The 136,851-nt window shown below is 36.9% G+C and overlaps 12 protein-coding genes and 1 long non-coding RNA gene across 22 annotated transcripts; 5 read left to right on the top strand and 8 right to left on the bottom strand.

Moving 5' to 3' along the window:
* Positions 1-425: 425 nt before the first annotated feature.
* Positions 426-10,199, top strand: LOC308704327 (sterile alpha motif domain-containing protein 3-like). The gene is made up of 10 exons (XM_081388535.1): positions 426-516; positions 1,707-1,916; positions 5,741-5,807; positions 5,997-6,155; positions 6,334-6,421; positions 7,038-7,202; positions 8,396-8,602; positions 8,823-8,985; positions 9,143-9,222; positions 9,378-10,199. Exons 1-10 carry the CDS (start codon positions 486-488, stop codon positions 9,672-9,674), a joined length of 1,467 nt encoding a protein of 488 aa, XP_081244661.1. The 5' UTR covers positions 426-485; the 3' UTR covers positions 9,675-10,199.
* A 5,742-nt stretch (positions 10,200-15,941) lies between these two features.
* trim108 (tripartite motif containing 108) lies at positions 15,942-20,432 on the top strand (the record flags this gene model as incomplete). The annotated part of the gene is made up of 6 exons (XM_081388188.1): positions 15,942-16,388; positions 16,626-16,721; positions 17,428-17,661; positions 17,813-17,883; positions 17,972-18,087; positions 19,399-20,432. 6 exons carry the CDS (start codon positions 15,942-15,944, stop codon positions 19,929-19,931), a joined length of 1,497 nt encoding a protein of 498 aa, XP_081244314.1. The 3' UTR covers positions 19,932-20,432.
* A 771-nt stretch (positions 20,433-21,203) lies between these two features.
* Positions 21,204-25,383, bottom strand: dicp3.3 (diverse immunoglobulin domain-containing protein 3.3). Its single transcript, XM_081388187.1, has 7 exons — positions 25,318-25,383; positions 24,750-25,064; positions 24,349-24,651; positions 22,340-22,432; positions 22,059-22,097; positions 21,771-21,851; positions 21,204-21,665 (listed from the first exon to the last, which is right to left on the bottom strand). The coding sequence occupies exons 1-7, from the start codon at positions 25,376-25,378 to the stop codon at positions 21,610-21,612; spliced, it is 948 nt and encodes a 315-aa protein (XP_081244313.1). The 5' UTR covers positions 25,379-25,383; the 3' UTR covers positions 21,204-21,609.
* A 2,123-nt stretch (positions 25,384-27,506) lies between these two features.
* LOC308704245 (uncharacterized protein) lies at positions 27,507-34,815 on the bottom strand. Its single transcript, XM_081388398.1, has 7 exons — positions 34,230-34,815; positions 33,826-34,131; positions 32,886-32,978; positions 29,662-29,766; positions 29,268-29,299; positions 28,953-29,021; positions 27,507-28,763 (listed from the first exon to the last, which is right to left on the bottom strand). Exons 2-7 carry the CDS (start codon positions 33,983-33,985, stop codon positions 28,713-28,715), a joined length of 510 nt encoding a protein of 169 aa, XP_081244524.1. The 5' UTR covers positions 33,986-34,131; positions 34,230-34,815; the 3' UTR covers positions 27,507-28,712.
* Positions 34,816-37,415: 2,600 nt separating this feature from the next.
* LOC308704358 (uncharacterized protein) lies at positions 37,416-42,189 on the bottom strand. 4 transcript variants are annotated; one of them, XM_081388581.1, is made up of 8 exons: positions 42,115-42,189; positions 41,582-41,784; positions 41,177-41,482; positions 40,982-41,023; positions 40,698-40,778; positions 39,728-39,756; positions 37,853-37,911; positions 37,416-37,718 (listed from the first exon to the last, which is right to left on the bottom strand). In XM_081388581.1, exons 3-8 carry the CDS (start codon positions 41,334-41,336, stop codon positions 37,706-37,708), a joined length of 384 nt encoding a protein of 127 aa, XP_081244707.1. In that variant the 5' UTR covers positions 41,337-41,482; positions 41,582-41,784; positions 42,115-42,189; the 3' UTR covers positions 37,416-37,705. The 4 variants fall into 4 exon arrangements, with proteins under 4 accessions (XP_081244707.1, XP_081244708.1, XP_081244709.1 ...); XM_081388582.1 differs by having other exon boundaries at positions 37,429-37,718; positions 41,582-41,862; XM_081388583.1 differs by lacking the exon at positions 40,698-40,778 and having other exon boundaries at positions 37,429-37,718.
* A 5,433-nt stretch (positions 42,190-47,622) lies between these two features.
* On the top strand, positions 47,623-53,853 carry LOC308704753 (uncharacterized protein). 3 transcript variants are annotated; one of them, XR_014031830.1, is made up of 10 exons: positions 47,684-47,836; positions 48,516-48,830; positions 48,930-49,232; positions 49,325-49,408; positions 49,888-49,965; positions 50,529-50,557; positions 50,714-50,788; positions 52,697-52,762; positions 52,833-53,003; positions 53,067-53,503. XR_014031830.1 is itself a non-coding variant. In XM_081389294.1 (9 exons), the coding sequence occupies exons 1-9, from the start codon at positions 47,785-47,787 to the stop codon at positions 52,932-52,934; spliced, it is 1,104 nt and encodes a 367-aa protein (XP_081245420.1). In that variant the 5' UTR covers positions 47,623-47,784; the 3' UTR covers positions 52,935-53,853. The 3 variants fall into 3 exon arrangements, 2 of the variants coding, with proteins under 2 accessions (XP_081245420.1, XP_081245421.1); XM_081389294.1 differs by having other exon boundaries at positions 47,623-47,836; positions 52,833-53,853; XM_081389295.1 differs by lacking the exon at positions 52,833-53,003 and having other exon boundaries at positions 47,738-47,836; positions 52,697-52,766; positions 53,067-53,597.
* A 778-nt stretch (positions 53,854-54,631) lies between these two features.
* Positions 54,632-57,795, bottom strand: LOC308704756 (uncharacterized protein). 2 transcript variants are annotated; one of them, XM_081389298.1, is made up of 8 exons: positions 57,533-57,791; positions 57,157-57,423; positions 56,737-57,039; positions 56,096-56,179; positions 55,643-55,732; positions 55,207-55,235; positions 54,978-55,033; positions 54,632-54,779 (listed from the first exon to the last, which is right to left on the bottom strand). In XM_081389298.1, exons 1-8 carry the CDS (start codon positions 57,627-57,629, stop codon positions 54,776-54,778), a joined length of 930 nt encoding a protein of 309 aa, XP_081245424.1. In that variant the 5' UTR covers positions 57,630-57,791; the 3' UTR covers positions 54,632-54,775. The 2 variants fall into 2 exon arrangements, with proteins under 2 accessions (XP_081245424.1, XP_081245425.1); XM_081389299.1 differs by lacking the exon at positions 55,643-55,732 and having other exon boundaries at positions 57,533-57,795.
* Positions 57,796-57,926: 131 nt separating this feature from the next.
* LOC308704754 (uncharacterized protein) lies at positions 57,927-63,020 on the bottom strand. The gene is made up of 9 exons (XM_081389296.1): positions 62,905-63,020; positions 62,237-62,551; positions 61,850-62,149; positions 61,588-61,629; positions 61,321-61,398; positions 60,056-60,084; positions 59,880-59,954; positions 59,671-59,739; positions 57,927-59,479 (listed from the first exon to the last, which is right to left on the bottom strand). Exons 1-9 carry the CDS (start codon positions 62,960-62,962, stop codon positions 59,390-59,392), a joined length of 1,056 nt encoding a protein of 351 aa, XP_081245422.1. The 5' UTR covers positions 62,963-63,020; the 3' UTR covers positions 57,927-59,389.
* Positions 63,021-63,907: 887 nt separating this feature from the next.
* Positions 63,908-92,637, bottom strand: setdb1b (SET domain bifurcated histone lysine methyltransferase 1b). Of its 2 annotated transcripts, XM_081389292.1 has the most exons (23): positions 92,473-92,637; positions 90,949-91,039; positions 79,366-79,592; positions 77,002-77,165; positions 76,878-76,921; positions 76,224-76,518; positions 75,895-76,096; positions 75,735-75,808; positions 75,357-75,547; positions 75,087-75,216; positions 72,714-72,849; positions 72,502-72,633; positions 71,970-72,258; positions 71,306-71,658; positions 69,823-69,939; positions 69,541-69,710; positions 69,186-69,428; positions 68,363-68,524; positions 66,626-66,798; positions 66,177-66,264; positions 65,666-65,922; positions 65,425-65,513; positions 63,908-64,751 (listed from the first exon to the last, which is right to left on the bottom strand). In XM_081389292.1, exons 2-23 carry the CDS (start codon positions 91,036-91,038, stop codon positions 64,634-64,636), a joined length of 3,744 nt encoding a protein of 1,247 aa, XP_081245418.1. In that variant the 5' UTR covers position 91,039; positions 92,473-92,637; the 3' UTR covers positions 63,908-64,633. The 2 variants fall into 2 exon arrangements, with proteins under 2 accessions (XP_081245418.1, XP_081245419.1); XM_081389293.1 differs by lacking the exons at positions 90,949-91,039; positions 92,473-92,637 and adding an exon at positions 80,997-81,195.
* A 1,054-nt stretch (positions 92,638-93,691) lies between these two features.
* Positions 93,692-97,557, top strand: LOC308704495. Its single transcript, XR_014031813.1, has 3 exons — positions 93,692-93,759; positions 96,028-96,289; positions 96,829-97,557. It is a non-coding gene; the product is annotated as an uncharacterized lncRNA (long non-coding RNA).
* Positions 97,558-100,159: 2,602 nt separating this feature from the next.
* Positions 100,160-111,918, top strand: znf687a (zinc finger protein 687a). 3 transcript variants are annotated; one of them, XM_081389015.1, is made up of 12 exons: positions 100,282-100,380; positions 100,525-100,601; positions 101,437-103,504; positions 105,757-105,826; positions 105,976-106,060; positions 106,176-106,360; positions 106,447-106,638; positions 107,211-107,373; positions 107,456-107,680; positions 108,384-108,496; positions 108,786-108,888; positions 109,837-110,562. In XM_081389015.1, exons 3-12 carry the CDS (start codon positions 101,452-101,454, stop codon positions 110,413-110,415), a joined length of 3,768 nt encoding a protein of 1,255 aa, XP_081245141.1. In that variant the 5' UTR covers positions 100,282-100,380; positions 100,525-100,601; positions 101,437-101,451; the 3' UTR covers positions 110,416-110,562. The 3 variants fall into 3 exon arrangements, with proteins under 3 accessions (XP_081245140.1, XP_081245141.1, XP_081245142.1); XM_081389016.1 differs by adding an exon at positions 111,551-111,918 and having other exon boundaries at positions 100,286-100,601; positions 109,837-110,296; XM_081389014.1 differs by having other exon boundaries at positions 100,160-100,601.
* An 889-nt stretch (positions 111,919-112,807) lies between these two features.
* otoa (otoancorin) lies at positions 112,808-126,729 on the bottom strand. Its single transcript, XM_081387930.1, has 29 exons — positions 126,548-126,729; positions 126,315-126,409; positions 125,537-125,558; positions 125,060-125,096; positions 124,810-124,951; positions 124,425-124,493; positions 123,992-124,182; positions 123,696-123,859; positions 123,458-123,538; positions 122,926-123,038; positions 122,611-122,753; positions 121,444-121,552; positions 121,127-121,351; positions 120,876-121,037; positions 119,621-119,761; positions 119,482-119,537; positions 119,074-119,194; positions 118,877-118,995; positions 118,582-118,717; positions 117,721-117,914; positions 117,346-117,436; positions 116,917-117,082; positions 116,594-116,796; positions 116,257-116,409; positions 115,535-115,677; positions 115,265-115,401; positions 115,078-115,175; positions 113,987-114,194; positions 112,808-113,335 (listed from the first exon to the last, which is right to left on the bottom strand). The coding sequence occupies exons 1-29, from the start codon at positions 126,600-126,602 to the stop codon at positions 113,256-113,258; spliced, it is 3,654 nt and encodes a 1,217-aa protein (XP_081244056.1). The 5' UTR covers positions 126,603-126,729; the 3' UTR covers positions 112,808-113,255.
* A 2,146-nt stretch (positions 126,730-128,875) lies between these two features.
* On the bottom strand, positions 128,876-132,903 carry riiad1 (regulatory subunit of type II PKA R-subunit domain containing 1). Its single transcript, XM_081387987.1, has 4 exons — positions 129,924-132,903; positions 129,639-129,715; positions 129,425-129,471; positions 128,876-129,065 (listed from the first exon to the last, which is right to left on the bottom strand). The coding sequence occupies exons 1-4, from the start codon at positions 130,074-130,076 to the stop codon at positions 129,001-129,003; spliced, it is 342 nt and encodes a 113-aa protein (XP_081244113.1). The 5' UTR covers positions 130,077-132,903; the 3' UTR covers positions 128,876-129,000.
* Positions 132,904-136,851: the final 3,948 nt, after the last annotated feature.

The following is a 136,851-nucleotide window of genomic DNA, read 5'->3' as shown; positions in this document are numbered from 1 at the left end:
AAGCCTTTTATTGACGAGACCGGTCTGCGAGACCTCCAGCTCACAGCGGGGTCTCTGAGCAGGACTGGCCGAGCGACGAGCTAGCGGCTGGGGCAGGCGCCTGCTGGCTGTCACCTCACATTGAGCTTCTCAACTCCGAAAACTTTTAAGCAAATTGTCAATTTGGCATCAATTTTCACAAGACTGCCTATATTCGAAATCTAAACAGTTCTTTTCTCGCCTAAAACGTTCTCATAAGTGAATTTAGTGATGAATAAGATGGCGAAAATTGTTAAAATTGTCCTGTTGTTGGTCTGTCTAATATTATGACTGGCTGTTTTTTTCGCGCCGTTATTCGCGTTCTACGTCAGCGGTCACTTGACGCCTCTTTCTTTCACTCACTGTCAGTCGCTGGAGCCTGCTGGACCCTTTGCAGCTCAACAATGGCCCTGCCAACTTTATCATCAGATGAGCTGATCCAAACTTTAAAAGAAGATGGTTTAACTATGACAGAGATTGAAGTGCAGAAATTCAGAGGTGAGTACTGTCGTTAGCTAACGTAAAGTTACATTTAAGTGACACTTGCTGATTAAAGTTGGCTGCACGTTAGCTAAGTTACAGTTAGATCGAACTAACATTTATATCGGGACTTATTTGTAAGTTTCCACTAACGTTCGTTAGCTAGTTGTAAAGATTGTAAAGAAAAAAGCATAATATTAGCTGACCTAGCTAACGTTTGCCAGCTTAGAGTTGGCTCGTTAGCTCGAGTTCCTCATACAGAAAAGTTGAGTTAAAGTTAAGTTGATGTCCAAATAGTGCTGCAGCTATGTAGATAATCAATTGTGTAGGTGTTTAGTGTACGGGTATTGTATATTTATATGTTGAAGATGTTGGATGATGTTCGATTCCATTTGTGCACGTGGAACTCAGTTTAACGTTAGAAGATGGCGGCTATGTTGTGCACGTTAGAATAGACTAGTTGCATGTGGCCGCCATTTTGGACATCGGATCAGCGAGTGTGCGGTTAGACACTTCCAGTTTCGCGTTACGCCCGGTGCAGGTAGCCGGATAAAGCCGAAATGTATCTTTTATAGTTGTTTATAGAATCAATTATCACTTAAAATACTTCTAAGATCCATATTACTATCACACGAGCGAGTGGCAATTAAATGCACCGGCGTAATGCGACACACTCGCTGATCCGAAATCCAAAATGGCGGCCACGCGCAACTAGCCTATTCCCGGGTCTTCTCTATAGCAGTGTTTCTTAAACGTTTTTCAACATTGTAACTTACCCCCTTTGAATTGCTTTTTTAAGCCAAGTATCCCCTAACCAGTGCAAAACATTTTTGGTAGGACTTTTTTTAAAGAGGAAGAATACAAACAGCCTTTTTAAACAAAAACAAAAAAAAACATTTAAATGTTTTTTTTTTTTCAAATGTAGAATCCATCACTTAATTCATTCATTAATATAGTATAATTATTGTAGGAATTATGCATGATGTATTTTTAAATCAGTATTTTTGCAAAAAAATTCACGTACTCCAAAGTATCCCTAGGGGTACACTACCAATATTTGAGAAACACTGCTCTACGGAACAAATGAAATCTGTGGGAATTTCTGAAATGTGGACAACCAGTTACTGTGTATATACCCATAATGCATGAGTAATGATCAAATTCCAATGTGCTATTTATTAATAGAAAATTTACTTTTTACTTAATAGAAAATGAAGTGGATGGAGAGACGGTACACCTGGGCTTAACTGACTCAATGCTGGACCATCTATTTAAAGGCTCGTTCAAAAAGCAGGCCAAGTTCCTTCAAATAGTACGAAAGATGCAAGAGCCTGGACACAGAGAGGCCTGTCCCACTCAAAGGAACACACAACCCAACATGGGTAGAGACTGTCCCGTAACGGCTACTCACAGCACAGGTAGCCCCCCCCCCACCCCACCCCACCCCACCCCACAGCACTTCAATGTTATTAATGGAGAGTAGGGCTGGGCGATAAAACGATAGCGATAATTATCGTGATATAATTTTTCTCGATAAAACGATATCAAGAGGTCGATAAATGTTCGATAACGTTTTTGCGTTCCAAAAGCGTAACGAAACTCATTTGAACCGCGCGCCACACGGACCATTTATCCGCTCGGCTCAATGTCCAAACGGCAGCGTGAGCTCAGTAGAGCCGATGCGTTTACTCTGATCGGTCTCGGTCACGAAATCCAGTGAAAAGGAACACAATGTAAAGGCAGATGAAACAGCGCTGACAAACAGGAGAAACACTGCGCAACGATAGTCATTTTCCGTCTACAAATTCCCATCATTTACCATGGATTTACTGTAACATTAGCCTAGTAATATTAACTGCACCATGAAAAGTGGGATATACATATTGAATTGTATTATATTATTAATGTAGACAATGTATTAAAGGACTAATGGAATATAATTACAGTATTTAATGTATAAAGCTATTTAATGTATATAAGTATATAAGCTAATGTATTTACTGGCTACTGTTTTTCATACAAATACCATAGAAACAGACCTGCCAACCTGTACGCATTTTGCGTAGCGGATACGCATTTTGACATCAAAGTACGCTGGTACGATTTGTTAGTCTAAACTACGCAAAAACCTGGTGACGCCTCTGCACGCGCAGTCCTCAAATCAAGCAACAGCAAAAGAAGAAGAGTTCGACCAATCATAGCGCTGGATTCATTCCCCAAATAGCAAGCGGGGATGATTGACAGATGCGTAAGGCCTATCATTAAAAAGAGACTGAAAATCGACACCAATAAAGAATCCCGCTCGATCCGCCTTCTTCTACTCCCGCGGCCCGCAGTCTGACTGATTTCATAAGCGAGGACAGTAACGTTACAGTAGTCACTGTACATCTGACTCCTGAAGGTAAACGGGCTGGGCTGGGCTCGATATGGAAAGTTGAAATATTGTACTGAGTTAACCTAATCCTATGGATTCGATGATCACACGGATCGCATGGATTATCTTACTAATACTCCGTTCTTCATGGTCACTCAGAAAAAGAGGAAGACATCATTCAGCCACGCAAATAATAAAATGCTCAAGAAATACTGAACAATAAATCTTAATAAACTTGAAATCGCTATGGCTTCGTGATTATGAAAGTGATGTGATCATTTGTGGATTACGGATAAGCGCGAGTCTGGAGAAACAGGCGTTTATTAATTAATTCTCAGTGCTAAGAAACGTAGCCTTCATGTGTTACGTTATTGTGTTAATAATAACTAAAGTACCTAATTATGTTACATATTTATTTTGTATGAAAACTAGCGTGTTAGTTATGGATTAAAAAGTACCGTTGTATCAGTGCTGCGCGAGCTCTCTCACAAACACGGACGCGCGCACAGAGAGAAGATAATTGTAAAATTAAATTTGACGGGCTAAGTTTAAATTTTGTTCTTGCTTGTTTTTTGTTTTTTTCTGTGAAAATGCCAGAAAGCATTTTGTATTATCCATCCTTGTTTTTAAAATTCGTTAAATGACGAACGTTTTAACAGCCCTTATACACGGGTTTCTTGTATACAAACTATACCGGATGCGCGCGCATCCAGGAGGCAGAAAACCGCTATCTGTTATGCCGAGTTCTGTAAAAGAACATTGTAATTAACGTAGATTTCGCATTGTTTGTAATTTCTTGTTGACTCAATAATAAACTGCAATTTCAGAGTTGGATCTGTTTGTTTGTGTCTCATATTTAAAACGTCCAACTGTTTACGAATCAAAATCCGGACATAATGTGATGCATGTATGAATTATTATGTTAGACTAAGTTAGTAATGTAATAGCCAATGTTAGCAGTGCAGCATCTCTAGACCCCGAATTTGCTTTTATATAAGTGAACTTTGTTTACGTTACTTTACGACCTGCAACATTTCATGACACATATAACGTTACTTTACTGTAAATCAAAGATTTGACGATGGATTATGTGAGAAGCCATTAGTACCTCCGACCGTGGCGATTATAATCTATATATAAATATTAAAAAACTTAATCTCAGCAATGGTGAGATCTTACCGGATCCCTGCGCAATACATGACGATCTTTGGATTGTGGATGACAAGAGGTGGCCAGCAATTGTATGGCCTGATATATATAATTATCTTATTCAGACACCAAGTGTGTATACAAGAGAAATGATTAGAGCGTACAAATCCCTTGATGCATACAACTATATACGTGCTATGTGGTCATGTGCAGCTCGTCAAATTATGAATAGAAAGAATATAACATACAACTTCCTCCTTCTGTCCCACTCTTCCATTCGCCTAGATTTGGAATTACTTACAACACGTATAATTTAAATGAGCAGATAAAACACAACAGATAGGCCTGCATGTAAATAAATTACGCAACAACTCCTTGGCATTTTGACTTAGCGACAACAAAACCACTTTGCTACTAGCTTAAACCCTTTACTCCGGTACGAAGACCGCGGGTCTTTTGCCTCTTGGTTGCGTGCGCAAGCAGTGATGACGTCGCCGAGAAACCCATGTGTCGGATTTAAGTATTCAAGTATCTAACTTACCGGTATACTTGATATTCTTTTTAGAATAAGTGATTCGTTATGCTATTATTGGACTCCTGTCTATTTATTGTCAACTGTTTCCTATAATGTTTTGGCTAACATTTATTCAGCTAATGCGTGTCCTGTTTAAAATGCGCAATGTTCAAATGCAAAGACCACGTCACAAATAGAAGCCCTTTTCCCTGTGTTATTTAGTATCATATTTGGATATTGGAATAATAAATTAAGTAGCCTATCTTTTTTTTTTTTACAGTTTTATAGTGGTTTCTTAATTTTAGACTAGTTGACCAGCACACATTTTATGCAATGCAATATAATGCATGTGTGTCGTCGTCGCCGTCGTCGTCCACACCCCCACCCCCCCCCCCCCCCACCCCGTCGGTACGCAAAAAATAATTTCAAGGTTGGCAGGTATGTAGAAACCATAATGTTACATTTTGCCATGATAGTGAGGTGCTACAGGCTATGCCTGGTTTCATCTGTGGTAGTCATGATCTAAATGCGTGATACTGGATGACCAATGGTTAAGTTAAATAAAACTCAGAATCAGAAAAGTCAGTATTACATAAAAAAAAAAAATGATATGTTCTGACAATAGAGTAGTTTAAAACCACAATTAACGCTCTGGTTTCTACAACTGTCACTTAGGAGCAAAAATCTGCCTTAAACTTGAAAGAAATAAAGATTTGACTTTTATCGTGATAATTATCGATATCGACTGATTTTTTATTTTTTTTGGCCATATATCGCCCAGCCCTAATGGAAAGGTGATTTATGAAGTAGTGTTGTCACAATACCAAAATTGTGACTTCGATATGATACCAGACTAAATACCTCAATATCGATACCATGGGGAAAAAAACTAAATCAGTAGTAGTAGTAATTGAAAAATATGACAGAACTTACAATTCATTGTTTTTTAAATTCATTTGAAAAAATTCTTCTTTTTGACCATTCCTTCCCCTTAAAATAAAATAATAATAATTGCATGCCATTGACATTATCAATCATGTTAACATTTGCTAACCTTTAACAATTCTGGTTAGGATGACCAAAATCTAATTTCATGAAACGAGTTATTTAATATTTTTTAAATGTAATTTTATAATTACAATATAGATATTTAATTTAATTGTATCTCTGCTATATGAAGGCAATATAATTATTTATTCTTACAGAGGACATGGACACAGAGGAGATCCACACTATTACATTTCAAGTGCTAGATGTTGATGCTGCTACGAGGTAAGTGTTGAGTTTCATTCAACTGCAACACCAACTCTCTTTTATTAAGCTCTTATACTTACCTGTTTTAAAGAAATCGAAACAAATCATTGTACTTTAAAGTGGCCGTGAGGGCCTCTCGGCTACCGTAGTACTTACTATAACGAACTAACAGACGTAAATTGTCTTTATTTTTTCTTGTAAAACTAGTTCTCAGTCCTTTGGGAGACTGCCTGATGTTTATGTCCTCCCATCATTCCCTAAAGAGCTTCAAGCAAAGCTGGATGCCAAAGAGGAGGTCCAGAGAGTTCCACAATACAGGCACAAAATAATACGAGTATTGCATGAGACTGTTGCCATGTATACTATGTAAGTACTACTGGCTGTATTCTTTGTCCCGTGTGTGTGTTGTGTGTCTTGTTTTTTGTCTCTTGCTGCTCATTCTGTCTTTTGTTGGCACTGTTTCTGCTGGACTTGTCCATTCACCAATCCAATCCAGATGCTATATCTATCACTAATCATTTACTTTTACTGGTTTCTGTTCTAGGTATCCCACTCACACAGAGTATGTCAAGGTAGCCCAGGCATTAATCCGGAAATACCCATTCCTGAAGGATGTTACGGGAAATGGCTATGTAAGTAGCTTTGCTTAATGTACTCCATGATAAATATTAAACCATGTGAATGAACTCTGAAAGTCATTGTTGTCTAGCTAGCTTTGTTGTAGTCCTATCCTTCATCCTAATATGTGTGTATTAAGTCTCTGGAGTGACAATGGAAGCGTCCATATGCCAATCGACCGTTTCCCCGTTTATAGGAGCAATGTGACCACTCACCTGCAGCAGGTCTCTGAATAAAAGCACAAATGTTTACCTCAAAGCTTCCTCCAGACCTCCACCAATGAGGTGGGATAATTAATTAGTTAATATCCAGTCAGTTGTACAATTGATTAATCAGGTATGTCCTGGTCACTTATTCCAATAGTATAGGACAGGAAATGGTAGATGCAGTTTTACTTTCAGGAAGTAGTGGAGCTGGTGAATATAGCCTATAGGCTACTGTATATGGACACACATTTGAGCCTTGATTCCGCGACCTGCTGCAGGTGAGTGGTCATATTGCACATATAAACTGTGAAACGGTCTTTTGGCGTATGGACGCTTCCATTGTAACTCCATGGGACTAGCTTTGTTCATCCAAAGTGAGAGGTTTTGTTGAGTAATTTGGATTTATTTTTGTTGTTGAAATAAGCATACCTGGCACATGTCGCTGAAACGCAAATTCAAGACCGAACGTGCTCCACTTGTCCAAAATGATGAAGTGAAACTGATCAAAGAGAAGTTTGCCCATGGAACGAAGTCCAAGCTACCTGATGCTGAGAGTGCAAACACCTCTCTGAGAACCAAGCCACGATCAGTGAGTTGGATTTAAATAATTTTTGTTGTTTGATTGTCAAACAAGGGAGGGAAAGGGGGTGGGGAGTTGATTAGTCACATGTGCACAAGCCGTGGTAAGGGTCGAACTGTAAGGTCGTATCCTTACCTAATTTCTTGTCTCAGCTAGGGCTGTCGTGGTGAAGGAATTTCCCTTGCGGTAATTTTGAGTGGCTCAATAGCGCGATGTGCCATTTATTTATTTATTTATTTATTTATTTATTTATTTATTTGATTTATTTATATTTATTTGTTGCTATATAAATAAGTGTTATGATGTGGTCAGCATGCACAAAAACTAGTACATTTTCAGTAATGTAACCGAAACTAAACAGTGTCTATCTGCGCATTGAAAGGCTGTCACTCAGCACGCAGTTACAGTGGGAACAGCCTGTCTTTGATTCATATAACCGTTCGTTCAACGAACACGTTCAAAAACGCTGATTCATTTAAAGATAGTGATGAAACAAGGTGTTACTTTATTTTTAACTTTGAGCTCCACTTTTCAAGGCTCAGCTTACCGCGTCGCATGGGTAACGCTGAAGCTGATGCGATTTAATGTGTGGCTTTCTGATTTTTGTTTCCTGCGGCTTCCTCACGCTGTGGAATGCTGACCAGCGCTGTCACTGATGCCAGGGACATATTCAACATATTTCGCTTTCCTTGGACACAGCAACCTTTTCACAAATCTATATGACTTTACCTCATAGACAGACGCAGGTAATCGCACGCAATCCGTCGATCATTCGTCGGTCTATTTAGGCTTAAGTGCAAATTCACAAAGCCTCTGTACAAATCACCATGATAAAAAAAGTCTCGTTATCATTATTAACTTATTTAACATTCAATATATGTGAGCGAAGTTCAAAACAAGAAGGGTATTATTGCCTTATGAAAAAAGAAAATGCGAATATTGCGGTGTGCTGCGATTACTTGCATTCCTCTGCGGTTGGCTTGTCAGTAGCGCGGTACTGCAATATTGCGGTTATCGCAACAGCCCTAGTCTCAGCTAAACATACCCCCCCCTGCCTGTCTCTTTCTTTCACTCACCTCTCCTCCTCTCTTTTTTCCCCCTCTCTTAGAATACAGAAGTCAGATCTCTCAGTCTCTGTCCCACACTCCCCTGGCCTGATCCTTTTTTTAATTTTTCTGTTCTGTTACTATTTTGGTCAATAGGAACTTGATGTTCTTGGGGAAGATGCATCTTCAATCGCTGGTCATGTTAAGATTCTGCAAACACAATACAGCAAGGCGCAGCCAGACACTGTGATTGTACGCGACCTAATGCAGAGAACTTTAGCATGGAGGCAAAAGGAGATTGCAGAAGGAATGAGTGTTGAGGACACTGTGAAGAAATATCCCTTCTTAAAGACACCCTCAGGAGTAAGTGTTAAAAGTTAGATGTACCCTAGAACAACAAGACCTTTATAAAAACATTTAAATAAGTCTTGACTTTGTAAACATGGTTTGTTTAAACAGAGCTAGTATAGTCTAGAATTATACTCCACTTCGCATTCTCTTAACCCCCCCATAGCATGTTAAAATACTCTGTAATCCCCTTTCCCTCATGGTCAGGTGCTTACTTGTCTTTGTCTTTCTGCAGCTGTTGGAGGAGGTGGGTCGTATCCACTCCACAGCGAGCATTAGCTTCACTGATGGCTTTAACCAGATTGTTCCCAAAGTACTTGCCCTGGCTCAAGGAAAATCTCCACTAGTCAAACAGTACTTGGAGGCCAGAGAAGAAGCGCTTACCGAGGATCTACCAGGTACTTACAAAACGCTTATTATGAGTGTACTCACACAAATCAGTAGACAAAGTGCATTTTGAGATGATAATCAGATTTTGTGTTTGTATAAGCTACTGGATGCCTAAAATTTCCTTCAGGATGAATAAAGTATCGATTTTTCATGATTCTCTTCTAGGAATGGACTTCAGAGCGGCACTAATCCTCCTGCCAATCATTTTTAAAGAGAGTGTGGATCATCACATTATGATGGGAGAGGTATGGATCTCTAGCACTCTAGTGTTTTGTATTTTTTTTCTTTTTTGGGGGGGGGGGGGGAGGAATGATAGGATAGGATCGGATCGGATCGACTATCTCTTTTTCTTTTACCAAACATGTGTTTGCATCCCTGTCTACTTTGCTGTATTCTTCAGGGTGAACACAACACACCATACCCAATTGTCCAGGTGACCCAAGAAGACTGGAAGTCCACATTTGAGGGACGAAGCTCCTGTTCCCTGAAGGTAGACAGGGTCGAGGTGTGTGAAGGCATGAAGGTAGAGGAAGCCATGATCTCCTCGTTTTATTCATATTTTGTTTTCAATCTTGAATACCAACCCAAAAACAAGAACACTCTGACATTTCTCCAGCGATGTATTGCGAAAATTAATGTGAAGGGAGACCGGCCTCTGCCGACGACTGTAACCAGAGTTATAAACCACCTCTTCTAAATGCCTCGTTTACACCCACGTTTACACCAGTGCCCTAAGTGCCAAAGAAAAACTTTCACTCTTATGAAGTTGGTCCAACATGTGGGACTAACTCATGCCCATGAGGCAGGCTTCTCGATCACATGTGGACTCAATGACTGCCAATCCACTTTTTCTAGTTACCCATCTTTCAGATGTCATGTTTATAGAAAACATAGAGCTTGTATTTTACCTGCTAGTGAGGAGCCTGCTAGTGAAAACCCTGCTTCTGAAGATGAACATGAGCATGTTATGTGTGATGATGCAGATGTCCAAACCCCCCCTTGTATGGACACACTTTTATATAACTTTAAAAATAATCTTTGTAGCTTCATCCTAAAATGCAGGGAAAAAAACAATTTACCAGAATCAGTTCAGCAGGAAATTCTTAGTGATGTAAACTTTTTATTTTGTTTTTTTAAGGAGAATTACGATGAATTTGTATCTTATCATCTTAAAGAAAATGGTTTTGATGTCAAAGGATGTCCTGAACTTCAGCAGGTTTTACAGTCCAATGATTTTTTTGAGGAAGCATCAAAAGAGTTCTCTTCTCAGTTCAAATTGAAAGAATACTGTAAGTCAATGTTAGACTTGACTGAACCAGTTCAATACACTTTAAGAGGGTCTACAGGACATAAAATAGGTAGCTTCTCCTATGTTCCCATTTCTGATGTTTTAAAAAAATATTGTTCTCATGAGGATGTATGGGATGACATAGTGTCTGTAAATATTGAAGATGAACAGGTCTTAACTGACTTTAGTGATGGATTGTACTATAAAGAGCATCCTTTCTTTAGAGAATATCCAAATGCATTACGACTGCATTTTTATGAGGATGAATTTGAGGTAGTAAATCCTTTGGGATCAAAGAAAACAAAACACAAACTGTGCGCCTTCTACTACACTGTAGGTAATGTACATGGAAGGTACAGGTCTCAAGTGAAGCATATTCATTTAGCATTACTGGTGCGCTATTCCTATTTAAAGGAGTGTGGCTTAGAAGTTATCCTAAAGCCACTGCTAGATGATCTTAAAGTGCTCTCAACAGATGGGTTCACCCTCACTGTTGGTGGGGTTGAGCAGAATGTCCATGCAGCCCTAGCTACCATTTCAGGTGATAACCTTTCAGCTCACATGATTGGAGGATACAGTATGTCATTTAACTCAGGAAGAGTTTGTAGACATTGTATGGGAACATATACAGATATAAAAGAGAAATTTCAGGAAGATAGTTATGTTTTAAGAACATCTGACGTTCACCGGTATCACCTGGAATGTATCCAGCAAAATCCTGACAGTAGAGTAACATATGGGGTACAGTGTAGTTGTCCGTTTAATGTGCTTCCTTATTTTGATGTTACGAAGTCCTTACCTCCAGACATAATGCATGACATGTTAGAGGGTGTCATACCTTTAGTTTTGAAACTTGTCCTGTGCCAAGCTCATAAAGAGAAACATATTAGCATACAAGAGGTGAACGAAGAGCTGCAGAGAATGACAATAGGTCAAAATGATAGAGCAAATAAGCCAGTACAGTTGTCTGAAAGATTACTACAAAAAGGAGGCATTGTGGGCTCGGCATCTCAGAAATGGTGCCTTTTTAGACTTATTCCTTTTTTGATCGCACATCGTATACCTCCTGAGTGTCAATATTGGCGTGTGTACCTGTTGTGCCGAGAAATTGTAGATATTGTTCTAGCTCCAACGGTGAGAAGAGAGAACCTTCCTCTTTTAGATGTACTTGTGCAAGAATTTTTGACAGAGTTGAAAGCTGTATTTGGAAATGTTATTACACCGAAGTGCCATTATTTAATTCATTATTCTAGATTAATTTCAATGTTTGGGCCTCTTCGTTCTCTCTGGTGCATGAGGTTTGAAGGCAAACACCAATATTTTAAGAATATTGCAAGTAATTGTCGTAATTTCATTAATATAGCTTCCACTCTGAGCAACCGCCACCAGTTAAAACAATGCTGGGAGTTTTCTTCAAATAATTTCTTAGATGATTTTGAGAAGGTACCAAGAAGCAGTACTAGCACTCCATTTTGTTCTTTACCACTTACTCTCCAGTGTGCTCTAGAGCAATATTTTACTGATGTTTCTTTTAGTGAAGATAAAGTTATTCAACGTGTTTCAGAAGTAACCGTTAACAATGTCAAGTATGCCACACAAGATGTTTTTGTTTTGGATGTGTTGCATGGTGAGAGAATTCCTCTTTTTTTCCAAATGAAATACATTTTTAATGTGGACACTACATGGGTTTTTTGTGGAAAACTGATATATCCAAAGTATTTTAGCCAGCACTTTTATGCTTATTCAGTCAAATTTGACCTGGAATGGACTGTGATACAGCCTGGGGCAGAGCTAGATTTTAATGCCCTTGATATATATACAGTTGATGGTGATATCTTTGTGGCAATGAAATACTGTGTGTAAGAATTATTGTACAAATATTTTAGCACTTTCATGAATTGACTAATCTTTTGATGTTGTCTTTCTCTTTAAAGGATTAGTTCACCCCAAAATGAAAATTTCCTAATACACTGCTCAAAAAATATAGGGAACACTTAAACACAATGTAACTCCAAGTCAATCACACTTCTGTGGAATCAAACTGTCCATTTAGGATGCAACACTGATTGACAATCAATTTCACATGCTGTTGGGCAAATGGAATAGACAACAGGTGGAAATTATAGGCAATTAGCAAGACACCCCCAATAAAGGAGTGGTTCTGCAGGTGGTGACCACAGACCACTTCTCAGCTCCTGTGCTTCCTGGCTGATGTTTTGGTCACTCTTGAATGCTGGCGGTGCTTTCACTCTAGTGGTAGCATGAGACGGAGTCTACAACCCACACAAGTGGCTCAGGTAGTGCAGCTCATCCACGACGGCACATCAATGCAAGCTGTGGCAAGAAGGTTTGCTGTGTCTGTCAGCGTAGTGTCCAGAGCATGGAGGCGCTACCAGGAGACAGGCCAGGACATCAGGAGACGTGGAGGAGGCCGTAGGAGGGCAACAACCCAGCAGCAGTACACGCTACCTCCGCCTTTGTGCAAGGAGGAGCACTGCCAGAGCCCTGCCAAATGACCTCCAGCAGGCCACATGTGCATGTGTCTGCTCAAACAGTCAGAAACCGACTCCATGAGGGTGGTACGAGGGCCCGACGTCCACATGTGGGGGTTGTGCTTACAGCCCAGCACCGCGCAGGACGTTTGGCATTTGCCAGAGAACACCCAAGATTGGCAAATTCGTCACTGGCGCCCTGTGCTCTTCACAGATGAAAGCAGGTGCTTTCACAGTGCTTTTCACAATTCGCCACTGGCGCCCTGTGCTCTTCACAGATGTTGCAGGCAGCAGAACGTTCTCCACGGCGTCTCCAGACTCTGTCACGTCGGTCACATATGCGCCCTGTGATCTTCACAGATGAAGAAGGTTCACACTGAGCATGTGAAAGAGTCTGGAGACGCCGTGGAGAACGTTCTGCTGCCTGCAACATCTGTGAAGAGCACAGGTGCTTTCACAGTGCTTTTCACAATGCTTTTCACAATTCGCCACTGGCGCCCTGTGCTCTTCACAGATGTTGCAGGCAGCAGAACGTTCTCCACGGCGTCTCCAGACTCTTTCACATGCTCAGTGTGAACCTTCATCTGTGAAGATCACAGGGCGCATATGTGACCGACGTGACAGAGTCTGGAGACGCCGTGAAGAACGTTCTGCTGCCTGCAACATCTGTGAAGAGCACAGGGCGCCAGTGGCGAATTGTGAAAAGCACTGTGAAAGCACCTGTGCTCTTCACAGATGTTGCAGGCAGCAGAACGTTCTCCACGGCGTTTCCAGACTGTCACATGTGCTCAGTGTGAACCTGCTTTCATCTGTGAAGAGCACAGGGCGCCAGTGACGAATTTGCCAATCTTGGGTGTTCTCTGGCAAATGCCAAACGTCCTGCGCGGTGCTGGGCTGTAAGCACAACCCCCACATGTGGACGTCGGGCCCTCGTACCACCCTCATGGAGTCGGTTTCTATCTGTTTGAGCAGACACATGCACATGTGGCCTGCTGGAGGTCATTTGGCAGGGCTCTGGCAGTGCTCCTCCTTGCACAAAGGCGGAGGTAGCGTGTACTGCTGCTGGGTTGTTGCCCTCCTACGGCCTCCTCCACGTCTCCTGATGTCCTGGCCTGTCTCCTGGTAGCGCCTCCATGCTCTGGACACTACGCTGACAGACACAGCAAACCTTCTTGCCACAGCTTGCATTGATGTGCCGTCGTGGATGAGCTGCACTACCTGAGCCACTCGCGTGGGTTGTAGACTCCGTCTCATGCTACCACTAGAGTGAAAGCACCGCCAGCATTCAAGAGTGACCAAAACATCAGCCAGGAAGCACAGGAGCTGAGAAGTGGTCTGTGGTCACCACCTGCAGAACCACTCCTTTATTGGGGGTGTCTTGCTAATTGCCTATAATTTCCACCTGTTGTCTATTCCATTTGCCCAACAGCATGTGAAATTGATTGTTAATCAGTGTTGCATCCTAAATGGACAGTTTGATTCCACAGAAGTGTGATTGACTTGGAGTTACATTTTGTTTAAGTGTTCCCTATATTTTTTGAGCAGTGTAATTTACTCACCCCAATTCCATCCAAGATATCCATGTCTTTCTTTCCTCAGTGGGAGAGAAATTTTGTTTTTTGAGGAAAACATTTCTGGATTTTTTTTCTACCAATTGACTTCATTGGTTACCATCGTTTTTAAGTCCAAATCAATGCAGTTTCAAGAGTCTTTGAAGTGTTTAAACGGGCTGTACGAGATCACAGCTGGATATCTTGGATGGCATTGGGGTGAGAAAATTATTAGGAAATTTTCATTTTGGGGAGAAATAATCCGTTAAGCATACAATGAACACTCACAGTAGCTCATAGTAGTTTAAAGCGTTATGTTATGTTATGTTATGTTATGTTATGTTATGTTATGTTATGTTCTTGCACTGCAGTAAGTAATGCGTTCATAAAGTGATTCTGCAGTAATTAATGCATTCATAAAGTGATTCTCTAAAGTTGCTTAAGTGAAAAACTTTGTTTATTAAAGTTTATTGCAAACGAAGATTGTGGTGTGCGGTCGTTATTCTCTTTCCAGTATTTTAATTTTTACAGTTTAACTTCTTTTAAATCATTGATTGTGGGAAAACAAAACATTGCTTTCTTTTGCTCTCATTCTTTTCTATTAATCAAGGACATTTTTGCCACTTTATAGGTACAATGGCATCGTCGCTGGGGTGGTACCCCTTACGAGAACAAATTGGTACCATCTAATTGGGTACCTTTTTGTACCAGTGGATTAAGGTACAAATGTATTGCTAAGGTACCAAATTGTCTCTCAAAAGGTACAGTATAAAAGGGTACAACTCTGTACCTATGGTAAGGGTACCATTGCTGTACCTCGGGGGTACCACCTCAGCGACGAGCCATTTGTACCCTAGAAGGTACATATTTGTACCTAAAAGGCACAAACTGTAGGGGTACTTCTTTGTACCCATTAATATGGTACAAGTTTGTTCCCCTTGGTGGTACTGCCCCAGCGACGAGCATTTGTACCTTTTTTTTGTCTTTTCTGTACCTTTATTTCTGAGAGTGCACTGACTTCCATATGGGAAAAGAAAATATTGTATAAGTCAGTGGGGTCCATCAACTGTTTGGTTACCAATATTCTTCAAAATATCTTATTTTGTGTTCAGCAGAAGAAAGAAATTCAGGTTTGAAACAACAAGGGTGAGTAAATTATGACAGAATTTTCAGTTTTGGGTAAACTATCCCTATCGTTTATCTCTAAATTGGGTTATTTTTGTGGGGTGCACCAATTTTAAACCATTTGTTCAGCTGTTATGTAAATATTACATGGAAAAAGTTGACAGAATTAACAATGGGCATGTCAACACAAGCTTAATACAAGCATTGGCCTACGTACAAGCAAAAGTTTTTGTGCAAATACAATACAATCTGAGTCTCCAATCTCCATATAGAAATAGGTATAAGGTCTGGCATTCCAGTTTGACTACTTTTAATATTATATAACCTGTGGGAGGAACAATAGTTACGCAAGCCAAATTTAAATGTATATGTGAAACCAAAAGTGTTCACTTGTCTTGATAGAACAAGCACATCTAACAAAATAACATCATCATCTTTGGAAGAAAGAATAAGTTTATTCAACCAAAACAGGACTTATTGCTTAGCAAGATTTTGAAAAGGAAGCTAAAATGCATTCTCCTTTGTCTTTGCAGATCAAGTGCTCCGTGTGTTTGAGTGATTTTACGGATCCGGTGACTCTCTCTTGTGAGCACTCGTTTTGTCGGGAATGCATCACGGGCCACATGCAGGCCAGCCTGGGACCAAGCGCTTGCCCAGAATGCCAAAGGCCTTACAACGCAGAAGACCTGAAATCCAGCCGTTTACTGAGGAACATGACCTCGACAGTGAGAGAGCACCTTGCCGATCAGAAATCGGACAGATCCACATTTAAAGAAGGAGCACAATCCTTAAAATCTCCAGAAATGGAAAGGATGCTGATGTGTTCTGAACACGATGAGAAGCTTAAACTATTCTGTGAGACTGATCAGAAGCTGGTGTGTGTCATCTGCAGGGATGGAGACAAACATAAAGGCCACGTCTTTAAACCTGTGAAAGAAGCTGCGCAGATCAACAAGGTAAATCTCGGTCATTTACATAAGAGCCACATCTGACTTCCTGATAAAAGCACTGCAGAATAAAAACGACTTTCTTGCTTTCAAGTGTCTTTCAAACTATGCTATTTGTGTAATGTTATTCCTGGCATAATTAGGTTTCTAAAATTGAACCCCAGGCTTTAATTAAAGATATCAAGAGAGCCTTCTCTGCTTTCTCTCAGTGCGTTTTAAATCGTGTCTGACGTGTCTTTTCTGTAGGGGGAGCTGAAGACTGCTTTGGGTTTTCTTGCCAAAGAAAATGGACTTTTGGATTACATGATACAACAACAGACAACCGAGATCACCAAAACAGAGGTATCAAAGCATATAAACAAAGAGGAAATAAAAAATAATAAATGTTTTATCTGCACAGGTACCAGAGGCTCCACATCTCATGCCTGTAGCCTACTCATGTTTTTGGCCTATCTATCAATTTATTCAGAAATACATTAAAAAACAGTTCATACACACTTGTAACATACATACATACATACATACATACATGACATACATACTTGAATATGCCTATTTATTACATAATATGTGAATTAAAACTTGAATTATTAACCGAGAATTATTAACCGAGATAGTTTTTGGGAGTGACATTCTTGAGGGGGAAAAAAACTATATAATATAATATAATATAATATAATATAATATAATATAATATAATATAATATAATATAATATAATATAATATTTTACAAGAATTTTATTTTCATTATAATATCAGGACAGTTATATCAGCCTCAAATATTTTACTTTGTCATCCTCTCAAGAATGTCACTCCCAAAAACTATCTCGGTTAATAATTCATGACATTTGTAAAAAAAAAACGAATAATGATAGCCATCCTCATTGTTACATACCGAATTAACCAAGTACATTAGGTTACACAAATATAAATGTTAAACATTTAGATCAGATAGAAATAGCTCCCGAAGGAAAGAATGGATACACAAAAATTCACTAACTTACAAATATTGTCTCTTTTTCTCTCTCTCTCTTTTTCTCTATTTAGGATAAATCCAAAACCTTATCAGTCCAGATCTCTGCTCAGTTTGAAGAAATGCACCAGTTCTTACGACAAAAAGAGGACGAGGTGAAGAAACAGTTGGAGGATGAGGAAAATAAGGCTATAAAAGTCATGCAGAGGAATCAGTCTCTGATAAACAAAAGATTTATGGAGAACAAAGAAAAGGAGATTATTCTGCAGTCAGCATTGGAGATTGATCAATCCGATCACTTTCTACAGGTTACAACACATTAGATTATACATATTTCTATTTTTACAGGGTAAAGTTGTTTATAAAAGCACATATGATAATCTTTTAGGACTAGTTTTCAATTAGGTTTTAGCATAAATAAAGCACAGAAGTACTTTTTGAGTCTGCTTTTTTCTACAGTGGTGGAATGAAAAAGGATTTCCAATGACAAAGAACATGAAGCAGAAGGCCGCTGGGACGCCAACAAATAAGTAAATAACATGCAATGCTGTCATTTAGACCTAAATCACACTTTTTCTTTAGAATGAAGTTTCTGATGCTGAATTGACTTTGTTTCAGGTATATGTCCAGGGTGAAAGATCTTACAGTTCTTCCTGATTCTCTCTTTCTTGGCCCCCATGAAACTCACCTGCAGTTCTTTGTGTGGAAGGAGATGCTGCAGTCCATCAAAGCAGGTGAAGAACGACAAACATGCATGTTGAAAGTTCAGCTAAAAGTGAAACTTGATTTGCATTCCTTGAAAGAAATGCCAAATATATGTATAGTGACATGATGCTTTTTGGCCAGATCTATTAAATTATTCAAAAATACACTACCGTTCAAAAGTTTGGGGTCAGTAAGAATTTTAGTTTTATTTTTGGGGGAAATAAATAAAATAAATCCTTACTTTTATTCATCAAGGATGAGTTAAACTGATCAAAAGTTACAGTAAAGACATTTCTAATGTTAGAAAATATTCTATTTTAAATAAATGCCGTTCTTTATCAAATACAGTCTTGGTGAGCTGAAGATACTTTTAAAAACATTAAAAAAATCTTACTGACCCCAAACTTTTGAACGGTAGTGTATATGTTACCGGTAAAGTGTGTAATCCGGCATTCTATAAAATTCCTTGGTAATGTATAGAATTAGGTAATGTATTTTTGCCAAAAACCATCAGGCATTCTATACATTGCCTAGGCATTCAATACTGGGATTTCACACTTTGCCGGTAACATATATAATAATAATAATAATAATAAAGAAATATCTAGTGTAATGTAATGTTAGATTGAGTAACCCTAAGAAAACTTCCTCAGAAATCATAATGTAAACAATTCAAAGAATTCATTCATCAAAAAAAAAATGTCAACATTTTTTTGAAACTTTTACAATTTAATTATTAAGCAATGTTTTCTAACATGGGTTCAGCATGCAATGAAACTGTTTCAGTATGTTTAGTGGTTACACTTTTAGGAAATATAATATAATATAAAGATTACATTTCTTACAAATTGGCACAGGTTTTAAGATTCTATTTTTAAAACATTTTTTTCTTGGACATCCTTGTTTGTAATAGAGACATTTGCAGTGTAAAGGCAGCTACAGATGATTAAATAGATAGAAGAAAGAAAAGACCAATCAAAATTTACCATAAAAAATACATGTGACCAATCAGAACTCAGTAAGCATAATATACAAATAGTTGCATATTTATAATAAAGCATTTTATTAATGTAAATCAACAGGACATTTTCAAACTTCAAACTTAATTTTCTTAAAAGCATAAACAAAAGCACAGTTGAAAAGTTGAAATACAAAAACAAAATTTGAATGAAGGAATCTGTACATTTAATGGTTTGGGGAATTAATTGCAAAAGTTTCATTTGTACTTTTAGGTTTAGAAGGAAACATAACCAGAACGTTCAATGCAAGATCTGCAATAACGTCTCATTCAACAACTGATTCATGATTTAATAATGTTTCTGTCTGTGTCTGTGCTGTAGTTCCTGAGAGTTTAACCCTGAAAAACCCTGGAGAGTCGTACTTAAAAGTGTCTCCAGGGGGCGCCAGAATCCGACAAGCTGACAGAATGTCTGGTCTGTATAAAGACTTCAACCCAGGTACAGTTTCAGTGGAAAACTTCCAAACTGGCCAGCACTACTGGGAAGTAGAGGTCGATAAAAAACCAGACTGGACTGTGGGAATTAAGATGGGTGCAGAAAAACCGACAGCAAAGTCAGGCGAGAGTGAGATCCTGCTCCACCTTAAACACAATAAAGGATACGTTCTGTCCTGCGATGGAAAGGACACTCCATTAAGTACTCGAGACAAACCACAGAAAATAGGGTTGTATCTAGACTGTGAGAGAAAGCAGGTGTCCTTCTATAACGCTGACAACATGTCTCGGTTGATCCAGATAAACTACAGCTCAAAACAGCCTTGCTGTCTCAGTCTGGTGCCAGGACTTTATCTGGATGGACTGAATAGTGACCCTCTCACTGTCTGCTCATATGAGTTTAACTCTGGCAGACAGTAACATGCAGTCACTATCTGAAAATTCTTCTAGATATTGTTAAACAGCTTTGATATCAGACCGACTGATATCAGGGTCATCAAAGATGAGATTGAAATAAAAATGTTTTCTGCAAAATGAAACATCATGATGGCATGAACTAAAATTTAAATGTAGTTTCTTGAAGTTTGTGCGATTCACTCACTGCATTAATGACAGCATGGACAGGAGAGAAATATTCATTACCGGTAATTCTTCAAATTAATTTAATCATTGCATGAAGTTTCAACTGAATAATTATGAGAAGTGGGCAATTAACACTTATGTTCCTTTTCCTTTTATGAGTTGTTTTCTGTTTTTTATTATATTTGTCCATATCCTTAAAGGGTTAGTTCACCCAAAAATTAAAATTCTGTCAGTAATTACTCACCCTTATGTTGTTCCAACCGCGTAAGACCTTCGTTCATCTTCGGAACACAAATTAAGATATTTTTGATGAAATCTGAGCCATGTTTCACTCCTCCATATGTGTACTCCTCCTTCTATGTGACCGAAACTTGCTGGCCCAGAAAAGTTATTAAAGAGATCGTTAATATAGTCCAAGTGACTCCAGTGGCTCAATCTTAAGTATATCAAGCGACGAGAATACTTTCTGTGCGCAAAAACAAATAAAAATAACGACTTTATTCCACTTTTCATTTCCTTCTCTCTGGGCCTCTAGTTGGTTCGCGTAGTCTTTTTGCGCACAATGCGTAGCGCGTCTGTGTTACACGTCACCACGTAGGCTCACTATTGGCCGACGCCGGTCATGTGTGTGTTGCGTGATGACGTGCAACACAGACGCGCAGCGCAAAAACACTACGAGGCCCAGAGAGAAGGAAATGAAAAGTGGAATAAAGTCGTTATTTTTGTTTGTTTTTGCGCACAAAAAGTATTCTCGTCGCATGATAAACTTAATGTAGTGCCACTGTAGTTACTTGGACTATTTTAACGATGTTTTAATAACTATTCTGGGCCGGTGAGTTTCGGTCACACTGGAAGCCTATGGAGGAGTCAAAATTCTGTCTGATTTCATCAAAAATATCTTAATTTGTGTTCCGAAGATGAACGAAAGACTTACATGGTTGGAACAACATGAGGGTGAGTAATTACTGACAGAATTTTCATTTTTGGGTGAACTAACCCTTTAATTTTCTCTAATGCCTTAAATACCTCCCACTGCTTTTATATTTGAGTTAAATAAACTCAAATAATTTTTCAGCACATATTTGAGGACCAAAAAAGACGTTGCATAATGTGGGTGGGGAAGATAATCATTCATATATTTTCATATTTAGGGTTAGGAGGAAACATACAGATTTGATTTTGCCTTGAAATGATCAGTGAACAAATAATAATAATAAAAAAAACATTAACAAATCTGTACATATGTCATGATAATTAACAAACTCATATATCATCATTTAAAATTGACTTTTGAAACATTTAAAAAGCCCTCTGTAAAAAGTTTAAAGATTAGAGGAAATAAAGTTAAAAGTTGAAATCACCATGTATTTATATTATGATTTCTGTGTGTGGAAAGAACCATTCATGTTTATTAAGGTAACTTATTTTGTTTACATCATTTTTATATGGAGCACTGGAAAATGATAATATTCACAAACATGAAGCTAAATCTTGCCTGTTATTTGTATCGTGCGTTTTATTCTAATACTGTCGGCATCTCTATTTCCTCTAGCCGGTGTGAGTCCTTCCTCCCTACAAAATAATTAAATACAATTTACAAACCGTACGTTTTTACCATGATCACAGATTGTTACAGATCAGTGTGAATCATCAGATTCTGTGTCTTTTAAAACTCACCAGCTCTTCTTGCACAGATGATCTGAAGAAGAATCACAGTCGGAGCAGTGAACACTGCAATCTTAATGATATTTACAATCTCTACAGAGAAGATGTGGAGTCACGGACAGAAGATAGAACGAATAGAGAAAAAGAAGAGAATGAATATGTGAAACTGTAAATGATATCGTAGATGAAATCAAGGATATAAAACAATGAACAATTATTTACAACCCATTTACAAATTCACTGACATTTTAATGGTGTAGAGTTATCAGTGTGAAAAAAACGTGCAAAGACTTTTCATACCTCTGAATATTGATCCAGCAGCCATACAGCCATACAGATCTGTGGATCATGTCTGTTAGTTCACTTCAAACATAATGTAGATGTAGAATATCTATGTATTGAAAGGATCTAAAATGTAAAACGTTTTATGTATGAAGACATTTCAGATGTACAAATACAAATCCTTAGAAGTTTTGGATAATGAAATTATGGAAGTAATAATTTCATTGTGGTCGGATCAATTGTGACAAAAAGTGCAAAGCTCTGAAGTGAGAGACTGATGATGTGTGTCAGTCCTGTACCTTGTTGTGTTGAATCTGCTGCTGTAGTTGTGCTTGATTTCTTCTCAGAGTTTGAGCTGCTGACTGGAGTCAGTGTTGTTGAATCGACTGGAGCTGCAGAAGATGAATGTTCAGATGCAGGACATCAACATCATATTTTCATACTTGATCATTGCATCACATCATGACATACATTTGTGATCCATCATCACTGTTTACAGTGGCAGTTGTTGGGAAGAGAGGTGTGTGTAACATTAAGGGCCCTAATATCATACACCCCACGCCAGGCTTTTAATTTTTACAAACAGGCAAGTGTGTTTTGCTAGTTTCAGCCTGAAGCAGTTATCATTTTCGCGTCCTGCGCCACATAGTTTAAATATCAGATTGCGATAATTTGTGTTCATTTGTGCTGGTCTGAAAACGAGGTGTGTTCAGGCGCATTGATGGAGTGTTGCTGTTTTGAGACAACTACAATAGACTGCGCCATTGATCAACTGAAACCTGGTCTAAAGTCAGTGTTTTTTTTTTGTTATTTAATGAAGTCTTTAATGTTTTGATTTCTTTGTTATTTAAAGAGCGTGTTAGTAATGTGCACTTATAGGGGGGTCCACGACGCGCGTATCACTTTTTATCAATTTAACACTTCATTGCTGAATAAAAGTATTGATTTATTTCAAAAAAAGAAAGAAAAAAAATTACTGATCCCAAATTACTGACCAGTAGTGCATATTGTCGTTACAAAAGTTTCTATTTTTAAAACATTTGCTTCTTTTTTTAATTTTATTTTTTTATTCAAAGTATCCTAAAAAAGTATCACAGGTTATGAAAAAATATTAAGCAGCAGAACTGTTATATAAAAAGTGATAGTAAAGAAGATTTATATTATTAGAATCTTTTTTTTTTTTTTTTTTATAAATGCAGTTCTTTTTAACCTTTTATTAATCAAATATATTAGGCAGCAGAACTGTTTCCAACATTCATAATAAATCAGAATATTAGAATGATTTCTAAAGGATCATGTGACACTAAAGACTGGAGTAATGATGCTGAAAATTCAGCTTTGCATCACAGGAATAAATTATTTTTTAAAGTATATTCAAATAGAAAACTATTATTTTAAGTTGTAATAATATTTCACAATATTACTGTTTTTTTCTGTATTTTTGATCAAATAAACGCAGCCTTGATAAGCATTAGAGACTTCTTTCAAAAATATATTAAAAAAACGTAATGTTTCCAAACTTTTGACCTGTACTGTATATAGGCTATATATATATATGACTTTCTTCTAGAGCTGCTGTACAGCCAAAACAGCCAAAAAATCTTTGTTGGATTAATTTCCGTTACCACAGTAAAGCTGCTTTGAAACTATTTGTATTGTAAAAAGCTCTATGTAAATAAAGGTGACTTGAGTTGAAATGATCATAGGACTCCTAGCTTATCCCTGACTGATGGAATTGGTGGTGTTACAACTCTCCCCATGTTACAACCATATACGTCTCCCCTAAACACCTTGCTGTGTAGGAATTACAGGTGGAGCTGAAGTCGTCTCAGAGTTTGGGATAATAATGATCCGCTTATCTGTATAAGGTAGAGGACCATATTGTAGAAAAAGAAATAGAAAAACAAAACAAACAAAAACAACAACATAAACATTAATCTTAAACATATAGGGCCCTATTTGTTTTCATTGCCTTACTTAAACAACTCTGTTTAGCAAAAACTCACTTGTATCCTCAGATAGTCTTCTGTTAAAATATATGGTTGAACCCTCCCCGACCCCCTTTGGTTCCTGTATGGGACCTTTCTAAGGTCCTGGAGGTCATGAAAGGTAACCCCTTCGAACCACTACAGTCTGTGGATCTGCGGTATCTCTCGCTTAAAACCGTTTAAATACATGAAGCAGTTTATGTCTCATTTATATGAGAGAGAAACACACTAAACTAGAGCCCATAAACCATCGTTTTGACCTGAATGAATGACAAATGTCATCATGTCTCTGAATAATTGAGTCTTCTGGAACTGAATACCTGAATACTTGACAGTATATGTGGCTGAGGCCTTCAGTTGATTTCTCTGAGTAAGCTGACATCTCCACTCTCTGTTGTGATCTTCATTCAGGAGTGTTGTAGTCAGAGTAATGTTACAGTGTGTTGAGGAGAATAATATCTTATATCTGGAGTCTGTCATCACACTAACACCAGTCTGATTCACCCAGATCAGCTGAAGTCCCTCAGAACGGACCAAAGTATCACAAGAGACTCCAGAATACAACCGACAGGAGAGAGTCACAGAGCCTGATCTGATCTCAGTCTGTGAGGATGATGAAGAGACTGAAACAGAAAATAAGACAGAAATCACACTACAGACGTCACTCTTTTCATTACATGTGAGTTTTAAAGTATTATTAATAAATTTCAGAAACACTGACCATGAAGAACATGCAGATAAACAGGTGCATCAGTTCCTTGTTGTTCTCCATTCACAAATTGTCGGCAGGTGTAAAGCCCATAATCTTCTTTCGTGACTTTCTTGATGTTCAGAGAGCAGTCAGACCCCAGACTCAGTCTCTCACGTCTCTCTATGTCATTCTTCTTTTCCCCTCCAGCAATCAGTTCAACTGTCTCTGAAAGTCTGGTATAGGTCCATGTAGTTGATGTGCAGTCAGAAAGAGCATTATTACAGGGCAGACGGACATTTTCACCAGAACTGCTGAACACACGAGTTACTTCTGCTTCACTGGAACCTACATATTAATATAAAACAGTAAAATAATAGTGTTAATTATTTAAACTTTAATGACAGGAAATATTTTCTTAATTATTAAAAAGAAAAGTAATAACCTATATATCAAATTTTCAGCAAGATAAAACCATACGCTCAATCTAACTCTTTGCCAGTCTCTATACCAAAGTAATTCAATTATTTTAGAACAGATGGTTGTTCACTTTATACAGATTTTGCATAATGTCTTATAGACCATATAAAGATTTCTTTACCTGTCAGAAGTGGACAGAGAATGATCAGTCGCAGCAGACACATGTGACACCGATCAGACATTTTCTGTTTCTGTCAGTCTTTCTTTTCATCATATAGTTCCAGTTCTTCCTTTAATCATCATCAGCCCCTCCTGTGGTTGTGAACTTCCTCTGATCGACTGACTGTTCAGTGCTGACACTTTATACACTTTATACAGCTGCATTTCACTGACACTATACTGATGCACGACATACAAAATATAAATATGCTCTTGTGGAATCTCTATTATGTTAAACGTGCTATTGATGTCTAAGAGTCCATAATGGTGACATTAGACATCAAGTTTTAATTATAAACGAACACGGGAATGTTTGTTTGCAACTATCGCAGTCAAGACTTTATGATTGTGACGATGTCATAAGTTACCCCTGATGCGGTGTATGCCCTGATTGTTTGGTTAATATTTTTTGCATAAATGTTTGTTTCTCAGTGTTTGGTTAAATATGAGTTTGGTAACTTTTTCTAGTCTAAGGTGCACATTAGACTGATGACAAAAGACACCAAGACTTTTATTTCTTTATTTTCTTTATTTAGATTTAGTATCCCTCCTGGGTTCATGTCTGCAGCATGGTTCTGGGGGTGGGGGTTTAAGAGGAAGTGCGGCCTTCCTGTTCCTCATTTTATGCCATCCCAAGGAATTCTGGGTAGTGTAGGCATAGTCCATTTCCCAGTGTGAGCAGGGGGTTATTGCTTCATTGTTTTATTGTTTAATTTGATTGTACGTAGAAATGTATTGTTTATTATTTGTATTACTTCCCTTGTAAAACTAATGTTTAATGTATTTTGAATATTATTTTCATTAAAGTTTATTTATGTATAATGCATGTTATTATTTAAATTCCCTATTATTAAGTTGAACCTTTCAGTATAAAATCATTTACTTTGTCTGTTCAGTCAGTGCTGGTGAGAGACCTCTGTGAGGAGGGTCATCTTTAGTGTCTTTGTTTATGTTTTTTTTTTTTTTTTTTTTTTTTCTGAAGTCAGTAAAAATTTGAATTGACAGCAAGCAGTGTCTCCTGCCTTTGCTCTGGTCATGTCCCCACAATGATACTCAACCATATCACAAATAATCAAATTTTAATCTAAAATATTAAAATCAAGATTTCTTAAGATTATTTATTATAATATTATAATTTAATAGGCTAATACATAATAATAATAAAAATAACACAAATATTTCTGTCTTCCTCCTCAATAACTGTTGGTTTAAGAACATACAGCTGAAATCACAAATCTAATTGTGATTAATTTATATCAATACTCTGTTCACTTCTGTTCTTTCAAAGTTTGAAAACATGCAGTCATAATCAAGAAGAAATTCTGGAAAGTCTATATCAGGGAGCCGTTTAATATTGTACTGAACGGAGAGCCTTCGAGTCATAAATGTTGAGAACTGTCAAACGTAAAATATTTACTTATTGACAGAATCCAAAATGTACAAAATTTATATATGAAATCTTTTTAGGTGTACAAATGTTTATGAATCCTCTGAGGTTCATATATAATTGAATTAATAAGCTGATTTTATTTGATCTGTTTTTATACTGGAACTGAATGATTAATGGTTCTCAGACATGCATTTTTCCATTGATTCGGATAGATCACTGTGCTAAAATACTCTGGCTGTATCCAGAATCATCCCCACTCTCATTCCCGTAGCCTATACATTAGTCCACTAGCCCACTTGAAGGAGTGAATAAAAACGAGTTTGAACACTGAGTTGGTGGAAGGGCTGCTGTTTTTGCATAGTTTGAGCTTGGTGTTTAATAATAATTTGATATTTAGATACCGGTAATTGGCAAACTCCATTTGGAATTAAATTATTTATTTAAAAATCTGTCATGAAAACCGTGACCCTCACAGTGCAGAGCTGTTGATTGAACATCGGTTGTAGACTCATTATTGCAGTGCATTATGGGATTGAATGAGTGCACTTGATAATGTCAACTATAGGGTTTCAGACACTATGGTCATCCACTCAAATAGTGCACTATATAAAAATATAGATAACTTCAGATGCAGTCTCTATCTCTGACAGAGTTCCCTGATATTCAGCAGCACCACCACAACATCGCTAATGAGACCACAGCACGAAACACAGGACCTGATGGCTCTTTTTAATCAATCAAACCATATACAGTAGTGTAATCTGATTCAACAAATGACTCTAAGGAGTAGTTTTATTTGGTCAAACACATACAGCTTAATAATTAAGTGTGAGACATACATAAATGTGTTTGTATTTATGTTGCATATTAAAAGACTGTGAAATTCATTTAAAACCTTTTGCAACAACTATTAAGAGAAATGTGTTAATCATTAAAATGATCTCTACATTTGGAACATATTTTTTTCATTAAAAGAACTTCATTCAATCATTAATGGAACCATTAAAGAACCAGAATCATTCAATGATATACTCATTATCTTATCTATTTCCTAGAAACTGACTGTGGTCTCTCAGTTCCGTTAAATAAAGCATTTCTGAGCATCTCTGCATCAGACACAAAAGCCTCAAGCACAGAAATAGTTTATAAGATGATGCAATGTACCCTGCAAACAGTAACGATGCAACATCAATGACATCTACAATGAAAAACCAATGTCAATTCTGAGCTGACAGGCACATTCTGCACAGCAACAAAAAGATTTTCAGAAACTCACATAATCCACTGCATCTGTATCCTAAAGGTATAAACCCATACAAAAAGAGGTTCTCCTCAGAAAAACTGCACAAGGAAAAACTTGTAATGACGAAAAATACTGTATTATACATTATACATACATTAAATACATTTGACATAGGCTACTTAATACATTTATTATTGACAAACACAATCTAGTATTACAAGCATTACTGAAAGCAGTTGTTCAATCGGTTCAAACACCAAATTTTCATTCCTGTCATATTGTGATTAAAGTTTACATTGCCTGTTTTCATAATCACTGCAAACTGACAGTTATTAGCCTGCATTAATCAGTTAACAAAAATGATGATTAAATGAGAATGATCTAAGAATGAAACTGTCCTTCATTTTCTGAACTTTGTATAAGCATAGACATCAATATATCTTCCTAAATGAATAATAAAGCAATAACATTAACTGAACAGCTACTATAAAACAAACATCCCAAACTAACCAAAATACTACAAATAAATCTGATCACCACTGGGGTTTGTTTGTTAACATGTGAAAGACAGTAATTATAATGGCACTGAATGAAACCACAAGGAGCCAATTATTCCTATATTCATCATAATTCACGGTCTGTGTATAATTAATGAGTGTTTTACTCATTTGTGACGGTTCTTGGAATAAAGTTGACTGCTGTTATCCTGAGGTCCAGCTGTTGGTCAGCTTCCTCTGATGGAAGCATAATTCACTTTATCATCATCATCATGAACCTGAATGAACATCACAGATATTGTCAAACAAGTTTCAAGTTTCAACCCACACATATTACAGCCTCTTGTTAGATTTTTACTCAAGAGAGTTAGAAGAACTGCATTTAAGAGTGAAACTGATTTAGGTATAGCATATAAACTATCAGTTTGAGAGATGGATGGACATTGATGTAGGAAGTGTTTATTCACCTTGTTCTCTTTGGCTTGCTTTTTACAGTACGTGGCAACCTCAGTATAAGTCACATCATCTTTCTGCTCCTAAACAATGAAAATATGTAGAACCAAGTTATGAAATACAAATGCATCATTGTTTCAAATATATTTATTCTTATTGGTAACATTTACTAAAGAAACGGTACAAATACTGTTTACTAACTTGACATTTAGCTGAAGATCTAACGTGACTAAAAACACATTCAGGGATCATTTACCCTGGACCAGTGATTATGGACACAATAATAGCTTATGGATCAACCTCTGGGTTTTTGGCATTACAATACTTACCACAGAGTCCTCATCAGTCCCTCTTTTGTTTTCTGAAAAATAATGGTGCCCCATTTAATAGGAATACTTATGATAAAGACAGAAAAACAAATCACAGTAATCCAGTAATGTCTGTAATGCATGTTAAAAGTGACTAGAAGAATTCAAAACTTTATTATGTCTTGTTACTTTATTGATTCCTCTTCACTTATTACAGGAATTATGTTCAAATTACATAATTTGCTAATCAGCAAAATCTGACAAAACCATAGTTAAAACAAACACGTCAACATCTTTACCATCATATTTTTTCCAAATGAACTTTCCATGACAAAACCATAGTGTGCTTTTCTGTAAAGTCAGATTTCTTGGATTCTTTGTCTGTTGTAACGAAATATGAGAAACTAAATCTCACCAGCTTTTGTATTTTTTTTCCGAATCAGCCAAAACATAACAGCAAGGAGAACAGCCAATGCAGCAACAACACCAACACCAACAACCGCTAATGGCAAGGAAGTCGCTGAATGAGGGACAATATAGAGGGACACATTCAGATCCAGATGAAGACAACAGCAGAATATCTAATCTACATTACTATCATTTTTAACAAAGATATAAAAACAACAACAACTACTGACAGCAATATAAAATTATTAATTTTTTATATCATAATTACCTTGATACTGATATTATCTTGAAAATTAATATTTGTAGATGACGAGTTTACAAAAAGCTTTTCTGGTTACAGTTTATTCCGATAGTCCACTTTAGACATTCTAATAACTTTAACTTTGCAACTACATTCCAACTAACTCTCTAGTATTAATAGGAAAAAGGAATATGATAAATGTTCTACTGTAACTGCATGGCACTGTGAAATGAATAAGACATACATAGGGTACTGGGTATGTAATGTGGTTGTAACACTTTTGGTTCAGTTTAACTCACAAAGTTTTTGAGCTAGAGTGCTCAAACATTTATTCAAAGTACCCACATTTGTCTACTACAAAAGGCACTAATTTAAACCTCTGTAAGATTATTACAGCCCTTATGATGTCAAATAAATGGTCGTAAATTGTAACCAAAAAAAAGCAAAACAGAGGCTACATTATGCAGTATGCTTAAAAAATAGGTTTATTGAAACAATCCAAAAGAATAATCTAAAACAACGCATCTCTCTTTCTGTGACTGACCAGAACTCAAATCCACTAACTGTTTGACTCAGGAGTGTGTGTGCGTTTGCAAATTAAGTGTTTATGATTAGTTATAATTATTAAATGCTTGACTCCAGTGTACCTGTGTAAAGAACATGTAACAAAAAACGCTATCAATATGTGTGTGAGTTTGTGTGTGAATATTCACACACTCAATCATAGTCACAATGGTGACAAATTAGCATTGTTAACCCTGGAGTGCAGGTTTGGTGGGCCCAGAAACTGCAAAGAGCACTTTACAACTTTGCAAAAGGTTTAGTACTAAACAAAATATTTTGGCCAAAAATATTTACATTCTTACTATTAAATATATTTTTTTCTTCATAAAATCAGCATGTGCCTATTTCCAGCTTTGACAACCAATTATTTGGGATCTGGGAAGAAGTGGGTAAACACTGAAATTTATTTGTGATTTTCCACTTATTGGGGATACTTATTATTCTTAATATTTTTGATCTGCCTGCTTTGACAACATTGTATGAGAACTGAACTGAGCTGGACGATGACATCACTGATTTCTCCAGATAAATAATGATTTTTACAACAGAAATGAATAAATGCTGAATTGGTAACACTTTAGAATAATGGTTCGTCATTAATAAGTAACTATGCAGGAAGTAATGCAGGACTAATGAGTAGTACTACATTATCACTTCAGCTATTAACTAATATTAACTAATCAGTAAGTAATATCAAATTTAGAACTATAGTTCCTTATTAGGTAATCAATAATTACTTAAAGAGATTGGCATCATTAAGAACTAATAGGTAATTATGACAAATTATTAAAATAATTAATTACTAATCACAACATTAACGTGTCTGAGACGTTAGCAGTTCTCTCAACGTGGTCTTAAAATGCATCACTAAATATTCAAGTGTTACCTAGTCACTATGTAGGAACTACTAGTGATCTGGACCATTATTTTAAAATTAAAAACATCTTTTTCTCTTTAAAATAAGGGTCCAGATCAATAGTAGTCCTTGAAGAGTGGCTAGGTACTTGAGTAATTAGTGATGCATTTTAGGACTATATTCAGAGTAAAAAATGATGACAGATTACCTCTCAGAATCACGATAATGTTCTTTATAATTTGTCAGTTAATAGTTATTAATGAGGCTAATCTCATTGAGTAATTATTGATAATAAGAACTATCTCCTAAATTTGATATTACTTACTGATTAGTTAAGCTTGTTTCTAGTTAATAGTAGTAGTTGAAGTGTTAATGTAGGACTACTCATTATTCCTGCATTACTGCATAGTCCTTATTAGTGACGGACAAAAAGTGTTACTGCTGAATTTACTTAAACTGGACAATGACTTTCTTCTAGAGCTGCTGGACAGCCAAAACAATCTTTGTTGGATTAATTTCCCATTACCACAGTAAAGCTGCTTTGAAACAATTTGTATTGTAAAAAGCTCTATGTAAATAAAGGTGACTTGAGTTGAAACGATCATAGGACTCCTAGCTTATCCCTGACTGATGGAATTGGTGGCGTTACAACTCTCCCCATGTTACAACCATATCCGTCTCCCCTAAACACCTTGCTGTGTAGGAAAAAAGCTGAAGTCGTCTCAGAGTTTGGGATAATGATCCGTTTATTTGTATAAGGTGGAGGACCATATTGTAGAAAAAGAAATAGAAAAACAAGCAAACAAAAACAACAACATAAACATTAATCTTAAACATATAGGGCCCTATTTGATTTCATTGCCTTACTTTCTTCAACAACTCTGTTTAGCAAAAACTCCCTTGTATCCTCAAAATAGTCTTCTGTTAAAATATATGAGCGATTTCTACAGCTATTCTGTAGAAATAGATCATGCTTTAAAGGAATAGCTCACTTAAAAATGAAAATACTGCATGTCTTCATTTACTCACCCTCAAGTTGTTCTAAACCTGTATGGGTTTCTTTCTTCTGCTGAACTCAAAAGAAGATATTTTAAAGAATGTCGGTAACTAAACAGTTGATGGAGGTCAATGATGTCAATCTACTGTCTGGTTACTGACATTCTTCAAATTTCTTCTCTTGTTTTCAGCAGAAGAAAGAAATTCATACAGATTTAAAACAACTTGAGGGTGAGTAAATGAAGACATGCAGAATTTTCATTTTTAAGTGAGCTATTCCTTTAACATCACAAATTGGTCATCATTATATCTATGCATTGCATCATGCCCTGTATGTTACAATTGTTCTGTTTAATGGTGATGATTAATGATTATTTTGAGAGTTAGCTTTATACAGACAACAGACTATACCAGAAATTATTATGGTCATGACTCATGATCCAAAAGGACCTGGACTCCATCACTGACGAAGCTGATTAAAGAGTTAGTTTGCAGATAATGTGTGTGATGATAAAAAAAGAAGGCAGTGCAAAGCCCTGTAGTGAGAGACTGATGATGTGTGTCAGTCCTGTACCTTGTTGTGTTGAATCTGCTGCTGTAGTTGTGCTTGATTTCTTCTCAGAGTTTGAGCTGCTGACTGGAGTCAGTGTTGTTGAATCGACTGGAGCTGCAGAAGATGAATGTTCAGATGCAGGACATCAACATCATATTTGAGCCCGATCTCACGGGAAAACGGACAAATTCTACGAGGTGGCTTATTCGTACGAATTCATACGACCTGACTCGTACGAATTAGTAAGTTTTTTGCAAAATCGTACATATTTTACGAATTGGCCAATTCGTATGAATTCATACGAATGACCTACCCCTGACCCCGCCCCTAAACCTACCCATCACGTGGGTTTAGACAAATCGTACAAATTCGTACGAGTGAGGTCGTACGAATTAGTACGAATTAGCCAACTTTTTATCATTCGTACGAATTCGTACGAATTGGTCGTGAGATAGCGTTGCATATTTTCATACTTGATCATTACATCACACGACAAGCAGTTTGTTAATCATCAGTATTTACAGTGCAGTTGTTGTCACATGCCTGTCCTGTCTTGTCATGCACATGGGTGTTTTATTGTTTTGAGCCATGTGCTCATGTCTGCCGTTTAGCCCCTCCCATCCTGTTATCCAGTTATTGGTTAATTTGCTCTACCTGTTGTGTTCGTTACCCTCCTTTGTTTGTTCCCCTATTTAGTCTCCTTGTGTCTGTAGTCCTGTGCTGTTACGTTGTCTAAGTTTTGTGTTTGTTTCCTAGTGTTGTTCCAGTTTAAGATTTGTTTAAGTATTTTCCCCCCTCGTGGGTATTTTTGTTATTCTTTGTATTGTGTTATTTTATTAAAGGTCACCTTTTGTTTTTGCTGCATTTGAGTCCTCTGTTTTGTTTTTGACCCGGTCGTGACAGTTGTTGAGAAGAGAGGTGATTCAAGAAAATTGATTCAAGAAATGTTTTTTCTTCTTACCTGAATACTTGACAGTATATGTGGCTGAGGCCTTCAGTTGATTTCTCTGAGTAACCTGACATCTCAACTCTTTGTTGTGATCTTTATTCAGGAGTGTTGTAGTCAGAGTAATGTTACAGTGTGTTGAGGAGAATAATATCTTATATCTGGAGTCTGTCATCACACTAACACCAGTCTGATTCACCCAGATCAGCTGAAGTCCCTCAGAACGGACCAAAGTATCACAAGTGACTTTATATGAATACAACCGACAGGAGAGAGTCACAGAGCCTGATCTGATCTCAGTCTGTGAGGATGATGAAGAGACTGAAACAGAAAATAAGACAGAAATCACACTACAGACGTCACTCTTTTCATTACATGTGAGTTTTAAAGTATTATTAATAAATTACAGAAACACTGACCATGAAGAACATGCAGATAAACAGGTGCATCGGGTCCTTGTTGTTCTCCATTCACATCTTGTCGGCAAGTGTAAAGCCCATAATCTTCTTGTGTGACTTTCTTGATGTTCAGAGAGCAGTCAGACCCCAGACTCAGTCTCTCACGTCTCTCTATGTCATTCTTCTTTTCCCCTCCAGTAATCAGTTCAACTGTCTCTGAAAGTCTGGTATAGGTCCATGTAGTTGATGTGCAGTCAGAAAGAGCATTATTACAGGGCAGACGGACATTTTCATCAGAACTGCTGAACACATGAGTCTCAGTCACTTCACTGGTACCTACATATTAATATAAAACAGTAAAATAATAGTGTCAAATTATTTAAATTTTAATGACATGCAGCAAATATTTTCTTAATTATTAAAAACTAAAGTGATAACTTACACATACTGACACAAAATTTTCAGCACGATAAAACCATATTGATCTAACTCTTTGCCAGTCTCTATACCATAGACCATATACAGATTTCTTTACCTGTCAGAAGTGGACAGAGAATGATCAGTCGCAGCAGACACATGTGACACCGATCAGACATTTTCTGTTTCTGTCAGTCTTTCTTTTCATCATATAGTTCCAGTTCTTCCTTTAATCATCATCATCAGCCCCTCCTGTGGTTGTGAACTTCCTCTGATCAACTGACTGTTTAGTGCTGACACTTTATACACTTTATACAGCTGCATTTCACTGACACTATACTGATGCAAGATAAAAAAGCGTCTATAAATATCTATTGTTTAAAGCAGTTTGGTTTGTTCTTAGTGAGGGGCCACTGAAACTCAAGACTGCAATCTTTAAAGGTTCACTGAAATAAATAGATACAGCAACTGAGAAAAATAAAGAATTCGGAAAAATGTAACATATAAAGGTCCTTTATTAGTTGTGTTTCTACATTAGTTGTGTTTTTACATTAGTTATGTTATTGAAAGTTATTATTATTTTATGATATCACCATAATTGCTTTTACTAGATAGTATCTATCTATCTATACTAAACTAAAAGCTTCAAACTTCAAGCTTTTAAAACTACTTAAAACTTTCTGGCTAGGCAATTTCAAGCCAATATAAAGTTTTGTCTACAAACTGTTTTATCTAGTTGTGTATTGAAGAAGTTGTCCTCATTTATTGTTCTTTTTTTCTCAGTCCTAAATGGTTGTCTTTTTACTCTTTAAATTATGGTGTGCTAGTTGTAGTATTTTCAGAGGCGTGAGCACAATGTTGAGGTTTGGAAACATTAGCACAGAATGTGAGAACTCAGTTAGTTTGACCACACTGTTTCATCATGCAGTGTGTGGGTTATGATTATCCATCATCTCTGATCCCACTTCAGACTGAAGGCTGTAAACTCTCACACATTCTGACAGCAGTTCCTCTTCTTTCTTTAAGTGGGCCACTCCATGGCTTTAAACTCTGTATCTTTTCAGTTTGTGATAGCATTCTTTCAACATGTTTATTAAACAGAAGTTAAACACAATTTTAATTTATTAACTAAACAATTTGTAAATACTCCAATTAACTTGGATCCATTCTGTTCCACAGCAGGTGATTATTATAGTATCAATGTCAGATTTATCTACACAAGCATCATGTTAAAATAAGCTTCTAAGTGGATGCTGCTTAGACTTTATAGTGAAGAGGTCAGAAAAATAAGTAGCATCCAAAATCAAAAGTGTTTCCCTTGGGTGATGGAGCTAAACATCCTGGTTCAGAGTCAACTGTAACTCTAACTTTTTGGATGATCAGAAGAGTGTATGTATGATGATAGGAGAGAATATCAGAGATATATTGAGGAGCCATGTAGGCCCTTGTAAACAAACAAAAATTTTGAACTGGATATGATATTGGACTTGTTGGGGCGAACAGTTTTAATTTCTAGATCTGGTCACAACACTTGGATATTGCTGCCCTATTGTTAGTTTGAATGCTTCCATTGCTCTCCTCATTTGTAAGTCGCTTTGGATAAAGGCGTCTGCTAAATAATTAAATGTAAAATGTAATGTAAAGTGCAAGTTTTTAAAAACGGTACCATTATCGCCTGTGTAAACAACAAAAACATGAATTTTTGAAAACGGTGACATCATGCGCATGTGTATTACCTGTTCAGTTGTTTCAGAGGTGTTTCTTTACAAAGTGACATCGCCAACTACTGGCCTGGCAGCAGAATACAGCATTTTCAGTCGTTTTCACGGATCCTTGTGAACCAGGATCATTTTGCTGTCAATGCTGTCATTTGTGCAGAGGAGAAACTTTTCCGTTTTTAATACATCGTTGTCGTGTAAACGTAACCCTAGAACACCAAAAAAGCCAATACTTATAGATCAGTTGATGTCATTTCATCAGGTTCTGATTAACAGTACAGAGCATCTGAAAATGGTGTTTGGTTCTTTACACAAGTGTGGTTATTTAAAGTATTTTTCAAGTATTCAAAATAAAAAGGAATACACTCTAGAACTGATTAATTTGATTGCATGATCGAATTAATTCATTACAAAGCAAGTACATATTTATTATCTCTCTTAAATAAGTCACAAACACAGTTACTGCATTCCTGACATGGGTCAGACCCTCTTCACTTCTCAGATACTGAATACAGATATTGCTTGTAACATTAATACCAGAATATATGCAATAGATTTAATAAAACTATGATCCGTAAAGCGGGGATAGTAGGTTAAATGACCATGAGGACTGTGAAACACCCAGGTTAACTGTAATACAAAGTCTGGATGAAATAAACGCGTGTACTACAGATTGCAGGTCTTCAGACGACAAAAAATACTTAATTTTAGCTATAAAAAGTATAATAATAATAATACTTGCACCATCTCAGTTTTACAGTACATAGGCTATCAAACTCAGAACTCACACATATAACAAGATAATGCCAACAATACATGGCCAAAAACTTAAACATCAGTTTGCAAACATAGCGACCCCTAGTGTTCACTTTCAAAAGGTCTTGATTATCTTATTATCACAATGTTGATCTCTAATCATGTCTAGAAAATAAGGATCTCTCCCTCCTCAAATACCAAGGAAGTGCATTAAACACTGAAAAAAATAGTTAACAGATAATATTATTAACTAAGTATTATTCATTAATAATCCATGACAATCAAACAAAAGCAAAGAAAATAAACAGCCGAGGTGACACTGACATATTGACAAGCCTTTAATACGTATTATTATTTTTACAGATTTTCTCTACATTTATATCGTTACTGCACACAAAAAAAGTTAAAATGTTTTGTTTGAGTTATATACAGTATTAATATCCGTTCAGAGGTTGGAAGAGTGAATAAATGCTTACAAAGTCTCTTAGCAATTACAATTACAATAAAGTAGTTAAGCAAACATGAATCTTAAAGCTGCAAACATTTTTATTTTGCCTGATTCTCCTCTCGCCACCAGCCAGTGCGTTTGTGCCCATATGGTAATTTCTAGAAAGAGTATCTGGAAATAAACATATGAAAGAGTTTTCAATATATACAGTATACTGAAAACATGTTTATTATATAAACTCTCCTGGTCATTTTCGCTGATTAGGAGTGTCTCTGCACATTGATAAACAGAAAGTATCAACTCACATTGCTCTCTTTGACACGTTTTCTGCTGGAATCCCACAATATGTCACATATGTCAGCACCTAAACATCAATAGACATAATGAGCCAAGATACGATCTGTGAGAGACGACTATATGTATAGTATAGGCTAAAGGCAGAGCCGCCTTAACCTAATGTTAGGCCCCGGGGCTGAGAGGTTTTGTATGCCCCCCATCCCCTCGATTTATAGAGTCTCATTTTAAAAAAGTGTAATATCTAGGTCATCTACAACATCATATAATGCATTAGTTTCTTTCGAGACCTACAACAGTGAGTTTTTTTTATATTGTTTTCAATTTTAATATTGTTATTAACATATCACTGAGCAAATAAACACAAGAAACTTTATTTAACAACCACACACAGCAACTAAATTTCAACTTTATGCAAATGAGAAGCGATTTTCGCGAGCGACAACCAATAGGAAAGAAGCCTTAAGTGGAGCTCAGCTCCCGTCACCGTCTCGAGTGCAGGAGAGACAGAAGAGTTCGAGGGCGATTTCACTGTTTTATATGATTTGACAGTAATTAACTAACCACAAACATGGATATAATAAAATGATGCATGGAAAAGAAACTGTCGACAGTCAGTGAGTTTATTCTGGATTTATTGCGTAAATCATTTTGTTTACAAATGAGATGCTTTGCAGTTGTTATATAGCCTACATGTTAAAGATTTTATTTTGGATGTGTTCATTGTGATTATATTGGCTGGGTTTATAAAAGTTTATAAAATTGAAAGGATCATTGCTTGGTGCATTTGGAAACAAAGCTTGTCTATTTCTAAATGTAATCGCGTGCATCGCTGATGATTATAGGCTACTGTGTGTTGAAAAAAACGTCGATTAAACACACTCGCAACAGACACCCCAAAGCGGAGATGTTAGTGGCACTGAGCGGACACGAACCGCAACGCCTCATTCGCGCCGCGGGACCTCTAGACGCGCGTAAACGCGTCTTTGCATAGACTTAACATTAAAATCACTCGCGCCAGACGCTCTTTTCGCGTTTGGTGTGAACGCACCATAACAATAACATTAGAGCGACAGCACTACAAACGTCCACAAGCGACTAGCGACATACAACGACAAAATCTGACAAGTTAAAACAATATGACCTTTTCAGCTCATCATAAACCTGAACATGGGAGGCCCCTGAACTTGGGAGGCCCCTGGGCTTCAGCCCAGGTAAGCCCGTGCATTAAGGCGGCCTTGGCTAAAGGTAATGAAATACCTTTCTAAATTGATTTGATCAAATAATGTTTTAGTCTTTAGTTTATAAATAGAAATGATTTTGTGTGGGGTTACGTAGGAAGACATCCGTTTTGTGTATTAGTATTAGTTTGTGTATTGTGTGATAGTGTGATAGTGTGGATGTATTGTGATTTTCTTTCTCTATTCATCTTTGTATTGTTTTTTATTACCATTGAATGTTTTTGACTACTGTAACATGTAAATACTGTAAATTGTGTAGCTGTTATTTTTCACAAGAGCTGTAGGGTTTGTGTGCTTTCCTTATTTATTTTTTATCACCATTTCTTTTCTTGTTTATTGCTAGTTAAGGAAGCAGGGAAGCTCTCTGTATTTGTCACATTTCTTTTTTGTTAGGAAAGTTATATCATTGGTGACGGTAGTTTATTTTGTTTGTTGTTTTGTTAGTAGTGGCCTCAAACCAAGACCATTTTGAAAAGAACTTTGGTGTACGAAGGCGACAAGATAGTTTTTATTTATTTTTAATACTTTTAATCATCTTAATTGTCCTGTCTGTCCTGTTTGACTCTGGTTTGTGCACTTTTTTAAAGTCATGGTGAGAAACTTTCTGCTGAGCACAGATGTAAATCATTGATATTATATACTTACAGAAGTGTCATAATCCTCTTCTTTGTTATCTGAAAAATAGTTGTGAAGTATTTATGAAACATGCAACATACAGCACATCTACTGTTGATCTACAGCTGGTAAATCCTGTTTGTTTAATCTACAAACCGAATTCCGGAAAAGTTGGGACGTTTCTTAAATTTGAATAAAATGAAAACTAAAAGACTTTCAAATCACATGAGCCAGTATTTGATTCACAATAGAACATAGATGTTGTAATGTTGCAAGAAGCCATGCTGTTGTAATAGCTGCAGTGGTGTTGCATTGTCCTGCTGAAATACACAAGGCCTTCCCTCTTTTGATGATGTTATGCACTGTAGAATGATGAGATTTGCAAAGCCTTTGCAATTTGACGTTGAGGAACATTGTTTTTAAAGTATTCCACAATCTTTTTATGCATTCTTTTCAGATTGGAGAGACTCCCATCTTTACTTATGAGAGACTCTGCCTCTCTAAGACATCCCTTTTATAGCTAATCATGTTACAGACCTGATATAAATTAACTTAAAGGGTTACTTCAGGATTTAGCATTAAGCTAAGTTGCTAGATGTTCTCCCAGCTGAATCTTTTCAAAATGTCTTGCTTTTTCAGCCATTTATTGTCCCCATGCCAACTTTTTTGAGACCTGTACAGGCATTATTTTCTCAGTTTAAACATTTGTAATGTTATCTATGTTTCCTATTGTGCACAAAATATTGGCTCATGTGATTTGCATTTTTTTTTCTTGTCATTTTCTTCAAATTTATTGAAATTTCAAATTAAAATAAAAAAAATCTGGAATTCGGGTTGTATTACACTGAAATAATGCAGTTGAGTTCATTTTATTCCTGTTGACAGAGCCTGGAAGTATTTGAATGCAGCTATAAAATGCATCCACATTACATTTTTATGATACAACATGAAAATGAGTTTAAGTATTTGTTATAAAACATTAACAATTATGAAAACTCACTAGATCCTTTTTTACAAATCACCCAAAGAATAACAGCAAGGAGAACAGCCAATACAGCAACTACAACAGCAATCACAGCCACTGAGGGAGAGACCAGAGAACGGTGCTTTCAGACTCGACATCACATTAGGTTAAAACATTATTTTTAACAAAACGCATTTCATTTCATACACTTATAGACTATGAAAGTTATAGGGCCAGCACTGCACTCAAACATATTGATGAAGTACCACAGTAAGCACATGAATGCGCAAATACAAACCACTGAGAAAGACAGTGATTACCTTGTGTTTGTGGTGTGTTTCTAGCTGAGGGATCCTCAGAGGCTGGAATCACAGATGAGTGTTAGTTCAAATATATCATACTAGAAAATATGGAAATCTTTTTTTAACAATTAATAATTGGCTAATACAGAAGATAAAATTAGCATTATGCTTGTCTAACAGTGATTTCAAAATTTGATTAATAAGATTTCTTACCAGAATACTTGACAGTATATGTGGCTGAGGTCTTCAGTTGATTTCTCTGAGTAACCTGACATCTCCACTCTCTGTTGTGATCTTCATTCAGGAGTGTTGTAGTCAGAGTGATGATACAGTGTGTTGAAGAGAATAATATCTGATATGTGGAGTCTGTCATCACACTAACACCAGCCTGATTCACCCAGAACAGCTGAAGTCCCTCAGAACGGACCAAAGTATCACAAGGGACTTTATATGAATACAACCGACAGGAGAGAGTCACAGAGCCTGATCTGATCTCAGTCTGTGAGGATGATGAAGAGACTGAAACAGAAAATAAGACAGAAATCACACTACAGACGTCACTCTTTTCATTACACGTGAGTTTTAAGGTATTATTAAATAAATTACAGAAACACTGACCATGAAGAACATGCAGATAAACACGTGCATCAGGTCCTTGTTGTTCTCCATTCACAAATTGTCGGCAAGTGTAAAGCCCATAATCTTCTTGTGTGACTTTCTTGATGTTCAGAGAGCAGTCAGACCCCAGACTCAGTCTCTCACGTCTCTCTATGTCATTCCTCTTTTCCCCTCCAGTAATCAGTTCAACTGTCTCTGAAAGTCTGGTATAGATCCAACCGGTTGATGTGCAGTCAGAAAGAGCATTATTACAGGGCAGACGGACATTTTCACCAGAACTGCTGAACACATGATTTACAGTAAAATAATAGTGTTAATTATTTAAACTTTAATGACATACAGAAAATATTTTCTTGAATATTAAAAACTAAAGTAACCTACATAACATTTTCAGCAAGATAAAACCATATATGCTCAATCTAACTCTTTGCCAGTCTCTATACCAAAGAAATTTAATTATTTTTGAAGAGATGGTTGTTCACATTATACAGATTTTGCATAATGTCTTATAGACCATATAAAGATTTCTTTACCTGTCAGAAGTGGACAGAGAATGATCAGTCGCAGCAGACACATGTGACACCGATCAGACATTTTCTGTTTCTGTCAGTCTTTCTTATATATAGTTCCAGTTCTTCCTTCAGTCATCATCAGCCCCTCCTGTGGTTGTGAACTTCCTCTGATCAACTGACTGTTCAGTGCTGACACTTTATACACTTTATACAGCTGCATGTCACTGACACTACCATGCACAACATACAAAATATAAATATGCTCTTGTGGAATATCTATTAAGTTAAACGTGTTATTTATGTCTAAGAGTCCATAATAGTGACATTAGATATCAAGTTTTAATCATAAACGAACACGGGAACATTTTTTTGCAAATATTGCAGTCAAGACTTTATGATACTCAACCACATCACAAATAATCAAATTTTTATGTAAAATAAGTAATATCAAGATTTCTCAAGATTATTTCTTATAATATTTCTTTCTTCATCCTCAATAACTGTTGGTTTTAAGAACATACAGCTGAAATCACAAATGTAATTGTGATAAATTAATTTATATCAAACAAATTTTGAAATAATAAATCAAATAAATAATCAAGTAGAAATTCTGGAAATAGTTTATCAGGGAGCCGTTTAATATTGTACTGAACGGAGAGTCTTTGAGTCATAAAGGTTGAGAACCACTGTCAAACGTAAAATATTTACTTATTGACAGAATCCAAAATGTACAACATTTAAATATGAAATCTTTTTAGGTGTACAAATGTTTATGAATCCTCTGAGGTTCATGTAATATTGAAATAATGGAATTAATAAGCTGATTTTATTTAATCTGTTTTTATACTGGAACTGAATGACTTTAATGGTTCTCAGACATGTATTTTCCCATTGATTCGGATAGATCACTGTGCTAAAATACTCTGGCTGTATCCAGAATCATCCCCATACTCTCATTCCCTGTATACATTAGTACACTAGCCCACTTGAAGGAGTGAATAAAAACGAATTTGAACACTGAGTTGCTGGAAGGGCTGCTTCATTGTCATGACATGTCTTTCACTCTCGCTGTAAGGAAATACATTGTATCAAAAATGATTTAAACAGTGAACGCAAATAATTTTCTGAGGGAACGCAAAAGTTTTGCGAAGGAACGCAAAAGATGTAAAAAAAAAAAAAAAAAAATCTGCCATCCTAAATTTTTTTTTCCACCACCACGTCCCTTTAGGGGCTCCGTACATTCTTAAGTTGAATGGGATTTTTCGTCAGAAATTTGCTGGCTTGAATGACATACTCGGGTCACGAATAAAGTCCTGTTTAAGGCAATAAACAAAAACAAATTATGAGAACTTAAATTAACAACTAATAAAGTAAATTATGCCCGAGGTAAAAGGAGAGCCCGTGTCGCGTGTGAATATTCAGTTCCCACATGTTATAAAACTCATTGCCACGAGAAATGGATGTCATTCCCTCAACATATTAATTCGCTATTGAGCCATTTTGCCCCACCCAATTCTGAAACCCATATCACGCAAATTTTCACCACTTCTGACAAATGTGCAAAGTTTCGTGAGTTTTCAAGTTTAGGCCCTCAAAAAAGCAATTCACTTTGGAGAAGAAGCGGAATAATAATCAATGGAGCAATTCCGATAGGGTCCTCTCACCATCGGTGCTCGGGCCCTAATTATGCCCGGGGTAAAAGGAGAGCCCGTGTCGTGTGTGAAGATTCGTCCCACATGTTATAAAACTCGTAGCCACGAGAAACGGATGTCGTTCCCTCAACATATCTCGTGCCCACGATACAGTATTACGTTTCCACGACTTAATATCACGTTCCCACGAGTATGTTGTGGCCACGACAAAACTAAGTGAACTGAACATGTCCCCTCCCGGTCACCATAAGAACTGCAGATTTACATTAAAAATATATATATGCTTCACAGATGGATTTTTTTTCATTCATGTAATATGGGTTTAAAGTATAACACTTATTGTCACATGAAAAATATATTCTGCATTTGATTATTTGACTTTTTTTTTATACTTGTGACTCCTAAAAAGATAAACTTTTTATAATCTTTATTTATTTTTTACCTTATATCTGCTATGAAATCACATTAATGAAAGCAAATAATTAAAAAATAAGTTATCATCCTTGGTTATTTATTTTGTCTGTGACGACCAGGATGTAACTTTGTTCTGATTGATTAGTATATCTAGCTGCTCCACTGCTAAAAAGAGCAAAGCATCACTAATTAGGGCAATCTAATTTTTATGATTTATGTTATGGAGTGTTAATCAACATAAAGACACAGGGATAAAGTGTCAACACAGAACACAGAAAGTATCCTAAATTTAAGATTCATACATTTTAATTGATTATATAACATTCAGTTTTAACACATTAAATAAACTTAATGGATATTTGTCATAAATCAAATAAGGAATAGTATTAAGAAACTGAAAGTATTTTAAAAAAATTGTCACGCTTGATTAATAAATACAGAATTATACAAAGTTTGTGTTAATTCATTATTCACTGTTCCGTTTAAAAGGCAGCTTCATGGTGTTAACTGTAACTCGAGGAGCAAGGAATGCAGGTGAAGATGCAGATCTACGTGCAGGGGTTTATAATCCGAACAAAACACCAAACAACAACTGACAAGGAACAAAGGAAACACAAGGGCTGTTTATACAAGGGCTAACAAGACACACCTGGGAACAATCAGACAACTAATCAACATGAAAACTACAAAAGGACCACAAAGACGGCAGACAGAACAGGAAATAGGAAGTATAACAAAAGTTCAGGAACAACCACAAGAGAACTTGACATTAACATTTAATTACATTAAGCATTTTCTGTTTACTTGTCTGGGTGAATCATTTAGCTTTAAATGACTGACTGAATAAAATATGACATGTCCCGATGTTGTTTCGGTTGATTTCTCTGAGTAAGCTGACATCTCCACTCTCTGTTGTGATCTTCATTCAGGAGTGTTGTAGTCAAGAGTGCTGATACAGTGTGTTGTGGAGAAGAATATCTGATATCTGGAGTCTGTCATCAGATTCACACCAGCCTGATTCACCCTGATTCACCCATTTACAAATGCCACAATGACTCTGAGATCATTACATGAATGTTAGGAAGAATAAACTAAGCTTGCAAACTCCATACCAAAACTTTTTTTCACTAATTGAGCATAATATAAACATATTTGTGAGAAATGAGCCGAAAATTATCAGTCCCATCAGACACATATGAAACTTATCAGCCATTCTATGTTCCATTTATCATCATCAGTTCCTCCTCTGCTTAGCTTCTTGTGATCACACAGGAAGTTTTTACACATTTTGTCTATGAGATATGTGCCTCTTTAACAGGCTTATGATCATTTGTTTATTACACTGTCATGCAGACTCACAAAGATTAGTGTCCAGATCCCCACAGCTTCTACACTTGAGTTGTTGACAGATTTCAACTTGCTAAAAGAAGAGGAACTGTCAAAGGAATGATTCAGAATTCACACACCCATCTTAAGTTCCTCCTCTGCTTATAGCTTCTTGTGATCACACAGGGCGTTTTTACAAATTCTGTCTATGAGATGTGTGCTCAACTGGGTTCAGAGATGACCACTGTTATGCAAACTAACCACATTAAGCAGTTGAATGTTTAGCTGATGTGTGTATTTGTTATCTGAGTAATGTAAAGAACAGCAATGAATGTCTTCAAATTGTTCACTCAGTGGAACAAAACTCCATATTTGGACAGGTGTTTGCGTAATTCACTTTATATTATCAATTTTCTGTCATTTATGATTTTTTAATAATTGCTACTTATTTTCTTAATGGCATTTCTGCATTTTTATTCAGTTTGCCTCAGTTTGTTACAAATATTCAGCCTGATAAGTGTGAAAAAGGTATAAAATATAAACATACATATTAAATTACTCAAAATTAGTGGTCGACCGATATTGATATTATTATTTTTTTGATGGCCGATACCTTATATCTTACAGAGCAGGGTGGCCGATGGCTAATATAAAGCTGATATATTTATCATTTATTTTTATTTGACTTATTTTAACTTATTTATAAGACTTATTTTGACTTATTTATTTTGAGTCTGCAAGGTTTATGAAATGAAATGTTTTTTTTTATATTCAAAGATTTGGGTAACACTTTACAATAAGGTTCATTAGTTAACATTAGTTAATGTATGAACTAACATGAACTAACAGTGAGCAATTCATTTGTTACTAGTCAATCTTTGTTAATGTTAGTTAATAAAAATACAGCTGTTCATTGTTTATTTATGACACATTATAAATGAGCATAGTCTGCGTTAGATACAGTGCCAAAAAGAAGAGGATAAAAGGGGATAAAGACAGAGGTAAAGAAAGTGATGTAGTGAATGAACAATTTATTGCATAGGAGTAAGATCCTATAATTTCATGGCAGTTATTTTAACCTTAAACTTAATGTTAGCAGTTGTTCTGAGTTCTCCAGAGTCCCCAGACTCTGTGATTTTGTAACAATCATGTCAGTTTTAAGACGCATTTTTTATTATCACTTTTTTATTAATATTTTACTCTACAGTTGTGCAGTTTTTTTTGGGGGGGGGGGGATACAGTACAGGCCAAAAGTTTGGAAACATTACTATTTTTTATGTTTTTGAAAAGTTTCTTCTGCTCATCAAGCGTGCATTTATTTGATCAAAAATACATAAAAATTGAAAAAAAAATTGTGATATATTATTACAATTTAAAATAATTGTTTTTCAATTTATTATACTTTAAATTATCATTTATTTCTGTGATGCAAAGCTGAATTTTCAGCATTATTACTCCAGTCTTCAGTGTCACATGTGACATCCGGTCTATCACATATATATGCTAAATCATGAACACAATGATGGGGTGAAATGGGCTGTGATGCATGGGGCACCAGGTAAAATCTTGCCTAGGGCAGCAAATTGGTCAGGGCCGGCCCTGCTCATACCTAAGGCGTCACTTTTTGTCACTTTCAAAGCACCCTTTAGCGTCCATATGTGAAGCTTCGGTTATGGGTAGGTTTAGGCGTCATGTAACTGACGCTTTGGAAAGCGTCAATGTAAATGCTGTAGAAGTATTGTTCATTCTTAGTTAACTAATGTTAACTAATGAACCTTATTGTAAAGTGTTACCAAGATTTGTTTAAATGATAATGCGTATTTGCTGATGGTAAATGAGAAAGTATTACAGTGTTTGCCTTTTTATGACAAATAATATAAAATCAAATAGTGTAATACTTTGCATGCATTTACTGTTTACATTGTTTAACTGTTCTATCTAACAACGTATACTCATAAACTAATGAAGAAAATATAAAAGTCTGGCGCGCCGCTTCTGACGCATCGTCCAAGCAGAAAATCATATCGGCCGATGAATCAGTCTTGGCTATAGGTCGACCACTACCAATATTCATGGTCATTGGTCAATGCATATTGTTGATTCAGTACAAATAGGCCTACAGAATGATATAAGGGTCAGACAACTGAAAAGTTGAAATACATGAACATGTGACACACTTCTCCATTACAAACGTCAACAGTCAGCGAAACACAGCTGTATAGTGAGATTCTAAACTCTTAGTTGGTCAGATAAGAGGAAGGTTTGTCAGAGGGATTGTCGGAAGATTGTTCAAAAGAGAATGTGTCAAATGTGTCTGCTGGAAATTATGATTCTCTGTCCATTTTTAACAGGTAAAGAAATATATAAAATATTTTTTATCTGTATAATTTGAACAGCCATTTATTAAAAAATATTAAAAATGACTTTGGCATAGAGTCTGGCTAGGATTTAGATTGAATTATTCATGTTATGATCTCGTATGCTACATACTGTTTTATTATAGAGTTTTCTGACAAATGCCATTATGTTTTATTCTCACTTTCAGGAGTCTGAAGCATGTATCAATGTGTAGAGTGGGGTAGTTCACTTAGATATGAAATTTCTGTCTTTTACTCACTTTCATGTTGTTCCAAACCTGTATGATTCATAAAATAAATATTTATTTTAAACTTATTTGTTGAAAAGGGTTTTTTTTTGGGACCCCTGTTTTGCATGGATAAAACAATTGAAACTGTTGAAAATATATTTTATGAAATGCATACAGGTTTGAGAGCACATGAGTAATTAAGTGTTTTAAAGTGAACTGCAACATAAGATTATATTTCAGTGGTATTCACAATGTCCAGATTAGTCTAGTTCATTCACTGCCTAAAACAACTCATTTGTGTCTCATTCAAGACATGCTTTGTATTTACAGGCTTTTTTATCTGCTATGTCATTTAAGGTTTAATAATTAACCCAGATTTTTTAATTCTATCTTTTAATATATTAATAAGTAAAATAGGATTACTCAGATGTACTGTGTTTCAGGTATGACTGTAGCAGAAGTAAATCATGTGTTCAGCAGTTCTGGTGAAAATGTCCGTCTGCCCTGTAATAATACTCTCTCTGACTGCACATCAACTACATGGATCTATACCAGACTTTCAGAGACAGTTGAACTGATTACTGGAGAGAAAAAGAAGAATGACATAGAGAGACGTGAGAGACTGAGTCTGGGGTCTGACTGCTCTCTGAACATCAAGAAAGTCACACAAGAAGATTATGGGCTTTACAGCTGCCGACAATATGTGAATGGAGAACAACAAGGACCTGATGCACCTGTTTATCTGCATGTTCTTCATGGTCAGTGTTTCTGTAATTTATTAAATAGTACCTTAAAACTCACGTGTAATGAAAAGAGTGACGTCTGTAGTGTGATTTCTGTCTTATTTTCTGTTTCAGTCTCTTCATCATCCTCACAGACTGAGATCAGATCAGGCTCTGTGACTCTCTCCTGTCTGTTGTATTCTGGAGTCCCTTGTGATACTTTGGTCCGTTCTGAGGGACTTCAGCTGTTCTGGGTGAATCAGGCTGGTGTTAGTGTGATGACAGACTCCAGATATCTGATATTATTCTCCTCAACACACTGTAACATCACTCTGACTACAACACTCCTGAATGAAGATCACAACAGAGACTGGAGATGTCAGGTTACTCAGAGAAATCAACTGAAGACCTCAGCCACATATACTGTCAAGTATTCAGGTAAATTGTTGTGAACTTTGTATTGATCATCAAGAATAAAATAAATTTATATATTCTACAGAATAATGCATCTTAAAATTAATATTTTACAGCTCCAGACACAAAGACACTGACTCCAGTCACAAGCACAGAGAAAACCACAACTGTAAATAAACCAGTAACTTCTACACAACCAGGTACATAATCAGCTGTTGAATGTTTATTAATAAATGTACTGTACATGTATTTAATTGTTTTTCTCATTTGAATTGTTTCCAGTAGCTCCAGTAGTTCTCATTTAAGTGACTTTTTTAGTATGTAAATAACTCATTTTGCTTTGGGGATATTAGAGTACAGCTGATCACAAACATTGCCCATGTTTAAAGGTTAACGCTTTTTTCTGTCACTCATAAAAACTAAATAGATAAAAACAACATGAAATTATTGTTATGTGAAAAGTAACTCTTTAATCATGTCAATCTAAACCAATCATGTCTGTGTTTACTAAAACACATTTAGGAAACATACAATGTACACTTTGTTTGCAAGTGTGTCAGAACTTGTGGTTTTTATATTTTTGTTTAAAATGACACAGTAATATATAGTAAACGTTCTGCTGTTGTTTTCATCTGGATCTGAGTGTGTAACTCTATACTCTATATTGTCTCTCCTCTAGTGATTGTTGGTGTTGTTGCTGCATTGGCTGTTCTCCTTCCTGCTGTTATTCTTTGGGTGGTTTGTAAAAAAAGAGGTGGTGAGTTTTACATTTTTGCTCATATTTTGTGACAACAGACAAAGTCCAAAACATCCAAAGAATTTACAGACAATTACAGACAAGCACATCAGTTTTATCATATAAATATTAATTTGGAAAGATGTGATGATAAAAATTTTAAGTGGTAAACTTGAACTATAGTTTGTGACACTTGTGTAATTTCTGAAAATGTGGTCATCATTTACTAACCCTGTTTTTCCGAACCTGTATGACTTTCTTTCTTCTGTGAAATGATTTTTTGAGAAATGTGTTTTTGTTTGTGTTTGTCCATACAATGGAAGTCAATGGTGGTCAAAACTGTTTGTTTACCAACATTCTTCAAAATTTCTTATTCTTTTTTGTGTTTAACATGACATTAGGGTGAGTTAATGATGACGGAATTTTCATTTTGAGGTCAATGAACCATTTAAAAAGACAAATATAAAGTTACTATTCACACAGCATTAGACTTTTTCTGAATAATTGTCAATATCAATTATCAGTCTGCAATAACTAATGACATGCTGTATTTTACTCTTGTTCTTGTGATAATTATTCCTCAGATATTAGAAGAGGGAATAATGACTCAGTGGTAAGTATCAAAATAGCAAAGACCCGTGATGTTGATGAGTTTTTTTTTTTTTTTTTGCGTCTATAAGCTTGGATAGACTGTCCAGTATGTGTACTGTTTTCACTCACCTTAGATAAACGCAGCAGTAAAACTTAGAATATTGTTTCTTGTCTAAAGGTCACAAATATGAATAAATATAATGGAACCAATGATACAATCAACATCTCCATTCATCCTACTGCCAGCACCAATGTAAGTGATCCATGATTCATCTTCCATAAGCGATTCATATCTGTGTATATTTGACAGTTTCTTTAGCCCATATTATCCCTCATAATGTTAAGTATACTATAATGTACATTATAATTGTTACACAGCTACTCACCAACACTGCAATGTTGGCCTACAAAATCAGATTAGCAACAAGATGAACACTGCAATGATTAAAGAGGTGTGACATGGATTTTTTAAATTATTTTGAAGGTTCACTTATAGTGTTAATAAAGTTTTTGCACAAAAAATAAGTATATATGCATAAAAATGATTATTTTCAGTTCTCATTCTGACCAGGTCTAAAATGATAAATTTTTAGGGGCGGCTCTTTTAAGGCTTGTCATCAAACAGCCAATATGATTGGCTAACATCATTTCTTGGAACAAACATATAATCTTCCGAAGCAATCCGGGACACCTTTAAAATAAACCATCCACTTGTTACTGATGCAGGGTCCTGTACAGAGACACAAACAAGCTGTTAAAACTGTATGCCTCAAGGCGAACGTTCTTACAATCTTCCATTTGTCCTGTTGTCGACAGACTCAAGTGCGTGGAGTATGTCAGAAACTCTATACACATCTGTACACTGTATCCAGTGTAGAGAGTGTCAGTGATTATCATGGGTTCTATTTGATTTTAATATCAGCCGTTAAGCGACTGAATGCCAGTGGGCGGGGCTATTGAGCAATGATGCATAACTATTCGTCGATGTCTTACTCCGGGGCATGTCATATGCAAATGGTATTTGTTTATGTGTCGTCACAAATCCCACAATCTTCAAGAAAACCGTTTTAAGCTTTAATAAATAAATGTTTTGTTTATAATGAGGAGGATGTTTTACACTATGAAACTTGCAGGATGTTTTAATGGTACAAAGAACTCTTATATGTCAAAAGATCAAGGCAAATTGGATTTCTCATGTCATGACCCCTTTAATTTCAAGTCCTCTGAGGTGCTATGAGACAAGATGATGGCAGTTGGATTTGTATAAAATGAAAAAGCGATATTGATTTTACACAACAATTGGACACAACAAATATGTAAATAACTAAGAAAAACCAGAAGTGTACCAACACTATGTTATTTGTGGAACTACTTTCATATGCCACAGATTCAGGATGCTGGCCTAATTTAGAAGATGTGTTCAATTCTAATTTGAATACGTCATTTGAAATAGCACTGACGTCATGGGCTTTTTCTGAGAAGTTATTAACATGAAGGCAGTACTATTTCCTGATATTCCCTTTTTCAATAATGAATAAGTTAATTATAAAATAAGAGTAACTTATTTTAGCCACAATATTTCCAGTTTTTCACGAGGTCACAACATAACACACCGAGCAGCGGAGGTGTTTCATTCCTCAATGAATCAGCATTTTGAATAAATCGCTTGAATAAATGATTCAATGACTCACTCAAAATGACAAGTGTGGATATCTTCAGGTAGGAGTAATGACTAATGAGCATGCCGAAAGGTAGGGGGCGTGCCAAAAGGTCTTTACAATTGGTCCTGTAAACTGCCTGTTAGGGTGTGGGTGGGTTAGGAGGTTATTTCTGTTGTAGCATTGTGTAGGCTATCTTTCGGCACACCATTACTCCGATCAGCAGTTTTCCCTGTCTCGGACCCATCACCCCCCTACCTGCAAAACAATTTAATGTACAGAAAGAGTCACTGAATATTCCCACCACTAACACAGACAAGCGAAGTAACACAATCAGTAAAAGTCCTGTTACAAATATTAGATATTCCCAAAACCTTTAGGTGAAAATGGCACATGACACAACATATTTAAAACATTTGCAGCACCTGCATAATAATTAGCCTACTTTACAAAGTACTGATGGATTTTGTACTTTAGTTCACCATGTTTCCACTGATGTTTAGGAGCAGAAAGACGTGACTTATGTGGAGATTGCCACATTCAGTAAAAACCAAGGCAAAAATAACAAGGTGGGTAAACACTTCTTTGTACTTCCATCATATTCTCTCAAAACTGACAATATCTGTGATGTTCTTTCAGGTTATTGATGATGATGATAAAGTGACTTACGCTTCAATCAGAGGACCTCAGGATAACGGCAGTCAACTTTATGCCTCTGTGAACCAGAACCGTCACAAATAACTGAATCAGTTATTAATTATGCAAATACCTCATGCTATCATGAGCAGAGAAATGCCTATAATTGACTTTGTTAACCTGTTGACATGGTAAATACTGTTCCCTTTCAGTCGGTCACGTTCGACGCCACGTCAGAGTTGAACGTGACCGACTGAAAGGGTACGAGGGTTACTATACGTAACTGAGATGTTTGTCTTTCACATGTTAACAAACTCAAGTAATCATATTTATTTGTAGGACTTGAAGGATTTTTATTTCATAGTAACTGTTTGTTGATCAAGAGAACAGTTTTAAATTATAAATCATTCCAAATCTTTAATTTTCTCTTATTTGTTTGCACCGCCACCTTCATTCTCCAGTAATTGTTTTTAATTAAAAATAGTCAAACTGTTTTAAGTACAACATCTTCATCCTCATTGAAAGTGTTCTACTCAGCAGAGCTGTAGAGGAAGCGGTGTGTTGTCAAATTCTGCACTGTCAGCCGATCATCTTTCTGGTGATTGCGTACTATAGGGTACAATGGGGCTAAAGGCACACCCTAATAAAAATGTGCTTTTCACTACTCCCATAGTGTATGGTTGTATAAAAACATTATTTGACATTTATTGGATTTTATTGAGCATTGATGAAGCAACAGATTTTGTGTGAAAATAAATCATAAAAGTGGTTTGTTTTGTTTAAAAATCTTACAAATGTATGAGGTGGCAAGGTGGTCCTTTTACCACACAGATTTATTATCATGTTAATTATTGCGCCTTTAGCACCAACCGCAGGGGCTCCTTTTACCCCAAATGCCATGCTTTAATGCATTTTACTTTAACGCTTTAATTACCTTGAACAAAACTGAAAACATTACAAGACCTTTGTCTCAAAATATAATAAATAATATTATAGATTCTACTTTTTCTACATACATCTACATAAAAAAAAAAAAAAAAAAAAAACATTAAATATTAAATCCCAAATAGGTAAACAGTCTGTTTTTACAGCCTCATTATGCTTATAATTTTACTCTTATAAACCAAACAGTCTGGGAAAATGTCCTCAGAAGACAGCATTTTTAAGCTTTTGGACACAGCCTGAGAATGCAAGACTGAAAATGCAAGTGCTCCCTATTAGAGATTCCACATTCATAGTCAAACACGGTTGCTAAGAAAAGTGCTGAGGTGAATTTTTGAGCCATCCAGTGGTTTAAAGGAAAATAAATCCAAAAGCGGCTTTTACCCCGGTGTGCCTTTAGCAGCAAAATTCTCATCACATAATTTACAAAAGTGTCAGATTCAATTCAGTCAAGTGAAACATTTGTCAGAATTTAAAAAAATATTGGATGAACAGAAGCTCCAAATTCTGTTCTGCACAAAAAGACATCAAACTGATGTCTGAAGAAATCATGTTATTATAGATGAAGTGGAGGTTCAGTTAAGATAAGTCTTTCCTCTCTCTTGTCATGACAAGGTTAAAAGGGCACATTGTGATTTCATTGACTTCCAGGCACAACACATATCTGGTTACAACTTCCTGTTCTCTGTAAAATCATGCAGTGTTTGGTGCAGAGACTGCTGGGTTCCTGTGACTCAACAACGAGATGTCTCCAAATATGGACATAACTAAATATGAGAGGACAAACACTTCTGAGAATAAGATACAAATGCAATAATTCATTATAATCAGACAACAAAAGAAGAATAAACAGCTGAGGTGACATTGGGATATTGATACGTCTTTAATATGCAATTCGTTCTTAAAGGCATGCAGCATTCATAGACAAACTCATTAAGTACAAACATTTTTACTTTGCCGTATTCTCTTCTCACCACCAGCCAGTTTGATAAATTCAAGAAAGATTATCTTGAAAAAAAGGAAAAAAGAAGAGTTACTTAAATATTTCTTTATTCTATAAAATAAAATAAATCTTATTGCAATGAAATCTCTTTGTGTCTATTTATTTTATTTTATTTTATTTTATTTTGTGAATCTGGCCCCTGGGTCATTTTCTTTGATTCAGAGCGTCAGTGGACACTAAGGAATGGATGTGGTAGTATCTACTCATATTGCTCTCTGTTTTCTGCTGGAATCCGAGAATACGACACATATGTCATCACCTAAACATCAATAGACACATAAACAAATATGGTACATGAGTACTTACTCTGACAACTTGACAACTTCTTCTCATTTTTTTTTTATTGTATACAAGTGCTAGAGTATATAGGCAGTTAATTACCTTCATAAATTGGATTTACCAAATCGACAACAAATAAGAAATAATACTTACATCAGAATAAACAGCCTCGTCTTTGTTATCTGTAAAATGTCACATAATAAAAATATTAGGCAAGATATAGCACATCCACATCTAGATCAATGCATTATCCTGAAACTGTTAAGAAGAGTTCACTTTTGCTTCTGTTGTCATGAAGCGACTTTTTAATTGGAATTGTATTTTCTATAAAACATTTAATTTAGCCCTCATTTCATCATGCCCACCTTTGTTCAAAAGTCTGGAATGATTAAGATTACCAAGGCTGCGTTAATTAAATCAAATATACAATAAACAGTAATATTGTGAATTTTTTTATTTAAATATATTTTAAAATGTAATTTATTAAAGAAATCTTAATCTTCACATGCAATACAACCTGAAAGTGATGTACACTATTAAAGTTATATTGTTTGTTTGTTATAAAATATTAATAATTACAATAACCTACCAGCCTGTTTTGTATAAATCACCCACAGCATAGAAGCAAGAAGGAGAAGGGCTAATGCAGGAAATATAACAACCATCACTAAAAGAGAGACTACAGAAAAACACGTACAGGGTCAGGGTTTTAATCCATCTTTTTATTTTGTATTTGGAAATGATGTACTTTCAGAGTGTGGAATTTTGATGTATGAGCTGAATTGAAACAACAATCTCAGCAGAACATTAAGCTAGAAACATTCTTTTTACAAATTGTATTTACTACAGTTACAGCTCTATAGACATGCATTTGTCAAAGATTTAAAGTCTCAAGCACATTGACGAACTTGTTTACAATTAGTTTTCACAAAGTTTGTAATCCACTCCGTCTCCCCAGAGAGAAATCAGTTATATTTATAGGGACTGATTTGAGAAGAAAAGTGTATGTGAGAAACACTGGTGTGAGAAAGACAGTGATTACCTTGTGTTGGTGTGTTTCTAGCTGAGGGATCCTCAGAGTTTGTGATGTGGACTGGAATCACTGGTGTCGTTGTACCAGCTTGAGCTGTACGGGAAGAGTGTTATAGTTCAGATGCATCATACTGCAGAATATTACAATCATTAAAAAAAGAAATGTGTTAACCTTAGTTATTATGATCTCACAACGCACAACAATTTTTATGGCGTTTTTTGTTTGTTTGTTTAAATTCTTTTACTTTTTAAAATAAGTTATTATTAGTGTCCATATATTATTATGAATGATATATGGTTCATTGTTTATTTATTTTTTCATAATACATTCATGTTAATTTATACAATGTGAAATGTTAAAAATGTATTATACGTAGAAATTAACATTCACATTAATACATGCTGTAAAAGTAGGGTTGTGCATTGTCAGTTATTTTATTAACTAATGTTAAAGAATTGAACATTATTTTCTCAAATTTAACAATTAAAGCACAATATGCTATATGCTTTTATTTATTTTTTTGTACAATTTTTGTACACTCTGTTTATCCTGGCTGAAAGATATTAATAGAATTTCCGACATTACTAAAGGCCTACTAAACTTTAGGGCCTCGAAAACTGATATATGATGAGATGCAATATTGTTCCCACCTGAATACTTGACAGTATATGTGGCTGAGGCCTTCGGTTGATTTCTCTGAGTAACCTGACATCTCCACTCTCTGTTGTGATCTTCATTCAGGAGTGTTGTAGTCAGAGTGCTGATACAGTGTGTTGAGGAGAATAATATCAGATATCTGGAGTCTGTCATCACACTAACACCAGCCTGATTCACCCAGATCAGCTGAAGTCCCTCTGTACGGAACAAAGTATCACAAGGGACTCCAGAATACAACAGACAGGAGAGAGTCACAGAGCCTGATCTGATCTCAGTCTGTGAGGATGATGAAGAGACTGAAACAGAAAATAAGACAGAAATCACATGACATGCTTATTTTTTTTCAGTAATCTGTTAGTGTAAATGGAGAATTTGGCATTTTTTAAATACAGTTTACATTATCCTACAATTACCGTGAAGAACATGCAGATAAACATGTCCATCAGTTCCTTGTTGTTGTCCGCAGGTGTAATGCCCATAATCTTTATGAGTGACTTTCGTGATGTTCAGAGAGCAGTCAGACCCCAGACTCAGTCTCTCATCTCTCTTTTTCAATGTCTCTAACCTGTCACCGTTCCATTTCCATATAGTTGTGCAGCCAGAAAGAGCATCATTACAGGGAAAACTGACATTTTCACCAGAACTGCAGAACACATGAGTCTCTTCTGCTCCACTCGTGCCTGCAACACAATACATTTGGGTGATCATTATGAAATTTTTAAAAAATAATTATTTTCCATAAGGGTTTTTTCCACAGATGTCTTATAGAGCATATAGAAATGTGTTTACCAGTAGGAAATGAGCAGAGAATTATCAGTCCCATCAGAAACATAAGACACTTATCAGCCGTTTTCAGTTTCTGATATTCTCTTCCATTTAACATCATCAGCTTCCCTGCTTGTTATTTCCCAGGTTCAGAAAGACTCTTTCATTCAGTGATCACTAAAAAAATGTTTCTGGTACTGTCAAAGACATGACCATGTAATTACATTACTCATGTAGTCACTCATAACTCGTCTTAACTGGGTTTAAAAATGATCATTTCTCTATGTGGGTTGAACCGGTGTGATGAAACTTACATGTTGAGCAGTCACATGTTTCGAAACAGTGATTGAAATAACTCTGGAAAATGTCATCATGTTATAACTTTAAACATGCACATCACTTTCAGGTTGTAGAATTGCTGTTTAGATTAAGATTTCTTTAATAAATTACATTTTAAAATATATTCAAATAAAAAACAGTTCTTTTAAATTCTACAAATATTTCACAATATTACTGTTTATTGTATATTTGATTTAACTAATGCAGCCTTGGTAATCTTAATTATTCCAAACTTTTGAACAAAGGTGGGCATGATGAATATCCTGACACACAAACTTAAAAATCAAACAATGATTCCAAAGGTGCACATATAAATACAATAATGAATACAGTAAAAGAACAGATGAGAAATTAAGTTGCAACCAAGAAATTAAAGATAATTAAACATGTGAAACCATTAACAAAGCATAGAAAAAAGAAAAAGGGCTCAATAAGTATTGCCACACACTTTTGGTTACTTGACACAAGAAACTACCAGGGTACATCTGACATTTCTGAGATAAATGTTTGTATTAGTTTAACTCGGATGATTACAGATTTGTTTTTACAGATGTTTTAATTATTTGTGTAGTTCAAATTCTCTGGCAAAAATGTAACTTGTTTTTTTGTAAGACACTAAACCTTCTGTTTTAACCTTTGACATTTTCATGCTGAGTGTGAAAACACGGACATTTCATTCTGTGACATTTATATACTGCAATGTCCCATTTTAGAATATTTAAGTAAAATATAATTTGAATAGGAGCTGAAGCCTAATGCTCACTGTCTACCTATTTTATTTTATGTATAAGAGAAAGCCTATACATGCCAAAAGCAAGAGTACCAACTTTATAATGTCCTTTTCCAAGGAATATTACATGTTTTAAGACAAAAATCCAACCGATAAACCTTCCCTCCAGTTGATGGAGGTGTTTTGTGTCTCATGAAGACTGGTTAAATAAGCAAACACTACTGACCCAGACTACAGATTGAGAATAAATCTAAATGTTTTTTCCCCTCTACTACATATGGTTGAACATTTTTACAGTATTGCTTTTGAATTGTGTCTTTCTACTCTTTCACAGAACAACAAATATTAATAACATAACTGAATATAAAAGTTCTGTTCCTTCACATACAAATATATGATTCTGCTAATTACCAAACTGCTCATCTGTTCATAACATGAAGTTCTGCAGCGATTTGAATAAAAGAATGTTTGCATCAAAGTTTATTTGTGAGGGGTATTTGTTTTCTACTTTTCCAACGCTATCTCACGACCAATTCGTACGAATTCGTACGAATGATAAAAAGTTGGCTAATTCGTACTAATTCGTACGACCTCACTCGTACGAATTTGTACGATTTGTCTAAACCCACGTGATGGGTAGGTTTAGGGGCGGGGTCAGGGGTAGGTCATTCGTATGAATTCATACGAATTGGGCAATTCGTAAAATATGTACGATTTTGCAAAAATCGTACTAATTCGTACGACTCAGGTCGTATGAATTCGTACGAATAAGCCACCTCGTAGAATTTGTACGTTTTCCCGTGAGATCGGGCTCACTTTTTCACAGAGTCATGAAGTCCATCCTGAGGTGCAAATTCTGTTCCTCTGATGGCAGCGTAAGTCACTGTGTCATTAGAATGATCCTGGAAGAACACCACAGATTGGTCAATCAGTGTGGAACCCACGGCTATTATTGCTTCACTTCATTTATCTACAAATTCAGAGCTACATTTCAACAGCATATAGATGAGAGAAGGAGGGTGTAATTTTCTCTGAACAGGACTGTCACTGGGCACTGATGAAAGAAAAAGTGAACATGCTGATATCTACTCACATTGTACATTTGTACTTGCTTTTTACTGGAAGAAGTAACCTCAGAATAGGTCACATCATCTGTCTGTTCCTAAACATCAATGGAAACATGGCAAATCAGACATTTGTCACTACACTTAAAGTTTTAATAAACTTCATTAAAGAATAGACAAATAGACATAATGGATGAACTTCAAACTTAATGAAGTTTAAGTCATTTTGTTCACTCACATTGGTGTTTGGCATTGAAGGAATGGCCATGTTGATTGTTTCATACGTCCCTTTATGTTCATTCACATCTTTGACCTTTAGATAACAAATAGTTATACGCAATTGCATGGATTACAAACTTTACTGAACTTTAAAGACAGTAATCAAATCTAAATCATTGGCATTACTGAACTCACCACAGAGCTGTGAGTCTCTCTTTTATCATCTGAAAAAAAGTGATGAAAATGACTCGTGTAATATGAGTATTAATGATAAAACAGACAAAAACACAAAATGTTAAATGTTCCAGTGTTAATAACATTCAAATAAAAAAGGCAAGGATTTTATTGCACCATTAAAATTGGTGACAAGATTTCACTTAAAGGGTTAGTTTAAACAGAAATGAAAATTCCATATGTATTGAGCGGTTTAGCCCAAATTTTCTGGGGACACAATCGCTTCATATGATGAACAGATTGAAATTTAGGCTTTTATTCACATAAACATTGATCAGCTGACATAAACAGAAGCTCAACTGAACATGCTTGATGTGCGAGAACAAAGCTCATTCGTTTTTAGCTGTTATTTTATAATTACTGAGTGTTTACTTGTCTTTAAAATATACATTAGTTAGGCTAGTTGTTTTTCTATGGTATTTTTAACCACAGGCAAATGTTCCTTGTATAAGTTCCTTCTTTAGCCTGTTGATTTTTGTTCACGATATTCAGCTAAAATGAAATATTTTACAATGAGACTAAATGTGAATATCTACGTTTTTTTTTTTTTTTTACCTTATTGGAATCGAAATTAGGAATCGATAAGAATCTAAATCGGAATTGTTAAAATTCAAACGATACCCAACCCTTCGCGTGACACAAGAATTAACCTCTTTAGTTCTTGCGGAAGTTCAAATGTGCTGCGTAACACACGAGAATGAACCTCATTGGCTCTCGCACATCAAGCGAACATGGTTGAGCTTCCGTTTATTATAACTGATGTATGAGTAGATGAACGTTTATATGTGAATAAAAGTAAATCTGATTTGTCTTTAGAAAATGTGGACATAACCGCTCAATTCACAGGGATTATTTTTTACAATCTTTATGAACTTTTTGAAGCGTCAAAGTGGTTGCGTAACTGCCAATAGAGGGACAGAAATTGCTCAGATTTTGTTAAAAATATTTTCATTTGTGTTTCAAAAATGAACGAAAGTCTTACGGGTTTGGAAAGACATGAGGGTGAGTAATTAGTGACAGAATTTTCATGTTTGGGTAAACTAACACTTTAATGGCACTTTGTGATCGATATTACAGGAATACACTTCTGTTCACTTCATAATTCAACATACACATAATCCATGTGCTTCTATGATACATACAAATGATGGTTGTTTTATAATGATAAAGTGAGATCTGAACTATGATTTAATTATTATTATTATTATAAAAAGAAGGAAACTCACAAGCTTTTTTTTTATAGATCACCCAGAAAACAGCAACAAGCACTGCTAATGCAGCAACCACAGCAGAGATCACTATCTCTAAAGGAGAGAGGACATAGGGAAACATAGTCATGTATGGGTACTATCTGTAATGAGTGGTTTCCTTAATCTTTTGCCTTGTCTTGCCCTGGTTCTGTGCTTATGTTTCATTCATTTTTTTCTGTCATCAAATGTCATCATCAAATGTCATGTGTCTTAATCATCATCATAATCATCATCATCAAGTACCTTGGTTATGAGGTGCTGGTCTGTCTGAGTGATCCTCTTGAGCTGTACAGAATGAGTGTTAGTTCAGATGCATCATGTTGTTAAATATATGATAATATTCATAATTTATACTAGACCATCACATTGGTTTGAATGTTTTGGGTTCAAATTACTTCTGTCCAAGTGAAAGAAGCTTTTGTAACCTTGGTTTGTTATGATGATATTAATTGTGCTTGATATTAGGAGTGTCTATTAAAACTGATTTATAAGATTGTTTTCTTACCTGAATACACAGTATATGTGGCTGAGGTCTTCAGTTGATTTCTCTGAGTAACCTGACATCTCCACTCTCTGTTGTGATCTTCATTCAGGAGTGTTGTAGTCAGAGTGCTGATACAGTGTGTTGAGGAGAATAATATCAGATATCTGGAGTCTGTCATCAGATTCACACCAGCCTGATTCACCCAGATCAGCTGAAGTCCCTCAGAACGGACCAAAGTATCACAAGAGACTCCAGAATACAACCGACAGGAGAGAGTCACAGAGCCTGATCTGATCTCAGTCTGTGAGGATGATGAAGAGACTGAAACAGGAAATAAATCACAGATTTTAAACTTTTCATTACATGTGAGTTTTAAGGTATTATTAAATAAATTACAGAAACACTGACCATGAAGAACATGCAGATAAACAGGTGCATCAGGTCCTTGTTGTTCTCCATTCACAAATTGTCGGCAGCTGTAAAGCCCATAATCTTCTTGTGTGACTTTCTTGATGTTCAGAGAGCAGTCAGACCCCAGACTCAGTCTCTCACGTCTCTCTATGTCATTCTTCTTTTCCCCTCCAGCAATCAGTTCAACTGTCTCTGAAAGTCTGGTATAGATCCATGTAGTTGATGTGCAGTCAGAAAGAGTATTATTACAGGGCAGACTGACATTTTCATCAGAACTGCTGAACACATGAGTCTCAGTCACTTCACTGGTACCTGAAGCACAAGTACGATCATTGGAGTGATCATTATGTTGTAGAGCAAAACCACATAAACATCCTGGCATACAAAAAACATTTAAAATATAAATTCATATCAGAAAACAGTTTTTAAGAGTTGTTAAAATCATCAACATACTCTTAATAAATAAATGTGCATCATATTTCTGCGTGACACAAAGTCTGCACTGTATTCAGGAACATGTACATACACTAAGCAACTCAGAGACCATCGTGAATAACTGCAAGAAAAAAAAACTAAGCTGATGTTCCAAATCTTTTTCCAGACTAATTCCACTAAACAAGGATTTGTAATAGCATGTGTTGTAGAGGAAATACAGATTTCTTTACCTTTCAAAAATGGACAGAGAATAATCAGTTCGAGCAGAAACATATGACATTGAGCCATTTTAATTTTTAATTTCTGCCAGTCTTCCTCTTCATTAAGTGGTCACAACTTTTTTTTTAAACATCATCAGCTCCTCCTTTTATTCACTTCCTCTAAACCGACCATTTGAGTGTTTAAATCAGCTACAGTTGCTATTGTGACGCTATGACTGTACATAATACAGAAGTGATGCTTCACAATTCTCTTGTAAATATCAACTCAAATTAGATACTAATTTGCCTTTTCACTCATGCTTACAAGTAATTTGCAGTACACATTCTGTAGTAACAGTCAATCAGAGGAACTTTCAATATAGCCCATCACACTTCTCCAGAACAGAGCGTAGGCTGTGGTTGATTGTGAAATGTGTTCTTCAGTGTGAGAACTCTTAAACTGGTCGACCCAAATGTAATTATAGCAGACGAAAAAAATTAACTGCAGTTGCAGGCAATGATTTTTCTCATATTAAAAAACAATATTTCCAAGCATTGTCTTTAAAACGGGAAAAAGAAAAAAACATTAATTTGTCACATATTCAACCCTTCTCATGAATATAAATAAACTAATCTCTTTTTTTAATTTTTGTTGTCATCACTTTGTTCAGATTCGCCAAACGGAACAATAAAACCAAAATGGATGAACATCTTGAAAATTCAATCTCAGCACAGAAGCTCTGTGTCTATATATGATGCACACGACAGAACCCTTTAAGGTTCTATATAGAACCTTTTATGATTTATACATACAGATTATGTACTTAGCTCCCACCAGCCCTTTCCTAAATTGACAAAAATAAATAATATATACATTCTATTTAGCCTGTGAATTACATAATGGCACAAGCCACTCAAGCAGGCAATGATGCTCAGTTAGTTGGGTATGTGTCCTGTGCCACAGGTAATGTTGCTACAACCGGTGTTGACTGAGTGCCGTTTAAAGCACTAGAAAGATGGCTTCCCGAACGTAAAATAACTGAAGTTTTACTGAAGACTTAAAAGACTGTTGTTGATGTTTATATACATTTTTCTGTCATTTACATAATTTTTCTCAGATAAGCTAACAAGTATAAATAAGATTCATATAGTGATTCTTTTGAAATGTGATCATTTAACTGCTGGCTGTTTGTGACTCAATTTTCCACGAACTCACAATAAGTACTATTTTTAGCCATGTGAAAACCAAGCATTACAACACAGGATGACATTTTTGGTCTTTGGAGAACTTTAATTCAAATTGCGACAAAAGTACAATTTTGTCTGTTTTTATAAACTTGACCAACAAAAGCACATTTACACAGTAGCATACAATGACAATCACAAATCCATGAGTTAAAGAAAAAAGAAAAAAAACTTGGATCTTCATTATCAAAACTACATATATAAAAGAAGAGCAAAAGATTGACTAAGCAAAACATTAGAGATTGACACATGTATGTAAAAAAGAAATGACTGTTTGCAGTAAGGATTGCATAAACCATAGTGATCGATGCCATGGGCCCATTTGAGGTTTAAGGTGGAACTCTGTGAAGCAGGACAGTTGAAAACATGCGTACATAAATTTTTTTATTACCTCAGTTAAGTTCCTCAACAAATGTATCTTCGTTCAGTGTCTGCTCAGTTCTTATCAGTAGCACAGACCTTACTTTCACTGGCACGTCTACAATAGGAGGTACTTTTAGTGCGTGCGCATGTGTTACAGCAGTCGTCCTCTGCATTCTGTAGATCCACAGCAGCACAGAAGCTCCTTGCCCTCTACACTGCCAACTTCATAATTATAATCCCATGTCAGCTCCGTCCCTGCTCGGATTCGCCTGTAGAAACACACAGATTAATAACAAAAAAATTATATTTACATGCAGCCAAATAATCTGTTAATATTTCAACTAAAAGCTAAATCAGTATGAAAAACCTTCATGTAAACACTCATGTAAACACCCAAACAAACAAAAAAACAATGTCTTGCACCAATCTTATAAGGTGTAAATCTTAAAATGATCTGTAAAATGGAACTAAACTAAAACTAATGAATCTGACTACTTATAAAATTAAGAACATTAACATCAATAGTTTTTGATGACAAAAAAACTGCACATATACAGTATGTAAGAGACATAAAAGCAAGCAAAATAATTTTGTCATGTCTGATAACACAAATGGCCTGTATTAAAATTCTGTATAATTATAATAAAAATACTAGAAACTAAAATTCATAATTTTAAATGTGAATTTAGGTATCAACACTATAATGTACAGTATGAACAATGGATATTCATTGAGATGTGGATTTAAATTATTAGTGTTTTTAAAGAGTAACTTTAAGTGAGTGTTAGATGACGACAACAGTAATATAAATGTGAAAATGAGCAGTACAATTAAAAATCCAATATCGGCCTATATCGATAAAAACAAACAATCTCGGCTGATAACATATACATGAAATTATTCCTAATTTAAATGCACAAAAAACACTGATGTCATGCTCACTTGCTAGCAAAGAAGGCCACCCAGGGGAAGCGCAGATCATGAGTGTCCACAAACACATTCTGGACGAACAGATTAGGGCTGCAGCTATGCTGTGGGACAAAGACAAGCAGAAGAGAGGATATAAACACAGCAGCTGTGAACTATCATCAAATTAAAAATCAAGTAAAGAATCCTAAGACTTATGATTCCAATGAATAAATGCAAATGTCGAATATAAGTCTGTATCTGGAATTGTACTCACATTGAGGTAGCGTCCGAGGTTGCCTTCCAGTTTGGCATCAATGATATAACAGGATTCCTCCCCGTCAAAGAACAGGCGGGTGTTTCTATGGCCACCTTCACCCCCGCCACCTCCCTGTCCATGAGATGGGCCTGACCCACGAGATGGGCCTGACCCACCTCCTCCCGCACCCCCTCCCCCCGTTTTCACCATCATACCGTGGGACTTCAAAGCAATGCCACGTGTGGACTTCACCGCCACCTGCCTCTTCACCACAGCTGAGAGAGAGACAGAGAGATCGAACAATGTTCTATATAATGGCTTGTTACCGGGACAGCTTTCACAGCACACCTGCACAACAAGATGAGCATCTCATCTCATAATAAAGATGTAAAGGGTTAAAAAGGATTTCTGCTCATCCACCACTACAACTTGCAGATTCAGTCAGCTGACTGAAGGATGGCAACGGTTACACTGATATAAATAAGTCCATGGATGAGAGCAAGCAATTTGCCCTTTTCTTCCATCTCACCCTGAGTCTTTTTCTCTCTTTCCTTGTTGTCATCGGATCCTGAGCTGATAGTTTGCACATCATCACTGTCAGAGAGAGTCATCACATCCTAAACAAAAGACAGAGAGAGGGATTAAAATAAGAGTGGCAGATATGAGAGAGAGAGAGAGAGAGAGAGAGAGAGAGAGAGAGAGAGAGAGAGAGAGAGAGAGAGAGAGAGAGAGAGAGAGAGAGAGAGAGAGAGAGAGAGAGAGAGAGAGAGAGAGAGAGAGAGAGAGAGAGAGAGAGAGAGAGAGAGAGAGAGAGAGAGAAAGAAAGAGAGAGAAAGAAAGAGAGAGAAAGAAAGAAAGAGAGAAAGAAAGAGAGTGACTTAGAGTGAAACAGACAAACAGGAGCAAAGAGACAGAAAAGGGAGACATTTCATGTGAAAAGTAAAATTGGAAACAGGATGCATGAAAAACTACACTCACCTTCTTCTCCGTCTTAATCGCTCCCTCCACCTTGACACTCGGATTTGCAGAAGTGGAGGATTGGCTGGTGAGCCAAGATGCTACTTTACTCTTCCCGGTCTCCTCTGGCATGGGAGGGGGCTTCCTCTCCTCGCCTGCAGAAACACTTAGCCCATCCTTACTGTCCTGACTCTCTACAGCAAAGAGAATGGTGGAAAAGGTGAAACATAAAATAAAACAAACATATTTGTATAATATATTAAATAAAAAAAAAAATACTATGGTGAATGGGTTACTAAATAATAACTGTTCAAGACACATTCACCATAATATCTTGTATAATTTAACATATGGTAATAACAATTATAATAAAACAAATAATAAATATTAGACATTACATATAATAGGAATAATAAATATTAGAAATTTCACACAAAAATAAAATATATTGCATTATATATTAAGTAATATATCATTATTATTATTATCATCATCATCATCATCATCTGTTCAAGATACATTTTACCACAAAAACAAAATACGTAAAATATTTTATAATTTAATATATAAAATAATATATGAAAACAATAATAAATATTAGTAGTAGTAGTAGTAGTAAGTTAACTGTTCAAGACATTTCATCACAGAAATAAAATAAATATAATATTGTATATGTATAGGCTAGCCTATATATTGTTTCTTAACTATAGTGTTATAAATAACTGTGCGAGCCTCAACAGCGCAACATTGTTACCGTCAGTAGGTTAGGTAGTAGGCCTATATTATTATCAACTATAGGCTATCAATCGCCACTTACATTAAATTAAATAAAACAGAATCATCCTCACGTTTTCGGTGATTCCCTAGTTATTTTGTATTTTTATACTAAAAATTGTTTTAATCAGGGCATTTGTCCGGTCAGGCAAGTAGTAGGCCTACAATTCTCTCTCACTTTCCCCTTCAAAAAAAGAAAAAAATACACGTGTCCCGGACAAGCGTTATTGTCGAGCCCTGATATGTTTTCCTTGATTGGTTTTCCCTTAAGAGAATTACGTTGTTGAAAACGAAAGTAAAAGAGTCACGCACGTTCATTGCATTTTACCGTGATGAGAGTTCCGTGTTTTTATTAAACTCAACACATTAATGATTTATCTGTCATCCACCTTCGATTAAGTGGAATGGAATGTTTGTATTACTTGGCCCGCCCGACCCGCAGATTAGCCGCGATCCGCGCAGCACTATACGTTTTGAGAATGGACACAAGTGGTAACAGCGACAGAACCATTACGGTGGAAAAAGTGTATCTGACCATGTATCTGACCATCGAAATAAATTCAAGCACTTTCAAGGACCTGTCTCTATGTATGTTTATTTTCAAAAACTTTCCAGGGCCTTGAAAACATTTTTTCAGATTCACAAACTTTCAAGGATTTCAAGGACCCGTGGGAACCCTGTATTGAACTCGATACCCAGCCCTATGACTATAAAAATAATAAAAAAGTATGATATTATTAAAACTGTTCAAGACAATTACATAATATATTGTATAATATATAATATTATTATTAGTAGTAGTAACTGTCGTAAAAATCCAACATAGACCATGTTCTTGATAGTTTTTTTTTTGACAATTTAAAAGACACACACACACACACACACACACACCTAAACTTCTACCAAAGTCTGCCCTCTAGTGACCTGTCTTCTGTCTCAGTCTGAGGAGAGGGAAGATCGATTAAAACACTTGTGTGTCCTCACCTTCCTTCATTCCCTTGGCCTGTCTGCGGGTGGTGTAGCTCCTCCACACTGAGCTGGTGGTGTAATATGTGTCTTTCACAAATGTGTCATCTGAGCTGTCACTTTCATCATTAGAGTCTTCGTCTTTGTCATCATCGCTGTCTTCAGATGAATCGTCTTGGCCTAGTAAGTGGGTGAAAAACAACAGTATAATATACATATTTTAACCTTCACCTGCAGGATCTACATTATAACATAAACCTGTGCTCAAGCACAAACAAAAAGAAAAAAGAAAAAAAAGGCCTACTACACTAAAATACAATGCATTGAGTATCAGTTAATTTTTTTTAAAACCAAATGCCATTTACAAAAATAAGCAATCTTTTAATGCAAAATACTTAAAAATACTATGAAAAATTAAATAAAAATAAATAAATAAAAAGTGTGATTTGATCACGTTCGTAGTTAATGATGAACTACACCTGCTAGGAGACCTGTGTGAACTTGAGAAGAACTGACACACTAAATCAGCTAGAGGCCAGGTTAGTTAAATGTGTTTAGTGCAAAGGTGTCTCAGAATAGTGAAGTTAGAAAAGGCCGCCTTTTTGCTTTTAATGAAATGAAGACTATCCATCAATATGGCTAAATACTTTTGGGGGGCTTTGTTTGAGCTTCACCTTTACCATAGTAGGATTCATAATTTTGACACCCAATTACTGTCCAATTACTGAGTCGGACTTGGTTGGTGTTGTTACTTTCCCCCCCACCAATAACACAGATAACTTATATAGTAGTGGAATAGTAGAACAAGCAGAATAGTCAGATGTGTGCATAGGTCTCTCACTTTTGCCGGTAGTGCTGCTGTTACGCTCCTCCATCTTGGTGGTGGATTTACCGTGATGGGAGGAAGCAGGTAGTTTAACCCTGCTCATGTCCACCCCGCTGCCCTCGCTGTCGGAGCAATGGGCCTCACTCTCGTAACCTTCTTTAAAGTTCTCCACACTCTCAATGTGATCTAGATTGGCAAAGTATTCATCGCCCATTTCCAAACCTTCTTTATCGGCAAAGTCATCAGTCAGGATTTTACCTGAAAGAGTAAGAAACAAATATTAATGTAAAACAATAAGAGGGAAAAGCTTAGGCAAGACTAAACACTGGAGTGTTGTTCTTTTAAATAAACTGAAGTCCAAGTGCGTTACCTGCATAGATACAAACAAAGGAGCCCTTGGCGATGTCATCAAGGCAACGAATGCCCCAGCCCTTATTCTGGGTCTTAAAGAGCTGCAGTCGGACCTGCAAACCGTGCTGAACCAGACGGTTAGTACACATCTGTGCATTACAGCGACACCGCTTATTGCATTCATAGATTCTGAGAATGTAAACAGAGAAAGAGAAAGGAAAAGGAGAGACATTACAATTAAAAGGAGCTAGAAGACAGCACGTTGAAATCAACATGAGAGGGTTGGTTATGAATCACTGACCCTGTGGGGAGACATTCTTCCAGTCTCTTGTGATGGTATCCAGCGTTGGCGTTGATCTGTCCACCTGGAGTACATCCTGTAGCCTGTAGAGTCAGTTGATGACACGAACACTTGGATCTACAAACAAGCAAAGGTACAGAACAAAAATCAGGACTTAGATATGTACTCTTTGTATTAATTTTTAAGAACAAGTTTAAATTTTATGACTCTGAAAATGTAAAGTGGTGTCACCAAGTAATAAATTCATTATTTAAAAGTTCTTGTTGAGTTGCACCACTTGACACTTTAGAGCCTGAACTAATCTTGTCCTGTGATAAAAAAAGTCAAATTATCTGATGTTTTGTATAGTTATTGAACATGACATAGTCATGAGGGTCTGCAAAGGTCTCTGATATAAATTCCTGTTTTATGTTTTTTCTTCATGTTGGTTGCACCACATGACTTTGATGTGGGCAGAGAAAAGTTTTTAAACTATTACACTATACTTACACTTTTTACTAAAACTTTATTAGAAAACAGACTTTTAATAATTGTATTTTATTTTTCTTGTTATATTGCTTGTAATAAATAGATTGAGAAATACTAAGAAGGGTAATGTCTAACTTAAAAAAAGGGAGAGGGTTGTGAATAATGTCCCAGGTCGATAAAGACCCAAGGTTGCGTTTAAGGGTTAAATGATTAGAAAAATACAGCATACATCAACAGAAACAAGTCTGCTACCTGAAGGTTGAGTTATGAGATTTTTATTACAAATTATAAGGTCAAATAAAATTAAAATAGGAACTAATGCAAGGATGAATTAATCACAAAAAGATCAATAACATCCTTTTAGGAAATAGATGGGGTGAATTTTTCCATCATGTTGACTTGATTACTTCTTAGAAAATATAATATTTTAAAGGAGAACTCGGCAACTCTAGCGAACTCTAGTCACTTCTTCGCTGATTTTCCCTTTTGTTGTCACATGTTTTCCCCACGAGCTCCCCCTTCAGCTGTGGGGGGGCGTATATGTCACAACACGGTCGTAAAAAACTTACTTGCGGCGGCCTCCTCCCCCTCTTTACCGCTGCTCATGTGCGTTTGTTTTGATCGGAGCAAGCCAACTGTATTCTGTGGAGCTATGTCTACCGAGGTGGGTAATCTGGTAATACATCATACATGCGTGTGTGTTTATGTTGAATTGCCGTAAAGCGATTCGTGTTTCGTTCTTGTTCTCGCTTCTCACGAGACTTCCAATTTCTATTTTGCCGGGACGGTAGTCCCCAAGTTGCAAGGTTGGTTTTCCGGGGGAGCGGGGAAAGTCACCAATATCACCAAAACAGGTTGTTTAACCATCCAAATGATTTCTAGACAGTTTTATTAAGTTAAAAAAGTTACCAAGTTCTCCTTTAAAACATTAGGCCAAACTATTATAAAGAGGTTTTGTTCTTGACCATGACATTTTTTTTACTTATTTTGTTGAAAGTAAATCATTGATACTAACTTGTCTCTGCAGCCATCAGTGCAGTCACAGCCCACCAGGAAGTCTGAGCTGGTATTAATATAGACTCCATCTGCTGGGATTCTCTCTTTACTGTAGGCCACATTGGGTGGAGGTGTGTTGTCAATCTCATTCACACAGGACAAGGGAATGTCTTCACGGCCACTCGTGATGTCCCGGATGAAGTAGAAAGGCCTCTGCGGTTGGAATCGGCGGTCAACCAACACATAGGGATCCAGACAGAACATCTCCAAGAAGATGAAGTCACAGAGTGTCTGGAAGAGGTAGCGCTGGATCTCTGCCATATTCCTCAGACTCAAGCCACATGGGGACTTGTAGATGACGTGGAACGACATCTGAGCAAGAGAGGAAGACGGTTACTAAAAATTTATATTGATCATCATGCTCTTTAGATATTTGCAACAACCATGGAAAAACACTTTTCAGTTTACCACTAGTCTGTTGTATAGTAAATCATGAACCATAGTTCACACAGATGTCACTTTCAAATGAAGCAGCTTTGTGTTGGTCAATGTGGTGAATATGCATGAGCACCTTAAACCCAATATGAAATCTATGTGGGGGAATATTTTGTCCTTATTTGCGCCGATTTCTGTTGAAATGACTGGATTTCGAACACAAAATATCACCGATAAGACATACAAACCTTGCGGTTAAGTCGTCTACGGCCTGTCATGCGCCGGAATTCATAGAGCAATGGCGTAAGAAGTGGGTTGCGTCCTCGGTGCAGGTTGTGATGAGTGGGCCGGATGCGCTTTAGACAGTCTGGAGTGCAGTTGTGTGTAAGGTAGAAGAGTCGGTCGTTTGGGGCCTGATACGATGGCTCCTGAGGAATACGCTCACTTGTGTAGGTCGACACAGTTGTCTGCAAATTATGGGTTGTTGGTGTGATTGGCGTTAATGTATGCACAGGTCCAGACTGCAGAAGAAAGAGCCTGCAAGTAAGAAAACAAGATGTTGGTACATAGTGCTTGTATACTTCTTATATTATAATCACTCTGCAAAAAAGGATTACAAACTTTTTGGACCTTGTTTAACAGTATTTTACACCTGATCAGGCCACTGAAGACAATAATAACACATGGAAATGTTGACAGAGGCAAAAAAGGAAATGTGGCATAGGCATCTAACAGATCATGGTACTGACAAGTACCCAGTGTCTGGGTTATCTCGCTAACCTGGAGGTATTGGGTTGCTGAACAGTGCCAATTAGTGCTTTAGGCTGGAGGTCAGGGGTCACGGCCTGACGAGGCTGCAGTGCAACTGGACCAGTGCTCTTCTTTGCCATTTGACTCTTTAAACTTGGACTCCTGAAATGGAAGAGAAAAAGATAAACATGGTTTAACGCTTGGCAGTATTATGAAAGAATAGAAGCTCCTGAAGCACTCACTCTGTGCGGGAAGGCTGTGGAGGTCCAGCAGGCAGTGGCCGAGGTGGTGGGAGCTGCGGGGCTATAGGCCGACTGGCACCAGAAGTACTGTTGTCACTAGTGTACTGCACTACAGGACCCTTTGTCCTCAATGCTCCTAAAAACACATACAGAGTTTTTAGTAAGATGTGAACTGGAAAATGAGTGCAGAGTACTAGTAACAGACCAGTAAATACTTAGATGTAGTAAGAACTGTTCATGCATAAAATGAACAAGATCAAAATGGAAGCATAAATAGAAACACTAAATGCCTGTTCACACCAAGGACGATAACTATAATGAAAAAGATATAGGCCTAGTTACATAAATAATTCTTAATTTAGTCCTTGCCACAACTATAATGTTAATGGCACAATCATTTACAGGGGTGATAGTAGAAAAAAATCCTGAGCCTGAACTTTTTTCCCTGGGAGATAAGCGGGCCCCTAAGCCAAGATATATGCCCTGATCAACATAATTGTCAAGCAGGATCCAGGGGTGTGCTCCCCTTGGAGAACATTTTGATAAATAGTCCCTTAAATAATAGATTCTGGTGACTTTTGTGGATATAAATGGACATCATTCAGACATGAGATGAACAAACCCAATACAAGCCTATATTACAGTAGCAGGTTTCAGTAAGTCAATTTTAAGACCTTTTAAAAGACATTTTAAGACCATAAAGATTGAAATTTAAGACCTACACGACGTATTGTTAAAAAATATTAAAATCAAAGAATTCATTTTATTTCAATGAATTCAGTAATTGAAAAAGCATTCATTTAATTTACAGATAAAGGAATCACATTAGTAACCTTCCACACCCAACAACGCGTGTCAGAGGATAGAACAGAATCAGATATATTTTTTTATAGAAAATTGTACTTTGCATATTATACTGTAAAAAACACATAATTAGTTGATTTTAGTTGATCATAACTAGAGATGAAATGGCATGATTATAGTGACAAAAATGATCACGGTTATCACAGAATCCTGTTCAAAAAGTACTAATACTACACAATTCACCAAGTTTTATGTCGAAAACCAGCAAATAACAAATAAAATAAGCATCAATATGCATTTTTTGTTTACATAAACATTAAAATAATAGCCTACCATTAATGATAGCCAGATTTTAAAAGTGTCTTGCAACATGTTATATACTAACATGTAGAAGTTCAAATAAAGTTTTGACAAAAAAGTTTATAAAAAGATAAACCTCACATATTTCAGACTTTAAATGATTTTTATCATTTTATTTAGTCAAAAAAAGATAAATTAGGCCTACTGACATTTACAATGCACTTTAGCTTATCTTTTATTATTAATAGTAAAATTAGGTCCGATTTTCCCCTGCTATGCAACCATGCACTGCGCTCTCCACAATGACAAAAAAGTTTTAGTGGCTAATGGATTTCCACCACCGAAAAACGCCTGGAAAGAAACGAGCACGTCGCTTCAATTATGAGCGCGCTTACCGCGCGCCTGTATTTGAATGAACTTGAGCGCGCAAAAGACGCGATATGTGACGGCGAGCGACCTCAAATCAGGCCACGAGCTACAGCTGCTTGATGACTAGGGTCTAACTCGCGCCGTGGCAGCACTTTTTTCCCGCTAGTTTCATATAATATTTTACTTGCGCACAAAGTGCAGAAACTTCGTCTCAACCCACCACCTCTATCCAAGACCATTTATTCTTTATGCCTTTATCGACAAGTTTGGTGGATTCCCCTGGCTTCATAAAGTTACACTCCATGACTTTGGCTACGTTTTGCGCTGCCAGTGAGGGAAACACAATCGTAGTGTATGGGAAAAACAAACAAATTCGCACGTGGAGTGACTGCTGTATCAATCTGATTGGCCCAAACCCAAGACCAGCCCCTACCCTATTACCGATTGGCTGAAGTAGGCTTGTGGTTCATAGACAGTATAGTGAAAGCGCCTCTCAGATCTTGGGATAATTGTCAGATCACGCGAACGCTAAACTGATTTTTTTTTTTCGCAGACACGTCTGTACGCCGGAAATCTGGCGTGGCGCCGGAGCGCTATCAGGCCTGCATTTATTTAGAATCAAGTTTCAGAATGATTTTTTTCCAACTGATGGATGATAAAAAAAAATTATTCAGAGAAAATCAGAATCCATTTTGCTTTTAAGGGTTTGAGGATTTAAAGCGGCATGCAACATCACAGCAGTGCATGCTTAGAATAAACATAACTTTATCATGCTATGTTTTGGGCACTCATATAGTTAGCGTTATCTTTAGTTATTGTTCTTGGTGTGAATGGGCCTTACGACTACCTTAAAATGTAAAAGATGAACACATGTGGACAAACAGAGAAGCAATCAGTTACCCATATTAGGCCGCTGTCTTTGTTGACCAGCCATTTTCTTCTCTTGACTGTTAGCGGTGTTCATTTTCAGATTAAACATGGGTTCTAGTCGTGTAGAGCCACGATAAATCCACTCACTCCGCTTATCATCCTGCAACATCGAAAACAATATGTTCAAATGTCATTAAACACACAGCAAATCTGCACATGTACATAACTGGACTTAAAGGACTAGCATTTTTTTTAATCTTCAACTATAACACTTCTAGTTGTATGTGGTGCCAAACTGACCAGGAAAAGCATTTTGACAAGGCTGCCATCCACTTCTTCCACACGGCTTTTCCACCATGTCCCCTCCCATTCTGTCTTTATAATTTGCCCTGGCTTCAGTAACACCATGGGCCTGTTAGGATATGAGGTGATATACTCCTCAATGAAATCTCTGCATGATGCATCCTCAATATCCTCCCACGTCTTTTTCACTGAACCCAAGTTGAGAGAGAGAAATAGAGAGAATGATCCATTATTACAAGTTATTTCATGCAATTATTATTATTCATTATTATTATTATTATTATTATTTTACAAATAAAGAAGTGTTTGACATTACTTAAAGTGAAGGCAAAAACAGAAATTGCAGGAAATTGAAAAAAGAAAAACGTTTCTTACATGGTCTACAGATTGGATAGAGCTCAGGCAGGCCCACATATGAGGCATAACCATCATCGAAAAAGATCAGGAACCTGCAACAACATTCAGTCAGCATATTAGGTTGACAACTTGCAATGTCCTCTATCCCAACAATTCCAAGATCTTCTGTTCATCTTACCTCATACGGTTCTTACTGTTAGGCATCTCAGCGACTACGCCTGCATAGAGCCAGACTTGATTGCCATCCTTGTACCTAGCAACAACACGGGCACCAACAAACAGTCTTTCCAGTGTTGGGTGGTAGTCAAATGCCACATGGTTACCAGAGAGAAGACTCTTCCCTTTATTTTCAAACTTCACCTTGTACTTAAAATTGTTTCCTGTGAACAATTGATATTAAAAGAATGGATTAAGCGTTGAGATTCAATTTTAGCCTACTTAAAACACACACAGCAGTTGTGAAATGTACAGTACTATTCATTAATTTAATAAACTGCATACACTTACCCACTTGTTTGATGGCAACAAGTGTTCCACGATGCCATGTCTTGGTTCGTTTTTTACCCAAAAGTGTCATGTCGAGCTTGATGTTATCCTGTTTAATATTAGGGTTTGGTTGAGTGGGTGCGTTCCTTGGGCCTGAGGACATAAACACAGCTGGAACAGCCAGAGCACCGTGTGTTTGTGTGGAGGGGGCTTTAGCAGATGTGGTGATACCCGATGGGACTGTTCTATTGACCGTCTGGGCCAGGTTCTGCACCTGCTGAGATGTTCTTTGAAGGGCAGCTGAAGCCTCCTTCAACTATAAATATAATCCAGGAAAGGAAACATCAACTAAAGCACCTGACAAATAACTTTATGAAGTACTAATAGTATAGCATTAAGGTGCGGTCACAATTTCGCCAGATTTTTGCAAGCAAAAAAAGTGTCAATGGTGTAGCTAAGTATGAAGCACAGCTCAGACATAGGCCATTTTCAAACCAAGCAGCTTTCTGTTGGTCAACGTGGCGAATTTGCATGACCAACTTGAATCCAATGCAAAATCTACACCAAAACATAAAATTCCTGATCATGCTAATTTTCGCCCATTACAATTAACTGAAAAATGATAAATGTGACAGCACTTTTAGAGTGGTTGGTCAAATTTCACATCTGTCTTACCGCTGGGTCCTTGGCTGGAGTTACAACCTTCTTGGGAGGAACCACTGTGGAGCAAAACAAACACACTTGTTACTGTACAATTTTTACATCTATAAAATAAAACAATAAAAAACATCTAACTTACCACATCCCACAGCAATGACATCATCGTCATCATCGTCGTCAATCTCAATGACCTCAGAAGTATTTGCCCCGCCTACACCCTCATCCTCTGAACTGCTCTCACGATACACTAGACCCATCTTACTGTACACGTCCTTCACCAGAGCTTCACACTGAACCACAGACCTGTAAAAACAAAGATTTATGCACTGGATTACACTCAAACAGAGACCCACAGCAATTGATGGAGTGGAAACTTCCACCTGCTGAACTTGTGCAGTGTTTTTGATCAGCGTATCAGTTGCTGAAGTTGTTTACCACATGATATTTCGACCAACGTTACTGGGAAGAATTTGTATATTGCAGTGAGTACTGTATTTTTCTCGAGAAACTTTTAAGAAACAGTTTGGTTGTTTGACTGAAGTCTCATAGTTGAGAAGACAAATTCTTTCTTTTCTTTTTATTCGTAATCCACTGGTCCATTCTTTGATATTGTCTGCCCACTTTTTCCTTGGTCTCCCTCTTTCTTGTTCCTTCAACCGTGGCCTGGAGAACAGTTTTGGCCAGCCCTGAGAATCTGGTGACATGTCCATAACACTGCAGTTTCCTTCTTTTGACTGTTGCTATGAGTTCTTCATAAGGGCCAACATGCTGTGCCTAATAGTGTTGCGTACTTCCTTGTTGGTCACATGGTCTTTGTAGCTTATGCCCAGAATTTTTCAAAAGCCTTGCATTTCCAAGGCCTGAATTTTCTTCACTAGCTCAGCCATCAGTGTCCAGAATTCATGTGCATACAGAAAAATGGAGTTAACCAGAGCTTACATAAGTCTGAGCTTTAATCTAAGGGTGATGTCCTTGTCCCTCCATATTGGCTTCAGTCTTGCAAGTGCTGTTGTTCAGTTAGTTCATGCCCTCAAGGCTAGATTATTGTAATGCTCTACTGGGTGGTTGCCCTGCACGCTTAATAAACAAAGACGAGTTGGTCCAAAACACAGCAGCTAGAGTTCTCACTAGAACCAGAAAGTATGACCGAGAAATTAGCCCCGTTCTGTCAACACTGCATATAGTCCGTCACGTCTACTGCAATCTTAAAATTCTGGCCAGTTGATAATACCTAGAATATCAAAATCAACTGCAGGCGGTTGATCACCTAAACTTTGGAACAGTCTTCCTAACATTGTCCGGGAAGCAGACACACTCTGTCAGTTTAAATCTAGACTAAAAACGCATCTTTTACCTGGCATTCATATAGATCATTATACATTGTTATCATTCAAATCAGTTAAATGATTATTAGGCTGCATATATTAGGTCAGCCAGAACCAGGGACAGTTCCTATAACACTTGATGTACTCGTTATATCATAAGAAGAATGGCATTTACGCTAATGTTAGTCTTTCTGTTTATTCCGAGGTTCACTGAAGTCAGCCGGATCCGGGCCATATCCAGTTCAGATGGTGGACCTGTGCCTGGACCCATCCACAACGCATCCCTGAGGTGCCAGCCTCATCAGCCCTGTGAAGGACATGACAGCCATCGGCACTGATCCTCAACAAACTCGTCTCCATACCGGCGTGATGACTCCGACTTCCAACCAGATGGAACTGGATAAATATTCTGAATGTTCTGATCCAATCTGACTTCTGACCTGTAATGCTACCTGAATCATAATCATACACTGTTTTCTCATTGGCCAGAGGAGAACTGGCCCCGACTGAGCCTTGTTTCTCTCAAGGTTTTTTTTCTCCATTCTGTCACCCAGAGTCCGAAATTAACTTTTTGGCTCACCTGCCACGGGGACTGGTAGATGAAAAAATCCACCAGCCAAGCATATTTTTAACCGGCCAAAATAATAAACAGCCTTTTTTGGTCACATATACATTCATTTCAGTACATTTAATTGAGATAATAAGGTATTATGTTGAATACAAACATAAAAAATTGTCCAGAGCAAAATTTGAAATGTAGCCTATAATAAAAAAAATCTATATATTGATCAAAATGAGAGAAATTTATGAATTATTACTATCATTGGGGTCAAATAAAAACATTTTTTGTCAGTTTTGTTACCTGACTCATGTGGAAGGGAAGGCAGAACGTACTTGGTTACTTACGTAACCTCGGTTCCCTGAGAGATAAGGGAACGAGTATTGGGTTGCAAATGCTATGGGAAAACTCCTTTTCTCGGATGATTATTAGGGACAGTTTGTCATCAGTTTTGTCTCATCAATGCTAATTTCCATTCCATATTTGGAAGATGTCTAAACCAGACGTTCCACAAAACGTTCACAAAAAGAAACAGATTAGCAGTTTGACAGTCTCATTGTTGAGAAGACAAATACTGTGTTGATCTCAGTGCATAAAATCTCACACACTTTATACTTACTCTGAGGCATTAGAGCAAAGAGTGTCCATTTCAGAGACCTCCTTCTCCCTCTTCTCAACCCAGTCCTGCAGCTGCTCCAGCTGATCTTTCCTCTGTCGCACGGCCTCGCTGCCATCCACCTGCTCCTCGATCCACCTGCGCAGCTCGTCCAGAGACACCCCTAACTCCTCCTCCAACTCTGGATCCAACTCCATCTCTGAGCTCAAACTGGCATCCACCTCCATACCCTTGAAAGAAAAGGAAAACAGGCTAAAAATGTTGTAAAAGACTATCACATCATAAAACAAAGCAACATCTAAAAGGTGCATTCTGTAGTTCAGCTGGCGGACACTAGACATATAAATGTTCTCATTAATAAAGAGTTAGTTCACCCAAAAAGAAAAATGCTGTCATCATTTAACCACCCTCGTGTCAATCGAAACATGCAAGACTTTTGTTTATCTTTGAAAAATCAAATTAAAAGAGTTTATAATGAAATCTGAGAGATTTCTGTCCGTCCACTGACGATCTATGGATTAGTTTTGCAATCTCTTTTTATGGAATTTTTAAAGCAACAAAATAGTAATTGTGTAGACAGAAATCTCTCAGATTTAATTTTAAGTCATTAATAACAATTTCTTTTTTCCTTTCTGGGTGAAGTAACTGTTTAACTATGGATCAGACCTGCACATCACCTGAAAGAATTTCAGTACGTTTCTCCTCAAAAACATTTCAACAGTGATATTGAAAAAGGCATCCAAACACAAACTGCTCAATGCAGTCCTTTCACAACATTTCTATTATAAAGTCCCATTGTGTCAGAAACTTAACATGGCTATTCCAAATATATTTTTTTTTATTGAATTTTTAATAATGTTTTAGAAAACGTTAAAGTTGCATATGTTAATATTATTTAATGGATCTGAGATAATATGAGCTAACAAAAAAATAAATGAACAGGTATTTTTCTTAAGTAACGTTAACAAAGATGAATAAATACTGTAAGAAATTGCTCATTGATAGTTAATGCATTAACTAATAAGACTTTAATGTCTTATTTTACTGTCTTTAATGACTTTAAATGTGGATAGATGTGCTGATCTGTGTCTGGTCAAAATTCAGTTTAGTTTAAAGACGTAAAGCCTAAACATTGACTACTCTGACTCACTTCAGCCCCTTGTATTAAAGTATACAGCTGTAATTTAAGGAAAGATAATGCTACTTAAGAAGCATTTCTGTGCCACATTTTCAGAATAAATTTGGCACCAGCCTTTTATTTTCCCATGATTGTAATGAAATCACAATCAAATTGTAATGAAACGTATCTGGACATGTAGATATAGTGGCTGTAAACGGAATATTAACTGATCTTCATCCAATAAGGTGAAAAGCCGTATTCAACACCAGAAATGGCCAGTATGTATGTGTAACGTTACTTCAACCACCATTCCTGCAGGTCAAGACCTTTAACGTTAAACGGCGCGCAACACACGGATGAGAGGGCTAAACAGATAATTTCTCATAAAAAAAGCACAAAAAAAAAACATAGTACCGTGGTTTTCTTAAATCAGCAACATGTACAAAAAGATCAGTAATATGCAGAGTCAAGTTAGCTTCATTGAATTGTGCTGATGCTAACTGAGTTAGCTTACCTCCCCTAACGTGCCTGTGCCTCCAGCTCTTTTGTTAATTTCTCCTTTTTAAATGACCGACTCACAAAGCGCAGTGTGTTTAAAGCTTTTTCCTATACCGCAGACATTTCGGTAATTTTGTTATTTTGACAAATTCCACGGTCATCGAGCACTCTTTAGCCACACCAAAAAACCCTACGAATGTGTTTGGCTGATGATGATCGTGCAAGCTGACCAATCGGCTTTTGCGTGACGAGTGAGTGGCAGTTGAAGTGATCAATTGCGTGCAAGAAAACTCCAGAGCACGCCTCCTACAATGCAACACGCCGTGAAAAATGCCCGCACTAGTGCTCAACTACACTACAGGACTACAAAACATCGCACAAAGTGAATCAAATACAATTTGGCGCCACAAATGAAATATCTATGAAAATAAATTATTAAAATACTGTCCACACCGAAACAGTATTAATAAGTACGAAACCATTTTTTCCAAACAAAAAGCCAGACCCTTCACTGGATCACTGTTGATGTTATTCTAAAACAAAACATCAATTGTTGACTTTTTATGTTTATCGATTATTTTTGTTTATTTTGGATTATATATATATATATATATATATATATATATATATATATATATATATATATATATATATATACACATATATATATATGGTCACAATAAAACAACAAAAAAAAAACTTTTTTAACTACACCTTCATAATGTTTTAGTAGGCCTATTTGAGTGTTTTACACTTAAAATAATTAATAAAAAAAAACTTTAAAATGACCACATCAGTTGCCTATTGCAGTCTTATAATGTTTAAATATTAATCTATGTAAATGTAACATTCCTGAAAAAGGACAGCTGTTAACTCAATGATACCAAAGGTATGCTGCCTTACAAAGGCAAAAGATCTTAACTTGCTAGAGTGTGGAACTGGGAAAATTGACGTTAAAGATTTTTTAGTCAAATTAATTATAGGTAGGACACTGGAAATCTGTCAATTAAATGTTTTAGTAATGAAAATTATCTACATAAAAAAATGTAGCTCAAAATTTACTTTTGACCCATATTTTGAAGTTAGTGTGCTCTGCCTTTGTCTTGTCTGCAAAAAGTGAGAAGTCATGCCAAGGCAAAAGGAAGGAACTTCCACATGATTTGACATGACCATTTACAAAATCGTTATAGTAACACCTGTATTGTGGTATTTTGTGGTGTGAAAACGTGGTGTGTTTGTGTATGTTTTGTAAGGTTGGGTCTGTAAAGCACTTTAAGTCAACTCGTGTTGTTTTTAAACGTGCTTTAGAAATAAAGTTGATTACTTTGGATGATTTACAATTACTTATAGCCATCTACTTATTGCTATCCTGTGCTTTGGTTGCATTCTGATTGCATTATTAATTCATTAGACATGACAATACCTCTATAGCAGTAAAGATAATCTTCAATTGGTGTGCAGCAAAACTAACAGGTTGACTGCAGATAGGTGACACTGAATAATTTCAATAAATACAAGATCAGCATATTTCTAATGAGAAAACATTAATTTAATTAATAATGGAATGCAAAGATATAACAAGATATAACAAATATGTAAAACAAAGATATAACAATAAATCATGTACAAATTTAAAATGCATGGGATTGTAATAATAAATAATAAATCATGTACAAGTAAGTGAACTTGGAATCCTGTTCATTTCATGTTGTTTCATGGTGTTCTTACTCCTCATCCTCCACAGCATTGCTCACAGTGAACACCAGAAAGCCATCCTTGTTTGGGGGCATAAAAGGACATGTTTTTTTGATTATGTCATTCTTCTTTGCCTCTTCAACCCCCCAGGTCATGAGTTCTCAGGAGAGAGGGCACCTTCAGCTCGAACTTAGCCTGGAGGAAGTCCAACTCGGTAAAGTGAGCATCTACATGGGTTAGTTTGAAGAACAGGCTCCTGGAGCCACGTCGTAGCTGAATCACTGACATCTTGCCCAACTTTGGTGCAATCCTTCCAATTCAGCACATCAGCATTCTTCATTTCACAAAAGCCTCAAAGTGCTCCTCCAGGAAGATTTCCTGCTCGACACCATGGTGAAAACGGTCAGCACTCATGAAAGTGTGCCCCTTTTCAAAGTATTCTACAGTGATATCCTCAATGGAGGTGGTATCACCATTAACCAGGAGGATAGCAAGCACCAATGCTTATTTTGGGCAGAACAGTTGTCCACCCAGAGGATGCTGTGGCAGATGTCCCTTTCTTTCTCTAGTCCAGTCACATAGGCCAAGGTGATCTCTGCTGCACTTTGCCCTGCCGTGCCCTCATGCTAGACCACAGGAATGGTGTGTTTTTAGTTTGTTTGTTTTTTCTTGCCTACAGAGTTAAAGGTGTCATGGAATGCCATGATACACTTTACGAAGATTGGGTCCACACTCTTCACTAATGTGTCCTCTGGCCAGTCTTTCTCCGCATCAGCCTTTATGCCCACGCCACCTCTGGCACTGCAAGCAGTCCATGTCATGGCCATCCCCATCATGGTCATTTTTAATGTGCTGATCCTGCAGTAGGCACTCCTTGCATTCTCTCTTCTGATCACCTCATTTCCTATCTCATTCCCCATCACAGAGAGGACCAGGCTGCCATTTGCTGGGTGGTAACCCAAAGTGGCCAAGAAGAAAGTTTTACCAACCTGCTGTGGGACCAATTCTTCATTCTTTAGCCTGTAAAAAAGGGCCTTTTTCCATCCACACAAAATTTTGCTGCTGATAGCTGGCTGACACTGTGGAACATGAATGCACGTCTGTCTGTGTAGTCCTGTTCTAGATCTCTGTACGCCTTTCCTAACTAAATTTGTCTGTGCATTTTCTTCTGCATTTCTGGCCACATGGAGTGACGGTGGGCTTTGGTAGTAGAGCTGTGGCTGGAGCGAGGCTGGGCTCTGGTTCTGGAAGTGGTGCTGTGGCTGGAGCGAGGGGAAACTCCATGAGAGCAACAAGCGTGGTGTCAGGTGTGCTGCAGAACAGCTCATCAGAACCAAACTCTGGGAAACTGTGGTGTCCGAATTCCAGACAACTGTCAAGAACTGTCCATGTTTTTGATTTGGGTGCTGGATCACAATCAATATCCCCACAATTAACTGAAATAAACAGAACAAATTTTAAATTGGAGACATGCATGGGAAAATAAATGGAACATGAAATATTTTAACAATATTTGATTAACTAATGTCAACGTAATCAAATTAGATAAATGCCTACCACTGTCCAGAATGCTCTTTTTTATTTTATTTTTTGCCGTGCTTCTGGACCACAAAACCACAGGCCACAAGGAACTGAAAGGAATGGAGCAAATTTAACAATAATAAGCCGATGTCATTCACGCCCTTGGAAATGTTATAGCTGGTGTGAAATTTTGTGTAAGGTAGAGTCTCCTCGTCAGACTTTGATGCCTGACTCTACCGATGAAACGGCAAACTATTCTTCAGTAAATTTTTACCTATTTGATTGAACCTCATGACTCCTGGTCTTCTTTCATCATATCTGGTCCTGGGTCTTTAAGCTGTTCTCCCCTAACAATAGTTTACCATGATTTACCATGTTCTAACATGATTTACCAGTTTACCTTGATTTACCATAGTTTACCTTGATTTACCACATTCTAGTATGATTTACTATGTTTCTAGTATGATTTACCACGACTTACCACGTTCTAGCATGATTCACCATTTTGATTTACCAGTCAAAAGAACCAACCCCCATCTCTATACGATGTTTTGATGCAGAGATATAGAGCTGGTAAGTCCCGCACATCCGTAAAACCCCAGGTGGACCTCTAGGTTGAAAAATCGTCAATGCAAGTGAATGGGATGTGACGTCACCCCATAACACATTTTCCCTCCACTTGTCAAATCACAGTGCTAATGCTGCTATAATCTATGGAGACAGATCGAGATGCCTGTGTGTTTTGTACCCAAATGTCACCATTCAAACCAAATGGGCTGTTCTTTCTTCAGATTCCCGTCTGATGTAAAAAGAGTTGTAATCCACAAAGTGCTCTCACACAAAGTCTAACCGTATCAAACTTCTACCCGCTAAATTGTAGCATTCTTCACACGAAAAATTATATTAAAAATTCACAGACAACATATGTTCACATTCATGGCAAAATTCAAACGGGACCAGAAAATAATTATTTTCTCACATTCACTTGCATTGAAGATTTTTCAACCTAGAGGTCCAGTAGGGTTAGCGGAAGGGGCGGGACTTACCAGCTCTATAGACCTTGCTAAATGGTTTCAAGGGTACTCTGGTTGCTATGGGTTGAGTTGCTCTGGAGCTGCCAATGATGAAACTCCAAAGGCTACTTGTCAGAATGAATGATATAAACCAACTTCCATGCCTCTGTGACATTCAGAATGGAAGATATCCCTCTTTGAATTTTGGTTGCTAAGGTGGTCGACAATGGTTGCTATGGTGGGGCTAGGAAGTGCTGAGGTGATTCATGATTGGCTGTTTGCTGCCCTGAGTCAAACAAGCCCACCCTCATGTTTCTATGACAATTCTCTTTCAATGGAAGTCTATGGAACTGGTTGCTATGGTGCTCTAAATGGTTGCCAGGGCATGGCTTGATAGCTTCACAATGATCCCGAGAGACTGATTGGTTGTCTGAGTAAAATGAGCCCACCCCCTTGTCTCTCTGTCACTGTGATCCAGAGTTATGTTCAATTCAAAATCCCTATGCAATATACCATAGTAGGAGAAACACATGCGTTTCATGGGCCGACCTTCGCCATAGTATGTCTATGGGACAACTTTGGGCACCTCTTGCCACCCAGGTATATAACTTTTACACCATTGTGAGGTATGTTCTTACAGAGCCTGCCAGCCTCTTCTGCGAAATCCTCGCTCGGAGCTACGACTCGTCAAAGTTAATAATGAATTAATACTTAGCTAACGAGATGATACACATGGGTTCATGTGAACAAGACCACACAATATTTAACACTATTTTTGAACTACACTATTTAAGAAATCTACAATGAAGAAATATCCACGACTTTCCCGAACTCTGACCTTTCCCGTGATCGCTATGGCAACGTAGAACAAGCCGGTAACGAACTTCCGGTTTACGTTAATCTGAAGATACTGCTAACAGAGAGCCTCAACAAGCCCAAACAATTTGCTTGGATAATGAGGAGTAGAGCTTAGATCGGGCCCAAAAAATCAAGCCCGACCCTACCTGAGCCCGTTGTGTCCGAGCCCGGCCCGACACATTAACTGTAATTATGAGCCGAGCCCAATTTAGACCCAATCATTTTTAATACGTGGGCTGTTATAACCAGGGGCGGTGCCAGATAATTTTTTAATGTGTGCTGAGGGGGTGCTATATATATTATATATATAAATACTTTTAATAAATGAGCAAAAATTGGCCACTTAATATTTAATATTCAATTATTTTAATGATCACAATTAAAGTATTAATTTGATTAAATTGAACAAGCACAACATTCGGCATTCAATCAAATATTATTAAAGATTTATTATTAATAATGTTATTTCAACACAATATCTCGTTATTTCGACATCAAATGTGTGCCGAGTGTGCGTGCAATAAGCAAGATCTGCATTTGTAAATCCGGTGACACGCGTGCATTGATTTTTATTAATAAACTAGTGTTTTCTGTCAGTGTCTGCTGCAAAGATGAAGATGATCATGGTGTTCATATTTGAACAAATATGTAAATGCTCTTATTTAATGGCTACAACAAATATAGTAGGCCTACATACTCTCTATTTGTACAAATTGCTGCACATTCAAGTTAATTCTCGAATTAATTTTCACATTATTGAAAACAATAAACATACCACTTAAAAATATATATACGGTTGTAGGCTACTGCAGTTTTTTCTAAGTAGCGTTACAAGAAACACTCTTTCTGCGTAGATCGAGGTCCGTTTATGTTGGAAACAACTCCCATTCCATTCATAAAATCCTTCAGTTTTCGCGTGTTGTTTGTGCACCTGACAACGGTACACGTTGAGCCACAAGGAGCCATTGCTTATCTGTCAGCATTACTACTTGTCAGTAATCAGTTTCACCCGATTTTACCGCGACGCGAGTATCCCTTGTGTGCAAGCTTCATTGAGCGTTACGCTAAACCGGAACTGAGATACCGGCAACAGGAAGTATCGAGTGTCATGGCGACGCCCATTAAGACTCGCAGGAAAGTTGTGGATATGACTGGAAAAAATGGTCTTTTATTCGACTAAAAGTCACCAAATGCAAAACAATGCAGGTGCATTTTGAAATATTTTACCTAGTTTTAAGAAATGTTTTATCTAATCTAGGGCTGTCCTCCTGTCAGTAACAATTATTTTGGTAATCTAGTAATTGGTCGATTATTTTGACAACTAATGCGTACTTTCTGTATTCTTAAAGGGGTCATATAATGCCATTTTTGTACAAGCTAATATGATTCTTTAGGGTCTAAATTAAAAGTTTGTAATATACTTTAATTAAAAATTCTCATTAGTATTGTAAGAAAACACTAATTTTACCTGGTCAAAAACAGCTCTGTTTTCAGCACGCCGTTTCAGTGCATGTGTCTTTAAATGATAATGAGCTTTGCTCACCCCGCCCCTCTGTTCTGTGGGTACACCGTATTAGACATTCTCTGACCGTATCTAACACAATAACCACGTGTTATTCGTTATAAACGTGGGATTATGAATTATATTGAGAACGTCGTACATAGAAAACATGCCGTAATGTACCCTGAGTGTAAACCTTAGACGCATTCATCGTGAAGCCTGCAGCAAGGTTTGCAAATTTCGCAAAGATTAATATAAATACTAATATAAAGGTTAATAAAACATTACACTCACATCTTCTGGAGGTTCAGCAGGAACACGTTGGTACCGATCCGTTTTTTCTCGTTTGTGAAGCTGTCTGGTGTGAAATGATTCGCGCAAACATGAAAGCACAGACGATCGTGGGGAATCCCCGTGAGGGAATCCCCCCGTCAATCCTTTGGGCATATCGCTTCAAAAACAAAACTCAGCCACTGCATTTTCAACGGCTCGGATTTAGGAACATCCAAATGACTGCTGTGTTCCTTATTACATCTAAGAACAGAACACCACAATCGCTTAGACGCCATTCTACTCCAGCATATCAACAATGGCGGACTACTATGACGACGGCTGTCACAGCTCGCTCAGGGCAGGTCTTGTGTTGAAACACGGCTGTCAATCACAATAGCGGGAGGGGCGTACGATCTTATGACGTCACAATATCGAACGGCTTGATTTCAGAGATGGTCAAACATATAAGGAGATTAAAACAAAACCACTGGATGGATTTTTATCATGATAGGATGGTTGTGTACAGGCACTGCCAACAGACATTTCAGTGTAATCAACTTGTAAAAGTGCATGTACCATTATATGACCCCTTTAAAGTTCCAAAATCTGTTTTATTAGAAAAAAATACAGGTTAATACCTTTATTTTGTTTTACTCTTTTTAATGTAGCCTAGTTTATAGCTTGATTCATCATCATTTCACATTTTTATCAATGTTGAAAACAGTTATTTAAATTTTTATTTCAGGATTCTTTGATGAATAGAAAGTTCAAAAGAACAGCATTTATCTGAAATAGAAAGTGCTGTAAATTTGAACAACAACACTGTGTTTACAAAGCACATCAAATAATGATCCGCTTTCCACTCATGTGTAAATAGATTTTTCATTGTCCTTATCAAAAATTTGCGTCTAATACTATTTTGTTTATTATAGTTTTCTCACAATCACTACATTACAAGCAGTTAATTTATCAGACACTGATAATTATGTTAATTCTATTTTTAAAATGCAACGTACTGTAATAATCTATAAGCATATTTAACAATCGGTCGAAGGAGAATAATTGCAAAGTGTTTACGAGCAATTTGGTCTGGCCCGTAGATACAGTATGTTGTTCCATGCTCCATCTGGTGTATATTATGTGAAGTACAACACATCTATCTATAAATTACAGAAACGTCTGTCTGTCTTGGTCGACCAAAGTCCTGAAATTTTCAACTAAAAATCGACTAAAAATTACGTTAGGAAAAAAAAACGTTAAATTAATTAGCTGCGCACTGTGCGCAGTACTTGGTAGTCTCGTTGTCCGCCTAAATGAATTATAAATAAACATAAAAAACTAGTAGGCTATTTGCAGTATATTAAATTGTTTTTGACCTAATTATTTTGCACTGAAATGAGTCTGACACACGAGTCTGTCGGCTCTGACAGCGTTGCATCACGTGCACCTGCGCATTATCATAGCCTATGATTTCCGAAAATATGTTGTTGTCAACTAGTCATATCATCACAAGAACTTTTGAGGAATATGCAACATAATTTAGACAATTGTTTTTGTCATATGTATTATAATAACTGACAGACACTATAAGCTCTGTGCAGTCGCTCTGTGTAGCTCAGCTTAGCGGCTGAGACACGAATAGACTATTAACTTTTTTTAAAAATGCTGTCACACTGCCGATGTCTTTGTTGACATGGTAGAAGAGGACCGACTGACTATGAATTAAACGCTCTCACAATTAAATAAATAATATTCAGCAAACCTTCTAGTAGCCTACTTTCTTCAATCTGTCTCTCTTCTCCAGTGGGTTGGGCTAATCCAAAAGAAGTGAAAACAAGGGGGGTGTTCTGAAGACAGACTGTTACCTGTGAAACAGGGGTGCTCTGAAAACACCCCCATTAGCAATTAGTGCTTTCCACCTGATGAAATGAACGCGGCAAAACTGATGAAATGAACGCGGCAAAAAATCGACCAATCAGAATTTTGGTCAAGCCAGAACGTATCGACCAAATAATCGACTAATCGACTGGGAGATTACAGCCCTATTGCTTTCTACCATGCACAAATAAAAATGTCACTGAACTTTTGCTGTGTAATTGTAACAATGAGCACTCAAATACACCAAACCAACAATTACTAAAAACACACAAAAAAAAACTGATTTTGCACGGGCACCTTGCACTGTTCCCTGAATCGACACGCTTATTCATTTGTGGAAGTAAACTGAATCTGTAAGTCAGCTATGCTGTTTACTTCTGAATATTATATTTCATTCTGGTGCTCTAAATGTTATCGCTACTGTGTAATAATAGCCTATGCTATTTACCAACTAAACATATCCTATTCAATGTGTTCACAGTCTCTTTCACGGGCATCATTTGTAGTAGCCTATTCACAAACTGTTTGCTCAAGCATAGCGTTTTCTTGGAGTTCACTGTGTGCTTTCTACCATGCACAAATAAAAATGTCACTGAACTTTTGCTTTGTAATTGTAACAATGAGCATTAAAACACACCAAACCAACAATTACTAAAAACACACACAACAACTGATTTTGCATGGGCATTTTGCACTAGTTTATTTAAATTCTAAAAAAATGTGATGACAGGATTCAGCGACATTCCGCAGCACGAATTGTGGCATGCCGTGAAAAAAAAAAAAAACACGCATTCTTAATGGCCACATCTATAGGGTGATAAAGGTATAATGATGATTAGCATTGAATTATAAATATACTTCATTCTTTTGAAAATACCTAGACGAACAAAGATAAGCCATATATTGTCGCAATTGTATATTTTTTGTCTTCATGTTTCATCGTCAAAACAGCTCTATCTGTATCTGTGTTTTATTCAGCTATAGCGATATCTTCGGCCTTTGTCCATGTAAGGGATTAAAAAACGGTTCATGGATTCTCGTCTGATGAATGTGCCATTTCTGGTATTTTGCCAGTTAATCATCAGGTGTAAAGTGCAATCAGTGTGATTTATTTATTTTTTACAAATCAAGCACTCAAATTTAATTGAGGAATCGTAACGGTCCTAGTCCCAAACATTAAGGTGTCCTGAAATGAGCATGTTGAAATCCAAGACAGATATCAATCGTACCCTGTTAATCCTGCAGAGTCTGGTCTTTCCATTTCCCTCTTTTTTCCAACGCATTATTTGAGCCTGAGCTCTCTTTCCTCTCCGTGGCATCCTTTAAAATATGAAGAGATAGACAGAAATTACACCCTGCCTATTTATACCTGCCAGATGAATAAACATGAAGCACGATTATCATAATGAGATGGCACTGAATAGTGAGCTCCACAATGCAGTTGTTACTAGTAGGAATAGCTATTGTAGAGCTCTCTAAATGAATTGTTACTAGTAAGAATTGAATTTGAGAGCTCTCTAATTGTAATACTTTCTAGTAACAATTGAATTATAGAGCTCTCTAATTGGAATTCTAACTAGTAACAATTCAATTGTAGAGCTCCGTAATTAAAAATTAATGTAAGTCAATGGAGACATATGACTAGTAAAAAATCATTTGTAGAGCTCTAATTGTAATTGTTACTAGTAAGAATTGAATTAGAGAGCTCTGTAATTGTAATTCTTACTAGTAATAATTGAATTAGAAAGCTGTGTAGGCTAATTGTAATTTTTCCTAGTCATAATTGAATTGTAGAGCTCTCCAATTTAATTCTTACTAGTAAAAATGCAATTACGACGAGTAACACTGGGTACCATTTAAGCTAAAGCGGCTTGCCATTCCATAGTCTATAAGGAATAACGTTACCTGAGGGTTAAACACAAGAAAAACATACTAATGTTGTCTCTCCATCACTCCTCAAAATACTGTAAATGTCGTCAATGAAGTAATCAATGCGTTATGCGTCACCTCATGCGTTAATATTTACCAAAAATTGCTGCAAATATAGTGAAGCTGCCGTCTCTATCCTACTGGGACCCATTCAAACAGATTGTCAGCGTGGATTTGTGCTAACCGTTACATGAACCACGTGACCGCAGGGCACGAAAACAAAGGATGTCAACTCACTCTCGAGTTATACCAGTAATACACTAATGGAACTCCCGTTATATTCAATAAAGCTAACTACAGCGCAAAATAAATTTCTAACATAGATTATATTTGCACGTTGTTTATGATTAGAGAATTATGTCAGTGAGCGTGAACTGAAATCAGTTCTCACCGGATTTCTTCACCGGTGACTAATCTAACCGCCTTCGATTGGATGTTGCATTTTTAAAATCAACAGAAACGTGTGTGATTGGCTAGCACGCTGCCCTTGATAGACATAAAGCGACTTGCATCAATCGACAATTTTCACGCAGTATGTAAGCAATTGTAAGCTAACGTTACACAAATAATATCCATCAGACACACACAAAATGTCATGTTACGTTTTCACACAAAGATAGACGTGTGGCTAGCTGTAGACATCCCTTATGCATCACCATCTTTACAGAGAAAACTATAGCTTCAGTGTAAACAAAAACGATATAAACTGCACCTCGTATTATAATACGAATAATATCGCCTACATTTCATTCAAATAAAGAGCTACATTTGACATTACAAGGCTTTATAAAACAGCATATTTGACAACAACCATCTCCACTCACCTCAAGAGAATAGTGCGCGAAGTCAACCAGTCAGTCAGCAACTGTGAAGTCGATCTCGCAGGCAATCAGCAGCGAGCTTAGATTGTACAACCAATAGAATCACATCTTCTACTGATGGGTCGGTCAGAAACGATTCGTTCATTGTGAACAAATCTTTAATATGACTCGGGAATTCCGAGTTGTCTCGAAGGTGTCTGAAACCGCTCACTGGTTCACTCATTCACTAATCCCTACAGTGTATATTTTGAGTGCACTATATCTGCAAGGAGATAACGAAACGAAGTGAAGTAGCTGTGTCCGAAACCGCTCACTCGTTCACTAATCCCTATGGCATTTGCCATATTATTGCCTAAATCATATATTTTAATAATACAAATAATATGCCTATATAATTTACCTTAAATATAATTTATTTAATTTTAAAATGCATCTATATAATATTGTCTCTATATTTTAATGTTTTATTCAAGTAATGATTAATAAAAATAAATAAAAAAGGTAGACAAACCCCCCTAAAACTAGCATGAAATAAATGTTAAAGCAAAAATTAGAAAGCTGTAAAGTAATCTCTGGTTTAATCTCGCTCGCACTTTCACGTGCGCTCAGTCCTCCCCGCATTGGATTTTGGTATAGTGCTTCAGCAAGTGTACATCGAATGTAGGCTACACTCGAATTCAGAGAGGATTGTGGGTATAAAGTAGTGAACGAATGTAGGGAATGATATCACTCACTCAGAAGTTGGAAACCACTACAAAATGGCTAACACCCGATATAGTACAAAATGGCTAACACCCGATATAGTGTACAATGTAGTGGATGGGGAGCAGTTTCGGACACAGCTGTCAAAGAGTGATTCGATCATTTTGCAATCATCATCCTGCCTCATTCATGCGTCTACGTCAAGCGGTGCGGGAGGAGTAGCGTGCCGAAGTTTAAGTATGAGCAATAACAATAGTGGTGCCTTGCCCTTGCCTTCAGTCTAGAGCCCGACCGATATATCGGCAGGCCGATATTATCGGCCGATATTAGGCATTTTCAAAACTATCGGTATCGGCATTTATAACGGCCGATAAATTAATATTTCAAAAATAAAATAAAAACGGACGAAACACTCTTCAACCATGTTATGAGGGTTGCCGTTGTATAGTTTGTCCACCAGAGGGCACTCTACACCGTCCCTGTTGGCAACACTCGTGTATAACGCGCCACACATTCTGCAACCTGCTGATCCAGCCAGAGTCGGGCAGAGAGAACCGCGAGTGAGATCAGCAGTGAATTGTGTTCATGGTGAGTTGGTAACGACTCACGAGACATACATTGCTTGAATAACAATTAAAAGAACATCCCTATCAGTTCTCTTAACTCAAATAAGGATGACAAAATTCGTGACTCATGTCCAGTTTTGCTGCGGTTAAATAAGCCGAGAGTGAAGCGGAACAACGCGACGTAGGCTATATTCACATAAAATGTTAACACTGCAGTTCACAAAAGTTCATAATGTGCATGTGCTTTAATGCTTTGTCGGTTAAACATTTAATTTTAAATGCTGATGCGCTGTTCTAACGTGTGCGTTTCTCAGCGCGTACATGTGAAGCTCACATGCACTAAAAGCCTTTCTAGTACCAGCGCCTGGATACTGGACTAAGTTATCTTTCGAGTATTATTGTGCTAATACTGTTAAATACACTCAAGATTTACATAAACAATGTCGGTTGTCCGCTTGTCAAATGCGTGTACATTAGACGTGTCGTGCTCAGCTCTTAAAGAGACAGTAGCAAATGTAAACACATTGCCGCTTGTCCTTAAAGGGATAGTTCACCCAATAATAAAAATGATCTCATTATTTACAGGCACTCTAATGTTGTTCCAACTGTATTAATTTCCTTCTAATATTTTTCTAATATTAATAGTTTGAAGAATGTGGGTAACCAAACAGCTGGTCCCCATTGACTTCCAAAGGAGAAAAATATACTATGGAAGTCATTGGGGTACATCAACTGTTTGGTTACCCACATTCATCCAAATAACTTATTTTCAACAGAAGAAAAAAACAACTTGAGAGAGTAAATTATGACAATTTGAATTTGTTGTCAATTTGAATGTGAAATTGTTGTTTTTGTTCAAAGGACTAAACGTTTAGTCTTAAAAAAAAAATCTTAAGTTTGTATTTTTATACATTTTATTTATCAGAACTTTAATATATTTTGATGTTCCTCTGTTCTGTTGTGACAATACAAGAAACAAGTTTCTTTTTAAAATGCATTATCATATTAGTTTAGTTAAAACTCATAAATAACTACAAATAACTAATGTTAGGGAAATTTGTTAATGTTTTGTTGCGCGTTTCTGAAAAAAAAAAATATATATATATCGTCCGATATATCGGAATATCGGATTTTAAAACCAACAAATATTTGTACCGGTATCAGCCTTTATCAAAATCCTTTATCAGTCGGGCTCTAGTACCCATCAAAAGTTTGTACACACCAATTGTAAAGTGTGTCCAAACTTACTGTACTATAATACACATAAATAATATTGCTACTGTATTATAATATACACATAAATAATATCGGCCGATATATCGGTATCTGGCTTTTTTTTATCGGTATCGGCATCGGCGCCCAAAAATCCATATCGGTCGGGCTCTACTTCAGTCTGTTGCCTTTTTTGGCAAGCTACACATAGCTTGTCCTTTACTTCATAAGTTTTCCTTTTAAGTTTTTTCACAGTGATCACTCAAGTGACCACTGTAAGTAAGAGTGACCTGATGCTGAGTGTGCTCGTTGAACGCTGCTACACAAACACATTCGCTGTCAGAGCAATGTCATCACGCACAACGTCCTGTGCAACAAAGGACAGTTAAGATGTGTCTTCCATCATCATGCCATTGCTCTGATTGCCACTACTCCCATTGCCTATGCAACCTCCTCATTACTATTTACAGCAAAAATAGGGATGCCACTTACCACCCTTATTAATACTTGATAATGCTCACAAGCTCCCCCTTTGCGGCCGATATGCACCCTTGATGCGCACTTTTGCAGAGCCCGCACTATAGCTTGTCACCCAGTGATCAGTACTGTTATTCAACGAAATTGCCGTCAGTGAGGGGGATACGTCTTACAGATCCGTTTGCCAAAGCACCTTGTCAATGGTTGAAACGAAATGGTCACACATCCAGTGGCCAAAGATATAGCTATAATTACCTGATCGGCACGCCAAGTGTATATACCCAGGAGAAGTTAAAAACGTACAATTCTCTTGATGCGTACAACTTTGTTCTGAGTGGTTATGTCCAAGACAGATGGAATTGTACAAGGCCTGGGTTATTGTCAACAAGACAAACAACTGTATTATTACAGCAAACTGCACCTGTATGGCTGGGTATATAACCATATACCAAATAAGTTTACTATCTCAAATTTTCATTATTTACCCAATTCAGTCAGTGTCAGCAATTGAATCAAACAAAATTGAACAGCTTATTTGCTGAAATCATATAACTGTTATATGTATAGCCTAAAGCACATTACATTATACCATTTTGTGCAGGTTAGACACATGATGCAGCCATGCAGCTGCACTTGTGTTTAAAGTTGAGCTGTGGGTCAGGATGGGAAAGACGGAGAAGTGTTGTACTTCAAGGGACAAATATGTGGATTCACACACCCAAGAGAGAGATGAAACCAGCCAGACTGAGTGAGATCGGCTTCAGAAAGGCAAAGAGGAAAGACACCCAACTGCAGCCAGTCAGCATAAGGCGTAGAAAGAGCTATGTAAAAGGCAGACACAATCTGAATGTAGACGAAATCAGGTCAAGCCTTTTTAGTTGCAATATTGTACAAATAAAGCTTCTGAGAGTGTAATTACACAGGCTGTTCCAAGGTGTTTAGCTACACATTGTAACACAGAAATGTGTTTTTGTATTAACTTTTCAAGGCTTCGTTTACTTCCATTGCTGCAGAGTAACTTGAAGTTGTTAACTCATTACTTTATCCCTATAAAATTACATGTGAGTTTTGCTGCCTTTGATAATTAATTGAAGCCTTGAAAGTTGATGCAAAAACACATTTCTACAGGTGTCCCAATCTGTGAAGACCTTGGAACAGCCTGTGTTAATACATACATGTTGTTTTTAACTTTTAACGGTTTGCTGCTTACTTTTGTACCATTCACTGGACTTGAACTACTTATATTTTAATAAAACTACAATTGACTGGTAGTGTCATTAATGTAAAAACATAAGTTATAATCAGTGCCATGTAAGCTAACTATTAATGACAGATGTAACCAGCTTTGATTGCAATTTGTGTTAAAATAAGTTATCTAACATTTATTTGATTGTGTATTCAGAACTGACAGATGAAGACATTGCAGAACTGAAAGTACTGGCACCTAACGCAGCTCAGCCTACTAGCATGGACTTCAGTGACAAAGATTCCGCATCAGAAGAAGACCGGAGACCTGCCAGAGCCACTGGTAGCTCTGTATGATGCCAATCTGAGATGCCTCTGCCAAAATGAACTACAAGAGAGGAGTGAAGAGACCTTTGAAAAACTGGGGAAGGAGTTAACTAATAAGCAGTGTGTAAACCTTGAGCTTATATGACAAAAAATCAGGCCCACTCTCAGAACTGGAAGGATAACAAGCAAAACCCTACATTGTGTTTGCACTGTTGTAACAGAGAGCGCTAATACAAACCTTGTAAAACAGGTAATAGAGGTTACCAGGTACCAATCAAGTCAAGTGTAAATCACATAGCATGCCTCAACAGGCTTCACAAGACGATTCAGACATAACAAAAATGATCTGGTCTGACAAATTATCTTATTATCAAAAACGATGTGACATTCATTCTCTGCATTTTGATGCATGCAATGTGATCCCAGTTAGCAACTAAATAAGGCAAAACGCAAAAGTTACAATACTTACCTCTCAAGTTTTGCATCGCCTTTGTTTTTATTTCACACTGGGTTGAGTAGGAAAAGACAGAAGGAGCAAAGTCAGGATTACTGAAGTCCATGGATACCTCTCCTGTAAAAAACAAAACAAAACTTATCCTGAGTCTGTTATAATGTATTAGCCAAGTACTAATGTTACTAGCCAAACTTATGAGACTAGCTAGCCATCAGGCTAACTACTAGCAAGACAACGTAACAAAATTGAAGGGAAGTTAGCTAAGCTAGTTCGACTCAAACATTCTGTGTTCTATTGTTAGATAAGCGTGCGTACTACTCATTATTTACTGTTATTTTGTTGTGAGCCAAACCGAGTGATGTGTCTGATTTAGCGTAACGTTAACTTACCTGATATGAAGTGGGGACTGCAGAGTTGGGCATTTTTAATATAATTATAATAATAATAATTCGTTACATTTATATAGCACTTTTCAGGGTCCTCAAAGCGCTTCACATATGGAAGGGGGGAATCTCCTCAACCACCACCAATGTGCAGCATCCACTTGGATGATGTGACGGCAACCATATTGCGCCAGAACGCCCACCACACACCAGCTTACTGGTGGAGAGGAGACAGTGATGAAGCCAGTCAGTATGGGGATGATTAGGAGGCCATGATAGACAGAGGCCAAGGGGCAAATTTGGCCAGGATGCCGGGGTTACACCCCTACTCTTTTTTGAAGGACATCCTGGGATTTTTAGTGACCACAGAGAGTCAGGACCTCCGTTTAACATCTCATCCGAAGGACAGTGCTCTTTGACAGTAAAGTGCCTCTGTAACTACACTGTGGCATTAGGACCCACACAGACCAGGGTGAGCACCCCCTACTGGCCTCACTAACACCTCTTCCAGCAGCAACCTGGTTTTTCAAATGAGGTCTCCCATCCATGTACTAACCAGGCTCAGCCCTGCTTAGCTTCAGTGGGCAACCAGTCTTGGGCTACAGGGTGATATGGCTGCTAATTTTTTATTTAGTCCTCGTTTTGGTTTTGAGTGGTTGGTGAAACCAATTGTTTTTGTGTGCAGATTCTCAGAGCCTAGGCTGCCTACAGAGACGCGTTTTTTGGCGGCATGCTTGTGATTTGTGATATGAATGTGAAAAAAAAAATTGGGCCTGAAATCACTGATACAACCTTTAAGACCACTGTTTATAGATTTCCAATTCTTGCATCCCACTGCACAACACAACATTTTTTTTTCGGTCGTCTTTTGTAACCGACATGCGCAGTTGAACCTGCGTGACGTTGTGTGACGTAGGGTGATAATTCTCAGTAGTCAGTACTACCAGTCAAAGTTTATTGTCCCCAAATATTAAGCATCTTTATGATTTTTCTGTAGGCAATTTAACATTTATTGTGGCATTTTTCAGTTCATTGCTGAGAAGCTGCACCCACCTGGAACACCTGAAAAAAGACAGTATGCATGTATTTATTAATTAATTTTTATGGGAACATGACAATTTCAATTCTAAATGAACAAGAACTTCCGAGAGGAAGAAGAAAAAACAGAATAGGCCTACATTCATTCTACAACAAGAGGGGAAAGGAAAGACTAAAGACAGTCTATTTAGTAGTCTCAAGTTTTTTTTTTTTTCAGACTGATTTTGTTTACTTATCTTTTATCATTCAAATATGCATTGAAGGTAAGTATAAAGATGACAACTACATATATTTGGTCCAGTGCAGAGGTAATTTTTAGGTTAAAATAAGTAGGGGATTATTTTAACACTTAATAGTTAACGTTATAGCAGTTGAAAGTTTTTTCTTTTTTTTTTTCTCTTGCTCTTACTTCTATTGAGAAAAAGAAGTTGCTAACTAACCAGGCTTTTTTCCCATAGAACTTCAGACAGGAAAGTTCAAGGATTTCATTAATGTTAGATTTATCTATATATTAAGTATGACAGGTAAGAATGAAGTGATGAGCTCATCGAACATAATAACGTTAATCCGTTTCCCAGGCGCTAGCATAAGTTCCACATCAAAACAAACAATATATTTCTACACTTTTGTGAATAATTATTACCTGTCAGGGTCTTTGGGAAAACGATGAAAGGCAAGATTTGTACTGTCACACACTGACAGTTTTTGCACTGGATTGCCGAACATTGTGTTATTTTATTCCACTTTGACTTTCGTTGTCTTTCGTTGTCATTCTGTCTCGCATTTTCACTCCAAATGAAAATAGCAGCCGCGCTACCGAAGCGCCACTGGTGGCAGTGGCTGTTACCGCAAAAAAGCACAAGAGTTTAGCATTGGCTTCTTTTTTTTATTTACATTTTTTATTTTATTGAATACAAAATCTGAATACAATAAAATGGCACTAAGCAGTCTATATACAGTACAGAGAAAAAAGGCTCAACACAAAATGGAAAAAACAATAATACAATTAAATAATAATAGTTATTAATTAAAAAAACTACAACAGATTGTATAATACAAGCAAATTATACAGTTTTATTGCAGTTTGGTTTTTCATTTTACTGAGGGCATCTGAAATGTATTTTAATCGTTTCTGAATATAATAAACAGGGGTAACGTTATACATTTACAAATTTTTATTTATACATTTGTGTATGAAGTATTTTGCCAATAATATAATGTTGTTAATCAGGTCAAATGAAACAGCAATCACTGATTATATTTGCCTCTTTGCTGACAGGCCAGTTTACGGTGACAGGATGCGACATAGAGCAACCGTTAAAGACGCAATTGTATGACGTGATAGTGTCTCAAAGCTTGTCTACTCTAGCTACACACTCAAAAGTATGTACTTTTCTTCATAAACTTCGTCATAAACACACACCCACCCATATACTTTAATGCAATAGCTGTATAAATCAGCTTTGACTTCCTCTTCCGGAGTGATATTGTTGAACTCTGCAAGTAGCTCGTGTGTGTGTGGTTATCATGGGCATAAACTCCATTTCGCTACTGTCACACGCAACAGGTACGTATTAAAAATACTGCGTCATAGTTTCACGACAACGGCCGTTTGTGAAGCAGCTGGACACTTGCAAACAACGCATAAGAAATCAACGGCTCTCTTTTCAGCAGTATAGGTCTAACAGTATCGACATTTGCATGTGTACAGTGGAAAGACTTGTTTTTCTGCAGAGGTGACGCAAATGCTGTGCGCCGTCCTGGGTCACTCCGAGAATATTTGTCCAGGTAAACTAAAGTTTTAAGCTTCAACACATACATCAATACATTTATCACTATGATTATATAATAAATATATATACGAATATATAATAATTATGATCATCATCACCTCATGAATATCAAGTTTGTTGTGTTATCAACGTTAGACGCTGCAGACTGCGGGTGTAGCTGTTTGGCTAGATACTTTAGCAAGACAACTATGTGACAGATTACTGTCATTATGGCGACCTGCGGATTTGTCAGTTTCTTGTAATTGCTAAACTACATTCTCTGTTGAAATAGGTTGCCAAACTGTCGTGCAAAAGGCACCTAATACTTTTGGTTTAGTTAGCCTATGAACAGATTACTGTAAAGTTCATATTTGTAAATTAAAAACGAGTGCACTGCCTGGTACTCCGAACATTCACAAATTAAATAGCAGCTGAGCAAAGCTACTGCATAAATGTAAAATGTCTTGTTCAGAAGAACGTGTGTAATAGGATCTAACGTTGTACATTTGATAGCCTACTTCCTGTAAGTAGTAGGACGTTTCCTTTATTTCCTCCTATTTAAAGTATTAGCTAAATTTAACTGATCACATTATACATTACATATCATTATACACACACATACACATATATATATGGCACATTATGTATGTGTATATATATATATATATATATATATATATATATATATATATATATGGCACATTTTATATATATATATATATATATATAAATAAGAGAATTATGTGCCATTTATATATTTTTTCCCCACATGTTGATGCATTTGAACACATTACAATTTTCTACATTATCAAGTGTTCAAATCTGTGCTAATGGAATGTCATGTAATGCAGGTATTTGTCATCTACATGGGAATGGGGGACATGAAGACACCAGATTTTGATGACCTACTTGCAGCGTTTGACATTCCAGACATTGATGCCAAAGAAGCAATTCAGTCTGACACTGATGGTAATCATAATGAACACAGTGGTGCTGTTGGAAAGGAGAGAAGTGGAAGTCCATGCCTAAGACCCCCAGACAGCCCTGAGGGTCCTCACAATGACCCCTCCATGGTCAGTGTGATTGTAAAAAACAGTGTACATTCTGATGACAAAACTGAAGAGGATATAACTGGAGACTTTCTTGGTGTAGATGCATCACATGAGTCTCCCCGGAAAGGTCCCAGAGAAGATGACCTTATGCCTTCAGATTCATTCATCTATAATGGACTCAAAACAATCTCAGATGAGGCTACAGAACCCTCTCAATCACCAACTCTAACCCAGATGCAGACCAATGGGCCACTTTGGTCTCTCTCTTCCTCTAGAGTAACTAATGATGACAACCATGATGGCACTTCACCTAAACACCCTGCTAGCACTTTCTCCCCGCCTCAGTCTTTACCCCTGACTGATCCCCCCATCTTATCTTCACATTCAGTTAGTTCAAATTTCCCCCCCAGAGTTGATTGTGAGGCAGCACAACCATTAAATGGCACTTTGAGGGCAGGAGTCCGCCGCCATTTATCTGAAGATGAAGAATCTGAACCAGATCTCGGTAGCCCTGCACTCGTCATACAGGAGAGCCCGGATTCCCAGCTGTGCTCTGCTCCCAAGGTACCACGAATGCAGCGGTCCCCTTTAAGTGTGTTTCAGCTGCCCTCTCCCTCGTCCCCTTCCTTACCAGTAAGTAACACTCAAATTGAGGAGCCCTCTGTCCAGCCTCCAACACTTCTACAAAGCAGTGTCAACCCAACATCAATGACCTCCAAAAATGATTTGCCGGCTGAAGAAAAAGACATTGAGCACATAATCGAGGAGCGAGATTCTCCTGAGAGCCCTGAGCCAGAAATCCCTCAACCTTATATATCTCTGCCCTCAAATCAGCTCGGAGCCAATGAGCCAGAACTGAAGGAGAGAAGAGAAGAAGCCCCTCAAGATCAAGTTATTGACATGAGCGTAAGTGTGCAGGAGAAGAGCGGTCTTCACACAAAAAAAGATGATGATGGAGCTGAGGAGACGGAAGAGAAATCTACGGAGCCTCGTTTAGTAGATTCAGCCTCTGAAGATGTCACCAACTCAAGCAAGACCTCCGCCAAGCCTCTCAAAGTGAGAATCAAGACTGTCAAATCGTCTGCCGGTAACATCACACGTACGGTATCTAAAGTGGCTCCCAAAGGAGGGGCCTCCAAAGGTCCTGGTGGCTCCAAAGTTCAGGCAGGGGCCCGTAAGTCAGTCCACAGGATTCAGAGATCTGGCGCTGCTCCTCAAGGACCACCTCAGGTGACAATGTTGCCCGTGTCCACCCTTCAGGATGCCAGCACAGCTATGTTATTTGCAGCCAGCAGGGCACAGAATCAACTGGCCACCACTCTCTCTGCCACTGCAGTTAACATCACTAGAACTTCAACCCTGCCATCTATCTCTTCATCCATGCCTGGGGCTAACATTCGCTCTCTGGCGCAGAAAACGATGAATGGGAACCCTGGGACAGCCAAACCAGCCTCCATTGTGAACAGCCCAGGAGCTGTGATCTCACGCAGCCAGTCTAGCCTCGTCGAGGCCTTCAACAAAATCCTCAACAGTAAGAATCCACTGCCAAGTTATCAGCCGGACCTCTCCACCATGCCTCCTCCTGAATGGGGTCTTCGATTGCCCTCAACGGGATATCGTTGCCTTGAGTGCGGGGATGCGTTTGCCCTGGAGCGCAGCTTGGCGAGGCACTATGATCGGCGCTCTATGAGGATTGAGGTGACCTGTAACCACTGCTCCAAACGCCTGGCCTTCTTTAATAAGTGCAGCCTGCTGCTCCATGCACGAGAGCACAAGGAGAAGGGACTGGTTATGCAGTGTTCACACCTCGTCATGAGTCCTGTTAGTGTGGAGCAGATGATTGGCCAGCAGGAGACCGTGCCTATAGGTTTGTGTCTTTATCTGTGTATTTATAGATGCACTAGGAAAAGAAAAGTACCTTTCCTCAAAATTAAGAAATACAACCACTGAAAAAAACAAACAAACAGATTTTTTACTTTATAACAAACAAATTACAGATATGATGGAAAAAAGGTTCTGTTCAATAGCTTAACATTCTGGCTAGCGTACCTCAGATAAATTAACTTACTTTTTTTTTATTAATGGCATGTCTTTTTATATATATCTTTTTCTTTTTCTGAATTATTTGAGACATGGACCTATTAACAACTTCCAACTTTCTCAAATAGTGGTTGACAGATCAGCTTTGCAAGATGGAGCCTTTGTCATTGAGAAAAAAAAATATTTATTTATTTATTTATTTATTTTCAATATAAATTTTCAATTGGATTGAGATCTGGATTGTTTGCTGGCCATATCATTGGCCAATACAGATTTGTGTTTCATCACTGATTATCACTTTCATCCAATCATCCACACTCTTGTTGGTTTTTTCTATGCGTAAATCACATTTTGTTCAGCCGGTTTATTACAGTTCTGTCTCGAACATTGACTCCTGTTTCCGAGCATTTGTTTTGTATTTTCTATTGAGTTTTCTGTTTTGAAACTTCTTCCTTGGTCTGCCTGTGTGTTTTCCTTTTATAACCTTCCCATTTCGTTTATACTTGCACCATATTTTAGACACAGCTGACTGGGAACAGCCAATTTCTTAGGCCACATTGAAATTCCTTGTAGAAGTAGTTTTATCATCCTTTCCAGTGTTTCAACCGACAACTCTCGTTTGTTGGGGCCATGTTTCCTTTCAATTAGCCAAGTCCAGCAGCTTGTTAAGGTGTGTAAGCAAGCACTCTCTTTTAAGCTGACTAATTAGCTTATTTAGACTTAACCAAGTATTTGTTTTCAAAATGGAAATTAAAAGATGATTCCATACATTTTTCATCTGCTTGATCTGGAAAAAGACATGCCATTAATAAAAAAATGTGAGTTTATTTGAGGGTTTCATGAAGCCAGAATGTTAAGCTATTGAATTTTATATTTTGTAATATATCTGTGATTTTGTTTATTTGCTATAATGTATAAAAGTGTTGTGATTCCATCATTTTTGCCAGGGGTTGTATTAAGGTTTCTATACACAAACCAACAAGACTTGTGAGTGAGTTAGTAAATACTTTAGGTTTGTACTTTGCATTGTGCAAATTTTGGATCAGGAATTTTCATAACAAGGAGGAACCACAGAAGTTTTTACAAAATGTTTTTTTAAGCGTTAACTTAAGATATCAATTAAATGTATTTAACAGCAAAAAAACAGTACCATTCATAAGTTTGGGGTCAGTCAGATTTTTTAAAATCAGAATTTATCAGTAAAGACATTTAAAATGTTACAATAGATTTATTTGATTTCATCAAAGATTCATAAGTATCACGGTTTCCACTAAAATATTAAGCAGGAACTGTTTTAACATTAATAATAAATGTTTCTTGAGCACCAAATCAGTATATTAGAATGATTTCTGAAGGATCAAGTGACACTGAAGACTGGAGTTTTTTTTAAATGCAATAATATTTTACAGTATTACTTTTTTTTTTTTTTTTTTTATCAAATAAATGCAGCCTTGGTGAGCAAAATGAAAAGTCCTAAAATACTTTTAAAAATGTTTAAAAATCATACCACCTCCAAACTTTTGAATGGTAGCGTATATACCTGCTCTTATATTTTAGGAAATTAGTTCTTTGCAAAGGGATCATCATATTTCTGGGTCCTTGGTTTTGAACATTTTGAAAACCTGAATGATGTAATTTGCTTCTTAATTTTAAGTAACCACGTGTCTGAACAAAACATTATATTTATAGAACATTTCAGAAGTAAAAATAGACAAACTTATAGTCATGCTATAAGTATCAGTAGCCAGTGTGCACACAGGGATCAGGGAGCAGTGTAGAAATCAACCAATCACTGTCTCTGTCCACAGGGAATCTGTGCACTGCAAAACAAAGGACTTAAACGTTTAAGTGGAATAATTCAGCTGGGGCTTGTTCTCTCTGTACTCTTTTTCAAAGGACAGTCTCTGGACTCGGTGCATTGCTGGCTAATCCTTTAGGGAGATGAACAGTAAATGACATTAGGTTAACAGTGCTGTAGATAATTGACCAATAATCTAGAATAATACGTTAACCCATGTCCATTTCAGAATGATTTAGCTGATGTGTGTGTAGTATGTGCTTACTCTGTTTCTATTACAGGTATGCTCTCTCCTGCTCTGCCTGCCCTTAAAGAAAGTGGTGGCCAACTGTCACAACCTTCTGATAACAGGTAACCACACACTGTCAGATCATGTTTATTTCGTTTTTATGCTTGAATTAATTAGAAATAAAAGAAAAAGTAGTCATTCAAATGAAATTAACTAAGACTGTGGATGTTTGAGAGATTAATATGCTGTTTGGTATTTTCAATGTTGTCAGCTGTCCAGAGTGTTGGAGTCCATTCAAAAGCATAGCAGAAATAGCAGCACACTTTCAAGAGGTGGATTCTGGTGTCACCGACATGGTGAGTGAGTGCATGTGTGTGTATCAGGACTCGATTTGCATTTGCCCCTTTTAACACTTTCACTTATATCTGATAATAATATTTACGAAATGATAACATTTTGATTTCTCTCTAGTGTTGTATGCAGTGTTCTCCTCCAATGCCACTGTGGAACTCATGCAGTGCTGCAGCTCACCGCCGGTTACATCAGCAGCTCCCTCCACTGGTTTGCCCTGAATGTGGTGTCATCTGTCAGCTTCATGACCTCAACACCCACCTGAGTCAAACCTGCCTGCACTACTCACGTCGCCTTGGATATAGGTATCCACACATAGTGATAACATATACTAGTAAATCCCTTGTTTTATCCATTGGTTAATGAAGTAGCTATTTCCTCTTATCTGCAGATGTGCCTGTTGTCATTTGGTGTTTGGAGGAGTGAATAGTCTGAATGCTGTAAAGACTCACATGCAGACGGCTCACTGTGAGGTCTTCCATAAATGCCCCTCCTGCCCCATGGCTTTCAAGTCTTCCTCTGGTGCTGAAACCCACTGCACCTCCCAGCATCCTGAACTCCCTGAGACGGCTAGACAGTCCAAGTAAGTGTAAACTGTGTGTGTGTGCGTGTCAGTGTTGGGAAAACCACATTGCAACTGCAGCCACGCCACAAGCTAGTCACTTAAAGTAGTTATTATCTACACTATATATTAAATTGAAGTTATTTAAGGGAACGATATATTTTATATATTAGCTCTAAAGTTGAAAGCATCTAACTAAATATTAAAAGTTGCAAGGATTTAAACTCATGCATTTCGGCATGAAATAAGAGTTGAGATTAGTCTTTTCATCTCTATTGTGACAACTGATTGAATTGGCTTCTGGAATGACGAAAATTTTAGGACAGGACTGGATTTCGTCCTCGGGAATTGATTGGATCGTAGAAAGTTGGGAGTTGCTAACTAAATGGAGGCAGATCTGAATGTAATTTTGCAGTCAGTTGTGGAGTATACTTAGTCCCACCCTTCGCCGAGACATAATAAACTTTCCTTTATAATAAACACTGTAACATTCTTTTAAAAAAAAGTTTAATTGTCAATCTTGATTTCATGGTGTTTTTAAATGTTTGCATAACTTTTTTTGAGGTGCTAATAACCTTTCTTTTTTGTGACAGGGAGATCTATAAATGCGTGATGTGTCGGACTGTTTTTACCCAGAAGGCATTACTCAGTGTCCATTTTGACACTCACTTGGTTAAGCAGAAGATGCACGTCTTTAAATGCCCTGACTGTAACAAGCTCTTCACGCAGAGAAGTTCCCTTCTTGAGCATGTTAAGGTTGGTTTTGTTCAGCTGAGACAAAAATGAGCTCCATTCATTGATAAAAAATTATAAATGTTTGACCATAATGTGTCTCTAGGACTCTCACAAGGACATTTATGACACATCGGCACAGAACAACTTGGTAAAGATGGATAGCTCTGATGGGGAGGAGTGGGAGCGGGATGAAGACAGAGGAAGAGCGTCAAGAGAGGATGGGAAATCCGCTGCTCCACATATCCAGAGCTGGAGCTGCTCACAGTGCCAGAAGCGCTATAAAGAGAAAGAGAGCTACATCGCCCATATGTCCGAGCAGCATGGCAAGGTCAGGACGTCATCAAGGATGCATAGACAGAAAATCAGATTACATACTTTGTCAAAAATCCATATTTTATACATACCATTCAAAGGTTTGAATGTGTACATTTTTTTCTTTTGGAAAGAAATTAATACTTATTCAGTAAAGATGCATTAAATTGGTCAAGTGATAGTAATGACATTTTATAATGTTACAAATGCTGTTTCTATTTCTTTATAATTATTCCACTTATACTTTCTCTTCATCAAAGAAACCTGAAAAAGAAGAATCACTATTTACACAAAAATATTAAGTAGCATTTTTTTATTTTTATTATGATAACAATAAAAACTGTTCTTGATCGTCAAATCAGCATATTTGAATGATTTCTGAAGGATCATATTACACTGAAGACTATATCAGTGTCTTAAGAAAATTCAGCTTTTACATCACAGGAAAACATTGTTTTAAAATATATTGAAAAAGAAAATAATATTATTTGATGAATAAATAATGTAACACATAATGTATTAGGATAACATTTAAGTAAGCAGAATTTACAACAGTACATGATATTTTTAAAAACATTTTCAAGCCATAAAAACACGTTTATGATTTGTACTGTTTTCGTCCTTTGTTAAATTTGAATGTTTTCTGATTTGTCCTGAAACAAATGAATGTATTAATGGTTTATAAAAACACACTGACTTTGTGACATTTTTGTTTGAAGGAGCTGAAGAAGTTTCCATGCACTCTTTGTGAAGGCTCCTTCTCCTCATCCTCAAGTTTAAGACGCCACATTCGTGTCAAACACAAAGGAATCAAAAGAGCTTTTTATTGCCAGTGAGTATAAGACATATGTACCGTAGCCCCATGAGGTATTTAGACACTTAAAATGTATGAATGTCTAGGAATTGCATGTAAAACAAAATCAAATATCAAGTGCCATTTGAAATCAAATCATGTTAGACCTTTTCTTACAACTACCATCATTTTTAAGTTCGGCTTAGTTCAGCAGTGCTCAGTTTCACCAGTGTTTCTCTATTATTTATCACAGTTTTATCCAGGCATAAATTGACAAAAAATGTTAAGGTCCTTTAGAAGTTATTTACTGTTGTCTCTTGTTGTGAAGACTTTGTACAGGTGGGAAGAGGAGTTTCAGCAGTAAGCTGATTCTTGAGAAACATATCGAGGCTCAGCATGGTGGAGACAGACGAGCAGCCAAACAAAGACAGGTAAGAGCTCAAATACACTGTCAGATTGACATAATATGTCCAAAACCATGACAACCTGACAGTGATTTTGTTTGCTGAGGGTCACTGTAACATTTGTCTCTAGTAGGTGTTCCTACTGCCAGATGCCTTAATGTTATTGGTGAATTGTGCAACTGGCCCAAGCTTTCAAACATTTGATTACAAATGAGATATTTGAACACCTCATTGTGTCGGTGTTCATTTGCATGAAGTTAAACTTTTCACAAATGTATCGAGTCTTTGGACACACTGTAAAAATAAAAGTTCACTTAAAAATAAAAATTCTTTCATCATTTACTTACCCTCAAGTTGTTTCAAACCTGTATGAATTTATTTCTTCTGTTGACCACAAAAGAAGATATTTTGAAGAATGTCAGTAACCAGACAGATGATGGACCCTGTTGACTTCCATGGTATTTCTTTTTTTTTTTTTTAAATGTATGGTTTTAAAAGTTAATGGGGCACATCAATTGTCTGATTACAGTTGAAGAAATTCATACAGGTTTAAAACAACTCGAGGGTGAGTAAATGATGAAAGAATTTCAATTTTTAAATGAACTATTCCTTTTAGGCTCGTTCACACCAAGGATGATAACTATTGTTGATAATGGCACAGAGAAACGATATCATTGGAATCACTTTCAGAATGATTTTTTCCAGCTGATGAACTATAAAAAACATTGACACTAGCCATTCAGAATCCATCTTGCTTTAAAGAGCTTGAGCATTTATAGTGGTATGATATAACTGCTGCGCGAGCTTAAAATAAACATAAAATAAACGAACATTATTGCGCATTGGTGTGGACGCTAATATTGTCATCATTATAGTTATCGTTCTTGATATGAATGAGCTGTAAGGCTCATTGAAAGTGAATGGCTTCCTGTGGTTTTGTCACTGCAAGTCACTTTCAGTATTTTCAACTCTCAGGCAGTTCCTCAAATCACAGATGCAGCTGACAGCTCATCGGAGCACGATGGTGCTACTTTGGGCGGGGCCTCAGTTGAAGCAGAAAGCCAACTGGCTGAGAGCAGCCTGACCAGACATGGCAAAAGAGTTAAAGAGGAGCAGGAAGCCACGGGATTTCGCTGCATGCCGTGTGGTTTTGCCACAGAGGACAGGGAGGAATTTCTCCAGCATATTGTCTGTCACCGTGACGGGGGAAGCACCTGTCAGTGTCAGCAGTGCGGGGCGTGTTTCGCATCCGCTTCCTCCCTCAGCAGGCATCTCTTCATCAGCCATCGCGTGCGGGATTCCCCCTCTGATCACACCGAGGCGTCTCCGGTCACTGGTTTAACTTCTGGACATGTGACCTCTGACTCTGCAGTTGCAGCAGGGTCCCCGGGGTCACCATCGAGTGTAGGGGGGACACAGGTAGAGGATGGGGAAGGTAAGCACACCTGTAAGGTGTGTAGACGTAACTTTAACAAACCTGCTGATCTTAATACACACTTCAGAACTCACGGCATGGCCTTCATCACCGCATACAAGACCGACAAACCAGCGTAGAGAGACAGGAAAGAATTAACATGAAGATGAAAACGTAAAACCTAACAAGAACATGTCTTGGTCATATGCCACCCCAAAATCAAAAAACGTAAAATAAGAAATTATATTTTACATGAAGAAAAATTTAGATTTTATTTTTTTCATGATATTTATTTTTATTTTGTGACATTTTTATTTTTAATTTAGTAAAAGTTAAAAAAAGAGATATATTTTATTTTTTATTAAGTAATAGTTAAAAAAAGATGGTTAATTAATAATTTTTTTCAATTTATTTATATAATTTATAGGCCTTTATTTATGCTGATTTAAAATAAAAATGACAGCATCACAGTAACATAACACACAATAACAAATTATTCATTATTAAAATCTCAAAAGTAAAATGTCCAGATGCACGGTTTGGCAAAAATAAAATAAAAAATAAGAACGTGCTTAATTTTTATGAAAACTTATGAAAATATCTTTATGAAACATATAATTTCTTAATTATGTAGTTTTTTTTTTTCGATTTTGATCGGGGTGAAATGTGAGCAGTGTTTTTGTGAGATTCAGCAGAAAGCGTGTGGTATGTATTAGTGGGCAATATAATAGAGAGTCTGCAGATTAATAACATTTAGGTTTGTCGCAGGGTTTTAACACTCCACATTCACAAGCTAGACAAATACGCTGCGTTGGGGCAAATTGTTATTACATGTTTGTAATAACATGTAGTTACTCTACAAGGCCAGTTTTTGTCAAATCAAAATGGAGGGGAGCCTGTTCTCGAACAAGTAATCCATTAGAGGAGTGATTTAGGTTCGATCAACCTATTAAGTGATCAACAAGCTCTTAATTGATCTGAGAGGTTTGGGGAAAGGGCAAGACACTGAGCATGAGTCATGTCTTTGAGTTCTCAACATATTCAGAGGGTCATGTTTACCAGTCCTGCTATATTTCTGTGCCTACTGATTCCATTGTGCAAACAAAAAAAATACTGTCCGTTTCTCTAATGCAAAATGCAGCTTACTAAAAATAAAATACTGTAATTACTAACGGTTTAGCATAGCCAAATGATCCCTAATCAGGTGACTCCTTTGTGCTTGAATCATTATTTTTATGTTTAATGTCTGTATTTCTTCTATTTGTGTTTCCATAGATTCAAATCAGGAAACTTGCTGAATAATTGCTGATCTTTAGAATGAGAACGAAATAAGTGCCTTCTTCGTTTAGTCTTAAGATTCTTTAAGACACGATTACACTTAAAGGCCTCAGATGATCGTTTCCTCACTGGAGGAATTTGTTGTGTGTGTGTGTGTGTGTGTGTGATGGAGTTAAACATTTATATTTTTATGTTTGTTCTGGAGTTATGTTTTATTGGTGCCTTACTCATTGTTTTCTGGTTTTCTTTTTAAAGATGATTAATAGAGCTTTGTTGTAATGTAACCTCTTGCGTTCTCCTTTTTTTTTTGGTTTTCATATTGATTTTGTTGAGATAAATAAAAACAAAACAATAATGGCTAAATCATTTCTCAATGTCCTGTTATACTGTATATACACAACTGATAAAACTATAAATCACTTCACTTGGAAACTACTTATTGTAATACATATATACATTTTAGCCCAGATTCCAGAGACATAAATCTGTGTATTATCATCTGAAATATTCAAAAGGATGAATTGAAATCTCATTTACTTGTTTTTCATTAACCTACACTAAAGGCCCAAATCCTGCTTGTCAAACTGGAAATGTTGGTCATGTTTAAAATGTTATTTATTCCTGTGATACAAAGCTGGATTTTCAGCATCATTACTCCAGTCTTCAGTGTCACATGATCCTTAAGAAATCATTCTAATATGATCATTTGGTGCTCAAGAAACATTTCATATTATTATCAGTTGAAAACAGTCATGCTGCTTTATATTTTTGTGGAAAAATACATGTATATTTTCAGAATTATTTTAATAATAAAAAGAACAGCATTTATTTGAAATTGTTTTTTGTAACAATGTAAAGTCTTTACGATCATTATTTGCTTTACTGTGATTATTGATTTAATGTGCTTGCTGAATAAAAGTATCAATTTCTGAAATAAAATAAAATAATAATAATACTGACCCCAAACTGAATGGCATGTATTCTGGAATTTTGGAAGACCAAATGTTTTTCCAAATGAGCTCTTTGACGATAAATGAGGCGTACTAGCCATTTTGAATAATTTTCATAACTTCCCTTTTAGCCAACAAAGACAAAGTAGGTGAGACAAATCACACAATTTTGTGGCCTGTGCACCTGAAGTAAGGTTGGTATGAACTTATAGTCATCAGAAGCAAACCAGTGTGTCTGTTACACCACCTGAGGGTGTGAAAATCTCTGGTTTGACTGTATTAAAATTTCACACTTACTCTCTTTACAGATGAGACTTTATTAACCTCATGTTGGGGTATAAATGATTTGAATTATGCTACCAAAGAACACAACCTCTAATACAAACATTTAACTGGAATGAAATGATTTGATAACAAAACTACAATTTAATGAAGTATTCACAGTATCAAATATCTCTCAGAATAGTAATAAATCTGCATGTGAAAAGATCTAAACAGCAGTATTATCAAATATAGTTTTTCTATAAAATACATTTAATGGGATAGACCCCAGCCTTATCAAACCCCTACCTCACCATACTATATTTGGCTTTATTTTAAAGTTAAAATGTGCATTCAGTGACTACGTTTTAAATATCATTTTTAAATATAGCAATTCTTAAATGGCCAGATACTAATCTACTGGTTTACATGATCATGTGAATCTGCCATCTGACACATGCTATATCTGTGACCTTTGACCCTTCTTCTTCTTAGAGAATGTATCCAAGTAACATCAGCACGATGGCCTGCATGAGGAGGACACATCCTGTCATGCTCTCTACTGCTGCGCCTGGCGGAGGAAGAGAAACATATCTATAAATTTAAGACTACAATTGTTTTTATAATAAAAATGCAACTAAAAGATCCAAATGTAATCTTTATCTAAAAGATGTCCCCCCCCCCCTGTTTTCACAGACAAGGCTTAAGTCTAGTCCCAGACTAAAATATTTGAGCTGTTTTAACTGAAAGCAACTTGCACTGATATATCTTAAAATATATCAGCGCCATTGTTTTGTCTCAAGATGCACATCAGTAAGGCACGTTTATAAAAGCTACTCTAATGTCCTAATTGAACTAAGCTTTAATCCTGGCTTAATCTAAGCCCTGTCTGTGAAACTAGGCCTTACATTTTTTACTGAGTCACAATGTGTACATTCTTGACTATGACCAGCACAGATTTTTCCAACCCATTCTCACAGGAAACCGTAACTATTTTAGGAGGTGGTGATTTCGTATGAATTCGTATGATTTTTCAAAGAAAATCATTATGAAGGACCGCCCCTAAACTTACCCATCACTGGGGTTTAAACAGATCGTACGTCAACATACGATTGACATTGTACGAATTTGCCACCGATTTAGCAAACCGTAAAATAGTTACAAATTGCTGTGAGGTTGTGTTGGTTTTTCAAACAGGTTAAAACCTTCTCCTGTCACTCGCCTCCTTTTAGTGGCAGTGGGGCAGCTGGGACTGATCCACTGGAGCTTGTACTGGGGTTTCCAGTGGACACTTCAGCACGTGCAGTATTCAGACCCACGGCTTCATCCAGTGCAGACTTTTGATCGACTCTCAGCCCTGCGCGCTGAGCCTCCGTGACCATGGCAGCATTTTCAGGACCCAAAGCCTTCAACTGGGTGACTGACATTGCCTGAACACAAATTATAACAGTTCTTTGGGCGAATTCCAAATGGCGTTTTTGCAGCCTTGAAGGACACTGAGGGAAGGGGATGCCATTTGAGGGGCATTTCAAACAAATGTGAACACCTGAATCCCTTCACGAATGGCCTTTCCCCAAGTCCGTTAGCGAAGGGTTATTTTATCGATTGCCTCACAAATTGCTCACTCTAAACCGCTAAAAAAGTATGTTCTATATAGTACTATTATATAGTAGGGATATATGCGATTTAATGAGGAAATTACAGTCATTCATTGCTCCCTTCGCCAAGTGCATTCCAAACGGCTTCATTATGACACTCAAGTGCCCTGCTCACTCCAAAGGCAAAGGGATGCTCACTTCCTATTGGAATCCGCCCATTATTATTGAATGAGAGCTAACCCTAAACTGAATTGAGCTAGATGACCACTGTTTTCTGCAGTGCTTTATAGCTGATTCGACTTTGTGCCATAATTGAGGAATTTTGCAACATGGACACTTTGAACTGACTCAAAGTGAATAACAGCACTATTGTCCTCTGTAAAGCTGCTTATAGCTGAATTGAACTCATTTTCACAGTTATTGAACTGCATTGAATCAGCACTGAACCAACTTCAGCTGAATAATGACACCATTGTCTTTTTAGAGTTGCTTTACAGCAGAAATTTAAAAAAAATCCCATTTTGATGACATTGATAATTATTTACCTGTTTATCACTGTGAAGCTGCTTTGAAACAATCTGTATTGTATAAAGGTGACTTGACTTGACTTAACTTAGAGATCAACTCAACTGCAGTAAGCGATTTTCAAGAAACATTGTTGAACACTTGATATTTAAATAGAAAAATAAGATTGCAAAAAAGAGAGAAAACTTACAGCTAAGCGATCCGAGGGTATGAGAGGGATGGCGGACCGCTGAATGAATGGCATGACGGATGAATTTAGACGTCCCAGCTCAACAGTGCTTAGACCAGCTAGAGAGACATTCAATGACAAAGGAAGTTCTTGCATTTTAAATGTAAACTATTTACATATTAAACTTAGTAGTAGTAGTTGTCCTCACCAAGGATGTTGCCCATTTCACTAACTTGAGCTTCAGTCCAATTTTCTGGCTTTCCAAATGCAGCCACTGCCTTTTCCTTAAGACGCTCTCTAACGTTCAGAAGACAAGAAGCACGGCCCACCGCCTCTACTGCCTCCCTGGTAAAGACACATATCACAGGGCATCCCAGTGACCAGGTCTGTTTACAGTATTTGCTTAACAGTAACAATGTTGTGCTGCAGTGTACATAAACAGTTGAAAATGAAAATATAGCCACAAATGTGCAAGTACTTAAAGCTGGTGGTATTGAGCTGATCAATCTGGGCAGGTTGAAGACCACAGATAAACTGTCCCAGTCCCATCATCTCCAGATGTCCTAGTCCAGCCACGCTGACTCCAGTCGCCCTTTCAAAAGCCTGCCAGATGGCTGTCCTCTGCAGAATCCATCACTTTCAGTATTTATGTTCATTTGTCTGCTTTGCTTATTTTTGTTTTTGCATTTTTTGTATATATTTAATCTATGCTAAATACCAATGATTAAATAAATACTCTTTCAAGGCTGCATTTATTTGATCAAAAATACAGTAAAAACAGTAATATTGTGAAAAAAAAAAATTACAATTTCAAATAACAGCATCATTACTCCAGTCTTCAGTGTCACATGATCCTTCAGAAATCAAGTTTCATATATGCTGATTTGGTGATCAATTAACATTTCTTATTATCAATGTTTAAATGTAATGTGCTACTTAATAGTTTTGTGAAAACTGTGATGCAATTTTTTGTTCATGAGTCTTGAGAACAAGTTCATTTATTTGAAAAGGAAAAATATTTGTACCGTCACTTTTGATCAGTTTAATGCATCCTCAGTGAATAAAAATATTAATTTCTTAACTTTTGAATGGTAGTGTGAATAAATAAATAAATACATATGCTTCCTGTCATAGCATTTTAACCACGTTTTAAATATAAATTCTAGATGCTGTGACTGAATGTGTGCATGTTTGTATTACCTGTGTCTGGTTAAAGTTGCAGGCAGTCAGCATTTCCAGAGTGTCCATTGAGGCGATGCTGAGGTTGCCCAGCTCTTCAGCACTGAAACCCTGGCAGATGCATCCCAGTTGAGTAATCTGGGACTCATTCAACATGGACACTCTGCCCCATGCCTGCAATAAACAATAGACATTGTCTCTGACCACTGCAGTCCAGATGTAAATGTTTTTTAGATTCTGTTGTTGTGCATATATTAGAATGTAATATTTTTTCTAGACTTTAGCAACCTTAAAGTGTGTGTGTGTGTGTGTGTGTGTGTGTGTGTGTGTGTGTGTGTGTGTGTGTGTGTGTGTGTACCTCCACAATTTTTGCTTTGAGAGCAGCCAGTTGTTCTGTGCTGTAGTTGTTTATCTCTCCTAATGTTGGCACGGCATCTTTAAAAGTCTGCATGGTCATTTTACTGAACTGGGTGGGAGTCCAGTATATATTCCCCTGTTTTAGGTCCTCAATATAAATGAGTGTAGGCTCTAGAGTAGACATCACTGTGAGAGAAACCGCCACTGCCAGAAAGATAAAATCATTTCCACTATTGGTTATTCTCGTAGAACAATATCATTAACTGTCTGGTTTCACAAAGACATTGTTTCTCTACCATATTATGCACTTTCTGGCCCACGTACCTTCACGCTTCCTGCGATTTTGTAATGTGCTACTCGTTTTGAGCTCAAAAAGTTTGCGGCGAAGGGCAGAGAGATCAAGCCAAGAGCGGAATTCCTTTGGAGGAGGAACCACAGGCTGACTGGGCAAACTATCCATCAGATCTGACAGATATGACTTCAGCCAGCTCTGCAGGACAGAAGAGCAGGACGGAGGGGTGGATTGGTAAAAAAAAATATATATATATATATATATTATTTTGTAAGATTGTGGAGAAAAATAACTGTCAGTTTAACTGAAATAACATCTGCCAGTTATAAATAACACATCTGTTATGGTATGGAGGACTAAAAGTACCATTAAAAAATAAAATTAAGGAATCAATTATTAATTTATATGTATTAAATGTAAATAAATAAATCACCTGTAAAATAAATAAATGAGATTCTTACTTTGGATGGCAGCTTTTCAACAGCAGTGTCATTAAGTAACAAAAGAGAACCAAGTGCTCTCATGTCCACCTCTGACCAGTAAGCAGGATCCCTTGTTTAAATGAAAAGACAAATATATTATTAACACCAATGCAAAATGTCTAATTCCAGCACAGCTGAATGCTTAAGGCTGGAAAAAGGTGGCTGTTTAATGTAAAGATTTTTTTTTTTTCAAATATTTAAAATGCTCTTGTCTTAAAGCCACAGTAGGCATAGCCTCTTTAACAATGAAAAAACAAAAGAAAAAAAACAGCAGGGATGTGAGATCTGAGGTCTGAGGTTATGTGTGAGATTGTGGGTTGTGTGAACCCATTGTGGTTTGTGTGATGCTGTTACCCATATGTGCCTGTGAGCAGTCTGAACAGATGCTCTCTGTGCTGTTGTTGGATATACTGACAGGAGGCGAGAGCCTGCAGGGTGGAGTTCAGAGTCGCAGGGTTCAAAGAGGAGATCCAGGCTGGGTCTAACTCACACACCAGAGGGCCTAGAGTCAAAACCTCTGCTGCAGACAGAACAGACACATTCCCCTTCTGCACAGAAACAGGATACAGATTAGGCAGCCTGCAGTAGTTCCTGTCAGGAACATAACACTTACATACAAGACTTACATTTGATTATTCAATATCTGTATGCCTGAATACTGTTGATCTACCTGAAAAACTTAAACTTAACTGTTTGTTTAATTTGTATCTTTGTTCTGTTACATTTATTTGTAATTCGTTAATCTTATTTTATTACGGACAATTTACTAGTCTTTAATAATATTTGAACTTTATATTAGTCAGGATAGTTTTTGCTTTGGTATTGAAATTGGAATCGAGAATTGAGAAATTTCACTGGTATCTAAAATCTTGGTGTCATAACCTTATTACAATACAAAGTTTTTAGTCAGAAGATTTATTTATTTTTGCTTTAATCCATGAAAAGCAGTGCAGTGAAATGCAAAATGCATTCTGTGTGAATGGCCCCTTAGTCTAGCATATTTTATTATAGCAAACTCACATTAAGTCTGACTTTATTCTGGTATTAATGCACACCATAAAATCAATTCATGATGGATAAGTCCCACCCTACATTTTTCCTGGTTGAATATGCTGTTTTACTCAGAAATGCGTCACATTACAGCAGTGAAATGGGTTGCAAACAGCAACATGTGGGTTTTTTAGACATGAGAAGAAAAGCGTGTGCGTGTATTACCAGGCAGCCAATGGCTCTTCTGGTAAGTGCGTAGCGTGCCGGAGAACTGTTTGGCAGAAAGGTCAGGTTCACTTGCGTCATCTTCTCCATGAAAGCAGGACACACAGCATCTGACAGGTTTTGAATCTTCTCCACTCTGAACGTGTCATGACAGCATGGATACGTGTGAGAGGGGAAAATGAAAGAAAAAGAATATCCCGCCTGTCTTAGCATATGATTTCAACTTAGTATAAATTGAATAATTAGTAAGAATTTAAATGTAAATGTATGTTAAATTGCGCTGTTCTGTACTTACGGTAGATGGATGAGTAGCAGAGCTGGGATGGCCTGGAGCTCAGAGTTTTTAATGTCACTGAAATATCCTGGTCTCTGTTCCTCCAGACTTGCAAAAAGTTTTTGAGCTGCACAGCGAATCTGAGAATGAGAATCAGTTTTTTATAGATTTGATCATGGAAAAGTGGCAGAACTGATGAAAGAAAGTGTGATGTTTACCTGAACCCTGGAGAGCCACGCGCAGGATTTGTTAAGTGTCTGTGCCATGTCCAAAGCATCAGTTCGATTGATTTTTCCAATCATTTCACAGGTGACACCTTGTACAGCCTGACCTAGCTTTCTGTTGAAAACACCGTGAGCTTGATCAAGATACTGCTTCTTATGTGGACAACATACGTTTTTATTGTTAAATATGTGTTTTATAAAAGACCAATTAAAAAATAAGAGGGATTTATTTTTATGCACGATGCCAGTTTCATAAAGCGGGATTTAAATTTATTTATTACAAAATTTCATTTAGTTATTATTATTTTTTTTATTTAAGATTTTCTCTCTCCCATTTAAAAATGATTCTTTAAGGGCTATGTAAAGTTAACTGTGTTATGTTGCAATCATAAAAAGTCTTACCGTAATTCGCTAAGGTTGATGTTATTACCCAAAATCTTCTTCAAAAGGAAAGCCGACTACACAGAGAGGAAAAAAATAGAGAAAAATGTATGGAATTGTAATATATTTGGATTTTTATGTGACTGTCTAGTTTGTGTACTTGAGCAGGAGTCCAGCCGCGTCCCTGGAGCTGGTCCACCGAGCTGAGGTTTGCCTTCTCCAGCGTGGACAGAGACAGAGAAGAGAGGAGAGAATCTGGCAAGCCTTTCACCAGTTCAGATGCGTTCACATCACGGCGGAACTGAGGAGTTGACAAAATCAAGAGAGAGAGAGAAAGAGAAAAAAAAAAAACTCAAGGAAGAGCCATAACAACTTTCATTAATACTTTTGTGGTCACTTGAAATTTACAAACAATAGAGCTTTTCACACTTGAAATAGTTAACTCTAAACCCCGGGTTAAACAGAATCCTGGGTTATCTTCCTTCACTTTTCACATTACCCATAATTTACCTGGGGTCAACAATTAAACCTGGGTATTTCTAAGATGTCTTTTCACACGGTTCCTTCCTCCGTGGGAATGGAGTGAGGCCGGTGACGTGAATGGCCCTCGAGTCTCATGGAGGAGGTCCGGAAGGATAAAACAAGGAGTGGCGACAGTAAAGGACGAGAGAGGACCAGGCCTGGAACTTTATGTTGTTGCTTTGTGTTACTTTCATTTTGGTGTTTGTTTATTTTATGATTAAAGTTTATGTTGAACATTTGCTGGTTCCCGCCTCCTTCACTGAACCTTTAACATTGCTACATCTGGTTTAATGTTCTTATTTGCATATTTGTGGTGTCAGTGTCACTGATTGGCCGAACGCTGAACGTGATATGCATACATGAAAACTCAAGCATTGCGCATCCTCATAATATTGCAATGCAGACCGTACGGTACTATCAAGTTTATCCTGACTTTTTGGACTTTAAACGTAAGAATAAATCAATCTCTACTGTACTCCAATTGTAGAGTTTTCTGTCACCTTTTGACATATCTCCCCTCAAACGCTATGTTTATACAACACACAGTGTTTCCATACCTGTCCAAAGCATGTGAATATGAGGTATAATATTGGTTGTCCGTTGCTATTAAGCATCTAGTGGTAACATTATAACACCGCATTGTTTGGCAGTGCAGGGTCAACACCTCAAAAGTGCTAACCTTGCTCCGGAGCAGGGTTTCATAACCCCGGGTAAAAAGCTGTGCTAACCCCAGTTCTAAATTACAAGTGTAAAACATTGCTTTTACCTGGGATAAAAAGCAGTGTGTAGAATGACGATAACCTGGGGTTAAGTGCAGTGTGAAAAGCCGTGATAAGAGTTTCTTTCTCCTTATCTTTTCCATCACTTTCTAAACAAACTCATCTGATTCTTACCGCGTCCAGTAATGTTGCTCTCTGAAGGGAAGACATCTTCTCACTCATAGTTTCCAGGGCTTCATTTCCCAGCAGACCTTTTGCCTTCACATTCTTGAGGACGGCACTGGCCACCCCTCTCACCATCGAACCCAGAGACAGCAGCCTCTCACTACTTATATTCTACAAAAGAAAACATTCTTGTGAAAACAATAAATGGGTGAATCAAGAAACAGAAAACAGCTCGTATAAACTGAACAGACAAATCAAACCTTAGTAGCTTCTAACAGTTTCTGAGCCAGAGTTTTAGCTTGAGCTGGGCTCCATTTGGCCTGGCTCAAGCTGCTGAAGATGCTGTTCAGGTCCTCAGAGGTGAAGCGGGACAGCTTAGAGAGTGGAAGAACAGACACGGAGGATCCCAGAGACTGGAGCATCTCAGGAGAGGAAGAAGAACCATCATCTTTCCCCAGAATGTTCTGTACTAACTGCCTCTTCACCTGAGGGAGGGTTGAGTGGAATGACAATAAGATTACAGCTACGCTACAAATATTTAGGAGCAGCAATGATTCAATAAAGTGGCAGTTCTGACCTTGTCTATTTCAGAGTTTTTACAGGCATCAATCTGAGACAGCAGTTTTCTACTAAGATTCACATTCAGAGACATTGCACCATCAAAAAAACAAGCCAGAGAGCCCAATCTGTGAAAACAGAAAGAAGTTGATGAAACAGGATTGAATATGTTTTGAAGATGTTCTTCCATATAGAGTAAGGGAGAATCCATGGGCTAAATAATAAAATAAAAACAAAATTGCAACTTGATATCTCACAATGTGACTTTATATTTTACAACTTTGTTTTAAAAAATTGCGACATTATATTTCACAGTGGGGATTTAAATCTCACTTTACATTTCATATGGGACTTTACATTCTCCAGCCACTTTATTGGGTACACCTGTTCGACTGCTTGCTCACAAATATATAATCAGCCAATCACATGGAAGCAGTCCAGTGCATTTAGGCATGTAGACATGGTAAAAAACGATCTTCTGAAGTTCAAAATGAGCATCAGAATGGGGAAGAAAGGAGCTTTTAATTCAATTTTAAGTCAGATTCGCATCAAGGATGTGCTATCATATCAATATGTACCAGAATTTCTGAGGAATGTTTCCAGCACCTTCTTGTATCTATGTTATAAAGAATTAAGGAAGTTCTAAAGATTAAAAGGGGGTCCAACCCAGTACTAGTAAGGTGTACCTAATAAAGTGGCCAGTGACTATGTCTCACAATTGTGACTGTGTTTATTACAAATGTGACTTTATATCTCACAATGTGACTTTATTTTGGTAATTGCAACTTCATTTCACATTTCACAATGTGGCTTTATATCTTGAAACTGCAACTTTGTTTCTCATAATTCTGACTTATATTTTAGACATCTTATAACTTTTTATAACAATTTTCAGCTTTTTCCTTGTTATTGTGACTTAATGTCACAATGGAACTTTCTGTATTGCAGTGTAACTATATATCTCTTGTTATTGCAACTTTATTTCTCACAGTGTGACTGTCTCACAATAAGACTTTATTTCTTATTTTAAACTTTCGAGTTTTTAATCACACGGTTACTCTTTTTTTTTTTTTTTTACCACTGAGCTGCAATGGCTTCCAGAAGAATCAGTGTATCACTTCTGTTAACTCGAATATCATTTACCAAATACATTCACTTAACACAAACTCATGATGCAGATCCTAACCTGTCCAAGTTTTGAGTGAAATTGTCACTGCTGGAACACTCTTGTTTCAAGCGTTGAAAAAGTGTCCGGCCCAGGGCGGGCTGTATGCCAATAACATTATGAAAAGATGGAGAGAAATCTGGAGTCCTGAAAAACTCACATAGCTGAGAAAGAGAAAGATTATCATAGTCATTGAATTTGTTGAGTTATAGGTAGTTTTGGATTTAGATTTAGATTATGTTAGTAGTGTATGGCTGGCTCTGAGACACAAATACCATGGAACAATACAAATAAAAGTTATGATGTTGGTTTGCATGTCATGTCACAGATACGGACCTCTTCTTTAGGGATGGTCTTTACTTCCTCAAAAGGCAGCCGGGATAGGAAAGGCCCCATCATTGCCAACATCCTAGCCTTCAGCCAGAGAAGTCCAGGAGGACATGTACGGACTGCAGTTGAAGATAAAATAACAAAGACAAAGACAAAGAGACAGACAGACAAACGTTGAATGATCGCTTGCAAAGCACTCTCTAAGTAAAAAAAGAATGCAAATAAATAAAGAAATAAACAAAATAGCTCAATAATATTATAAATAATCAAATAACTAATAATAACAATTTTAATGTAATTAATAATTCTCCTCTCTTCATATATCTGTATTGTTTATCTTTGGTGTTTTCCACTCTTCTGTTTATGATCCACTGTATCATTGCAGTTCTCCATAACTCTCTTATCTTTCCACCACACGCTTTTCTGTCTCTGTATTTGCTATATTTTCTTTCCCAATGTTCCTCTCTACCTCTTCAACAGTTTGCCATTCCATAAATTTTTTGTTTTCAGTTCTTTCATCCACTTTTCTCCAATTTACCATTAATTGCATGATGGTCAGTCGCTTCAGCACCAGGTCTGCTCATCATAGACACCCCATTGACTGATGAGCCATTTGCTACTTTAGTCAAGAGAATTGTTGAACAGATTATTTGTCTTAGATTAACCATACATTAATATTATATTATATTACAGTACATTACATCAATCACATCATGTCACATTTATAATGATTCAAATCTGTTTTGATAAAAGCTTATAGGTTACTCAAAACTTACTCATGGTAGGTTTTTCAAGTGGTTTAGAAGGCAAGATGCTGGAGGCAGGTGCTTTCAGACTACAGTTAAATTCATTTTGTGCAACTCTTTCTTTGACCCACCCTATAATCTCATTCCTCTGCTCCTCAGACAGAACGCTGAACATCTCACTAAACACCTTCATCCTTGAGCATAATGAGGGAGGTGAGATGACAGACACAAACAGGGAAACAACATTTTGCATCAAAATTATAGATTAAGGTAAAGGTATGCCATAAATTCAGTCACTTGAATTTAATAAAAAGGAATAAACTTACATTTCAGCCAGGTGAGAGCTTTGTGAAAATGCTGGCAGAACAAAGCTAGATGGAGACATTGTTTCTAAGAAAGGTTTAGCCGCCCATAAAAGCTTTGTTAGATCCTCTTTGCTGAGGGATGTTCCATTCTGCATAATGGCCAACCAGGAAAGAGGAGCCACGAATGCCCGCATTAAACAACGAGGGCTCTCCTGAGAGTGCAAATGTAAAAAAGAAGGTAGAGAAGGTATGTTAGTCCTTTTGCCTCCAAAGAAGGCAACAAATATGAGGCACTGCCAGATAAGAGTTACCAAACTTAAAGATCAACTTAATTAACTCTAAATATGTTTGGTCTTATATTATATTATATTATATTATATTATATTATATTATATTATATTATATTATATTATATTATATTATATTATATTATATTATATGTTCTAGCACTAACCGTAGTGTTTCTCATGAGCTCAATCATATGGCCCATGTTGGTGCAATTCCGCATCTTCTCAGCAATGTCCTGATTTTATTGTAGATTTCCCATCAGGATGAACATAAAATAAAGATAGAATAAAGATATATGGGTATCTTCCTGTATCTCTCTCTGTATGTAAGCATATAGATTTGGCAAACAATGTCCATATCACTTACCTAAATATGAAAGAACCCTATGAATGTTTCACAAAGTGTCTTTTCTAAAGTTACAAAATGTTCTATCTAGGCTTTGGGTGAGAGTTAGTCTTGTAGTAACTAAGTGTCTTTAACATCAACACAAGTAAATTGGAAGTCCCTAGTTAGAAAGCTACCATATGAGTGTGTTTGGAATAGTGAGTTACCCAGACTGGGCCCGTCTCATCTGCCGTGTCATTGGACTGATTGGAGAGAGGGATGGAGAAGGATGGAGAGAGTGAGGAGAGAAGCTCTACAAACATAGAGATGGGGCTCTGCATCATCTGGTTTTGTGTCTGTGCATATGAGCTGACAGATGAAAGGGAAAATATGTGGACGTTTTCCATGCAATGAAATGGGATCATTAGTATTCAAATATACACCTGGCAATATATCATCAGTTCAGTGGCAGTCTACCTGTTCAGCGAATTGTCCATTACAGGCACATGGTAACCTAAAACAAAACAACCACATCATTTAACAAAAGACACAATTCATGACAGTGAAACACTCTCTCTTTATGACTGAAAACAAAGGGAAAAACATTTGAGAAACTTTAATTGCAATCTGATTTCAAAATATCAAATTGGATTTATGATGAAAGATGAGTAGATTATGATGTCTAGATTAATACATTTTGTTCAGGGCGTGGGAGACCTCAAATGGAACTTCTTTTTTTTTCCAGCTGAAATATGCAAATATGTCCTATACAGATTTCCTTGTGCACTTACATTTGCATATGGTTTATGTAATATAGCTCTCTACATAATTTATTTTATTAAGTACATGCAGGTGCAACACATAAGTCATTTTTATACCATGATTATGTAAGGCTAAATGTGTTCAAACTAAGAGATAATGGCAAATGTGGCTGTACGCCTTCTGACATTTTACCTTTGTTGAAGCATGTGATCATCTGTCAAAAAATAAAAGAAAACATAATTATTAAATTATGAAACAATGTAAGTGGAAAGTGCAATTTGTTCTTCTGAATAAGACTTACACACACACAGATATGTATTGTTGGTTAATGACAGGATTTTTTCCCCTTATCAGACCCAGACATTAAATATTTAAACATGAAAATCCATAATTAAAATATATAAGTAAATGAAGATAATCCAAACACAGTGTAAAAAAAAAAAAACATTTCAATGTTTCAAAAAATTATTTATGTACATTTTTAAGGTAATCCAAATATTTTTAAGTTATCTTGAATTCAAAACAAGACTGTTAAGAGCATGACTGAAGTAAAGATTCATGTAACAAGTCATGTGATGGAAACAAAGTTAAATATCGCTTGTGAATCTCAGGTTTCCTCAGCTCTCAGTTAAGTATTGTCTTTATGTTTCGCTTGTTAAATACTAGTGTTTTTGCCTTCTCCTGTTTGATTCCATATTTTCTTAATCAAGCTGTAACTTTGTTAAATAGTGCAAAAAATGTAAAAAATATTATTTAATTGTGTCCGTATAATAATTGTGGACATATAATATGCTAGCGATTAAATTAGCCTCAGCAAGACAAAACAGTCAGTGATTTTATTCTGAAAAATTTCATTTCTGGTTCAGAAAATAGTGTTTCAGTAGTGCCTATAGTTGAGGAAACACCTATTTACCCTACTATAGTGTTTTCAGTATGAGATGCAACCAATGATCTTGTGGTACTAAGTTACCAATTTCTTGGCCATTTCCCTGAAGTCTGCCGGTAGTTTGGGAAAGTCTACTGTTGACTGGTTACGATCAGGCATCATCACATCCTGGGACATTACTGTATAGAATAACAAAACAGTACACACAGAACATTTATGATGAAATTAACAAGCTTCACTCCAACAAGCTTCACAAAACTCTGTTTTAGATTTAAATTATTAAATTTAAAAAGTGTGATACTATTCAACTAGTTTACCTGTCGCCCATTGGATGAGAAGAGAGAGGACCAAACCCTCTCTATAAAACCCCATCACGTTGTTCCCCGTTCTCTTTCTCCAGATGAGGCTCTATAGACAATATTCATTAGAAGATTTCAATTCCGCACACGGACATAATAATCATATTGGGTAATGCTCTTCTGCATATACTGTCTCTAGATATCAGTGACAGCTTTATTATCTGTAATGTCATCGGACGCAGGTGAATCACATGTAGACAATCCAGACATGATTACACGCAAAACAGTTCCATTCAGTTGCACTAATGTTTGCATAGCTTGCGTTATTAAACATACAAGAACAAAAATTAAACTGTAGATAGTCAAATCATTTATGTAATGCATAGGCATGATATTTGAATAGCAATAAAATACATACAAAATAATAGGATAGAAAGTCACTGGGTACATTAAATGGAGATGATGTAATTATTTTATAATTTTAACGCAAAAACCAGAACCATACCAGTCTCGTCCTGTTTTAAAGCATCCCTGTAGGTTATATGTTGTTCTCACATAAACTTGGATATATGTTCCAGTGTCACTATGGTTTTTGTAGGCATGCCAACTGACTCTCAGGTACTGCATGTATCGTTCTCACATCTACCTGTGAGGATTTGGGATGAGTGCTAGGATACTGCCAGTGTGAGATCACTCTCACTGGAATACAGCTTGAGAAAAACAGCCTTTACTTCTGACCCAGCTACACCACAAGGCAAATCAGTACAATTTTACCGATGATTGGGTTTCCTTTCATTTAAAAAGCTTATTTGTTTTGGCCCTAGAGTATTATGTTGCTCCACAGAGTATTTTCAATTAATGAACTGAGCCCAGATATATATTTTGCTTTTTTAGTCTGCCTCATAGTAAATTAACCATTTAAATTACATGTCTTTTCATACGTTTTCCTTCTGTTATGTTTTCTCTCAAAGATTGCTCTTTAAAAAGATTTGGTCTTTAAAAAGGGTTTGTGTCTATTAAATACCCCTTCCTTAATTCTTAAACCTTAATAAAACATTGCAGTTAAAAAGGGGTTGCAAAGTACCATAAAAGTGCACTTCATGTGGTTAAAAATTAACTGGAATTAATCCATCCAAAAATATGTTACACAAACAGAGTTATTTTTAGGGGTGTTAGAGCAAGTAAAATCCTGCTGTGTCTTTTTACAATATACAAATGTACAATCATCTTTACCCAAGTAGACATTTTAACAAATGTACTAAATATCTGACAATGCATATTTATCCGATTCTGAAATGAGTCCTTCACAAGCTTTACTTAAAAAACAAACAAAAGCGATTTGAATAGTATTACCTCTTTCAGTGAACATGGGCACCACCAATATAAATTTAAAACTAGTGATTCTTCAATCATTATAATTATTTAATTACTAAAAGAAATAAGCTAAAGCAATAAATTGGTAACCAGGGTGTTCAAGATTATAGGCTAAACTGTGATGGAGGTACTCACTGTGAGAGATGATCTTCAGATCTTGAGACACAAGTTTAAATGAAGCTGACAGTCTGCAGCACAGGTGCACACTAGATTTGTTACAACATGATTTTCCACTCTCATGTCCTCTCAACCCCTCCCACCCCAGAATTTTGAAGACTATCTATGCAGGTGTGACAATTATGAAATTGCATTTGCAAATTTGTGGGGTCCAGATTTGATTTTCCATCATCTGGCCATTTGTAAATAACTTAAAAGTGTGATTTTGAATAATCATCCACTAATAAAAGCCACAAATATAGCAGTTGAGATTATTATTTGAACTAGACTGAACATTTCTTTCTGCTTTTTAATTGCACGCTTAATTATATAGTTTTTTGGGGTTAATGAGTTTCATGTACTGTATTAAAGGCAAATGTTACATTGAGAGGACAATTAGATGTTTCTTTGTGAATGAACAGTAACTTATTAGGTCCCTGGTGACTTGTTAAATCCAAAAAAAGAAACATGGTACTTGCACAATACTTCTTCCTTGGATATTCAAACTGTAAACTATAAAACGATCAAAACTGACCGACCTAATGTGAAAAAAGCACTAATTGGGACTGCTAAGTTAAACTAGATACAAATTCAGGACAAATCCATGAAAAAACAATGAAAACAAGTAGTTTAAAATGAGCATTTTATGCTAAAGATCAAGGTTATATGTAATATAAATAATTAGTGAGTAATTAGTGTCAGCCTCAGTATGTCTGGAAATACTTAAAGAACAGAAAGACTTGTTCAATTCAGCCCATTTTGTCTTTCATCCCCGTGGACTCATTTAGCAAACAAGGACTGTCCTCTCCCCTGATACATTCACGCTAATTGTTGCTGATAACGAAGAGGTACAACAAAGATGCTTTCAAACACGGAGGGATCATGACGGGAACACATTTTTTCATTTTTTATTAAAAAACAAAAGTGTAAATCCACACTTTTCACTGATTGTGGATATTCATTTGGGCCTGAATTTTCTCTGACAGTCCCGGGTCACTGAAATGATCTGGGCGAAAAAGAGAAAGAAAGATATGCTGGCCTTAATTTAAGAGTATAATTTAACATAACAGTGCACATAATAATGATTGATATTTATTACAATTATTTATTATTATAAAAAAACTCAAATAAGAAGTATTATGCATTTAATTGCATTAGCTCAATATTTTTTTGTTGTAATATAAGTATAACAATTTTTTCTTTGCAGAACAATACATTTTTCTATGTGAAGCACTTTCTAAATGTTATCAGGAGATTATATCCTACAAAGTTATTTTCAAGAAATTATGCAAATGTGTCGGATAACAAATTATAAACTATAATAAATTATATAAAAAAAATGCATTATAAACAAATATAGGCTACCTGCTGCAAATTCACGAATATCCGTAGGCCTTTTCAGAAACACATTCCTGTTAGAGAGAGAGAGAGAGAGAGAGAGAGAGAGAGAGAGAGAGAGAGAGAGAGAGAGAGAGAGAGAGAGAGAGAGAGAGAGAGCGAGAGAGAGGTGAATATAACAAAATGTGCTGTATCATGAATCATGATCTTGATGAACATAAAGCAAAAACACTAGCGTTACCTTAAGAAGTCACTCAGTAACACTTCCACCTCTGGATGGGATCTTAAATATTTTTCATTGGCTATCCTCGTCTTGATCTGGAGTAAGACATGTTACATCACTTAGCTACACTTATTTGATTTCGAAATATTTGCTAACAGAAATTCATCATATTTCCCATACAGCTTATTTAATAAATCACATAGCAAGAGTATGACTTATGAAACTACTTCACGTATTCAGCTCCAATACAATTTGCAGACTCGACGTAAGTTAAACAACTTTCAGCAGCAGAAAATGAAATACCTTGAAGTGATGCAGCTTCTCCTGCTGCTCGGGGCTTAAAGCGCCGATATTTCTCTCCGCCATGACAGTTTCTGCTGTGTTCCCCAAGCACCTGATGTTGACGTGTGTCACGCATTCTGTTGCTAAGCAACACACTTCTACACGTTCATTCATTTTAATTCGAATCTAATTTAAATACGATTGTATTTAAAGAGTACTGAATGACACTATTATGTATTTCCCTTTTGTTTAACTTGTAGCTACTAACGTTACATAGCCCACAAACAATAATTGATTTTTTAATATTTAAACTTGATTGTTCTAATTTGGTTAAACTTGCTAATATGTCTACAGTATTTTTTTGCGAGTAAATAAAAAATACATTCATATAAACAATTAATCGAGAGACTCGATGTTTTTCAGAAGACTTCATTGGATGACACGTCGCTTTTACAACACGTCATGGAAACAAACAATACATACAACCGGCACATCCGGGAACTTAACTGTCAATTTTGTAACCGCCCCTTTTTAGGGGAAAACAAACCAGACTTCCCATAGACTTCAATACAAAATAGCGGCACAAAACAACGTTCGTACACAGCCGGCAGACGTGTATAACTTCAGAAATCACTTAGATGAAATACGTTGAGTAATTATATGTCCACCCTGCCTTCCATAGAGCGTGAACGATACATTTATAAACTTAATTTGGGCAACTTAAAAACATATCCCGTTTCATTCTACCAGCGTCAAATTGGTCTATCAACCCCACCCAGTGGCTTACCCGGACATTTACTCGTACCTCATCGAGTCACCAGGTAGCCAGTGAATGATTTTACTACGGTTTTAATAAGTAAACATCTTTAAATGTATAATATTGTGTCTTTATATTTAGAGTAGCTACTGAGTGCACGTTTCTGTCCAGCTATACAACTAGCCTGATTTAGCTTTCGATAGCATCATCCGTAATTCATGATATTTCCATAACAGCAAGATATTGATGATGATGGCAGGCAGAGATGGGCATAAATACATGGAAATGTATTTAAAATAAAATAAAAAATACAAAATACTGTGTGGAAAAAAATAATTAAATACAAATACATAATAGGGGTAGCCTACTGTGTGAAAAAAAATGTTTAAATACAAAATTACATGTTTGTAAGGGTTAGTACACGTCCTCAATCTGTTACTGTGTATGGCGCTCGCCGGATTGTTTTCCCCTAAAAGTGGGCGTGAACCTTTTCAGAGACGTTCTATGACGCTACGCCGGTTGTATGTATACAAAGTGGTGACTTGACAAAGCTAAACTTTGATGCTTAGTTGATCCAGAGACAATTTATATGAGACATGCCACTTCCTCAATCCTCAATACAACTATGGCTGTGTCCAAATTCAGGGTCTACATCCTCCTTAGGATCCTTCCTACCCGGTTGAAGCGTAGTACCCCAGAGTGCAGTCTGGACGATGGGGCGGGGCGACACTTTTAGGCGGGGCGACACGTGTCACTCCGCCCACACCCAATTTAATTGGTTTATAATACCGCAATCTTATTGGTGTAGACGATTCAGGTCTGAGCATGCGCATTCCTTTCAGTTCGATTTTATGAATGATTTGGCCGTATTAAAGAAATATTAAATGCTAACTTTAATCGTAGGCTATATGTTGTCGGTTTACCATGGTAATTTTAGTTAAGATCTATTGGCTAATGTTTTATTGTACTTAAGAAACAGAATGGATGAAGTTATTGTTTAAAAACGAACGCAGGCCTACTTCAAAGAGATGTTTTACAAACTCGATTTTACTCAAAGGATGAGAATTCACTGTAAGAATGTAAAAGCAGCTGATTTTCATTTTTAAAGCACGACCGTTTTTTGTTGTCATTTTTTTAGCGAGATGTTGTCCAATGCGTGCGTTATTTGGTAGGCTACAGTGCAAATAAAATGTTTAATGGCAAACTCACGTTTCTTTGTTAATAAAATGAGGGCCTGTTGGTTCTGTAAAATCCCTATGTTATAGTTTTAAAGATTCATGTTTTATAAGTGTCGACCGTAGGCTACAATTCGACTATCTGTTACTGTGACATCATCGGGCCATTGGGTTTTGTGCGTTGGCTACAATAGAATTAAAACCGTGTAGTGCTGAAATGTGAAAATAAATAAATATGTATTTACTAAAACAGATTTATTATATCGATCTGGGCTTGTATACTATTTGGTAGGCTAGCCTATTATTGTCTTATTTGTCACTGTGGTTTTGCTTTAAAATAAAATAAAACAAACTTTCGGATTTATCCGATGTTTTACTGAAATACAGTGAATTATCATCATTTGTGTAAAATCCCGAGTTTGTGTTTATTCACTGATCCTAATGGAAAAACGAAGAAGCATTTACGAATGATTTGAAATTCCGGAGCCCTGCATGACATGCGGAAAAATATTGTCTAGCCTATATCAGCCTAGAAATGATCTCTCCTTTGATAGCCTATATGCCAGTAATTTCATGCTGTCATGATCATTGCTCACTAAAAGTGGCACTGACTTATCTGCTGGGTAAATTAATAAATATAAGAGTAGGCTATCTAAATTTCAAACAGTAATTTATCAGCAACATATTTCGTGATATTGCCTAGCCCTAAAACTGCTCAATATTAGCCTAAAGCTTACAATATGATTTTTTGTAAAGCTGCTTTGAGACGATGTGAATTGAGCGCTATACGAATACATTTTGACAGTAACTTCATCTAACTTGACCCGTAAATTCAGCAAAATATTATCCAATTGATCATTAGGCTACTGAAATCGGAAATCCCCATGGTTATCATCACTTAATATTTCTGTAGTATGGCCAAACAGCGTCGAAGTCGTAGATCATTCATAAACTCCTACCAGACCATAGACAGTATATAAACTGGACACAGCGACCCCATAGGTTTCAACGGAGAGAAGTTGAAGCACATAAGGAGCAGTCATTTCCTGATTGCCAAGCGTACTGCGCAGACTCAAACTGAGCTTGACGACGGGGATGTGACGTGAGCAGCCTGCCTGACAGTTGTAAGTTTTCTAGCAGCTGTGCCTGACGAAATCTGAACCATTCCCTTCCGAATCTTGCAGAGATGGAAAGCGTGAGTAGGATCTGTCCATGAGCTAGGAGCAGGAGCAACGTCATGACTCTCTATGGGCTTCTCCTTTGACTTTATCGGACTTTATGCCTCCGCGTCCCCCAAATTGCCCGCGAGCTTCTCTTCCTGTCTCTACGGTAATTTCCAGAGAGTCGCGTGGTTTTGACGCAATCGTTAGCCTACTTTTACAAAAACTGCTTCTACGGGGCCATAACGTAAGATACAAGGTAATGGAGCCTTTTATACATTGTCGTGTTTCTTTAGAAATAAATAATGGACAAATGGAGTCTTTAAACGCCTCAGATGTAAAGTTATTCGCTGTCAAAGTGACGCCAAAATGAATGGAAGTCAATGGGATGCTAACAGCAGGTGAAGGCTTGTTAGCCAATGGCGGCTCCCGGGGGTACCTTCAAACTAATACGAAACGCTTACCCACTGTACCAGACTCGTACATAAAGGAATGCGCATGCTCATGCCTCAAACGGCTACGCCAATTAGATTGCTGTATTATAAACCAATAAAATCGGGTGTGGGCGGAGCGACACGTGTCGCCCCGCCTAAAAGTGTCGCCCCGCCCCATCGTCCAGACTGCACTCTGGGGTTACTCGTTGAAGGAGGAGGGGTCCTCCGACGACCGCAAAGCCCGGAAGTCGGTGTTTGTGAATTTGGACAGCCTACCCTTCTTTCACATATTTTCAGAGGAGAAAGGCCGCGAAATTTAAAAATACTACTGTTACTGTGTCACGAAATGTAGTTTTAAGAGTTTTTCAGTCGACAATGTAGTTGTGTAAAGCTCAAATCTGTGGTTTATTTATAAAGAGAGCGCCATTTTAAAAATGTTTTCTGACGGTTTCGGAGTTGTGAGATCCAGGGATCACCGGGCGCTCAGCGCTCATGTACCCCGCCGAGAACAGCTTTGCCTCGGCTAGAGCTTCTAGACGTTCGCCGCTGTCAGTCTAGTGAGAATAATTCGTCTTGTGTTTATCTAACAGGCGATCTTTGGTTTCATAAATCTATAATTTGTTCCTTGGCAGATTGTTGTGGCTGAGGGCAAAGTGAAGTTTCATAACTTTATATATTTAGGCTTATTTAACTTTAACGGTGTAGCCTGCTGTATGTTTGACTGAATCGTTTACTTTATTTCTTGACTTGTAGCTTCTTATACCTTTTAAAAACCGAAATTTAACAAAAAGAGACAGGGTTGCGTCATTTTATTTTATATAGCCTATGTAATAATATGTTAAAATGTATAAATTTACATTATTTATTATTGTTATTATAATAATATACCACTTGCGATTATCAATCTATTATAGTTATGCTGTTAAATTATTTTACTATTCATAGTAACTAACTATTTAACTTATTATTTTTATTTTCTATTCTGTAATTGATATTTCATATTCTATTGCTATTATTATAGTATTATAAATAAACTATATGCTATTATCAATATATTATTATTATATTAGTACTTATGATATTATATAATTATACTTTTCATTACTATTTTATTTGCTGTATGTTTGTTTATTTTATTGACTAAACTATTTACTATTAGCCTACCTCTCACTTTATCTTATATTTACTATTTGCATTGCACTGTAGTTGTACCATATCATATGTATTACCATAAAGGATCCCACAATAAGAAAACTTTATTTAATTTAATGTGAAAATTAAATTATATCTCAGTATGGGGGTGTTCACAATTCTTATTCAAGAATGAAAAGTTAAATACATGACAAGCCTGAGCTTTGGCCATTCCTTAAAAAAAAAAAAAAAAAAAATTAAACCACTGAAAAAAAATATTTTTTTGAAAAGCCAGTTTTTAAAAAACTTAAAGGTCCCGTTCTATGCCCCTTTTCACAAGATGTAAAATAAGTCTCTGATGTCCCCAGAGTGTGTATGTGAAGTTTGAGCTCAAAATACCCAACAGATCATTTTTTACAGCATGTTTAAATTGACATTTTTTGGGGCTCAGAAAAACGAGCCGTTTCAGTGTGTCCCCTTTAAATGCAAATGAGGTGCTGCTGGACGACACAGGGGGCGGAGCTTCATGAGCTCGTGCTCAGTCTGTCAGGAAAAATTCATCTCACGGAATGATAATAATATCAGAAACTCTCAGTAACGGCGTTCATTTCGAGTCGGACAATAATGCCTACAGAGTCAGATTGCTGTATAGAGATGGAACAGGTATGGTTTAGTAGTTTAATTACAGTTATTATAACGTATTTGTCATCTGCTTGTAGGCTATGTATCCATTATTTATTAATAGCCTACAAGTCTGCTGTTTCGGACCAGGTCTGAATGATGATCAAACATGTACTGATGAGTTTAATAAAGTTTATTGTACATCACACAAAAGATGAAGCGTCAGTTTTACTTCAGAAAATCACCGTAAGAGCTGAGTAAACACAGTAGGCTAAGTTATAAGAAGTGCGCAAGTAGCCAGTAGAGTGGAGGGAGCATTCCTGTGGGCGGAGGTTAGTCAAGAAACGGTTCTGGTGATGTCACTAATGCAGGATGTAGAGGGGTGTAGTCCAATCGAGCCGTTTTTTGTAGTCAACTTCTGTTAAATAAAATATCTCGCTTGGCATTGAACTTTGAGCTTTATAATTTTACAGATATTATTTATGCTCTAACAGCAACATTACACACTAACTAAAGTTTGAAACATGGAATCGCATGCAACGGGACCTTTAAATCGAAAAGCATACTCCTCTCCCACTCCACTACCGCTCGCTTCGTCCGCCATTACGCTCTGCCGAAAAGAATTATGGGATAGGTAGGACGGGAAAGGATCCACCACACCCATCCTTCCAATTCGGGGAAAAGGAGGACGTATTTGTGGGCCGCATTTGAAGGATCCTACGAATTTGGACAGCCTTCGTCGCGGCGCTGTGACGTAACATCCTTCAAATGAGTACTCCGAAGGATGTAGACCCTGAATTTGGACACAGCCTATATAAGGAAAACCCGTAACGGCAAAGATGGCGGTTGTATGCACATGTCCCGCCCCTCCCGCTGGAAAGCCAATCATCTGCTTTTAACAGTCAGCAGCTGACCAGTAAGGAGCGAATGTACAGTGACGTGACATAACTGCCATATTCAACCTGTGCTTTCGCGCTGTGGCTGCCGCTGAGCCAAAGACGGACGCGCTCAGCGCTTGTCATAGGCTCTATCACAACTGTTCAGTGTTTTAACCACATAATGTTTATTTTAGGTTTCAGACATTTAAATACATATAATTGCTTAAGTGCTTGGCACAACACCGGCATTCTGGATAGAGACGTAAATGAAGTTTGGTGTCCTGAACGTGAACCCTTGCGCATGCGTAGTAAAGGTATAACCTGTGGGGGAAAAGGCATTTTAAACCTTATTTTGGGGCAAAGTCATCAAACTTTTTCAGCGATTTTCATCATATTTTACTGCTGTTTCTATACATGCAGTTTTTATGTCCCAGTGACCAGTGAAAGTGCAGTTCTGACTCTCTGCCCATTCATTTAGATAGGAGCCTGGTCTTGTTAGTCCGAAATAGCTGCCCGGAGGCGTTGCCAAGATGGCGGCCGAGTGGCACGACTTGCCTAAAAGGACTTTGGTTGATCTCTTAAGCTCACCAACTGAGACAGATATAATGCCATTGCCCACTGGTAAGTGATATTTTATTAGTTTATACATGCTATATTATTTAGCTAGTCTTTTGTAACCTTTTCTAAATATGTCTCTTGTTCATGTAACGTTAGGCCAGGTCGTTTAGTTATGGCTAAATGTACATTCATTCTAACGGCGGATTTGTCATATTTTTTTTTGTTTTGCACATAC

This window comes from Scardinius erythrophthalmus, assembly GCF_964197995.2.
Source record: "Scardinius erythrophthalmus genome assembly, chromosome: 16".
Classification (NCBI taxonomy): domain Eukaryota; kingdom Metazoa; phylum Chordata; class Actinopteri; order Cypriniformes; family Leuciscidae; genus Scardinius; species Scardinius erythrophthalmus.
This window is presented reverse-complemented; position numbering and strand designations above follow the sequence as displayed.

Bases quoted from the DNA above. Each gene is read 5' to 3' on its own strand.
- LOC308704245 (XM_081388398.1), bottom strand. From the start codon at position 33,985: ATGACAGACTCCAGATATAAGATATTATTCTCCTCAACACACTGTAAC. The intron at 32,979-33,825 runs GTAAGAAGAAAA...CATCTTCTGCAG, and splicing joins ATATACTGTCAAGTATTCAG to CTCCAGTCGATTCAACAACA. The intron at 28,764-28,952 runs GTGAATAAACAC...ATGTTCATTCAG, and splicing joins AGCAAGCCAAAGAGAACAAG to GTTCATGATGATGATGATAA.
- LOC308704753 (XM_081389294.1), top strand. From the start codon at position 47,785: ATGTGTCAAATGTGTCTGCTGGAAATTATGATTCTCTGTCCATTTTTA. The intron at 49,966-50,528 runs GTGAGTTTTACA...ATTATTCCTCAG, and splicing joins GGTTTGTAAAAAAAGAGGTG to ATATTAGAAGAGGGAATAAT. The intron at 52,763-52,832 runs GTGGGTAAACAC...ATGTTCTTTCAG, and splicing joins ACCAAGGCAAAAATAACAAG to GTTATTGATGATGATGATAA.
- LOC308704756 (XM_081389298.1), bottom strand. From the start codon at position 57,629: ATGATGTTAAATGGAAGAGAATATCAGAAACTGAAAACGGCTGATAAG. The intron at 56,180-56,736 runs GTGGGAACAATA...CTTCCCGTACAG, and splicing joins ATATACTGTCAAGTATTCAG to CTCAAGCTGGTACAACGACA. The intron at 55,034-55,206 runs GTAAGTATTATT...ATTGATGTTTAG, and splicing joins ACGAGGCTGTTTATTCTGAT to GTGATGACATATGTGTCGTA.
- LOC308704754 (XM_081389296.1), bottom strand. From the start codon at position 62,962: ATGGCTCAATGTCATATGTTTCTGCTCGAACTGATTATTCTCTGTCCA. The intron at 62,150-62,236 runs GTCAGTGTTTCT...TTCCTGTTTCAG, and splicing joins TTATCTGCATGTTCTTCATG to TCTCTTCATCATCCTCACAG. The intron at 61,399-61,587 runs GTACTTGATGAT...TCTCTCCTTTAG, and splicing joins ACCAGCACCTCATAACCAAG to AGATAGTGATCTCTGCTGTG.
- dicp3.3 (XM_081388187.1), bottom strand. From the start codon at position 25,378: ATGTCTGATCGGTGTCACATGTGTCTGCTGCGACTGATCATTCTCTGT. The intron at 25,065-25,317 runs GTAAAGAAATCT...ATTAATATGTAG, and splicing joins TCTCTGTCCACTTCTGACAG to GTTCCAGTGAAGCAGAAGTA. The intron at 22,098-22,339 runs GTACAGGACTGA...CATGATCCACAG, and splicing joins AGCAGATTCAACACAACAAG to ATCTGTATGGCTGTATGGCT.
- otoa (XM_081387930.1), bottom strand. From the start codon at position 126,602: ATGGGGTTTTATAGAGAGGGTTTGGTCCTCTCTCTTCTCATCCAATGG. The intron at 119,538-119,620 runs GTACACAAACTA...CTCTCTGTGTAG, and splicing joins GCGGCTGGACTCCTGCTCAA to TCGGCTTTCCTTTTGAAGAA. The intron at 115,402-115,534 runs GTACTTGCACAT...TGTCTTTACCAG, and splicing joins CTCAATACCACCAGCTTTAA to GGAGGCAGTAGAGGCGGTGG.
- znf687a (XM_081389014.1), top strand. From the start codon at position 101,452: ATGGGAATGGGGGACATGAAGACACCAGATTTTGATGACCTACTTGCA. The intron at 103,505-105,756 runs GTTTGTGTCTTT...TTTCTATTACAG, and splicing joins GCAGGAGACCGTGCCTATAG to GTATGCTCTCTCCTGCTCTG. The intron at 106,361-106,446 runs GTATCCACACAT...TCTTATCTGCAG, and splicing joins TCACGTCGCCTTGGATATAG to ATGTGCCTGTTGTCATTTGG.
- riiad1 (XM_081387987.1), bottom strand. From the start codon at position 130,076: ATGAATGAACGTGTAGAAGTGTGTTGCTTAGCAACAGAATGCGTGACA. The intron at 129,716-129,923 runs GTATTTCATTTT...GTCTTACTCCAG, and splicing joins AGAAGCTGCATCACTTCAAG to ATCAAGACGAGGATAGCCAA. The intron at 129,066-129,424 runs GTAGCCTATATT...TTTTTCGCCCAG, and splicing joins TATTCGTGAATTTGCAGCAG to ATCATTTCAGTGACCCGGGA.
- setdb1b (XM_081389292.1), bottom strand. From the start codon at position 91,038: ATGCCACGGAGAGGAAAGAGAGCTCAGGCTCAAATAATGCGTTGGAAA. The intron at 75,548-75,734 runs GTAAGAAACGTT...ACTTGGGTTCAG, and splicing joins CTATCCAATCTGTAGACCAT to TGAAAAAGACGTGGGAGGAT. The intron at 65,923-66,176 runs GTGAGATGGAAG...TCTCTCTCTCAG, and splicing joins AAGAGAGAAAAAGACTCAGG to CTGTGGTGAAGAGGCAGGTG.
- LOC308704358 (XM_081388581.1), bottom strand. From the start codon at position 41,336: ATGACAGACTCCACATATCAGATATTATTCTCTTCAACACACTGTATC. The intron at 40,779-40,981 runs GTAATCACTGTC...TCTCTCCCTCAG, and splicing joins AAACACACCACAAACACAAG to TGGCTGTGATTGCTGTTGTA. The intron at 39,757-40,697 runs GTGAGTTTTCAT...ACTATTTTTCAG, and splicing joins GATTTGTAAAAAAGGATCTA to ATAACAAAGAAGAGGATTAT.
- LOC308704327 (XM_081388535.1), top strand. From the start codon at position 486: ATGACAGAGATTGAAGTGCAGAAATTCAGAG. The intron at 8,986-9,142 runs GTACTTACAAAA...ATTCTCTTCTAG, and splicing joins GCTTACCGAGGATCTACCAG to GAATGGACTTCAGAGCGGCA. The intron at 9,223-9,377 runs GTATGGATCTCT...TGTATTCTTCAG, and splicing joins ATCACATTATGATGGGAGAG to GGTGAACACAACACACCATA.